This window comes from Natrix helvetica (genome assembly GCF_964273705.1).
Source record: "Natrix helvetica genome assembly, chromosome: Z".
NCBI classification, from domain to species: domain Eukaryota; kingdom Metazoa; phylum Chordata; class Lepidosauria; order Squamata; family Natricidae; genus Natrix; species Natrix helvetica.
This window is the reverse complement of record NC_138554.1, coordinates 34,261,297-34,405,475: the sequence shown is the minus strand read 5'-3', so window position 1 is coordinate 34,405,475 and position 144,179 is coordinate 34,261,297.

The window sequence follows — 144,179 nt, the reverse complement described above, 5'->3', positions numbered from 1 at the left end:
GGTCACTGTGGAGATCTTCTCCATCTTAACCTCTAGTGCCGGATTGCTGGGCTGCATCTTTGCTCCCAAATGCTACATTATTCTGTTGAGACCTGAGCTGAACAAAAGAGAGCATTTAATCAGCAAAAAAGCCTAAAGATGTCAATTTTGCAGTGGCAGCATCCTCAATAGTACCAGAAGAGGGTTTGAATGACATTTTAGTGACATAGCTTGGTATATTCATGAGTTAAGTTCTTTCTTTCTTTCTTTCTTTCTTTCTTTCTTTCTTTCTTTCTTTCTTTCTTTCTTTCTTTCTCTTTCTTTCTTTCTTTCTTTCTCTCTCTCTCTCTCTCTTTCTCTCTCTCTCAACCTACCCCTCTCTCTCTGTGTTTCTCTATCTGTCTTTCTCTCTACCTATTCCTTTCTTTCTTCCTTCCTTCCTTCCTTCCTTCCTTCCTTCCTTCCTTCCTTCCTTCCTTCCTTCCTTCCTCTTTTCCATTTTATATGTTTTGTATTTTATACACAGCGCTCATTTTCTGGAACACACATATAGTGGCCATAATATGACATCTAAGTCAACCAAATCCCTTTCAAAATGTAACATAATTTTATTACAATATATTGGATGTCAAACAAACTGGAGCATTCCTTGGAAAAAGAAGAGGCACAGTACATATACATTTGGCCTGCTACATATAAAAGACAAGAGCTCAAAAAATAAATGATAATTAAAAATAAAGATATAAAAGCTTCTAATTACAGCTTTGGCAAGAACAGCTTGAAAATGGCAGTCTCGAGTGAGCCCCACAAAATTCAGCTGGTAACTGCCACCAGGAAACCCTTCATGGTCATAGCCTCCCAGCAGGGGAGATAAAGGAAAGTGAAACACTTTGCTGACCATGAGAAATCTGCAAATTCCTCATTTCGTCTGAAGCAAGGTTACCAGAATGGCAGCAGGCACAACCGCCATTGGTGGCAGTCAGAAAGCCGAGACAACGGGGAACCAAGATTGTGCAGAAAGCAGTGTAATGACAGAGCATTGAAACTGGGTGATATAATTACCAACTTTTACCCTAATGGCTTGCAGTAACAAAAAGAATATGAAAAGAACACTCCTAAGCTTAAATTAGCTTCATACCAAACACCCAGAGAAAAAGAAAAAAGAACCAGAAGAGAAAAAGTGGAAAAATCCCAAAGGAAACTATAAAATCCAGAAAAATTGGGTGGAAAACTCATATATTTTGAAAGTGACTTCAAGGAGAAATTATTTGTTATTTGCTTTTTTGCATTTTTAAATTTTTAATTTTTTTAGACTTACAGACAATCAGCTGTCTTAAACAGACTGTTTAATGTTGGGTTTGAAAATAAGAGTGCCATCTATGGGTGAAAGAGAAGTATTGCCACAATACCCTAGAAATATTCAAAGGAAGTTAACCGAATATGTACAAAGATTAATACACAGAATAGAAGCAGCAACATCTGGAGAATGGCCTGATCTTGACTCTATTTTGAGAAGAACACTGGGAAAATCTGAGAACAATTAATGGTCTTTCTTTTTCCCTTTTAAGAGTTATAAAATAATTCATTTGAAAACAGTGAGAATAGAAATGAGAAGCAAGAAGCCCCCCTGTTAATTACAGTACAAAGATAAAAGATAACAAACCTTGCTAAACAAACAACAAAAGGAGATGGGTGTTTAAATAATGCAACAAAAGAGATAAAAGGCACTCAGGAGGGAAAGATTAGTAGATACAAAGAAAATTAAAAAGAGCTATAAGAACTCAACAGAGATATATAAGGTTGACCAAAAAATCAATAAATGATTGAATTCTAGAAAGATTAAAGGATGATGGATAATGAGAAAATATATTAATTAATGGGAAAATATCATAATCCCAATAAATGCAGATTAGTAGATGGTAATCTAATATTAGGTAAAGTAAATGTAATTAATTTTAATAGTGTGTTAAAATATATTGTAATCCCATGATGGATTGAATATTGTTAATAATTGGTGATATTAGTAATTCCACACATTTGGAACATTGAAACTGTGGTGGAATAATGAGCGATTTTCATAATATTGAAGGACCATACCTAGGAAGGGATAATAAATATCAGGCACAAAGATATCTTATTTATGGATAAATGAATTAATGGGGAAATCTAAAAGGAATATGAAATGAGATAAATATTGTTCAAGCTAAAAGATAAGAATTTATCATACTATTTGTATTATTATTGTTGCTATTGTCTAAAATGATTTGACCCATTCAATGCAATGTGCACAAACTATGTATGTTTAGTGCTAGAAAATAAAAAAAAATAAAGATGAATTGGAAATTACAGTGTGGTGTTGAAATCCTTTAGTATTTATTATTTATTGCTTTCTACTAGGTCAGCATTTCTAGTTGTGCTGTAATTGAGATATACTCAACTGAAAAAAGTAATCTGGTTTATTGGGCCACAGGTTTCTGTTTTATTTTTTTCTAGTTGCAACATCAAATCTTTTCAGTTTGTTAGGAATATTTTCTTAAAAAGACAAAACTAGAAATTAATATTCTTTTGTGTGGGAATGTAAATCACAGAGGTATGGAAGTGAATATGGTTGATATGTATATAGAGCTTTAATATTTCTGGCCAAATAACTACAATATTAAAAAGTACAAATAGTACAACTTAAAAGATCAATCAATTTCAGCTCTACCCTCAGCCAGACATGGGTTGCTCTCAGTTCGAATTGGTTTGGGCAAACGAGTAGTTGCTCGCCCTGCCTCGCCTTTGCCACATGCATCCATAGAACTGTCTCCTCCTGCCTACACACAGGTAAGCATTTATGCTAGCCTATCCCCCCTGCCAGTGTCTCTGAAACCTTCCACTATTGCAGCCACAACGGGGACAGGGGCAGCATGACGGAGATGGTGGCAGCGACAGGAGAGGGCAGTTGTGGCAGCAGGAGAGGGTGGCAGTAGGAGACGGCAGTGGCAATGGGAAATGTCCAGGTTTAGTTTGGAGCTAGGACCTGCCAAGGAGCCGATCAGCTTCATCAAATTCCTGCAATGGGTAAGCTGAGTGGTGGCAATGGGAGGTGACCAGCCAGTAGGGCCTAGGCAGGCTGTAAAGTACAGAGCTAGAAAAAGCCATATGTTTCCTAGAAGGAATTGAAGCATTCAACTTTGCAGCCCAGAAGCCATGCCTGTGTTTATAAATCAGGTGGGCCAGTGGGGTGGGAGAGAGAACAACGGGAAGGAAAGGGTGGGAGATAGGAAAAAATGCAGGTGAGGGCACTGGACTGTGCAAGCAGGGTAGGAGGGAGGGAGGAAATTTCAACCAATTCTGGCTTGGAACAGGGCGGGAGAGGAGGAACTAGCTGAAATCACAACAACACCCATTTGTGTTCCATTTTCATTCCTTCCGGTGAAGGGAAACCAGCCCTGTGCATGATCCTGGCTCTGGGCTCCACAGCCTGCCCAGGCTCTGCTTGGCTGGGCACCTCCCAATACTCAACTTACCCATTGCAAGAATTTGATGAAGCCAAATGGCTCCTCTGCTTCACCTGAAGGCACAAAAACAGAATGCAAATGGGGGAACCTGGGGAGGACTGGGGGTGCCAGAACCCTCTGCATGCAACTCAGGAGAGCTGTCGGAAGCCAGGGTATGAGCCCCACAGCTTTCCCCCTCCATCGCCATGCTCCATCTGCCCATTTGTGACCCCTCAACTTAGACACACTGTGGAGAGGTGAGGCGAGGTGAGGAGAAGCAAAGAGAGCATTTCAAGCCAAAAGTAGAGACAATGAACAGCAGCAAAATCCAGCAAGAGCTCAGCCAGGTCAAGGAGAACAATAGAAAGAGGTACCTGACTGAAATGGAGAAGTGGTGGTTGAATTGGCTGGGGCATAGTGGAGTCTACCTTGAACTAATGGAGGAAAGGCATAATACAAATCTAATAAAGAAATATTTATTACTTTGGGTTGTTTGGGTTGGTACAGGATCTGTTGATACAATCCAGAATTGTCTTTCTATGTTCCTTTGGTCCACAGTATTACAACCACAGAGCACAAGGACATGCATGTAATCCACGGTCTTTCATTTCCCATGGCCCCTTCTGCACCTGGAGGTGTTTTGGGGGGTTGCAGCCAGTTCCTTCTCTCCCCCACTTGTCCCAAGCCAGAATTCGGTGAACCTTCCTCCCTCTCTCCTGCCCTGTTTACACATTTCAGCACCTCCACCTACATTTTTTCCTATCATACACTTTTTCCTTCCTGTAGTGGTCTCCCTCCCCCACTTGTCCACCGATTTATAAGTACAGGCATTGCTTCCAGGCTGCAAAGTGGAATGCTTCAATTTCTTTGACTTCCACATTCTAAATCCTCCAGCGGTCTATTTTTGGGAGTTTTATCCCCTCTCTTCCCCATCCCAATCCCTTCGTTGGAACATTTCAAATGGAATTGGATCACATTATTTATTGCCAATGGGATGTATTTAGAGACTTTTATGAATGTCATCATTCCAGAATTTGCCAAAAATGGTATCTGTACTGCAAAGGTATATACATTCGTTTTGTGTCATGGTGAAAACCCCATGAAATGTATAGAAAAATGTTACTATGAACTCATGTAGAGCAAAGCCAAGGTGTTGATTTTCAGTGGAGACCTGAGTTCCATGATGCTGTTGAGATGGTTGCTAGCTTTTAAATTGGGGCAAATTGTAGAAAAAAACTAAAGGTCATGTTTGGCTTCTGACCATTGGGATGGAGCTGTAAAGCATCATTGCACCCACTGAGAAGTCAATACTCAAATTCCATGGTTCATTTTCCTTTACAGTCCATTCTGATGAAATCCAGGGTTTCCAGCAATTTCTCCAGAACAGAAACTTTTTGAATTCAGAAGGGGATGGTTTCATCCGAGATCTCTGGGCTTGGAATTTGACTGTCCATTCCAGAACTCTGGGTTCCATCCGAAGAATAGGGATACCTTACATGTCATCTATGCATCAATATCCAGACACAAGGCAATGGGAGAAAGGGAGAGAAGGAAACATCTAAATCAACAGGTCTGGCAGGTAATAACCCAAAAATTATAAAAAAGAATGATATGTGGTACTTTTAATTTGGCAGAGTTGCGGTATATTTTCCTCCCAGCCAGTATAGTCATTGAGAACCTATAGTTCGTTTTACAGGTAATTAAAAATGTATTCTTGTTGGTTAATGCTTCATTGCCATCATGAATTCATTTCCATTAAATTGTTAAAATTGCAGTTAAGAAAGAATGAAGAACACAAATCTGTGCAATACAATAGTCATAATAATCATAAAAGTTATATGATGACCATGAATATAAACACCATAGTACTTCGCTCTTATTTGATGTTTTCTGAAAATTCTGATGTTTTGGTTTCAAACACAAAGTTAATGAATCTCAAGATAAAGAAATTTAAAATTTGATCAGAAAAATAGTAATGAAAGAAAGTTTAACAAATAAAGGGATCCTATGTGATGCTGAAATGACAATTTTGATGTCAGGTGACCTTCCTTTACATTGCCTCTGAATCTGGAACTGGATCCAGCAAAACCTCAATCACTTTTGCCTTTTTATTTCCCATTTTAGCTTTCTAATCTGCTAAAAACATTATCATTTAATAACAGTGCTGGAGAAAAAAAATTCCTTTGATCAGGAGGGCTCTCTCCTTGCAGGAATTGACATCGTTAATCGGATTATATTCCAAAATGAATCTTTTATTGGACTGAAAGTTGGAAGGATGGATCCATGGTCACCTTAACACAAACAACTTATCATTAAGGAAGAATGGATTGTATGACATCATGGATTTAACTAGGTAAATAATATCTTATTATCATGAGTGGAAGGACTTCAGCTACTTGATTTCCCCCCCACTGATCTTCATGCCATTAATACCAATGAACTGAGTCTAAAATACATTCCCCTCCTCGGAGGGTTCCAATACGAGTTCTTCCAGAGAATGTCATGTATTCCTGATCAGAGTTCTCTGGATTTCCTTCAATGTGCAGCCTGTTGAGGGAACCCAAAAAGAGCCTTCACAAATTTAATAAAGTTTCCTTAAGTTTTTCGTTGGTCAGTATTGGCCATAAACAATGTGCTATGTTATACAACACTAAGAGTTCTCTCTTGATTATTCAGATCTCTATTCAGATCATTCAATTCTCTATTTTGTGAAAACACAATTTTGAAATGCTGATAATAATGTTGTCGGCATTCTGAAACAAGATTATCTCCCTCTCATGGGATTGACACTTTTTCTGAAACTGTAGTAATCACAACTAAGCAATTATTAAATTATTAAGGAATATTTTGTTATTTTATCTGAAATAAAGTTTCAGTAAGAGTCCTTGTATATAGAATCTTGAAAATGTCAGTACATGCCATTATGAACTCAAGCATTAATATTTCTGAGACAAAATCTTTAAGGCTGATCCTCTTCATCTTGTCTTGTCAACAGACACAACCTATCTCTATGTGTAATGCCAATTGTCAGCCTGGTTATCAGAAAGAAACAAAGGAGGGAGAGCCATTTTGTTGTTACAATTGTGTGCCTTGTCCGAAAGGGTGGATATCTAACAAAACAGGTGAGTAACTAAAACAAAAGATCGAACAACACAACTACAACAAATGGCTGTTACTTGTTTTTCTGCAACTGTTTCCTACCTTTCTTATAATATGAATAACCACCACCTATTTGTCTATACAGTGTCCAAAATGTTTGTTGAGAAAATGAGATATAAAACCTGTCAGACCTCTCCTGTCATGTCCCTTAGGAATGAAAGTCTCTTGACTCCGTTCCTTTCCTAAAAGTTGCTGGTTGCAGAAAAGTCAGTCTAGAACTATATTTTCCTTATGAAAGATTATATGCTTTCCCCTTTTACCAGTCCTCCCATGAAGACCAGTTTTCTTTAGCCAACGAAGAGCCACATAGCCAATGAAGACTTTCAGCTTGTATATGAATTTTGCATCTATTGGAACCATACTGCCCAGGATGTATCACCCCTTCCTTCATTCTGCTTGGTCAATGGATGTCTTTCACAGTATTATTCATAAATAACATGATTTGCTTTGTTGTCCATGTACTTTAGAATAGTTTCTTTCTTTAAGAAAAACATTCTTTACAGTTACATATCCATGCATATCCAAAATAATGTAAACAAACAAAAAATTACTGGACGATGCATAAAAGAGTGCTGAAATTTGTCATTTTTCTGCATACCACAATTTATAGGCTTTTATGTTACGTCAGATCAACCTAATTGTCACATAAAAAGGGATGTTCTTTGTTCATTCTAAGGTGTCATTCATCCAACAGCAGGTCATCTGTTACATTCTTTCCAATTTGCGTATATTTTTAAAAATGTCATTAAAAATTCCATTGCTGGTACTATACATCTAAAGCAAATATTTAAATACTGATACATTATTACTTTTTCCCCTTTTAATTTTGCGAACTTTTGTAGATATGGACAATTGTTTCAAATGCCTACAAGATCAGCATGCGAACAAGCAACAAAATGGATGCATTCCAAAGGTCATTAGCTATTTTTCCTATGAAGAACCTCTGGTTATCATCATAGTTACTTGTACAATCTTGTTGTCTGCTATTACTGTTCAGATTTTGAAGAAATTTTGGAACCATCATAATACTCACATAGTGAAAGTAAACTACCGTGACCTTTCTTACCTTCTTCTCATCTCACTTCTGCTCTGTTTTCTTTGCTCATAGCTCTTCCTTGACAAACCACTAACAACAACATGTCCCCTCCGCCAAACTACTTTTGGGGTCATTTTCATCATGGCTGTTTCTTGTGTGTTGTCAAAAACCCTTATTATAGTTTTGGCTTTCATGGCCACAAATCCAGGATCCAAGATGAAGAAGTGGACAGGGAAAAGATTGGCGAGTGTCTTTGTTGTTTCTTGCACATTTCCTCAAGTAGACATCTGTGTTGTGTGGCTTGCAACATTTCATAGATCGTGATATACTTTCAATGCCTGAAGAAGTTGTCCTTCAGTGTAAATAGACATCACCCATCATGTTCTATCCTGTTTTGAGCTACCTGGGATTACTGGCCATTGCCATCTTCACTGTCGCTTTCTTTGCCCGGAAGTTGCCACACACTTTTAATGAAGCCAAATTCATCTCTTTCAGCATGTTGGTGTTTTGCAGTGTGTGGCTGACTTTTGTTCCAACTTATCTGAGCACCAAAGAAAAATATATGGTCACTGTGGAAATCTTCTCCATCTTAACCTCCAGTGCTGGATAGCTGGTTGCATCTTTGGTCCCAAATGCTACATTATTCTATTGCGACCTGAACTTATCAAAAGAGAGCATTTAATGAGCCAATGAACCTGAAGATGTCAGTTTTACATCAATATTACTAGAAAAGGTTTGGAGTGACATTTAAGTGATATAGATTTGTATATTCATCAGCTAAGCTCTCTCTCTCTTTCTCTTGTTCTCTCTTTTCTCTATCTCTCTCTGCTTTTTCCTCCCTCCCTCCCCTTCTCCCTCCCTCCCTTCCTGTTATGTATCTTTTATATTTTATACTCAATGCTCATTTTCTGGAATCCACATATAGTGGCCATAGTCCAAATTCCTTTTAAAATGTAACATAGTTTCATTACAGTTTATAGAGCACACATTATACAGCATGTTCATTAAAGTGGAGCATCCCTGGGAAAAAGCAGAGCCAGAATTCACAGACATGGGCTTCAGGGTGAATGTATAAAGAGTGTTCTGCAATAATCCAATATGGGGTGTCCAAGGCATCTCAGAATAATTAAAATGTCTTCTCAATTTTTCTCTTTGATGAAAGAACACAATATGACCTGATACCACGTTTCCCCAAAAACAAAACCTGGTCTTATATTAATTTTTGCTCCGAAAGATGCATTAGGTCTTAGTTTCTGATGAGGTTTTTACTTTGTGGGAAATACGGTACGGAAATGCATCAGTATTGCAGATGATCTTAGTTGGGGCTTATTTTTGAGGGTAGGGCTTTTATTACAAACATCCGGAAAAATCATAGGAAGTTGTCTGGAAATAATTATGGTCATATCATTTCAACGTGTCACTTGCTTCACTATGCCAATTATCATTGCCCTCCCAAATTTAATTAAAGATGCTGTTTTTGTCTTTATCTATGTAATTTATATGATTGCTCTAATAACTTCAGCTTGAATGCAAGAATGGGTGGCTAAAATTGTATAAATACTTTTCAATTAAAAAATGTCATCCAACCTAGAAATGCTGCTATATTGCAACAACTGCTGCCAAACGAAAGAGCATTCTCTCCCTCCCCCCTTCAATGTACAATTCCAGCCCTATGTGTACTGTGTGTAAAGTTCTTCATGGCTTTATTGTATTTATCTGGATGTACATGTCTTTATTTTAATTTATTTTTCCATATTTCCCAATTTTAATGATTCAATCTATACACTAAGTTGAAGGGGATGGGGTTATCTTTAATGTCTTTTTGATATAATGCAAAAAATCCCCATATTATTAATGTTGTAATTCCTGATAATATAATGTTCCAGGAATTGACCTCTAAAACTTTATGCTGAAGATCCAGTATTTGCAATATTGTAATTTATACCCTTGTATGTTTCCTCACTTTTCATTTATTGTTTATTTTTTCTACCTTTGAGTAGAAAAACTGAGAAAAGATGAATGACCAAGGTGAGTCAGAGGTTTTGTGCCTAAAGGAGGACTAGAACTCACCATCTCCCAGTTTTTAAACTTATGCCTTAGAAATTACACCAAAGTGGCTCTTCCAATATAAAAATTGTGTTGGTTTAATGCATAAGAAAGGACTGCAATTCATAATTTAACCTGATACCTTAATTACTAAGCCTACTTAGAGTGCAGTACTTCAGGCTTCTTCTGCTTCCTGCTGGCTGGCTGCAATTTGGCCATTCAAATCTTACCAGGCTCAAGGTCAGTGACGTGCAGTGAGGTTTATGACTGGTGAGGCACTGACAGTGCTGGGTTTCAAATATTTTTAGACTTGTGGACTTCAACTCCCAGAATTCCACAACCAGGCATGCTCAGTTCCGATTTAAAGTGACAGCATTTGTTTTTCTCCTTTGCTCCTTCTTTCTTTTTCTTTATCTTCTCCCTTCCCCTCCTTCCTCCCTCTCTCCCTTCCTCCCCCTCTCTCAAACACACGGACACACACACCCAGAAGTTGGATTGAACTATCTCTCCTACCCCCTTCCCTCTCTCACTCACTCTCAAACAAACCCACACACACCCAAAAGTTGGATTGGATATCTTTTCCAGTGTCTTGAAAGCAGTTCCTCTGCCATCCCCCCCCCCATTCCCCTGCTGCCTTCCCCAAACAACTCCACCATTGCAAATGCAGCCTGCTGTCTGGGTGGGAAATGCCTGGAACACAATAAAACCCACCCACTCATCTCCTGCTGGCAGGCTGGGGTGAGAGGAGAGGCAGAGAAGCCGGAGGGGAGCCGATCCGAGCCTTCCAAAAGAAAGAGGCTGGGGGGAAGTGTGTGTACTACAGCATGGCTCTTTGCCTGGCTTCCTGCCTCCTCCTGTGCTCGCTTGTGCTCTCCCTCCCCAAGTGTAGTTTGATTGCAGGCGGAGCCACGTTTCCTTTTCAAACTTGTAATCAGTGAAGCTGGGCTAGATTTTTATATAGTTTTATCCAGGTGTGTGTGTGCGAGAGAGAAATGAATGGGGGCCTGGAGAGGAAGTCACTACACTTCTCTCCCCCACTTGACTTCTCTCCTTCCGAACTGAGAAAAAAGAGGATCCAAATTGTTGTGGCAATATGCTGACTCTGTAAACTGCTTAGAAAGTGCTGTAAAGCACTGTAAAATGGTGTTCAAGTCTAACTGCTGTGCGATTGCCATTACCTGGCCCTGGTGATTTAAATGGATTAAGAATATAAAACCATTCCCATATCATTGTTCTATTAATTTCAAGAAACAGGATTGACTCTTCAAGACAAAAGCATTCTCTTCAGAAGTGGTATTCAGTTAGTTTGCACTGGTTTGGGAAAATCGTTAGGTGACATTTGGCCTGGTCTGCCAAATTGGTAGTGACCTCTGGCTGGTCCTGTCCTACTCCCAGTTGCTACTTGTTCACCTTGCCCACTCCACCACTACTTATCTAGCTGCACTTCTGCATACTTCTACTCACCACTGATCACAAAGGTAAGTCCGAAGGTAATGTGACAGGCATGGAAAGGGGAGGGCAAGCTGGACAAGGGGTGATACCCACAGCAGATGGACTGATGCGCCCAGGGAGGGTGTGAAGCATACGGGAGATTGCAGCAATGGAGAACTTCCCATGTGTTTTCTCAAGTCAGCCTGGCCTGTGAGGGAAGCACACAGAAGATTGTGGCACTGAGGCCCTTCCCATGTATTTCCCCAAGCCAGCCTGGCCATCAAGGGAAGAACACAGGAGATCCTAGCTGCAGTTTACTCATGAGCACCAATGGCCAGGAGAGGCAGGGAGAAAGGCCAATGGTGCTCATGAGTTAACTGCAGATTAGAGACAGCTGGCAGATTGATGGCTTGCTTGCTCAACTGCTCACCGCCTAGAGCTTTTAGGCGGCAAACAAAACTGCCACCTCCTGCCTTGGCACATCGAGGAGGCCAAGTAGCAGCGGCAAGAGCTGTTGTGGCCCAACAGGAGCTCCGACAGTGAGGGTCCCTATGAGTCAGCTCTGGAGGATGTGGAAGACCCTGGACGGGGTTCTGATTCCAAGCAGGGATCAGAGAGGCTGGTTGGCCACCTGGAGGCGCCTGAGGCATGGAGCAGTGGTGAAAGCCAAAGGGAGGCTGCTCCTGATGTCATGCCTTGGAGCAGTGGGGAGGAGACAAGGGGCAGTGAGTCAGACATCAGCAGTGAGTTGTTAGATGCTCGTTACCGGTGCGCTAACAGGCGTCAGGAGCAATTGCACAGTTACAGGAGGTAATTGCTCTCAGCTGATGATAATTAGACTCCCTTCCAGACTATAAAAGGACTGCTTGTGCACACTTGCTTTTGCAGAAGTCAACACATGAATTAATGTGGGAGAACAGTCTTGTGAGACTGGATTGCTGCCAGTGCTATCAGTGCCGAGTTGTTATGAAGGCTTATTTGTGTTGGATTTCTGCCAAGGACCTGTCTGTCTGTAAATAAATCTGGTACATTATCTGTGGCTCAGAGTGTGTGTGTGTATATTGGTGGGGGGTCAGAACAAGAGCATAGACCTCCTGAACCATTGGAAGCAGCTGCCAGTGATGCCCTCAGGCAAAGATGTTGTGAGCGGGAAGGCTTGTTTCCCCCTTAGGAGCCACAAACCTCTTTGACATCCACCAAGTCTCCTCCCACCACACTTCCCCTCCTCATGAGAAGTGCTCGCAAGTGACAAGAGATATGTTATTTTGGGGGAAACTGCGAGATTGCCCTCATCTAGTCTTCAGTATGTGGCTCATAAGCCACTGGACATTAGGTTCCCACCACCCAGCACCTGTTCTAAGGTTCCTTCCCATCACCCAGGATGAACAGAGAGAGAGAGAGAAAGGGAGGGAGGGAAAGAGAGAGAGACAAGAGACACACAGAGAGAGTGGGAGAGTGAAAGAGAGAGAAAAGAGAGAGTGTGGAAAGGAAAGGAAAAGAGAAGAGACACAGAGACAGGGGATAAAAAGAGAGGGAAGAGAGAGAAAGAGAAAGAAAGAGAGAGATATAAGATAGAGATGAGAGAGAGAGGAGTGGGAGAAGATGAGAGATAGAAACCGAGAGAAGGAAAATGAAACAGAAAGAGACGAGAGAGGTGAGAAAGAGAGAGATAGGGAGGAAGAAAGAAAACGAGACAAGAGAGAAATGAGAGAAAAAGAGATGAGATGAGAGAGGTAGAGAGAGGGACAAAGAAATGAGAGAGAGAAGGAGAAAGAGAGAGATGAGAGAGAGAGAGAGAGAGAGAGAGAGAGAGAGAGAGAGAGACAGATACAGAGAGACAGAGAGAGACAGAGAGAGACAGAGACAGAGACAGAGAGAATAAAGAGAGAGACAGAGAGATATCCCTGTTTTAAAGAAAATAGAAAAATGGCTCTTTCAGTGTTTAAGGCTGTAAACCACTGGGTTAAGCAAACACCATAGTCATTAAGTGAACCTTGTGGTCATTAAGTGAACACTGTGGTTGTTAAAGAAGTCCATTTTCCCCAATGGGCATTTTTAACCAGAAACTAGAAAGAATAGAAAACCTCAGTCACATGACTATGTGGGATGTTCTATTGATCAAAAATGTGTGTGTGTGTGTGTGTGTGTGTGTGTGTGTGTGTGTGCATGGCTCTCAAAACTCCAAAAACAGGTCAACTAGCTCTACGGAGGTCAGTCGTAAATTTGAAGCAACCAGCCATTAAGCAAGGACCACCTGTATTTGGTTTGCCTTAAGGGTTCAGAGCTGTATGGAATCTGATTTCCTTTGACTCTTTGGGGGATTGCCAAAGGTCCAAATGGTGGAATCCTCATAGGGGGACTAGGATCGTGACCACCTAGCCATACTCACCCAATCACATGGCCACCTAGTCATATCCACCAGTCACATGGGAGGTCATAAAATATATGTTTTGTTTTACTATAGGAGGCTGTGAGGAAGCAGGCAGCAGGGAGGGAGGCAAGGAAGTAGGAAGAAAGGTCAGGGGGGATCCAGAGCTGACAACACAGCAGGCAGGGAGGTTAATGATTTAAAAAGATGCTGGGGACATTGGACCCTGGAATTCTAGGGCACACAAAGATGCTCCCTCATAGGACACTGAAATCCCTATACTACATTGACACAAATATAGTGCTTTTTCTCTCCACAAATTACATATCAAAATAAATAAAGTAGAAAAGGGAAATTGGGATGTTATGAACAAATAAAATTGATGTAAGGTTTTGGTGCTGTTATTACTGATACCTGCTATTTAGTCATTCCACATGGAATACAGGTTTTAATTCCAAAATCATCAGAATAAATCTGCATGCAAAATCCGTTCTAGGTATAATATAACAAAACTGCTGTAAGAAACTCTCACAATAATTCAAGGAATGGTAGAACACATGAATCAATTATTATTTCTGTTGCTTCTTTTTTCTCACACAGCAAGCAAAACTCAGGTTGCTGAATGTAAGGTATGGGATTCCCCACCAAGAGTTCACAGATATTCACAGTCAGGAGATTTCATCTATGGAGGTATCATTTCCTTGTCTGTCATCCGTGGCAATAAACTGGACTTCAACCAACTTCCACTTGAACCTGCCTTATCTGAGACGTTGGTATTCCTTCCTTATATTTTCTCTTCCCTATTTATATTTCATACTTGGTAAAACAAGCTTCTTACTCAATAATTCCATTCAGCCAGGCAAATGGGAACAGTCTGGAATAGTTGACTTCAGTGAGAAGTAGTTATTGAATCCAAGCAGTGACTTATTGTTTTCCTGAAGTGAATTGTGAGTCTAGCTGATTGCCTACATAACTCCCTGAATTCTTAGCAAGATTTTCACTAGTTGCTTCCCACTGTATTCTTGCTAGTGCCAAAAGAGTATGACTAGGTCAGTCAACTATATATGTAGAGAAGGAGACAGAAAATGCATGAGAGGTTTTTCATGCCCATTGATGCTATTGACAGAAGACTAAAGAAGAAGAAGATGTCACAGAGGAGGATAGGGAAATGATTGTATTCTTGCACAATCAAAGTGATCTCTAAGAGTTTAAAGTCTATTACAGTTCTAAATGTATATTGTGTATGGCCCATCAAAATCAAATTCTCAGCATTTGAGGAATGTTCCAAAAGGTAGTTCTTGATTTTTATTTAATTTCATTACCAGTTACAGGAGAACTCTGTGACATTGCATTGATGATCATCAATGTTTGGAAGAGGTGAAATAATATACAGACTGAAATATATTTTAATGATTTTAAACTGCATTCCTTATTCATAAACACTTTAAAATGGTAAATTGCAGTGCTTTCTTATCCCAGAAATAGATGTTTTACTTTGCTTTGTTTTACTTTGCTTTGTTTACCTATATCTAAAATACTTTTACCCTAGTAGAAAGATATTTTGCTCAAAATCACTGTCTGCTATTTTATTTCAAAATAGGAATGAATTTCATTTTTTCCATTTAAAAAGTCATTTGTTAAAATTTGGAAATTGGACATGAATAGTAATATTAACATTGGAAGCGTTAAATAGAAGTATTAGACAAGATTCAGAAATAAAAGGTTTCGAAATCAAAAGAGAAAAATACAAATTACAGGGATTTGCAGATTACCTTCTATTCATTCTAGAAGAACCACTGGAAACTGGCTCCAAGCTAATAGAAAAAATAGAGGAATATTGAAAAGTGGCAGGAGTGAAAATAAATAAATGAAGAAAAAATGAAAACATAGTTAAAAATCTTCAGGTAGTTAAGAAAGTAAAATATTTGGGAACTAACTTAACAGCCTGAGGTGCAACAATTAAAGAAAATAAATATACAAGGTTAATACGAAAAATGGAAGTGGACTTGGAGAATTAAAAAAACTTGAAGCTGTCAAGGGTAAGAAGAATAGAAACTATAAAAATAAATGTCCTGCCAAAGCTATTGTTTTTGCTTCAAACAATTGTTGTAAAACTAGATGATGCATTCCAAGAATCCAAAACAATGGATTGGGAGCTTTACTACCAGGCCTCGGCAGTGACTTGGGTGAATAATCAATAAATCTCAGAAATAGAAGATGGCTACTGTTGGAAGGAAATGCTCTTCAATAGGGATGGCATGCCATTTTGTGGTATGGAAAAAATAAAATGCATAGATACTTTCAAAGACATTATGTAAGGAATGCTCTACTTCTAATATGAGAAAAAATTAAAGCAAAAAGTTGTATGAAAAAACCATTCTGGCTTTTCAGAAGGGAAGCACTGATACATCCAAATGTTGTAAATTTGGAAAAAAATTGTAACTTAAATGAGAAAGGGGAACTTAAAATTGTAACTTAAATGAGAAAGGGGAACTTAAATGAAACAGGAATTACAAAACTTATGGGTGGACTTTGCATGGTGGCCACAATGCTAGCATAGACAAAAAAAATGGATATAGTATAAAACTAGATAAGTGGCAAAAACTTTGGGATAGAAATTATAAATTGACAGTGGCAAGCACCTGCAAGGGAAATCTGTATAAACATTTTATAGGTGGCATTTGCCTCCAGCAAGGCTAGCAAAGATGTTTAAAACCATATCCACCAAAGGTTGGAAATGCAAGCAGGTATCGGGTCCATATTCCCATAAGTGGTGGACATGCTCAGAGGCAAAAAAATTCTGAATTAAAATACAAATATTGTTAGGGAAAATGACAAAGCAACACAAAGATTTAAATCAGAAATATTTTTGGGGGGTATATTGCCAGAAAAATATGACAAAGTGAACATATCTTTAATAGTACATGTTTTGACCACAGCAAGAATTGTATTTGCATAACACTGCAAAATGAGGAAACTCCCACAGATGAAAATATAATTAAAATATATATTAGATTGTGCGGAAATGGGTAGGCTAACATTAAAGATAAAGGACAAAGAAGACACGAAAATTTTAACTTGGGATTTGTTTTATCAATGGTTAGATAATAAAGGTAGAAATTAGAAGTAGGAAGAATATTATTATGTACAAGTAAAGAATATTATTACTTTTAATATTATATATATATGTTTTTAAAAACCAGATAATGCACTGTTCACTAAATACTTAAACATGTTAAAGAAAAATGTAATAATATTTTTTTAAAAAAAAAAACCTGGAAATTGGAGAACAATTTAATGGAAAGTTAAAGATCCCTGAATCCTTAGCAAGATTTCCACTAGTTGCTTCCCACTGTATTCTTGCTAGTGCCAAAAGAGTATGACTAGATCAAAGTCAACTACTTGATTCATACCAATGATTGACTAAAATCATTATCTCCCTGTTTCAAACACCACACCAAACTGGCTCTATGAATATATCTGATTGAGATTCAGTGACGTGCTGTGAGGTTTATGACTGGTGAGGCACTGACACAGTGTTGGGTTTCAAATATTTTTAGACTTGTGGACTTCAACTCCCAGAATTCCACAGCCAGGCATGCTCAGTTCCAATTTAAAGCGACAGCATTTGTTTTTCTCCTTTGCTCCTTCTTTCTTTTTCTTTTTCTTCTCCTTCCCCTCCTTCCTCCCTCTCTCCCTTCCTCCCCCTCTCTCAAACACACACACACACACACACACAGAGAGAGAGAGAGAGAGAGAGAAGTTGAATTGGACTATCTCTCCTACCTCTTCCCTCTCTCACTCACTCTCAAACAAACCCCCCCACACACAAAAGTTGGATTGGATATCTTTTCCAGTGGCTTGAAAGTAGCTCCTCTGCCATCCTCCCCCCCATTCCCCTGCTGCCTTTCCCAAACACCTCCACCATTGCAAATGCAGCCTGCTGTCTGGGTGGGAAATGCCTGGAACACAATAAAGCCCACCCACCACCTCCTGCTGGCAGACTGGGGTGAGAGAAGAGGCAGAGAAGCCAGAGGGGAGCCGAGCCTTCCAAAAGAAAGAGGCTGGGGGGAAGTGTGTGTACTACTGCATGGCTCTTTGCCTGGCTTCCTGCCTCCTCCTGTGGTCTCCTCAGTGCTCGCTTGTGCTCTCCCTCCCCAAATGTAGTTTGATTGCAGGTGGAGCCACGTTGCCTTTTCAAACTTGTAATCAGTGAAGCTGGGCTAGATTTTAAATAGTTTTATCCAGCTGTGTGTGTGAGAGAGAGAAATGAATGGGGGCCTGGGGAGGAAGTCACTACACTTGGGGAGGAAGAGCACCAGTGAGGTTAAGCAGAGTCATCCACGGTGAGGCAGCAACTAGCTCAGCTTTTTCCTTTTACTTTTTTTTTCATGATGAGAGTGGTGAGGCTGTGCCTCACTTGCCTCACCTGACTGCACGTCACTGTTGAGATTACCGTCTATTTATTTACCTTCTGAAGGAAGTGAATATATACTCTGTCCCCCTCCTGTTTTCCCCATTGATGCCAATGATTTTTATAACTTCTGTTTTGAAATTAAATGATTCACTTTGTATGAAATTGTTTTAAATTGTGGACTTGTAACAAAAATATTTAGATATATATTTTTTCATGATTCTACTGCCCTTCACATAATTTCCAATGAGATGAGATTCCTCAGTGTGTGTAGATGAACATCCTGTATTTTATAAATACATTTGGACAATATTGTGAGAAATTGACTGCTTACATTATTTTCATTTAATATTTCCATTACTTTATAACTATCTCTCAAATAGTTTTTACTGTTTTAGTTTTTTCTTATTATAAAGAGTGAAAGCATCTGCCTACCATCACTAAAAAGTGATCTATTCAACTCAAAGAAAAAATCCCTCCCCAAATACCTTAGCTTAGCAAGGCAGTCTGTGAGATTCTCAGTTATGTTCCCAAGATTATACCTTTGCATCTTTTTTACCCTTATAATTTGAAGAGTGATAATAAAGAAAAATCAACATTTAAGCAAACCTGGGCTAACCCCAGTACATTTATTAGGAGAGATAGTTGGTCAAACATTAGGAAATAAAAGAGAATATTTGTAGCTCAGATTTGAAATGTGGGTTGCTTGGGGCTCTCTAAACTTGTTTGTTTTCTTGCAGACATTTTATTACCCTAGCATTGATGATGTTATCTAGTCCGAGTAATGAAATATCTACAAAAAAGCAAGCAAGCGCAGAAAGTTCAAATGCCAACAGATTTGGAAATTTTATTCTCAAATCAACTGCATATTGAAGAACAATTTTCTTTTTAATCTATGTCCAATAATTTTTTTAATGAACCAGAAAATGCTATAATGAAAAATACTAATAAGAAAACAGAAAATACAATAATAAACTCTCAAATGCTGAAAACATTTAATGATTTTTTTTCAGAATGGTGACAGAGAATTACCAGCAAATCTTAGCTTCGGCCTTTGCTGTAAAGGAAATCAATGAAAACCCAAGCATGTTACTAAATATTACACTGGGATTCAATATTTATGACAGTTATTTAAGTTCCAAATGGACCTATCATGCTGCAATACAATTTCTCTCTTTGAAAAACAACCTTGTGCCCAACTACAAATGTGGCATCCAGGATACTCTCTTGGCAGTAACTGAAGATATGACTTCTGAACGGTCCTATCAGAAACCCAATATTTTGGGCATCTACAAGATTCCACAGGTGGGATATTTATAGGTAGAGAAGGAGACAGAAAATGTAAGAGAAGTTTTATATGCCTACACACATTCCCCCTAGATGCTATTGACAGAAGACTAAAGAAGAGGAAGATGTCATAGAGGAGGATGGGGAAATGGTTGTATTCTTGCACAATCAATGTTATCTCTAAGAGTTTAAAGTCTATTACAGTTCTAACTGTATATTGTGTATGGCCCATCAAAGCCAAATTCTCATCATTTGAGGAATGTTCAAAAAGATAGTTCTTGATTTTTATTTAATTTCATTACCAGTTACAGGACAACTATGTGACATTGCATTGATGATCATCAATGTTTGGAAGAGGTGAAATAATATGCGAACTGAAATGTATTTTAATGATTTGAAATTGCATTCCTGATTCATAAACCCTTTAAAGTGGCAAATTGCAGTGATTTCTAATCCCAGAAATAATTGTTTTACTTTGCTTTGCTATTCTATATCTAGGATACTTCTATCCTAGTAGAAAGATATTTTGCTCAAAATCTCTGTCTGCTATTTTTTTTACAAAATAGGAATGAATTTCATTTTTTCCATTTAAAAAGTAATTTGTTAAAATATGGAAATTGGATATGAATAGTAATATTAACTGGGATTGTTAAATAGAAATATTAGACAAGATTCAGAAATAAAGAATTTGAAAATCAAAAGAGCAAAATATAAATTACAGGGATTTGCAGATTACCTGCTATTCATTCTAGAAGAACCATTGGAAACTGGCTCCAAGCTAATGGAATAAATAGAGGAATATGGAAATGTGGCAGGACAGAAAATAAATAAATAAAGAAAAATAAAATAAAAACATAGTTAAAAATCTTACAGGTAAACGGAAAAATGAAGGGGCAAAGAAAACAGACCTTCAGATAGTTAAGAAAGTGAAATATTTGGAAATTTACTTAACAGCTGACGTGCAACAATTAAAGAAAATAAATATACAATCTGTATAAAAATTGTGTACGTGGCATTTGACTCCAGCAAGGCTAGCAAAGATGTTTAAAACCATGTCCACCAAATGTTGGAAATGCAAGCAGATATCAGGTTCATATTCCCATAAGTGGTGGACATGCTCAAAAGCAAAAAGAAATCTGAAGCGACAAAGGAGCACATAGATTTAAAGCCAGAAATATTTTTTTAGGTATATTGCCAGAAAAAAATATGACAAAGTGAAGGTATATTTAATATTACATGTTTTGACCACAGCGAGAATTATATTTGCATAACACTGGAAAATGAGGAAACTCCTACAGATGAATATATAAATAAAATATATATTAGATTGTGCGGAAATGGGCAGGTTAACATTAAAGATAAAGGACAAGGAAGACACAAAAGTTTTAATTTGGGATTTGTTTTATCAATGGTTAGATAATAAAGGTAGAAATTAGAAGTAGGAAGAATATAATTATGTACAAGAAAAGAATATTATTACTTTTAATATTTTAGATATATGTTTTAAAAAACCTGCACTATTTACAAAATACTATAATATGTTAAAGAAAAATGTAATAATACTTTTGTTTAAAAAACTGGAAATTGGAGAAGAATTTATTGGAAAGGTAAAGATCTCTTAAGTGCATTAGGTTTGATTTAGGGGCTCATATATTGTTAAAGTTCTTTGATTGTAATAAATGCAAAAAAATCAATGAAAAAAATATATAAGTGAATAAATCCTACTTTCTTTTTTTCCTTCAAGTTTTTTATTTTATTTTATAACATAAAAATTTCATTTTCAATTAAACAGTGTGCTGTCTGGGTACAAATAGTTTTAGCAAATAGTAATAAAAATATTTACAACATCCTATATTTTAAGAAGATACTTGGTTGATACCTAGGATACTGGCAGCAATCCGTATCAACAATCAACACAAGTTCAATGGGATTTGTGCTACAAATATTGCTACCAAAAGTATCTGCATATAGTTCATTGTTCGCTCCACCATCAAACTTTTCCCCTCTTCATCTACAAACATTTATCGTTACTTTAATATATAAATCCGCTCTTCTTCTTTTTCTTGTTGTGCTAGCGAAAAGTATAATTTCCCAATTTTAGGATATGCCAATAATTTATTATGTTGTTTTCTGATGTAGACCTCTTGAAGACAAATTAAATCTAACTTTAATTTTCCTAATTTATTAAAAGTCCATTTCCTTTTCATAGGAAAATTCAGTCCATTTGTGTTAATTAACAGCAATTTTATTTCTTCTTCCATAGTTTTACATGTAGATAGGTGTTGTTCGAATTGCTCTTATTTCTCTCGGTTCATTTAGCCTTGCACCTTCTTATTCTTCTCTCTCATTTAGTTATTTTTTGTCTTTTGTTGTTGTTGTGCATTTCCCTCTCGTGATGCTTGCTCTTGTGTTTTATCATCTACAGTATTTTGTCTCTCTCTTTTTCCTCATCTCTTACTCTTTGAAGTATCTCTGCTCTTATTGCCCTTTTAGTAAATCTCATATGTACCTTTCTGGGAAGTTTGTTCCTTGACATGTATCTTGAATATACTCTAAATATTTCATCTATCGCAGCAAACATCTATTTATCCACCTCCAGGATATGTGCCAAGAATTCTGCCATTAGCTCGGTGAGATAATAAACTTGTTCATCTTTTCCTTTTTCTTCCTCAATGTTCTGGAACCTCAAGAAATATTAAGTTTTATCCATCTCCAATGTAATTACTGTTCTCTCAATATTTTTATCTTCCTGTTTAAGTCTATTGTCTATGTCTTCCATTTTTTTGTCCGTTTGTTCTGATTTCTCTTCTATTTTCAGGATCCGTTACTCATTTTTAGTTATTATTTGTTGAATATTCTCCATTTATCATCCCTCCATTCCATTATTTCTTTCATATCTTCAAAATTTTTGTTGTAGCTTCCTGAAGTAGTTGGAGCATTGATTTCAATTCTACTTGCATCACGTTTATTTTTTCCTATTGCAACATGCCCACCAAGCCCCAGAGTTCAAAAACAAAAGCTCATAAATAACCAAAAGGAGAGTTCAGGGGAAAAAAAGGAAAATAGTAATTCCCTGCTAGTTTCTGTTTACTCTGTGTATTAAGCTTCCACATAAGTTCAAAGAGCTACAGTGTTTAAAATCTTACAATGTTTCACTCTTAGTCTCTGCTGTCCAATATAAACAATTTGCCAGTGTAGATGTTATTTGTAGCAAAAAAAGCTAATCTTCAAGAGATATTCAAGGTCATTCTTTCACTCACTTTTACTTCTTTGTGTTTTTCTCCCCCTGTAGATGTCACTTTTGTTCTGTTTCTTTCCTTTTCCTCTCTCTTTAACTTGTTTTGTATTAACTGATCCAAAGCTTTTTAAAAGTCACAAGAGTCAGAATTTCATATTTCAAAAAATTTACAACTTAGGCAATATTGTACTTAAAAACTGCAGTCCAATTTTTCAAGCTTTAAATATATTTTTCTTCCCTGAAAGGTTCTCTTTTCACTATTTCAACTTCTATAGATACCTCTCAAAGTTGCTCACCACTATTCTTCAGTAGTGGAAAACAAACAATTCCACCTCCTTCTCTTTGAGGCCCAATAGCACCCATGTTTGTTCTTAGGATGCAAATTCCTCAACAGAATTTGGAAAAGTCACACTAAGATCAAACACACTGTTCCTCAGTTTTTATGCTTGCTTCATTGCAAGCTTGTCGCAGCTTCCGTCAGGCACACAATGGCCATCTTTTTTCTTCCCGCCAATTGAGAGCTTCCTCCAGATCAAAGAAGGAGTTTGTGGTCTCCTTGTGATCAACAGAGTGTTCTCTCTGAATTCATCATTCCTACAGTGTGACTTGGGTCCCTTGGAACCTCGCAACTCAAATTCCATGGAACCCCAGGAGATATGTCAAATAACCACAAGATCTGGTCCACCTCCAACAACTTTCTATACCTTATTGAAACAGTGGACATTCATGATCATTCAAAAAACATTATTTCTTATCTGAATATCTTTTCAGTTCATCTATGGCTCTGGAATGGTGCTGACAGAAAAGGACCATCTTCTTTACTACTATCAGATGACTCCAAGTCTTCTTCATCAATATAGAGGGGTTAGAAAATTATTGCAGCATTTCAACTGGAATTGGATCACATTCTTCATTGCCAATGGGATGCATTTAGAGACTGTTATGAATGTCATCATTCCAGAATTTGCAAAAAATGGTATCTGTACTGCAAAGGTATATACATTCGTTTTGTGTCATGGTGAAAACCGCATGAAATGTATAGAAAAATCTTATTATGATGTCATGAATAGTAAAGCCAAGGTTTTGGTTTTCAGTGGAGACCTGCGTTCCATGATTTTTTTGAGATGGTTGCTATCTTTTAAATTTGGGCAAATTAAAGAAAAATCTAAAGGCCATGTTTGGCTTCTAATTATTGGGATGGAGCTGAAAAACATCATTGCACCCACTCAGAGGCCAATACACGAATTCGATGGTTCATTTTCCTTTACAGCCCATTCTAATGAAATCCAGGGATTCCAGCAATTTCTCCAGAACAGAAACCCTTTAAATTCAGAAGAGGATGGTTTCATCAGAAATTTCTGGGCTCGGATATTTGACTGTCCATTCCAGGATTCTGGGTTCCATCCTAAAAATAGGGATCACTGCACAGGGATGGAAAGACTGGGAAACCTTCCCGAGCATGTCTTTCCCATGAGAATCACAGGCCAAAGCTACAGTAACTACAATGCTGTTTATGCTGTGGCTCATGCCTTACATGTCATCTATGCATCAATATCCAGACACAAGGCAATGGATGAAAGGGAAAAAAGGAAACATCTAAATCAACAGCTCTGGCAGGTAATGACCCAAAAATTATAAAAAAGAATGATACCTGATACACCTGATTTGGCAGAGTTGCAATATATTTTCTTCCTAGCCAGTATAGCTAATGAGAATCTATAGTTCATTTTTCAGGTAATCAATATTGTATTCTTGTTGTTTAATGTCTCATTGCCATCATGAATTCATTTCCAGAAAAGAGTTGAAATTGCAGTTTATTTATTTATTTATTTATTTATTTTATTAGACTTCTAGACCGCCCCCTTTCCCCACGGGGACTCAGGGCGGTGTACAGGTACAAATTAAAACCATACAGTGAATAATACAAATAACTAAAATCGAATTAAATACACCCATGTACAAATTTATAAAAAAAATTATTTATTTATTTATTATTTATTAATTTGACTTCTTAGTCGCCCCCTCTCCCCCAAGGGACTCGGGGTGACGTACACTAGCAGCGGTCACAACAGTACAATATGGAGGAGGTGGAAATAAATAAATAAATTACAATAATTTAAAACAATTAAAAACCCGAATGATAGTTAAAGTTTAAAAATTAAAATTAACAAATAAACATGCCCAGGAGGTGGAGAAGCTCTAAATTAAGCCAGGCCGGCTAGTCGGAATAGGTGGGTCTTAAGTTTCGTGCGGAAGGAGCGGAGGTCAGTTGTTTTCCTAATGTCTGGGGGGAGGTCATTCCAAAGGGTAGGGTCCATCACAGAGAAGGCCCTACTCCTGGGCGCCGCCCTCTGACACTCTCTGGAGGACGGCACCCCGAGGAGTCCCTCTCTGTGCGAGTGAATAGGTCGCAGGGATGTGTGGGGCAGAACGCGATCCCGCAGGTAACTAGGCCCTGTGCCATGGAGCGCTTTAAAGATGGTAACTAACACCTTGAAGCGCACCCGGTAGGCCACAGGAAGCCAGTGCAGCTCGCACAGGAGAGGTGTTATATGGGAGAACCTCGTTCTCCCCATAATTGCCCGTGCGGCTGCATTCTGGACCAACTGCAATCTCCGGGCGCACCTCAAGGGGAGCCCCATGTAGAGAGAATTGCAGTAGTCCAGGCGGGACGTCACCAGCGCGTGAGTGACTGTGCGCATGGCATCCCGGTCCAAAAGGGGTCGCAATTGGCGCACCAGGCGAACCTGGTGGAACGCCCCCCTCGCCACGGCTGCCACATGGTCATCCATAGCCAGCCGGGCATCTAGGAGGACGCCCAAATTGCGCGCCCGTTCCACCGGGGCTAATTGCTCGTCCCCGATGGCCAGAGATGGAATATACTGGTTGAACCGGGAAGCCGGAAGCCACAGCCACTCTGTCTTGGAGGGGTTGAGCTTGAGCCTGTTCTCCCCCATCCAGACCCGCACGGCTTCCAGACACCCAGACATCATTTCGACGGCCTCGTTGGGGTGGTTTGGGGTGGAAATGTACAGCTGCGTGTCATCAGCGTACAGATGGTATCCCACCCCAAAACCACAGATGATCTCGCCCAGCGGCTTCATATATGTGTTGAACAGGAGAGGCGAGAGGACCGACCCCTGCGGGACCCCACAAGTGAGGGGCCTCAGGGTCGACCTCTGCTCCCCTGCCAACATGCATTGCCTCTGGCCAGAGAGGTAGGAGCGGAACCACCGCAGCACAGTGCCTCCTACCCCCAACCACTCCAGATGGCGCAATAGGATACCATGGTCGATGGTATCGAAAGCCGTTGAGAGGTCTAATAGGCAAGGACAGAGGAGCAACCCCTATCCTTTGCCCTCCAGAGATCATCCACATACGCGACCAAGGCCGTCTCCGTGCTGTGTCCGGGACGGAAGCCGGACTGGCACGGGTCTAGATAATCAGATTCCTCCAGGTGACGCGGGAACTGCTGAGCCACCACACTCTCAACAACCTTCGCTAAGAAAGGAAGGTTGGAGACAGGACAATAATTTGCTAGCTCCATTGGGTCCAGAGAAGGCTTCTTGAGCAGGGGCCTCACCACCGCCTCTTTCAAGGTGGCTGGTAGAAGGCCCTCACTCAACGAAGCATTCACCAGTCCCAGTAGCCAGCCTCGTGAGCCCTCCCAGGATGCCAGTACAAGCCAGGAGGGACATGGGTCCAATAAACATGTGGTGGCTTGCAGTCGCCCGCGCAACCTGTCCAAATCTTCGGTGACCACAGGGTCAAACTCCTTCCAGCATGGTCTCTCAAGACTCGCCTCGGACGCCCCCCCTGGAGCACTGAAGGGGGTCCATTCCCTCCGGATCTGATCGATTTTATCCTGCAGGTATTCCCCAAATTCCTCTCCCCTGCCCTGCAAAGGGGGATCCCGCTGCCCCTGTGACAGAATGGAGCGGGTCACCCGAAACTGGGTGGCAGGGTGGTTCTCTGCGGACGCTATAAGGGTGGCACAATATCGACGTTTGGCCACTCTTATTGCCACAAGGTAGGTCCTTAAGTAGGCTCTTACCTGTGTTCGGTCAGATTCGGAGCAGGAGGATCTCCACTTGCTCTCTAGGCGTCTTCTGTGGCGTTTCATCGCCCTTAGTTCCCCGTTAAACCAGGGAACCCGGGTCGATCATTGCCACCGAAGAGGCCGCAAAGGCGCAACCCGGTCTAAGGCTCCGGCAGCCGCACTATTCCATGCAGCTACCAGGTTCTCTGCCCGGGAGCGGGACAGGTCTGCAGGAGGTGGCCCAAGATCCGCTTGGAACCTATCTGGTTCCATCAGACGCCTGGGGCGGAACCATCTAGGACAATCTGGTTCCGCCTCCCTGCGGCGGGGGGTACATTAACATTAACCTTAAACATTAACCTTAAAACCAAATCATAAAATTTAAAAATACAAACTGAGGTGGGAAAGCTGGAATTAGGCCAGGCCTGCTAGATGAAACAAGTGGGTTTTGAGTTTCTGGCGGAAGGAGCGGAGGTCCGTGGTCGTTCTAATGTCAGGGGGAAGGTCATTCCAGAGGGTCGGGCCCACCACAGAGAAGGCCCTTCCCCTGGGTGCAGCCCGCTGACACAGTCTAGTGGATGACACCCGGAGAAGTACCTCTCTGTGTGAGTGAGTCGGCCGAAGGGATGTGAGGGACAGGATACGATCTCACAAATAACTAGGTCCTGTGCCTTGGAGCGCTTTGAAGATGATAATCAAGACCTTGAAACGCACCCGAAAAGCCACAGGCAGCCAGTGCAGCCTTTGCAGGAGAGGTGTTACATGGGAGTATCTAGAGACTCCCAGAACCGCCCACGCGGCCGCATTCTGAACCAACTGCAGCCTTCGGGCGCATCTCGAGGGGAGCCCCATGTAGAGAGCGTTGCAGTAGTCTAGCCGGGACGTCACAAGCGCATAAGTGACTGTGCGAAGGGCGTCCCAGTCCAATAGGGGACGCAACTGGCGCACCAGGTGAACCTGGTGAAATGCCCCCCTTGCCACGGCTGTCACATGGTCATCCATTGACAGCCTGGCATATAGAAGGACGCCCAAATTGTGTACCCGATCCACTGGGGCGAGATGTTTGCCCCCAATGGCCAGTGATGGAATCAGCTGGTTGAACCGGGGCGCCGGTAGCCACAGCCACTCAGTCTTGGACGGGTTGAGCTTGAGTCTGTTACTTCCCATCCAGATCCGTACGGCTTCCAGACACCGGGACATCACTTCGACGGCATCATTGGGGTGGTTTGGGGTAGAGATGTACAACTGGGTGTCATCCGCGTACAGATGGTAATCTACCCCATACCCACGTATGATCTCGCCCAGCGGCTTCATATATGCATTGAACAGGAGAGGCGAGAGGAGCGACCCTTGTGGCACCCCACAAGTGAGCTGCCTCGAGGTAGACCTCTGCCCCCCTGCCAATACAAATTGCGCTCGACCAGAGAGGTAGGAAGAGAACCATTGCAAAATGGTGCCCCTCACCCCCAGCCCCTCCAGTCAACGCAATATGATACCATGGTCAATGGTATTCAAAGCCGCCAAGAGGTCTAATAGGACCAGGATGGAGGAACAACCCGCATCTCTGGCCCTCCAGAGATCATCCACCAACGCGACCAATGCCATATCCGTGCTGTGGCCGGGCCAGAAACCTGACGTGGAAACTGTTGTGCCACCACACTCTCTACAAGCTTTGCCAGGAAGCAAAGGTTGGAGACGGGACGGTAGTTGACTAACAAAGCTGCATCCAGGGAAGGCTTCTTGAGCAGGGGCCTCACCACCGCCTCTTTCAGGGTGGCTGGCAGGAACCCCTCACTCAAAGAAGCGTTGACTAACTCCTGTAGCCAGCCTCGTGTGACCTCCCAGGATGCCAGTACAAGCCAGGAGGGACACGGGTCCAGTAAACATGTGTTAGCTCAGAGTCGCCTACGCAACCTATCCATATTGTCGGAAGCAACAGAGTCAAACTCCTCCCAGAATGGAACCTCAAGACAAGCCTCCGACGTCCCCTCCAGAGCACTAGTGGGGACCAACTCGCTTCAAATCTGAGCGATTTTGTCCTGCAGATAGTCCCCAAATTCCTCTGCTCTACCCTGCAAAGGGGCTTCCCGCGGCCTCTGTTGAAGGAGGGAGCGGGTTACCCCAAACAGGGTGGCAGGGCGGTTATCTGCGGATGCAATAAGAGTGGCACAATACTGACGCTTGGCCACTCTCAACGCCACAAGGTAGGTCCGTAAATGGGCTCTCACCTGTGTTCGGTCAGATTCAGCGCGAGATGATCTCCACCTGCTCTCTAGGCATCTCTTGTGGCATTTCATCACCCTCAGCTCCTCGGTAAACCAAGGAGCCTGGGTGGTTTGCTGCCGCAAGAGAGGCCGCAAAGGCGCAACCCGGTCCAAAGCCCCAGCGGCTGCACTATTCCATGCAGCCACTAGGTCCTCCATCCGTGTGCGGGTTAGGGCTACAGGAAATGGCCCAAGCTCCGTCTGGAACCTATCAGGTTCCATCAGGCGCTTGGGTTGGAACCATCTTGGACGTTCCGGTTCCGCCTCCCCGCGGTGGGGAGTAGCGGCTGGAAAGTTGAGCCGGAGAAGTGAGTGATCTGACCATGACAGGGGTGTGATGACTAAATCCCCTATTCCCAGATCACTCCTCCACTGGCCAGAGACAAAAATGAAATCCTGTGTGTGTCCTCCCTCGTGGGTGGGGCCCTGAATTACTTGGGTCAGGTCCATGGCTGTCATGGAAGCCATGAACTCCCGAGCTACCTCGGATGTCTTCCCTACCGATGGCAAGTTGAAGTCCCCCATGACCAACAGTTAACAAAGAATGAAGAACACCAATATGTGCAACGCAATAGTCATATAAGATGTAAAGACTACTGGAGTTTAAAAGTTATATGATGACCATGAATTTAAAAACCACAGTATTTCTCTCTTATTTGATCTTTTCTGAAAATTCTGATGTTTTGGTTTCAAACACAAAGTTAATGAATCTCAATATAAAGCAATTTAAAATTTGATCAAAAATATAATAATGAAAGAAATTTTAACAAATAAAGGGATCCTATTTGTTGCTAAAATGACCATTTTGATGTCAGGTGACCTTCCTTTACATTGCCTCTGAATCTAGAACTGTATCCAGTAAAACCTCAATCACTTTTGCCTTTTTATTTCCCATTTCAGCTTTCTAATCTGCTAAAAACACTATCATTTAATAACAGTGCTGGAGATAAAATTTCCTTTGATCGGGAGGGCTCTCTCCTTGCAGGAATTGACATCATTAATTGGATTACATTCCCAAATGAATCTTTTATTGGACTGAAAGTTGGAAGGGTGGATCCATGGGCACCTTCACACAAACAACTTATCATTAAGGAAGAGGATATTGTATGGCATCCTGGATTTAACCATGTAAATAACGTCTTATTATCACATATGGAATGACTTCAGCTATTTCATTTTTTTTCACTGATCCTCATGCCATTAATATCAGTGAACTTAGTTTGAAATGCATTCTCTTCCTTGCAGGGTTCCAACATCAATTCTTCCAGATAATGTCTTGTGTTCTTGATCATAGTTCTCTGGATTTCCCTCAAGGTGCAGCCTGTTGAGGAAACCCAAGAAGAGGCTACAGAAAATTTAATCAAGTTTCCTTAAGTTTTTCCTTGGTCAATATTGGCCATAAATAATATTATATATTATACAATACTAACACAAGTTGGAAATGCTAATAATATTGTACTAGGTGTTCTGAAAAAAAAAACTTTCTCTCACAAGATTGACACTTTTTCCTAAGTTGTAGTAATCACAGCTAAATCAATTATTAAATATTAAGGAATATTTTGTTATTTTATCTGAAATAATGTTTTAGTAAGATTCAACACTCAAGCATTAATATTTCTGAAACCAAATCTTTGAGGATGATTCTCTTCATCTTATCTTCCCAACAGACACCACCTATCTCTGTGTGTAATGCCAAATGTCAGCCTGGCTATCAGAAAGAAACAAAGGAGGGAGAACCATTTTGTTGTTACAATTGTGTGCCTTGTCCAAAAGGGTGGATATCAAACAAAACAGGTGAGATGGTAGCTAAAATCAAAGATCAAACAATAACTTCAACAAATGGCTGTAACATGTTTTTCTATAGCTGTTTACTACCTTTCTTAACATATGAATAACCACTGTCTATATAGATTTCTACATATGTGTTGAGGAAATGAGATGTAAAACCTGTTAGACTTGTTTCTGTAAGGTCACTTAGGAAAGAATGACCCTTGACTCCATTATTTTACTAAGGTTGCTGATTGCAGAAAAGTCAGGCTAGAATTATTTTTTCCACATGAAAGATTATATGATTTCCCCCTTATTCCAGTCTTCTCAGCAAGACCAGTATGTCTTCAGCCAATGTTATTTTTTGTTATTCTAATTCATTCAGTAACAAATGAACCATTACATCTTTTCCCATTTGCCTATATTTTTAAAAATGTCATTAAAGATTCCACTGCTACTAGACAACTAACAGAAAGAATTAAAAACTCACACAATTTTTCCCTTTTAATTTTGTGAACTTTTGCAGATATGGACAATTGTTTTAAATGCCCACAAGATCAGTATGCGAACAAGCAACAGAATGGATGCATTCCAAAGGTCATTAGCTATTTGTCCTATGAAGAACCACTGGTTATGAGCATAGCTACTTGTACAGTCTTGTTGTCTGGTACTACTGTTCAGATTTTGAAGACATTTAGGAAGCATCACAATAGTTACATAGTGAAAGCAAACAATCGTGATCTTTCCTACATTCTTCTCATCTCACTTATGCTCTGTTTTCTTTGCTCATTGCTTTTCCTTGGCAGACCACTAACCATAACATGTCTCCTCCGCCAAACTACCTTTGGGGTCATTTTCACCATGGCAATTTCTTGTGTGTTGGCAAAAACCCTTATTGTAGTTTTGGCTTTCATGGCCACAAAGCCAGGATCCCAGATGAAGAAGTTGACAGGGAAAAGACTGGTGAGCTTCATTGTTGTTTCTTGCACTTTTCCTCAAGTAAGCATCTGTGTTGTGTGGCTTGCAACATTCCCCCCTTTCCCAGATAGTGATATGATTTCGATAAGTGAAGAAGTTGTCCTTCAGTGTAATGAGTCATCACCCATCATGTTCTATCTTGTTTTGAGCTACCTGGGATTACTGGCCATTGCCAGCTTCACTGTCGCTTTCTTTGCCCGGAAGTTGCCAGACACTTTTAATGAAGCCAAATTCATCACTTTTAGCATGTTGGTGTTTTGCAGTGTGTGGCTGACTTTTGTTCCAACTTACCTGAGCACCAAAGGAAAATATATGGTCACTGTGGAGATATTCTCCATCTTAACCTCTAGTGCCGGATTGCTGGGCTGCATCTTTGCTCCCAAATGCTACATTATTCTGTTGAGACCTGAGCTGAACAAAAGAGAGCATTTAATCAGCAAAAAAGCCTAAAGATGTCAATTTTGCAGTGGCAGCATCCTCAATAGTACCAGAAGAGGGATTGAATGACATTTTAGTGACATAGCTTTGTATATTCATGAGCTTTCTTTCTTTCTTTCTTTCTTTCTTTCTTTCTTTCTTTCTTTCTTTCTTTCTTTCTTTCTCTCTTTCTCTCTTTCTCTCTCTCTCTCAACCTATCCTTCTCTCTGTGTGTTTCTCTATCTGTCTTTCTCTCTGTTTATTCCTTTATTCCTTCCTTCCTTCCTTCCTTCCTTCCTTCCTTCCTTCCTTCCTTCCTTCCTTTTTTCCATTTTATATGTTTTGTATTTTATACGCAGTGCTCATTTTCTGGAACACACATATAGTGGCCATAATATGACATCTAAGTCAACCAAATCCCTTTCAAAATGTAACCTAATTTTATTACAATATACTGGATGTCAAACAAACTGGAGCATTCCTGGGAAAAAGAAGAGGCACAGTACATGTACATTTGGCCTGCTACATATGAAAGACAAGAGCTCAAAAAATAAATAATAAAAAAAGAAAGATATAAAAGCTTCTGGTTACAGGTTCGGCAAGAACAGCTTGAAAATGGCAGTCTTGAGTGACCCCAGAAAATTCAGCTGGTAACTGCTGCCAGGAAACCCTTCATGGTCATAGCCTCCCAGCAGGGGAGGTAAGGGAAAGTGAAACACTTTGCTGACCATGAGAAATCTGCAAATTCCTCATTTGGTCTGAAGCAAGGTTACCAGAATGGCAGCAGGCACAACCGCCATTGGTGGCAGTCAGAAAGCCAAGACAATGGGGAACCAAGATTGTGCAGAAGCAGTGTAATGACAGAGCATTGAAACTGGGTGAGATAATTACCAACTTTTACCCTAATGGCTTGCAGTAACAAAAAGAATATGAAAAGAACACTCCTAAGCTTAAATTAGCTTCATACCAAACACCCAGAGAAAAAGAAAAAAGAACCAGAAGAGAAAAAGTGGAAAAATCCCAAAGGAAACAATAAAATACAGAAAAATTGGGTGGAAAACTCATATATTTTGAAAGTGACTTCAAGGAGAAATTATTTGTTATTTGCTTTTTTGCATTTTTAAATTTTTAAATTTTTTAGACTTACAGACAATCAGCTGTCTTAAACAGACTGTTTAATATTGGGTTTGAAAATAAGAGTGCCATCTATGGGTGAAACAGAAGTATTGCCACGCTACCCTAGAAATATTCAAAGGAAGTTAACCTAATATATACAAAGATTAATATACAGAATAGAAGCAGCAACATCTGGAGAATGGCCTGATCTTGACTCTATTTTGAGAAGAACACTGGGAAAATCTGAGAACAATTAATGGTCTTTCTTTTTCCCTTTTAAGAGTTATAAAATAATTCATTTGAAAACAGTGAGAATAGAAATGAGAAGCAAGAGCCTCCCAGTTTATTACAGTACAAAGATAAAAGATAACAAACCTTGCTAAATAAACAACAAAAGGAGATGGGTGTTTAAATAATGCAACAAAAGGAGATAAAAGGCACTCAGGAGGGAAAGATTAGTAGATACAAAGAAAATTAAAAAGATCTATAAGAACTCAACAGAGATATATAAGGTTGACAAAAAATCAATAAATGATTGAATTCTAGAAAGATGAAAGGATGATGGATAATGAGAAAATATATTGATCAAATGGGAAAATATCATAATCCTAATAAATGCAGATTAGTAGATGGTAATCTAAGATTAGGTAAAGTAACTGTAATTAATTTTAATGGTGTGTTAAAATATATTGTAATCCCATGATGGATTGAATATTGTTAATAATTGGTGATATTAGTAGTTCCCCACATTTGGAACATTGAAAGTATGGTGGAATAATGAGTGGTTTTCATAATATTGAAGGACAATACCTAGGAAGGGATAATAAATATCGGGCACAAAGATATTTTATTTATGGATAAATGAATTAATGGGGAAATATAAAAGGAATATGAAATGAGATAAATATTGTTCAAGCTAAAAGATAATAATTTCTCATACTATTTTTATCATTATTGTTGCTATTGTCTAAAAAGATTTGACCCATTCAATGCAATGTGCACAAACTATGTATGTTTAGTGCTAGAAAATAAAAAATAATTGGAAACTACAGTGTGATGTTGAATTCCTTTAATATTTATTATTTATTGCTTTCTACTAGGTCAGCATTTCTAGTTGTGCTATAATTGAGATATACTCAACTGAAAAAAGTAATCTGGTTTATTGGGCCACAGATTTCTGTTTTATTTTTTTCTAGTTGCAACATCGAATCTTTTCAGTTTGTTAGGAATATTTTCTTAAAAAGACAAAACTAGAAATTAATATTCTTTTGTGTGGGAATGTAAATCACAGAGGTATAGAAGTGAATATAGTTGATATGTATATAGAGCTTTAATATTTCTGGCCAAATAACTACAATATTAAAAAGTACAAATAGTACAACTTAAAAGATCAATCAATTTCAGCTCCACCCTCAGCCAGACATGGGTTGCTCTCGGTTCGAATTGGTTTGGGCAAACGAGTAGTTGCTCGCCCTGCCTCGCCTTTGCCACATGCATCCATAGAACTGTCTCCTCCTGCCTACACACAGGTAAGCATTTGTGCTAGCCTATCCCCCCTGTCAGTGTCTCTGAAACCTTCCGCCATTGCAGCCGCAACGAGGGCAGGGGCAGTATGACAGAGATGGTGGCAGCGACAGGAGAGGGCAGTTGTGGCAGCAGGAGAGGGTGGCAGTAGGAGACGGGAGTGGCAGTGGGAAATGTCCAGGTTTAATTTGGAGCTAGGACCTGCCAAGGAGCCGCTCAGCTTCATCAAATTCCTGCAATGAGTAAGTTGAGTGGTGGCAATGGGAGGTGACCAACCAGTAAGGCCTAGGCAGGCTGTAGAGTGCAGAGCTAGAAAAAGCCATATGTTTCCTAGAAGGAATTGAAGCATTCAACTTTGCAGCCCATAATAATAATAATAATAATAATAATAATAATAATAATAATAATAATAATAATAATAATAATAATAATAATAATAATAATAATAATAATAATAATAATAATAATAATAATAATAATAATAATAATAATAATAATAATATTTATTTTTTAGCCGCACCCTCTCCCGAAGGACTCGGGGCGGCGTACAATAAAAACATAAAAATACACGTATAGACAGACATACATATAATATAGACATATACAAAGACGTATACAAAGAGGACGTGGACAAATGAATGGAGACAATTAAAATCACAATATTAAAATCCCCTAAGTAAATTAAATAAATTACAAAAATAAAAAACCCGTCAGGAGCGATATGTTCAGACTATGGTTGAGCCAGGCCAGCTACTTGAAATAGGTGGGTCTTGAGCTTTACACGGAAGGAGCGGAGGTCAGAGGTGATCCTAATATCCGGGGGGAGGTCATTCCACAGGGCTGGGCCCGCCACAGAGAAGGCTCTACTCCTAGGCGCCGCCCCTCAGCACTGTCTGGTGGACGGCACCTGGAGGAGTCCCTCTCTGTGTGAGCGAATTGGTCGCAGGGATGTATGGGGCAGAATACGATCCCATAAGTAATTAGGTCCTGAGCCATGGAGCGCTTTAAAGATCGTTATCAGAACCTTGAAACGCACCCGATAGACCACAGGAAGCCAGTGCAGCTCGCGCAGGAAAGGTGTCCCATGGGAGTACCTAGAACTCCCCATAATTACCCGCGCGGCCGCATTCTGGACCAACTGTAGCCTTCGGGTGCATTTCAAGGGAAGCCCCATGTAGAGAGTGTTACAGTAGTCCAGGCGAGACGTCACCAGCGCATGAGTGACTGTGCGTAAGGCGTCCCGGTCCAGTAGGGGGCGCAATTGGCACACCAGGCGAACCTGGTGGAACACCCCCCTTGCCACGGCTGTCACATTGTCATCCATGGACAGCCGGGCATCCAGGAGGATGCCCAAATTGCGCGCCCGCTCCACGGGGGCAAGTTGAACGCCCCCGATGGCCAAAGATGGCGTTAATTGGCTGAACCGGGGAGCCGGTACTCACAGCCACTCCGTCTTGGAGGGGTTGAGCTTGAGTTGGTTGTCATCCATCCAGACCCGTACGGCTTCCACACACCGGGACATCACTTCGACGGCCTCGTTGGGGTGGTTCGGGGTGGAAATGTACAGCTGAGTATCATCAGCGTACAGATGATATCCCACCCAAAAACCACGGATGATCTCACCCAACGGCTTCATATATGTGTTGAACAGGAGTGGCGAGAGGACCGACCCCTGTGGCATTCCACAAGTAAGGGGGCTTAGGGTCGACCTCTGCTCTCCTGCCAACACACATTGCGTCTGACCAGAAAGGTAGGAGCCGAACCACAGCAAAACGGTGCCCCGGACCCCCAACCCCTCCAGTCGGCGCAACAGGATACCATGGTCGATGGTATCAAAAGCCGCCGAGAGGTCTAATAGGACCAGGATAGAGGAACAACCTCTATCTCTGGCCCTCCAGTGATCATCTTGGTGCAAGAGACGCGGGGGGCACCCTTACAGGGTAGAGCAGAGGAGTTTGGAGAATATCTGCAGAACAAAGTCGCTCAGATCTGGAGCGGATGGGCCCCCTCCAGTGGTCTGGACGGGCAGTCAGCAGTGAGTCTTGTGAGTCCACTCTGGGAGGGGTTTGACTCTGTTGCCCCCGAGGATTTAGACAGGTTGCGTGGAAGGCTGCGACCCACCACATGTTCATTGGACCCGTGTCCCTCCTGGCTGGTACTGGCATCCTGGGAGGTGACACGAGGCTGGTTTCTGGGCCTGGTGAACACCTCGTTGGGTGAGGGATCCTTACCTACCGTCTTGAAAGAGGCGGTGGTGAGGCCCTTACTCAAGAGGCCTTCACTCGACCCAATGGAGCTAGCTACTTATCGTCCAGTCTCCAACCTCCCTTTCTCGGTGAAGGTTGTTGAGAATGTGGTGGCGCAGCAGTTTCTGCGTCACCTCGATGAATCCGATTATCTAGACCCACGCCAGTCCGGCTTCCGACACGGGCACAGCACTGAGACAGCCTTGGTCGCATTGGTTGATGATCTCTGGAGGGCCAGAGATAGAGGTTGTTCCTCTATCCTGGTCCTATTAGATCTCTCAGCGGCTTTTGATACCATCGACCATGGTATCCTTCTGTGCCGGCTGGAGGGGATGGGAGTCAGAGGCACCGTGTTATGGTGGTTCGACTCTTACCTCTCCGGCCGGATGCAATATGTGTTGACAGGGGGGCAGAGATCGACCCCGAGGCCACTCTCTTGTGGGGTGCCGCAGGGGTCGGTCCTCTCGCCCCTTCTGTTCAATGCATATGTGAAGCCGCTGGGCGAGATCATCCGTGGTTTTGGGGTTGAATACCATCTGTACGCTGATGATACACAGCTATACATTTCAACCCCAAACCTCCCCAACGAGGCTGTCGCAGTGATGTCCCGGTGTTTGGAAGCCGTCGGGGTCTGGATGGGGGACAACAGACTCAAACTCAACCCCTCCAAGACGGAGTGGCTGTGGCTTCCGGCACCTCGGTTCAGCCAGCTGACCCCATCGCTGGCCATAGGGGATGAGTTACTGCCCCCTGTGGAACGGGCGCGCAATTTGGGCGTCCTCCTAGATGCCCGGCTGTCAATGGATGACCATGTGGCAGCCGTGGCAAGGGGGGGCGTTCCACCAGGTTCGCCTGGTGCACCAATTGCACCCCCTATTGGACCGGGATGCCCTACGCACAGTCACTCATGCGCTGGTGACGTCTCGCCTAGACTACTGTAATGCTCTCTACATGGGGCTTCCCTTGGGACGCGCCCGGAGACTGCAGCTAGTCCAGAATGCGGCTGCGTGGGTTATCATGGGGAGGTCTAGATACTCCCACGTAACACCGCTCCTGCGCTAGCTGCACTGGCTACCTGTGGTTTTTCGGGTGCGTTTCAAGGTCCTGATCACTATCTTTAAAGCGCTCCATGGCTCAGGACCTAGTTACTTGCGGGATCGCATCCTCCCACATACATCCCTGCGGCCAATCCGCTCTCACAGGGAGGGCCTTCTCCAGGTGCCGTCCACTAGGCAATGACAGCGGACGGCGCCAAGGAGTAGAGCCTTCTCTGTGATGGGCCCAACCCTCTGGAATGACCTCACCCCCGACATTAGAACCACCTTGGACTTCCGCTCCTTCCGACAAAAATTGAAGACTCACCTGTTCCGTTTAGCTGGCCTGGCATAATTATAAATGTTACATCTATGAACTCCTGGTAGTATACTCTCATCTGGTTATTTTAAGGGTAATGTTTTAATTTTAATTGTTTTTAGGGCTTTTAGCCCCATATTTATGCTTCTGTACAGTACTCTTAATTTTAACCTCCTCCACATATATATACGTATATTTATAGTTTTAATCATATCTGTATTTTATCTGTTATTTATTGTGTGGACTGTACACCGCCCCGAGTCCCTTTTTGGGAGAGGGGGCAGTTTAGAAACGTGAAGAATAAATAAATAAATAAATAAATCTACCAACGTGACCAAGGCCGTCTCCGTGCTGTGCCCGGGTCGGAAGCCGGACTGGTGCGGATCTAGATAATCATCTTCCTCCAGATGTCGTGGAAACTGATAAGCCACCACACTCTCTACAACTTTGGCCAAGAAGGGAAGGTTGGAGACAGGACGATAATTGGCCAGCTCCATAGGGTCCAGGGAAGGCTTCTTGAGCAAGGGTCTCACCACCGCCTCTTTCAAAGAGGCCGGGAGAGACCCCTCACTCAACGAAGCATTCACTAGGCCCAGGAGCCAGTCACGTGTAACCTCCCAGGATGCCAGTACAAGCCAGGAGGGGCACGGGTCCAATAAACATGTGGTTCAGGAGACACGGGGGACACCCTTACAGGGAAGAGCAGAGGAGTTTGGAGAATATCTGCAGAACAAAGTCACTCAGATCCGAAGTGGATGGCCCCCTCCAGTGGTCTGGACGGGCCGTCAAAATCGAGTCTTGTGAATCCACTCTGGGAGGAGTTTGACTCTGTTGCCCCCGAGGATTTGGACAGGCTGCGTGGACGGCTGCGACCCACCACATGTTCATTGGACCCGTGTCCCTCCTGGTTGGTACTGGCATCCTGGGAGGTGACACGAGGCTGGCTTCTGGGCTTGGTGAATGCCTCGTTGGGGGAGGGATCCTTACCAACTGCCTTGAAAGAGGCGGTGGTGAGGCCCTTACTCAAGAGGCCTTCGCTTGACCCAATGGAGCTAGCTAATTATCGTCCAGTCTCCAACCTCCCTTTCTTGGCGAAGGTTGTTGAGAATGTGGTGGCGCAGCAATTTCCACGTCACCTTGATGAATCCGACTATCTAGACCCACGCCAGTCCGGCTTCCGACCCGGGCACAGCACTGAGACAGCCTTGGTCGCGTTGGTCGATGATCTCTGGAGGGCCAGAGATAGAGGTTATTCCTCTATCCTGGTCCTATTAGATCTCTCAGCGGCTTTTGATACCATCGACCATGGTATCCTACTGCGCCGGCTGGAGGGGATGGGAGTCGGAGGCACCGTTTTGCAGTGGTTCGGCTCCTACCTCTCCGGCCGGATGCAATATGTGTTGACAGGGGGGCAGAGATCGACCCTGAGGCCACTCTCTTGTGGAGTGCCGCAGGGGTCGGTCCTCTCGCCCCTTCTGTTCAATGCATATGTGAAGCCGCTGGGCGAGATCATCCGTGGTTTTGGGGTTGAATACCATCTGTACGCTGACGATACTCAGCTGTACATTTCAACCCCAAGCCACCCCAACGAGGCTGTTGAAGTAATGTCCCGGTGTTTGGAAGCCGTCGGGGTTTGGATGGGGGACAACAGACTCAAACTCAACCCCTCCAAGACTGAGTGGCTGTGGCTACCGGCGCTGGCCATAGGGGGTGAGCAATTGCCCCTGTGGAACGGGTGCGCAATTTGGGCGTCCTCCTAGATGCCCGGCTGTCAATGGATGACCATGTGGCAGCCGTGGCAAGGGGGGCGTTCCACCAGGTTCGCCTGGTGCGCCAATTGCGCCCCCTTCTGGATTGGGATGCCCTACGCACAGTCACTCATGCGCTGGTGACGTCTCGCCTAGACTACTGTAACGCTCTCTACATGGGGCTTCCCTTGGGATGCGCCCGGAGACTGCAGCTAGTCCAGAACGCGGCCGCGTGTGTTGTCATGGGGAGCTCCAGATACTCCCATGTAACACCACTCCTGCACGAGCTGCACTGGCTACCTGTGGTTTTTCGGGTGCGTTTCAAGGTCCTGATTACCATCTTTAATGCGCTCCATGGCACAGGACCTAGTTACTTGCGGGATCGCATCCTCCCACATACATCCCTGCTGCCAATCCGCTCTCACAGGGAGGGGCTTCTCCAGGTGCCGTCCACTAGGCAATGCCAGCAGGCGGCGCCAAGGAGTAGGGCCTTCTCTATGATGGGCCCAACCCTCTGGAATGACCTCCCCCCTGATATTAGAACCACTACAGACTTCCGCTCCATTCGACAAAAATTGAAGACTCACCTGTTTCGGTTAGCTGGCCTGGCATAATTATAATTGTTACAACTATTACCTCCTGGAAACATATTCTTACCTGGTTATTTTAAGGGTATGGTTTTAAATTTAACTGATTTTAGCGTTTTTTAGAACCATATTTATATTCTTCAGTACAGTTCTTTTAAATTTTTAACCTCCTCCTTATGTATATTTATATCTATATTTATATTTGTATTTCGTACTTGTTATTTGTTGTGTGGACTGTACACCGCCCCGTGTCCTTTTTAGGAGAGGGGGCGGTCTAGAAATGCGAAGAATAAATAAAATAAATGTGGTGGGTTGCAGTCGTCCACGCATTCTGTCCAAATCCTCGATGGCAACCAAGTCAAACTCCTCCCAGATCGATGTCTCAAGACTCGCCACGGACGTCTCCATTGGACCACTGACAGGGACCCAATCCTTCCGGATTTGAGCGATTTTATCCTGCAGATATTTCCCAAACTCCTCTGCCCTACCCTGTAAAGGGGGCCTCCCGCGGCCTCTGAAACAAGAGGGAGCGGGACACCCGAAACAGGGTGGCAGGGCGGTTCTCTGCGGATGCAATGAGAGCGGCACAATATTGACGTTTGGCCGCTCTCAATGCCACTAGGTACGTCCTTAAATGGGCTCGTACCTGTGTTCGGTCAAATTCGGAACGGGAGGATCTCCAACGACTCTCTAGGCATCTATTGCGGCATTTCATCACCCTTAGCTCCTCGGTAAACCTAGGGGCCACGGTGGATCATTGCCGCCAGAGAGGCCGCAAAGGCGCCACCCGGTTCAAGGCCCCGGTAGTCGCATTGTTCCACGCGACCACCAGGTCCTCTACCCGGGGGCGGGTCAGGGTTGCAGGAGGTGGCCCAAGCTCCATCTGGAACCTATCTGGTTCCATCAGGCGCCTGGGGCGGAACCGTCTAGTGTTTCCTGGTTCCGCCTCCCCGCAGCGGGGATAGCACCAGGGAAGTCGAGTCGGAGGAGTGAGTGATCTGACCATGACAGGGGAGTGATGGTTAAGTCCCTTCCTCCCAGATCACTCAACCACTGGCCAGAGACAAAAACAAGGTCCAGGGTGTGTCCTCCCTCGTGTGTCGGGCCCTGGATCAATTGAGTCAGGTCCATGGCTGTCATGGAAGCCATGAACTCCCGAACCCCCTCGGATGCTTCTCCCACCGATGGCAGGTTAAAATCCCCCATCACTAAGAGTTTGGGGGTCTCAACCACCACCGATGCGATCAGCTCGAGGAGTTTAGGCAGGGCCGCTGATGTATAGCGAGGAGCCAGGTATATATCAGCAGGCCCAACTGTCTCCCAGGGCCCCATTTCACAACAAGGGATTCACACCCGGACGTCTGTGGCACAGTGGACTCCCTTGGCTCTAAATCCTCCCGGATAATCGCTGCTACCCCACCACCCCTTCCCTGGGCCCGGGGCTGGTGAAATGCTCGGTAGCCTGGTGGGCACATCTCCACGAGGGGTAAACCTCCCTCGTGGCCCAACCAGGTCTCCGTTAATCCCGCGAGGTCCGGCTCCCCCTCCAAAATTAGATCATGAATGAGGGGGGCCTTATTAACAACGGACCTCGCATTGCATAGCAACAGCCTCAGGCCCTGGGTCTGCAGCTCCTGACCACCTAGAACGCGGGGGTTGGTACGAGCGACCGGGTGTAACCAGCACCCATGGTCTCCCAACCGACTATGAGTTCTTAATCTGTCCTCGTATCTGCCCCTCCCTACGACCGTTGAAATCAGCGAGCCCTGTAAAGGAACGATATCCTCCCCCTCCTCCTCCCTTCTGCTCCTTCCGCTCCTTCTGCTCGCGACCACACCTGGAGACCTGGCTCTCTCATCGCTCCTGACCTGACCCACCCGCCCCCCAACCCCTGAATCCCTACCCCTAAAAGTTTTTAAAAAACAATTAACTAAAAAACCCCTAAGTCTCCGCTTCCTCCACCTCTCGAGATTAATAAATCCGTCATCAAGGTGGGCCCTTGAAAGGGCGGAGGGCCACACCTGCGAGAGGGGGGAATCCTGCAGTAGGATCAGGTCTGACCTTAAATACATAGAATGATTAAAAAATTCGTCAAGGGCCTAGGATAGTGCTGAGGATGTTCCGGGCAAGATGCCATAGTCCAGTGTAATTAGAAAAGCAGAGCTCCAGTGTGAAAGAGAACAGTCCAGTCCTAGATGGGGTGGTGGTGGTGGTGGTAGGTTGGTCGGATAACAGTCGAAAAGTGGGGGCTAGTGGATGGTGAATGGTGGTAAATGGTGGATGGCGGGGGGTAGTTGGACTATTGTTGGTAATGGGCAAGGGGCAGTTGGTTAGTCAAGCAATAAGTCATAGGAGATAGGGAGGGATCCTTCAGGGCACACGCAGATAGTAAGCAGGGGCAGTTGTTGAAAGATAGTCAGCAGGGGGTGTAGGTGGGTACAATCAAGGAGGCAGCTGGCAAAAGGTAGAAAACTCCTCTGCCAAGCCTGATGTTAGGGGCCTCCTGGCAGTCCCCAACAAGCCCCCCCCCCTGATCTCTGAGCAGCCTCCTGAGTTGCAGCCCTCCTCCTACCAGGCCTTCGGCATTTGCTTCCTGCCTTGGCCTGCATCTTCAATCTAGGCACCCAAGCCACCATTCCAAGCCCCAATGCCGCTCCTACCGGCCTCCAACCTCCAGCCTTTCTGCTTGGCCTACTCAATCAACTCGCTCAACCTTCACCGGCTTCAGAAGTCCCGGCCGGCCTCAGCCTTCTCAAGTTCGGCCTGCATGTTTTCCATGCCTCTCACAGCTAGTGGCAGGCCGGGGGATTCGGAGCTCGGCGTTTCCAGCCGTCGCCGCCATCGCCTGGGTCCCCGTCACTCCAGAGTCGGCCTCTCCACTCACCGCCGGCTCAGGCGCCGGTCCCAGGCCACTAGCCTCCAACCTGGCTCCAAATTCGGCTCCGTCGTCACCGGCGTACCTCCACACACACTCCGACCGCCGTTTCCAGCCTCACCTCTCCTCCAAACGCCTCCAATCGCCTCCGATCTAAAACGGCTTCTCGGGACGGTGTCCCCATCGGCTGGACGCTCTTCATGCTTTCCTTGGTTGTCTAGCTACCCTGGCGACCCGCTTGGGTCGTAAAAAAGATCCAGGGTAGCTATTTACTGGATACCCGGTCCCCATGATGGAAAAAGGGGACTGGCAGCACTCCTGCTCCCTTGAAAGAGCCCCGCGGTCTATGGAGCTCTAATGGCAGACCGCCATTCCTCTAGGAAGCTCCTCCTCCTCCTCCGCCCAGAAGCCGTGCCTGTGTTTATAAATCAGGTGGGCCAGTGGGGTGGGAGAGAGAACAATGGGAAGGAAAGGGTGGGAGATAGGAAAAAATGCAGGTGAGAGCACTGGACTGTGCAAGCAGGGCAGGAGGGAGGGAGGAAAGTTCACCCAATTCTAGCTCAGGACAGGGCGGGAGGAGGAACAAGCTGAAACCACAACAAATTTTGTGTTCCATTTTCACGCCTTCTGGTGGAGGGAAGCCAGCCCTGTGCGTCATCCTGGCTCTGAGCTCCACAGCCTGCCCGGGCTCTGCTTGGCTGGGCACCTCCCAATACTCAACTTACCCATTGCAGGAATTTGATGAAGCCAAATGGCTCCTCTGCTTCACCTTAAGGCACAAAAACAGAATGCAAAAGGGGGAACCCGGGGAGGACTGGGGGTGCCAGAACCCTCTGCATGCAACTCAGGGGAGCTGTTGGAAGCCAGGGTATGAGCCCCACAGCTTTCCCCCTCCCTCACCATGCTACACCTGCCCATTTGTGACCCCTCAGCTTCGACTCACGGTGGAGTGGTTAGGCGAGGTGACGAGAAGTAAAGAGAGCACTTCAAGCCAAAAGCAGAGACAATGAACAGCAGCAAAGCCAGCAAGAGCTCAGCCAGGTCAAGGCGAACAATAGAAAGAGGTACCTGACTGAAATGGAGAAGTGGTGGTTGAATTGGCTGGGGTATAGTGGAGTCTACCTTGAACTTCTGGAGGAAAGGAATAATACAAATCTAATAAAGAAATATTTAGTACCTTGTGTTTTTTGGGTTGGTACAGGATCTGTTGATACAATCCAGAATTGTCTTTCTATGTTCCTTTGGTCCACAGTATTAGAATCACAGAGCACAAGCACACACATGTAATCCATGGTCTGTCATTTCCCATGGCCCCTTCTGCACCTGGAGGTGTTTTTGGGGGTTGCAGCCAGTTCCTCCTCTCCCCCACTTGTCCCAAGCCAGAATTCGGTGAACCTTCCTCCCTCCCTCCTGCCCTGTTTTCACATTTCAGCACCTCCACCTACATTTTTCCTATCTCACACTCTTTCCTTCCTATAGTTGTCTCCCTTCCCCACTTGCCCTCCTATTTATAAGCACAGGCATTGCCTCCAGGCTGCAAAGGGGAATGCTTCAATTTTTTTTAAACAAAGTTTTATTGGTTTTTGGGTGTTTTGCAAAAGGAAAAGGTATGGGGAAGGTTACAAATTGTGTCAGCCGCAAACAGCGGTAGGTATACGCCCCCTCCAGACTCATGGTGTACATTTGCCTAGCATTCAAATATTACATAATATAACATATAGTCAGTGTGATAAATTCAAAAATAATTTCAATCAATTTGTATCCTGTGGATTTTCTTACTTATTTGTGTGATCTGAGCTTTCTTGATGTCGCCCCATCTCCCCCCGTTGGCAGTGCTCCGGCCCCTCCCGTGTCTTGTGTATCTACTGGGATGTCTTCTGGTTTTTCTAGGAGTAATTTATTTTTTTCCATAAAGGCCTGCACCTCTATGGGTGTATTAATTCTAACCCTTGTCTCCTCCCAGAATATTAACATACCTTCAGGCAACAACCAACAAAACCACACCCCCTTCTGGTATAATTTATTCGCCAATTGCAAATAATATTTTCTTTTCTCCCTCACTTTCTTGGGGATCTGTTTCAGTATGGTTATCTCCTTATCTTTGTATATCAGGGCTTGTCCCCTTTGTGTATTCAGAATTTCATCTCTTGTGCTTTTCCTAAGAAATTTAATGTGCACCTCCCTGGGGACATTGTGTGTTCTAGCATATGTGGAGTTCACTCTATAGACCAGGTCTATTTCCCACCCCATCTGTTGTTTTTCTTTCTGGGTATACTCAGCCAAAATGGTTGTCATGATGTCCCTAATGTTTTCATTATCTGTCTCCATCACATTCTGAAATCTAAGATAAAAGGACATTCTCTCAAACTCTATTTTCATTTGTTCGGTATCAAGCTCTTTGTTTCCCCTTTGCACGCCCTCCACCCCCCCTCATCTCAGCCGCCCCCTGCTCCAAATGATCCAATCTCTGTGAGTTCTTATCAATTTTTTCCTGGTTTCCTCTAATTTCTTCTTTCATCTCTTTCAGCTGTTTCTTAATTTCCTCTTGTCCCTGTAGAATTTGTTGGAACATTTGGTGAAACTCCAAGTCCGTAGTTTTAACTTGTTTAAAAGCTGTCAATGTTGATTGCATGCTTGGACTTGAGGTTGCAGATGTCGGGGCAGAGGCAGCAAAGCCGGACTTTCCAGGAGGTGGTCTTTTAGATGTCATTGTTAGTAATAAAGAGTCCAGTCAGTATAGAGAAGAATCAGTCAGAGTGGTAGAGCAGCCAAGGGAGTTCGGGGGGGGGGGGTAGAGAGACCAGGCAAAAGGGAACTCTCTATCACCCTGGCAGGGAACAGATGTTTTTCGCTCCAGAAAGTTCAAAAGCAAACAATCCACAAGAGGAGTATCCAAATAACATGGAGACAAAGACCGGAAGCCTGAAGTTGAAAGGTGGAATTAAGTTCAGCTTTCATGAAGACAACGGAAGTGTGCCATCTTGCCCTGCCAACTTCGAGAACTGAGGCAACAAATAAAGTTTTCAGGATTCAAAGTTCCCAAAGATCACATTTTCTTGAAAGGGTTAAGTCTGAAGATCCATTTAGTTGGAGTGTGACCTCATTAGTTTGGCTCTCCCCCTCCTCCTTCCCTGGGGCTACGAGCACTTTTGTTTCTAGCCGCTTGTCCAAGGGGGGGGAAATCCCCCTCCCCTCCAGCCGCACTTCTCCAAGTTAAACAAAAGTTCCAATTAACACCACTGACAAGTTTTAGAATTGGTAATAGGTATGAAGGGAGTCTACACCTCACCGCACCGCCGCTGCATCCTTCAAGTAGCTTTTTTTCTTTCGGACAGCCTCACAGCGAAGACGCTTCAGCGTGTCTCCCCTTCGTACTCCCCGGTGCCTGGAGCGAAGCGGGAGCCCCCTGATGGCCGCCGCTGATACAGGGGCCCTCCCGCCGTGCCGCTCCTCCAGCAGAACACCTCTCCGGGGCGTCCTGTGCCCCCCAAGGGGTGGGGAGCCCACCGGGGATGCGCGGGGCAAGCAGTCTCTGCCCGTCGCCGTCAGCCACCGGAACCGGAAGTCGAATGCTTCAATTTTTTTGACTTACACATTCTAAATCCTCCAGCGGTCTATTTTTGGGAGTTTTATCCCCTCTCTTCCCCATCCCAATCCCTTCGTTGGAACATTTCAAATGGAATTGGATCACATTATTTATTGCCAATGGGATGTATTTAGAGACTTTTATGAATGTCATCATTCCAGAATTTGCCAAAAATGGTATCTGTACTGCAAAGGTATATAACTTTGTTTTGTGTCATGGTGAAAACCCCATGAAATGTATAGAAAAATGTTACTATGAACTCATGTAGAGCAAAGCCAAGGTGTTGATTTTCAGTGGAGACCCGAGTTCCATGATACTGTTGAGATGGTTGCTATCTTTTAAATTGGGGCAAATTGTAGAAAAAAAACCTAAAGGCCATGTTTGGCTTCTAACCATTGGGATGGAGCTGAAAAACTTCATTGTACCTGCTGAGAGGTCAATACTCAAATTCCATGGTTCATTTTCCTTTACAGTCCATTCTGATGAAATCCAGGGTTTCCAGCACTTTCTCCAGAACAGAAACCCTTTGAATTCAGAAGGGGATGGTTTCATCAGAGATTTCTGGGCTCGGACACCTGACTGTCCATTCCAGAACTCTGGGTTCCATCCAAAGAATAGGGATACCAGGTGTCATCTATGCATCAACATCCAGACACAAGGCAATGGGTGAAAGGAAGAGAAGGAAAGGTCTGGCAGGTAATGACACAAAAATTATTTTTGAGGGTAGGGCTTATATTACAACCATCCTGAAAAATCATAGGAAGTTGTCTGGACAGAATTATGGTCATGTCATTCCCACGTGTCACTTGCTTCACTATGCCAATTCTCATTGCCCTCCCAAATTTGATTAAAGATGCTGTTTTTGTCTTTATCTATGTAATTTATATGATTGCTCTAATAACTTCAGCTTGAATGCAAGAATGGGTGGCTAAAATTGTATAAATACTTTTCAATTAAAAAATGTCATCCAACCTAGAAATGCTGCTACATTGCAACAACTGCTGCCAAACAAAAAAGCATTCTCTCCCTCCCCCCTTCAATGTACAATTCCAGCCCTACGTGTACTGTGTGTAAAGTTCTTCATGGTTTTATTGTATTTATCTGGATGTACATGTCTTTATTTTAATTTATTTTTCCATATTTCCCAATTTTAATGATTCACATCTATACACTAAGCTGAAGGGGATGGGGTTATCTTTAATGTCTTTTTGATATAATGCAAAAAATCCCCATATTATTAATGATGCAATTATTGATAATATAATGTTCCAGGATTTGACCTCTAAAACTTTATGCTAAAGATTTAGTATTTGCAATATTGGAATTTATACCCTTGTATGTTTCCTCACTTTTTATTTATTGTTTATTTTTCTACCTTTGAGTAGAAAAACTGAGTAAAGGTGAATGACCAAGGTCAGTCAGAGGTTTTGTGCCTAAAGGAGGACTAGAACTCACCATCTCCCCGTTTTTAAACTTATGCCTTAGAAATTAGAACCAAAGTGACTCTTCAAATATAATAATTGTGTTGGTTTAATGCATAAGAAAGGATTGCAATTCATAATTTAACCTGATACCTTAACGACTAAGCCTACTTAGAGTGCGGTACTTCAGGCTTCTTCTGCTTCCTGCCGGCTGCCTGCAATTTGGCCATTCAAATCTTACCAGGCTCAAGGTTATCTCAGACTTCTATCCTTCTAAATTGTTGTGGCAATATGCTGACTCTGTAAACTGCTTAGAAAGTGCTGTAAAGCACTGTAAAGTGGTGTTCAAGTCTAACTGCTGTGCTATCGCTATCACCTGGCCCTGGAGATTTAAATGGATTAAGAATATAAAACCATTCCCATATCATTGTTCTATTAATTTCAAGAAACAGGATTGACGCTTCAAGATAGAAGCATTGTCTTCAGATGTGGTATTCAGTTAGTTCGCACTGGTTTGGGTCAATCGTTAGGGGAAATTTGGCCTGGTCCACCAAACTGATAGTGACCTCTGGCTGGCCCTGTCCCACTCCCAGTTGCTACTTGCTCACCTTGCCTGCTCCACCACTACTTATCTAGCTGCACTTCTGCATAATTCTACTCACCGCTGATCACAAAGGTAAGTCCGAAGGAAACAGGCCAGGCATTGACAGGGGAGGGCAAACTGGCAAAGGGGTGATACCCACAGCAGATGGACTGATGCGCACAGAGAGGGTGGGAAGCATACGGGAGATTGCAGCAACAGAGACCTTCCCATGTGTTTTCCCAAGCCGGCCTGGCCTGTGAGGGAAGCACACAGGAGATTGTGGCACTGAGGCCCTTCCCATGTATTTCCCCAAGCCAGCCTGGCCATCAAGGGAAGAACACAGGAGATCCTAGCTGCAGTTTACCCATGAGCACCAATGGCCAGGAGAGGCAGGGAGAAAGGCCAATTTTGCTGATGAGTAAACTGCAGATTAGAGACAGCTGGCAGATTGCTGGCTTGCTTGCTCAACTGCTCACCGGCTAGAGCTTTTAGGCAGCAAACAAAACTGCCACCTCCTGCCTTGGCACATTGAGGAGGCCACGTAGCAGTGGCAAGAGCTGTTGTGGCTCAACAGGAGCTCCGACAGTGAGGGTCCCTATGAGTCAGCTCTGGAGGATGTGGAGGACCCTGGACAGGGTTTTGATTCCGAGTAGGGATCAGAGAGGCTGGTTTTCCACCAGGAGGCACCTGAGGCATGGAGCAGTGGTGAAAGCCAAAGGGAGGGTGCTCCTGGTGTCATACCTTGGAGCAGTGGGGAGGAGACAAGGGGCAGTGAGTCAGACATCAGCAGTGAGTTGTTAGATTCTCGTTACCAGCGCGCTAACAGGCGTCAGGAGCAATTGCGGAGTTACATGAGGTAATTGCTCTCAGCTGATGATAATTAGACTTCTCTCCAGACTATAAAAGGACTGCTTGTGCACACGCCCTTTTGCAGAAGTCAACGCATGAATTAATGTGGGAGAACAGTCTTGTGAGACTGGATAGCTGCCAGTGCTATCAGTGCCGAGTTGTTATGAAGGCTTATTTGTGTTGGATTGCTGCCAAGGACCTGTCTGCCTGTACATAAATCCGGTACCTTATCTGTGGCTCAGAGTGTGTGTGTATATTGGTGGGGGGTCAGAACAAGAGCATAGACCTCCTGAACCATAGGAAGCAGCTGCCAGTGATGCCCTCAGGCAAAGATGTTGTGAGCGGGGAGGCTTGTTTCCCCCTTAGGAGCCACAAACCTCTTTGACATCCACCAAGTCTCCTCCCACCACACTTCTCCTCACGAGAAGTGCTTGCAAGTGACAAGAGATATGTTATTTTTGGGGAAACTGCGAGATTGCCCTCATCTGGTCTTCAGTATGTGGCTCATAAGCCACTGGACATTAGGTTCCCACCACCCAGCACCTGTTCTAAGGTTCCTTCCAATCACCCAGGATGGACAGAGAGAGAGAGAAAGGGAGGGAGGGAGGGAGGGAGAGAAAGGGAGGGAGGGAAAGAGAGAGAGACAAGAGACACAGAGAGAGAGTGGGGGGAGGGAAAGAGAGAGAAAAGAGAGAGTGTGGAAAGGAAAGAAAAAGAGAAGAGACAGTGAGACAGGGGATAAAAAGAGAGGGAAGAGAGAGAGAGAGAAAGAGAGATATATAAGAGAGAGATGAGAGATAGAGGGGGGAGTGGGAGAAGATGAGAGATAGAAACCGAGAGAGGGAAAATGAAACAGAAAGAGATGAGAGAGATGAGAAAGAGAGAGATAGGGAGGAAGAAAGAAAATGAGACAAGAGAGAAATGAGAGAAAAAGAGATGAGATGAGAGAGGTAGAGAGAGGGACAAAGAAATGAGAGAGAGAAGGAGAAAGAGAGAGAGGAGAGAGAGAGAGAGAGAGAGAGAGAGAGAGAGAGCATAAAGAGAGAGAGAGAGAGAGAGAGATATCCCTGTTTAAAAGAAAATAGAAAAATGGCTCTTTCAGTGTTTAAGGCTAAAAACCACTGGGTTAAGCAAACACCATGGTCATTAAGTGAACCTTGTAGTCATTAAGTGAACACTGTGGTTGTTAAAGAAGTCCATTTTCCCCAATGGGCATTTTTAACCAGAAACTAGAAAGAATAGAAAACCTCAGTCACATCACTGTGTGGGATGTTGTTACTGATCAAAAATGTGTCTTTCAGTGTGTGTGTGTGTCTGCGTGTATGTGTTTGTGCGTATGCGTGCGCATGGCTGTCAAAACTCCAAAAACAGTTCAAGTAGCTCTGGGGAGGTCAGTCGTATATAAATTTTCAAACAAATTTTTTATTGGTTTTACAAAAAATTTCAGGAAAAGGAATAGTGGATAGAGTTACAAATTTTGACAGCTACATTATGCAGGAAATGGCACTCCCCCCAATTCTCATAACTTTCACATATTAATACATTATGTTGTTACTACTTAGCAATATTTTGACAGCATATTTTAACCTTTTATCTTCAAATGATTTCAATCTATCTTATATCAAACAGAAAATGTTCTCTGTATTAGCAATTGCATTATTTTTCTAATTCACTTTTGTGATCTAAGTTTTCTCGGTGTTGCCTCTTCTCCCCCCACCAGCAAGGTTCCAGCACCTCCCGTGTCCTGTATGTCCCATGTGGTATCATCAGCTTTATCCAGGGGGACTTTGTTTTTTTCCATGAAGGCCTCAGCCTCCATAGTTATATTAATTCTAATTCTAGTGTCCTCCCAGAATATCAGCATACTTTCTTGCATGAGCCATCTGAACCAAATCCCTTTCTGGTATAGTTTCTTCGCTAAGAGCGAATATTTTTTTCTTTTATCTCTCACTTTCTTTGGGATTTGTTTCAAGATGGCTATTTCTCTATCCTTGTGTTTTAACACTTGCCCCCTTTGTGCACTCAGAATCTCATCTCTTGTAGTTTTTCTAAGAAATTTAATTTGGACCTCCCTTGGAGCATTATGTGTTCTGGCGTAGGCTGAATTTACTCTATAGACCAGGTCAATATCCCATCCCAGCTGATGTCTGTCTTTTTTGATATATTCAGCCAATAATTTTGTCATAATTTCCCTCAAATCTTCATCATCAGCCTCAATTACATTTTGAAATCTAAGGAAAAAAGACATCCTTTCAAACTCCATTTTTGTCTGATGGTTCTCAAGTTCTTGGTTTCCTCTCTGGACCCCCCTCATCTCCCCTCTCATCTCAGCCGTCCGCTCCTCCAAGACTTTCAATCTTTGCCTATTTTGGGCCGTTCGTTCTAATTTTCTCTGAGCTGTTCATTCATTCCTTTTAGTTGATTCTTCGGTTCCTCCTGCCCCTTTAAAATCTTTTGGAACATCTGTTGGGTTAGGTCCTCCTCAGGGGGCTTGGGCTGCAACAAAGATGTTAGTGTCTGTTGCCCGCTGGGGCTGGACGTTGAAGATGTTGAGGCAGAACCAGCAAAGCCTGGTTTCCCAGGTGGTGGTCTTTTTGGTGCCATTTTAGTAAGAAGACCTCAGAAATGTCTGTGTCAATACAGGAAGAGAATGATTGTAAAAGTGGATAGCCGAGAGAGATCACGAGGTAAGTAGTCCAGACAAATAAAGACCTTTTCTAAAGTTCAAATCCAGGCAATAAAATCCACTGTTCCAAGTCCATAATATAATGTATTGAAAGATATCTCTGAATGTCACGGAGACAAAGACAAAATGCCAGCAGTTTCTGTGGGTGGAGTCAAATTTCAGAATACATGAAGACAACAGAAGTGTGCCATCTTGCCTTGCCAGCACCGGGATCAGAAGGCAACAAACCAAAAGTTTTCAAAGTTTTCAAAAAATCAGATCATCACCTCATTTTCACAATTGTAGCACGGTAGATCTGCTGCTTGCTATGAGTATGATTTCATTCCAGAGCTCTCCCCCTCCTCCTCCTCTGGGGGCAGAGAGCAGTTTAGAGCCTCTTATCCAAGGGGGGGGAATCCCCCTCCCTCCAGTCACACTTCCGAGGAACGGATTGAACGTTTTTTTAAAAAAGCTGGCAGTCTTTTTTTTTTTCAGTCAAGAAAGGGAACGGGGGGAATCTCCACCTCACCGCATTGCAGCTGCAGCCTTCAAATTGTCGATCTCGCCCAGCTGTCTCGACGTGAAAGTGCAAGGAGTCCCTGCGCCTCCCCTTTTTGCCTCCCGGTATGTAGGGCAATGCAGGGAGCCCCACATGGCCATCGACGATGCAGGGGACCCCCAGTTAGCCGCTCCCTCTGCAGAGGCCCCTACGATCAGGGGGGAGCTCACCAAGAGCGCGCGGGGCAAGCAAAGCATGCCTGTCGCGTTCAACAGCTGGAACCGGAAGTCCCGGTCAGTCGTAAATTTGAAGCAACCGGCCATTAAGCAAGAACCATCTGTATTTGGTTTGCCTTAAGGGTTCAGAGCTGTATGGAATCTGATTTCCTTTGACTCTTTGGGGGATTGCCAAAGGTCCAAATGGTGGAATCCTCATAGGGGGGCTAGGATCATGGCCACCTAGCCATACTCACCCAATCACATGGCCACCTAGTCATATCCACCAGTCACATGGGAGGTCATAAAATATATATTTTGTTTTACTATAGGAGGCTGTGAGGAAGCAGGCAGCAGGGAGGGAGGCAAGGAAGTAGCAAGGAAGGTCAGGGAGGATCCAGAGCTGACAACACAGCAGGGAGGGAGGTTAATGATTTTAAAAGATGCTGGGGACATTGGACCCTGGAATTTTAGGGCACTCAAAAGTTCTCCCTCATAGGACACTGAAATCCCTATACTACATTGACAAAAATATGGTACTTTTCCTCGCCACTAATTATATATCAAAATAAATAAAGTAGAAAAGGGAAATTGGGATGTTATGAACAGATAAAATTGATGTAAGGTTTTGGTGCTGTTATTACTGATACCTGCTATTTAGTCATTCCACATGGAATACAGGTTTTAATTCCAAAACGATCAGAATAAATCTGCATGCAAAATCCTTTCTAGGTATAATATAACAAAACTGCTGTAAGAAACTCTCACAATAATTCAAGGAATGGTAGAACACATGAATCAATCTTTCAGGGATATATATGAATTCAAAATATTGTCATTAATATTTCTGTTGCTTCTTTTTCCTCACACAGTAAGCAAAACTGAGGTTGCTAAATGTAAGGTATGGCATTCCCCACCAAGACTTCACAGATATTCACAGTCAGGAGATTTCATCTATGGAGGTATCCTTTCCTTGTCTGTCATCCGTGGTAATAAACTGGACTTCAACCAACTTCCACTCGAACCTGCCTTATCTGAGACGTAGGTATTCCTTTCTTATATTTTCTCTTCCCTATTTATATTTCATACTTGGTAAAACAAACTTCTTACTCAATAATTCCATTCAGCCAGGCAAAGGGGAACAGTCTGGAATAGTTGTCTTCTGTGAGAAGTAGTTAGTGAATCTAAGCAGTGACTTACTGTTTTCCTGAAGTGAATTGTGAGTCTAGTTGACTGCCTACATAACTCCCTGAATCCTTAGCAAGATTTTCACTAGTTGCTTCCCACTGTATTCTTGCTAGTGCCAAAAGATTATGACTAACTCAAAGTCAACTATATATGTAGAGAAGGAGACAGAAAATGCATGAGCGGTTTTTCATGCCTACAGATATTCCCCATAGATGCTATTGACAGAAGACTAAAGAAGAAGATGTCACAGAGGAGGATAGGAAAATGGTTGTATTCTTGCACAATCAAAGTGATTTCTAAGAGTTTAAAGTCTATTACAGTTCTAACTTTTGAAAATCAAAAGAGAAAAATATAAATTACAGGGATTTTCAGATGACCTTCTATTCATTCTAGAAGAACCATTGGAAACTGGCTCCAAGCTAATAGAATAAATAGAGGAATATGGAAAAGTGGCAGGACTGAAAATAAATAAATAAAGAAAAAATGAAAACATAGTTTAAAATCTTCAGGTAGTTAAGAAAGTAAAATATTTGGGAACTTACTTAACAGCCTGAGGTGCAACAATTAAAGAAAATAAATATACAAGGTTAATACGAGAAATGGAAGTGGACTTGCAGAATTGAAAAAACTTGCAGCTGTCAAGGGTAAGAAGAATAGAAACTATAAAAATAAATGTCCTGCCAAAGCTATTGTTTTTGCTTCAAACAATTGTTGTAAAACTAGATGATGCATTCCAAGAATCCAAAACAATGGATTGGGAGCTTTACTACCAGGCCTCGGCAGTGACTTGGGTGAATAATCGATAAATCTCAGAAATAGAAGATGGCTACTGTTGGAGGGACATGATCTTCAATAGGGATGGTATGCCTTTTTGTGGTATGGAAAAAATAAAATGCATAGATACTTTCAAAGACATTATGTAAGGAATGCTCGACTTCTAATATGAGAAAAAATTAAAGCAAAAAGTTGTATGAAAATACCAGTCTGGCTTTTCACAAGGGAAGCATTGATACATCCAAATGTTATAAATTTGAAAAAAAATTGTAACTTAAATGAGAAAGGGGAACTTAAACGAAACAGGAATTACAAAATTAAAGGGTGGACTTTGCATGGTGGCCACAATGCTAGCATAGGCAAAAATATGGATATAGTATAGAACTAGATAAATGGCAAAAACTTTGGGATAGAAATTATAAATTGACAGTGGCAAGCACCTACAAGGGAAATCTGTATAAATATTTTATAGGTGGCATTTGCCTCCAGCAAGGCTAGCAAATGTTTAAAACCATATCCACCAAATGTTGGAAATGCAAGCAGGTATCGGGTTCATATTCCCATAAGTGGTGGACATGCTCAGAGGCAAAAAAATTCTGAATTAAAATACAAATATGGTTAGGGAAATGACAAAGCAACACATAGATTTAAAGCCAGAAATATTTTTTGGGGGTATATTGCCAGAAAAATATGACAAAGTGAACGTATCTTTAATATTACATCTTTTGACCACAGCAAGAATTGTATTTGCATAACACTGCAAAATGTGGGGAAATGGGTAGGTTAACATTAAAGATAAAGGACAAAGAAGACACAAACATTTTAACTTGGGATTTGTTTTATCAATGGTTAGATAATAAAGGTAGAAATTAGACGTAGAAAGAATATTATTATGTACAAGTAAAGAATATTATTACTTTTCATATTTTACATATATGTTTTAAAAAACCAGAACTAAATACTTATATGTTAAAGAAAAATGTAATAATATTTTTTTTAAAAAACTGGAAATTGGAGAACAATTTAATGGAAAGTTAAAGATCCCTGATTCCTTAGCAAGATTTCCACTAGTTGCTTCCCACTGTATTCTTGCTAGTGCCAAAAGGGTATGACTAACTCAAAGTCAACTACTTGATTCATACCAATGATTGACTAAAACCATGATCTCCCTGTTTCAAACACCACACCAATCTGGCTCTATGAATATATCTGTTTGAGATTACCGTCTATTTATTTACCTTCTGAAGGAAGTGAATATATACTCTGTCCCCCTCCTGTTTTCCCCATTGATGCCAATGATTTTTATAACTTCTGTTTTGAAATTAAATGATTCACTTTGTATGAAATTGTTTTAAATTGTGGACTTGTAACAAAAATATTTAGATATATTTTTTTCATGATTCTACTGCCCTTCACATAATTTCCAATGAGATGAGATGCCTCAATGTGTGTTGATGAACATCCTGTATTTCATAAATACATTTGGATAATATTGTGAGAAATTGACTGCTTACATTATTTTCATTTAATATTTCCATTTCTTTATAGCTATCTCTCAAATAGTTTTTCCTGCTTTATTTTTTCTTATTATAAAGAGTGAAAGCATCTGCCTACCATCACTAAAAAGTGATCTATTCAACTCAAAGAAAAAATCCCTCCCCAAATACATTAGCTTAGCAAGGCAGTCTGTGAGATTCTCAGTTATGTTCCCAAGATTATACCTTTGCATCTTTTTACTCTTATAATTTGAAGAATGATAATAAAGAAAAAAAACAACATTTAAACAAACCTGGGCTATCCCCACTACGCTTACTAGGAGAGATAGTTGGTCAAACATTAGGAAATAAAAGAGAATATTTGTAGCTCAGATTTGAAATGTGGGTTGCCTGGTGCTCTCTAAACTTGCTTATTTTCTTGCAGACATTTTATTACCCTAGCATTGATGATGTTATCTAGTCCGAGTAATGAAATATCTACAAAAAAGGAAGTAAGCACAAAAATTTCAAATGCCAACACATTTGGAAATGTTATTCTTAAATCTACTGCATAGTGAAGAACAATTTCCTTTTTAATCTATGTCCAATAATTTTTTAATGAACCAGAAAATGTTATAATGAAAAATACGAATTAAAAAACAGAAAATACAATAATGAACTCTCAAATGCTGAAAACATTTAATGATTTTTTTTTTTCAGAATGGTGACAGAGAATTACCAGCAAATCTTAGCTTTGGCCTTTGCTGTAAAGGAAATCAATGAAAACCCTAGCATGTTACTAAATATTACACTGGGATTCAATATTTATGACAGCTATTTAAGTTCCAAATGGACCTATTATGCTGCGATACAATTTCTCTCTTTGAAAAACAACCTTGTGCCCAACTACAAATGTGGCATCCAGGATACTCTCTTGGCAGTAACTGAAGATCTGACTTCTGAACGCTCCTATCAGAAACCCAATATTTTGGGCATCTACAAGATTCCACAGGTGGGATATTTATATGTAGAGAAGGAGACAGAAAATGCATGAGAAATTTTATATGCCTACAGACATTCCCCCTAGATGCTATTGACAGAAGACTAAAGAAGAGGAAGATGTCACAGAGGAGGATGGGGAAATGATTGTATTCTTGCACAATCAAAGTGATATCTAAGAGTTTAAAGTCTATTACAGTTCTCACTGTATATTGTGTATGGCCCATCAAAGCCAAATTCTCATCATTTGAGGAATGTTCAAAAAGGTAGTTCTTGATTTTTATTTAATGTCATTACCAGTTATAGTACATCTATGTGACATTGCATTGATGATCATCAACGTTTGGAAGAGGTGAAATAATAGACGGACTGAAATGTATTTTAATGATTTGAAATTGCATTCCTGATTCATAAACACTTTAAAGTGGCAAATTGCAATAATTTCTAATCCCAGAAATAATTGTTTTACTTTGCTTTGTTTTACGTTGCTTTCCTTTCCTATATCTAGGATACTTCTACCCTAGTAGAATGATATTTTGCTCAAAATTTTTTTCCATTTAAAAAGTAATTTGTTAAAATATGGAAATTGGATATGAATAGTAATATTAACTGGAAGTGTGTAATAGAAATATTAGAAAAGATTCAGAAATAAAAGATTTCAAAATCAAAAGAGAAAAATGCAAATTACAGGGATTTACAGATTACCTGCTATTCATTCTAGAAGAACCATTGGAAACTGGCTCCAAGCTAATGGAATAAATAGAGGAATATGGAAAAGTGGCAGGACAGAAAAAAAAGAAAAAAAATGAAAACATAGTTAAAAATCTTACAGGTAAACAGAAAAATGAAGGGGCGAAGAAAATAGACCTTCAGGTAGTTAAGAAAGTAAAATATTTGGGAATTTACTTAACAGCTGATGTGCAACAATTAAAGAAAATAAATATACAATCTGTATAAACATTGTATCAGTGGCATTTGCCTCCAGCAAGGCTAGCAAAGATGTTTAAAACCACCAAATGTTAGAAATGCAAGCAGATATCAGGTTCATTTTCCCAAAAGTGGTGGACATGCTCAGAAGCAAAAAAAAAAAAAAGTGAAGCGACAAAGCAACACATAGATTTAAAGCCAGAAATATTTTTTTTACTTATATTGCCAGAAAAAATATGACAAAGTGAAGGTATATTTAATATTACATGTTTTGACCAGAGCGAGAATTGTATTTTCATAAAACTGGAAAATGAGGAAACTCCTACAGATGAACATATAATTAAAATATATATTAGATTGTGCGGAAATGGGCAGGTTAAAGATAAAGGACCAGGAAGACACAAAATTTTTAATTTGGGATTTGTTTTATCAATGGTTAGATAATAAAGGTAGAAATTAGACGTAGAAAGAATATTATTATGTACAAGTAAAGAATATTATTACTTTTAATATTTTACATATATGTTTTAAAAAGACGGCACTGTTTACTAAATACTTTAATGTGTTAAAGAAAAATGTAATTATATTTTTGTTTAAAAAACTGGAAATTGGAGAAGACTTTAATGGAAAGGTAAAGATCTCTTAAGTGCATTAGGTTTGATTTATGGGCTCATATATTGTTAAAGTTCTATGATTGTAATAAATGCAAAAAAATCAATGAAAAATTATATAAGTGAATAAATCCCACTTTCTTTTTTTCCTTCAAGTTTTTTATTTTATTTTTTAACATAAAAATTTCATTTTCAATTAAACAGTGTGCTGTCTGGGTACAAATAGTTTTAGCAAATAGTAATAAAAATATTTACAACAGTGTTCATTGCATTAGTAACAACAACAACAGATCAGAACATCCTATATTTTAAGAAGATTCTTGGTCAATACCTAGGATGCTGCCAGCAACCCATATACACTATCAACACTAGTTCAATGATATTTGTGATACATGTATTGCTACCAAAAGCATCTGCTTATTGTGCATTGTTCCCTCCACCATCAAACCTCTCCCCTCTTCATCTACAAACATTTGTCTAGAATTTATTGTGTCTTTAATATATAAGTCCACCCCTCTTTTTTCTGTGCTAGTGAAGAGTATAATTTCCCAATTTTAGGATATGCCAATAATTTATTATGTTGTTTTCTAATGTAGACATCTTGAAGACAAATTAAATCAAACTTTAATTTTCCTAATTTATTAAAAGTCCATTTCCTTTTCAAAGGAAAATTCAGTCAATTTGTGTCAATCAACAGCAATTTTATTTCTTCTTACATGGTTTTACATGTAGATAGGTCTTGTTGTTCTAATTGCTCTTATTTCTCTCTGTTCTTTTATCCTTGCACCTTCTTATTCTTCTATCTCATTTGGTTCTGTTTCATCTTCTTTTTGTTGTGCGTTTCCCTCTCCTGATGCTTGCTCTTGTGTTTTATCATCTACAGTATTTTCTCTCTCTTTTTTTCCTCATATGACCCAAACAACTGGTCATAAAATTGCTCTGCTTTCTCTATAGAATCTAGTCTATGGCTTTGTTCCATCCAGGTTTCTCTCAGGTATCAGCCATCTGAAATTTACTTAATGTTTAATGACTTGCCTTGTCAAAAATTGGTATTGTTTTCTTGTATCTGTTCTAGGGATCTGTTTCAGAATTACTATTCTCTTCCTTTATATTTCAGTGGATCATCTCTTACTCTTTGAAGTATCTCTGCTCTTATTGCCCTTTTAGTAAATCTCATATGTACCTTTCTGAGAAGTTTGTTCCTTGAAATGTATCATGAATATACTCTACATATTTCATCTATCGCAGCACACATCTCCTATTTATCCACCTACAGGATATGCGCCAACAATTCTGCCATTAGCTTGGTGAGATAATAAACTTGTTCATCTTTTCCTTTTTCTTCCTCAATGTTCTGGAACCTCAAGAAATATTAAGTTTTATCCATCTCCAATGTAATTACTGTTCTCTCGATATTTTATCTTCCTGTTTAAGTCTATTGTCTATGTCTTCCACTTTTTAGTCTGTTTGTTCTGATTTCTCTTCTATTTTCTCGATCCGTTACTCATTTTTAGTTATTATTTGTTGAATATTATCCATTTTATCATCCCTCCTTTCCATTATTTCTTTCATGTCTTCAAAATTTTTTGTTGTAGCTTCCTGAAGTAGTTGGAGCATTGATTTCATTTCTACTTGCATCACGTTCATTTTTTCCTATTGCAACATGCCCACCAAGCCCCAGAGTAAAAAAACAAAAGCTCATAAATAACCAAAAGGAGAGTTCAAGGGGAAAAAAGGAAAATAGTAATTCCCTGCTATTTTCCAGTTTCTGTTTACTCTGTCTATTAAGCTTCCACATAAGTTCAAAGAGCTACAGTGTTTAAAATCTTACAATGTTTCACTCTTAGTCTCTGCTATCCAATATAAACAATTTGCCAGTGTAGGTGTTATTTGTAGCAAAAAAAGTTAATCTTCAAGAGATATTCAAGGTCATTCTTTCACTCACTTTTACTTCTTTGTGTTTTTCTCCACCTGTAGATGTCACTGTTGCCATATTTCTTTCCTTTCCCTCTCTCATTAAGTTGTATTGTATTAACTGATCCAAAGCTTTTTAAATGTCCCAAGAGTCAGAATTTCATATTTCAAAAAAATTACAACTTAGACAATATTGTAGTTAAAAAACACAGTCCGATTTTTCTAGCTGTAAACATATCTTTCTTCCCTGAAAGGTTTTCTTTTCACTATTTCAACTTCTATATATACCTCTGAAGATTGCTCACCACTATTCGTGGATAGTGGAAAACAAACAATTCCACGTCCTTCTCTTTGAGGTCCAATAGCACCCATGTTTGTTTTTGGGAGGCAAATTCTTCAACAGAACTTGGAAAACTCACCCTAAGATCAACCACAACGTTCCTCAGTTTTTATGCTTGATTCTTTGCAAGCTTGTCGCAGCTTCTTCAGGCACACAATGGCCTTCTCTTTTTTTCCCACCAATTGAGAGCTTCCTCCAGATCAAACAAGGAGTTTGTGGTCTCCTTGTGATCAACAGAGTGTTCTCTCTGTCTTCATCACTCCTCCAGGATGACTTGGGTCCCTTGGAACCTCGTGACAAGTCAAATTCCATACAATTCCATGGAACCCCATGAGATGTATCATATCACCACAAGATCACCACTACTTTCTATACCTTATTGAAGTAGTAAACATTCATGATCATTAAAAACAGTATTTCTTATCTGAATATCTTTTCAGTTCATCTATGGCTCTGTAATGGTGCTGACAGAGAAGGACCATCTTCTTTACTATTATCAGATGACTCCAAGTCTACTTCATCAATATAGAGGGGTTAGGAAATTACTGCAGCATTTCAACTGGAATTGGATCACATTCTATATTGCCAATGGGATGCATTTAGAGACTGTTATGAATGTCATCATTCCAGAATTTGCAAAAAATGGTATCTGTACTGCAAAGGTATATACATTTGTTTTGTGTCATGGTGAAAACCTCATGAAATGTATAGAAAAATCTTATTATGATGTCATGAATAGTAAAGCCACGGTTCTGGTTTTCAGTGGAGACCTGCGTTCCATGATGTTTTTGAGATGGTTGCTATCTTTTAAATTTGGGCAAATTATAGAGAAATCTAAAGGCCATGTTTGGCTTCTAAGTATTGGCATGGAGCTGAAAAACGTCATTTCACCCACTCTGTGGCCAATACATGAATTCGATGGTTCATTTTCCTTTATAGCCCATTCTAATGAAATCCAGGGATTCCAGCAATTTCTCCAGAACAGAAACCCTTTGAATTCAGAAGGGGATGGTTTTATCAGAAATTTTTGGGCTCGGACATTTAACTGTCCATTCCAGGACTCTGGCTTCCATCCTAAAAATAGGGATCCCTGCACAGGGATGGAAAGACTGGAGAACCTTCCTGAGCATGTCTTTCCCATGAGAATCACAGGCCAAAGCTATAGCAACTACAATGCTGTTTATGCTGTGGCTCATGCCTTACATGTCATCTATGCATCAATATCCAGACACAAGGCAATGGATGAAAGGGAAAAAAGGAAACATCTAAATCAACAGCTCTGGCAGGTAATGACCCAAAAATTATAAAAAAGAATGATACCTGATACACCTGATTTGGCAGAGTTGCAATATATTTTCTTCCTAGCCAGTATAGCTAATGAGAATCTATAGTTCATTTTTCAGGTAATCAATATTGTATTCTTGTTGTTTAATGTCTCATTGCCATCATGAATTCATTTCCAGAAAAGAGTTGAAATTGCAGTTAATAAAGTATGAAGAACACCAATCTGTGCAACGCAATAGTCATATAAGATGTAAAGACTACTGGAGTTTAAAAGTTATATGATGACCATGAATTTAAAAACCACAGTATTTCTCTCTTATTTGATGTTTTCTGAAAATTCTGATGTTTTGGTTTCAAACACAAAGTTAATGAATCTCAAGATAAAGCAATTTAAAATTTGATCAAAAAGATAATAATGAAAGAAAGTTTAACAAATAAAGGGATCCTATTTGTTGCTGAACTGACATTTTGATGTCAGGTGACCTTCCTTTACATTGCCTCTGAATCTAGAACTGGATCCAGCAAAACTTCAATCACTTTTGCCTTTTCATTTCCCATTTCAGCTTTCTAATCTGCTAAAAACATTATCATTTAATAACAGTGCTGGAGATAAAATTTCCTTTGATCGGGAGGGATCTCTCCTTGCAGGAATTGACATCATTAATTGGATTACATTCCCAAATGAATCTTTTATTGGTCTGAAGGTTGGAATGGTGGATCCATGGGCACCTCCACACAAACAACTTATCATTAAGGAAGAGGATATTGTATGGCATCCTGGATTTAACCATGTAAATGACTTCAGCTACTTAATTATTTTTTTCACTAATTCTCATGTCATTAATATCAATGAATGTAGTTTGAAATACATTCTCTTCCTTTCAGGGTTTCAATATTAGTGTTCTTTATCAGAGTTCTCTGGATTTCCCTCAAGGTGCAGCCTGTTGAGGAAAACCAAGAAAAGGCTTCAGAAAATTTAATCAAGTTTCCTTATGTTTTTCCTTGGTCAGTATTGGCCATGAATAATATTATATATTATACAATACTAACACAAGTTGGAAATGCTTATAATATTGTACTAGGTGTTCTGAAAAAAAACTTTCTCTCACAAGATTGACACTTTTTCCTAAGTTGTAGTAATCACAGCTAAATCAATTATTAAATATTAAGGAATATTTTGTTATTTTATCTGAAATAATGTTTTAGTAAGATTCAACACTCAATCATTAATATTTCTGAAACCAAAACTTTGAGGATGATTCTCTTCATCTTATCTTGCCAACAGACACAACCTATCTCTGTGTGTAATGCCAATTGTCAGCCTGGCTATCAGAAAGAAACAAAGGAGGGAGAACCATTTTGTTGTTACAATTGTGTGCCTTGTCCAAAAGGGTGGATATCTAACAAAACAGGTGAGATGGTAGCTAAAATCAAAGATCAAACAATAACTTCAACAAACGGCTGTAACATGTTTTTCTATAGTTGTTTCCTACCTTTCTTATCATATGAATAGCCACTGTCTATACAGAGTCCTACATGTGTGTTGAGGAAATGAGATATAAAACCTGTCAGCTTGTTCCTGTAAGGTCACTTTGGAAAGAAAGAACCTTGATTCCATTATTTTACTAATGGTTGCTGATTGCAGAAAAGTCAGGCTAGAATTATTTTTTCCACATGAAAGATTATATGATTTCCCCCTTATTCCTGTCCTCTCATCAAGACCAGCTTGTCTTCAGCCAATGAAGAGCCACACAGGATCTTTTTGAGAATCAGTGAGATGTTTGGGGAAATCCACCTTCCATTCTCAGATTGCATGGCCTTTGAGTATTGGCACAAAGTGTGGTTCCATCCTTCCGTGGCCTTTGTCAACTTGTCATCACCCCTCCACACATCACTGCATATGTTTATTGTCCATTCGCCCCCCCCCCCCCCCCAGTGCTCCCTCCACCCAGGATGCCCACAAGGTGTGAATCCAAATATGGCAGAAATACCAATGCTAAAGAGTTGTTTAACATTTTTGTGCTGTTTCAAAATTACTGGAGGATGATTTATATTAACTGGACAACTATACTAGACAACTAACAGAAAGAATTTAAAACTCACAGAAATTTTCCCTTTTAATATTGTGAATTTTTGCAGATATGGACAATTGTTTCAAATGCCCACAAGACCAGTATGCGAACAAGCAACAGAATGGATGCATTCCAAAGGTCATTAGCTATTTGTCTTATGAAGAACCACTGGTTATGAGCATAGCTACTTGTACAGTCTTGTTGTCTGCCATTACTATTCAGATCTTGAAGACGTTTAGGAAGCATCACAATACTTACATAGTGAAAGCAAACAATCGTGATCTTTCCTACATTCTTCTCATCTCACTTCTGCTCTGTTTTCTTTGCTCATTGCTCTTCCTTGGCAGACCACTAATAATAACATGTCTCCTCCGCCAAACTACCTTTGGGGTCATTTTCACCATGGCAATTTCTTGTGTGTTGGCAAAAACCCTAATTGTAGTTCTGGCTTTCATGGCCACAAAGCCAGGATCCAAGATGAAGAAGTGGACAGGGAAAAAACTGGCGAGCTTCATTGTTGTTTCTTGCACTTTTCCTCAAGTAGGCATCTGTGTTGTGTGGCTTGCAACATTCCCCCCTTTCCCAGATAGTGATATGCTTTCAATGAGTGAAGAAGTTGTCCTTCAGTGTAATGAGTCATCACCCATCATGTTCTATCTTGTTTTGAGCTACCTGGGATTACTGGCCATTGCCAGCTTCACTGTCGCTTTCTTTGCCCGGAAGTTGCCAGACACTTTTAATGAAGCCAAATTTATCACTTTTAGCATGTTGGTGTTTTGCAGTGTGTGGCTGACTTTTGTGCCAACTTACCTGAGCACAAAAGGAAAATATATGGTCACTGTGGAGATTTTCTCCATCTTAACCTCTAGTGCGGGATTGCTGGGGTGCATCTTTGCTCCCAAATGCTACATTATTCTGTTGAGACCTGAGCTGAACAAAAGAGAGCATTTAATCAGCAAAAAAACCTGAAGTTGTCGATTTTGCAGTGGCAGCATACTCAAGAGAAACAGAAAAGGGGTGGAATAACATTTTAGTGACACAGCTTTGTATGTTCATGAGTTAAGTTCTTTCTTTCTTTCTTTCTCTATTTCTCTCTCTCTTTCTCTCTCTCTTTCTCTCTCTCTTTCTCTCTCTCTCTCTCCCCTCCTACCTCTCTCTTTCTGTTTGTATGTGTTCATTTGTCTTTCTCTCTGCCTATTCCTTCCTTCCTTCCTTCTTTCCATTTTATATGTTTTGTATTTTATACACAGTGCTCATTTTCTGGAACACACATATAGTGGCCATAATATGACATCTAAGTCTACCAAATCCCTTTCAAAATGTAACATAATTTTATTACAATATACTGGATGTCCAACAAAGTGGAGCATCCCTGGGAAAAAGCAGATGCACAGTCCATATACATTTGACCTGCTACATATGAAAGACATGAGCTCCAAAAATAAATAATAATTAAAAAATAAAGATATAAAAGCTTCCAGTTACAGCCAGTGCGAGAACAGCTTGAAAATGGCAGTCTTGAGTGAGCCCAACAAAATTCAGCTGGTAACTGCCACCAGGAAACCCTTCAGGGTCATAGCCTCCCAGCAGGGGAGGTGAAGGAAGGTGAGGCACTTTGCGGACCATGAGAAATCTGCAAATTCCTCATTTGGTCTTAAGCAAGTTTAACAGAATAATAGGCACAACCACCATTGCTGGCAGTCAGAAAGCCAAGACAATGGGGAACCAAGATTGTGCAGAAGAAGTGTAATGACAGAGCATTGAAACTGGGTGAGATAATTACCAACTTTTACTCTAATGACTTGCAGTAGCAAAAAGCATATGAAAAGAACACTCCTAAACTTAAATTAGCTGCATACCAAACACCCAGAGAAAAAGAAAAAAGAACCAGAAGAGAAAAAGTGGAAAAATCCCAAAGGAAACTATAAAATACAGAAAAATTGGATGGAAAACTCATATATTTTGAAAGTGACTTCAAGGAGAAATTATTTGTTATTTGCTAGTTTGCATTTTTAAATTTCTAATTTTTTTAGACTTACATACAACCAGCTATCTTAAACAGACTGTTTAATATTGGGTTTGAAAATAAGAGGGCCATTTTTGGGTGAAAGAGAAGAATTGCCACACTACCCTTGAAATATTCAAAGGAAGTTAACCTAATATATACAAAGATTAATACACAGAATAGAAGCAGCAACATCTGGAGAATGGCCTGATCTTGACTCTATTGTGAGAAGAAGACGGGGAAAATCTGAGAACAGTTAATGGTCTTTCTTTTTCCCTTTTAAGAGTTATAAAATAATTAATTTGAAAACAGCTAAAATAGAAATGAGAAGCAAGAAGCCCCCCAGTTTAATACAGTACTGAGAGAAAAGATAAAAAACCTTGCTAAACAAACAACAAAAGGAGATGGGTGTTTAAATAATTCAACAAAAAGAGATAAAAGGCACTCAGGAGGGAAAGATTAGTAGACACAAAGAAAATTAAAAAGAGATATAAGAATTCAAAGAGAGATATATAATGTTGACCAAAAAATCAATAAATGATTGAACTTTAGAAAGATTAAGGGATGGATAATTGAGGGATGAATAATGACAAAATATACTAATAAAATGGGAAAATACCATAATCCCACTAAATGCAGAGTAGTAGATGGTAATCTAAGATTAGGTAAAGTAACTGTAATTAATTTTAATAGTGTATTAAAATATATTATAATCCCATGATGGATTGAATATTGTTAAAAATTGATGATATTAGTAATTTCACACATTTGGAACATTGAAACTATGGTGGAATAATGAGCAATATATTTTGAAAGTGACTTTAAGGAGAAATTATTTGTTATTTGCTTATTTGAATTTTAATTTTTTAATTTTTTTACTCTTACAGACAATCAGCTGTCTTAAACAGACTGTTTAATATTGGGTTTGAGAATAAGAACCATCTATGTGTGAAAGAGAATTATTGCCACACTATCGTAGAAATAATCAAAGGAAATTAAGCTAATATATACAAAGAATCAGTGACGTGCGGTGAGGTTTATGACTGGTGAGGCACTGACACAGTGCTGGGTTTCAAATATTTTTAGACTTGTGGACTTCACCTCCCAGAATTCCACAGCCAGGCATGCTCAGTTCCAATTTAAAGCGACAGCATTTGTTTTTCTCCTTTGCTCCTTTTTTCTTTTTCTTCTCCTTCCCCTCCTTCCTCCCTCTCTCCCTTCCTCCCCCTCTCTCAAACACACACACACACACACACACACACACACACACACAGAAGTTGGACTGGACTATCTCTCCTACCCCTTCCCTCTCTCACTCACTCTCAAACAAACCCCCCCACACACAAAAGTTGGATTGGATATCTTTTCCAGTGGCTTGAAAGCAGCTCCTCTGCCATCCCCCCCCCCATTCCCCTGCTGCCTTTCCCAAACACCTCCACCATTGCAAATGCAGCCTGCTGTCTGGGTGGGAAATGCCTGGAACACAATAAAGCCCACCCACCACCTCCTGCTGGCAGGCTGGGGTGAGAGGAGAGGCAGAGAAGCCGGAGGGGAGCCAAGCCGAGCCTTCCAAAAGAAAGAAGCTGGGGGGAAGTGTGTGTACTACAGCATGGCTCTTTGCCTGGCTTCCTGCCTCCTCCTGTGGTCTCCTCAATGCTCACTTGTGCTCTCCATCCCCAAGTGTAGTTTGATTGCAGGTGGAGCCACGTTGCCTTTTCAAACTTGTAATCAGTGAAGCTGGGCTAGATTTTTATATAGTTTTATCCAGCTTTTACTTTACTTTACTTTTATTTAGATTTTTATACCGCCCCCTCTCCCCAAAGGGACTCGGGGCGGTGTACAGTCAAATAAAAACACATCAATAAATAGAAAATACAAACACAAAGAGGAGGCAATAAGAAACTGTACATATCTGCAGTAAAGTAGTTAAAAGCAATATTTAAATACCCTAAAAATACCCAATTAAAATATCTGCCAGGAGGTAGAATAAAACTATAAATGGGCCAGGCCAGCTAAACGGAACAGCTGAGTCTTCAGTTTTTGTCGAAAGGAGCGGAAGTCGGTGGTGGTTCTGATATCGGGGGGGAGGTCATTCCAGAGGGTTGGGCCCATCACAGAGAAGGCTCTACTCCTAGGTGCCGCCCATTGGCATTGCTTAGTGGACAGCACCCGGAGGAGTCCTTTCCTGTGAGAGCGAATCGGTCGCAGGGAAGTGTGTGGTAGGATGCGATCCCGCAAGTACCTAGGTCCTGAGCCATGGAGCGCTTTAAAGATGGTAATTAACACCTTGAAACGCACTTGAAAGACCACAGGCAGCCAGTGCAGCTCGCGCAGGAGAGGTGTTACATGGGAGTACCTAGTACTCCCCATAATAGCCGGCGCGGCTGCGTTCTGGACTAGCTGCAGTTTTTGAGCGCGTCCCAAGGGAAGCCCCATGTAGAGGGCATTGCAGTAGTCCAGCCGAGACGTCACCAGTGCATGAGTGACCGTGCGTAGGGCATCCCGGTCCAGTAGGGGGCGCAATTGGCGCACCAGGCGAACCTGGTGGAACGCCCCCCTTGCCACGGCTTCCACATGGTCATCCATTGACAGCCGGGCATCTAGGAGGACGCCCAAATTGCGCGCCCGCTCCACAGGGGGCAATTGCTCGCCCCCTATGGTCAGTGATGGAATCAACTGACTGAACCGGGGTGCCGGTAGCCACAGCCACTCGGTCTTGGAGGGGTTGAGCTTGAGTCTGTTGTCCCCCATCCAGACCCCGATGGCTTCCAAACACCGGGTCATCACCCCGACAGCCTCGTTGGAGTGGTCTGGGGTGGAAATGTACAGCTGCGTATCATCAGCGTACAGATGATACTCCACCCCAAAACCACGGATGATCTCCTCCAGCGGCTTCACATATGCATTGAACAGGAGGGGCGAGAGGACCGACCCCTGAGGCACCCCACAAGTGAGTGACCTCAGGGTCGACCTCTGCCCCCCTGCCAACACACATTGAGTCCGGTCAGAGAGGTAGGAGCCGAACCACCGCAGAACGGTGCCTCCAACTCCCATCCCCCCCAGCCGGCCCAATAGGATACCATGGTCGATGGTATCAAAAGCCGCCGAGAGATCTAATAGGACCAGGATAGAGGAACAACCCCTATCTCTGGCCCTCCAGAGATCATCGACCAACGCGACCAAGGCCGTCTCCGTGCTGTGTCCGGGCCGGAAGCCGGACTGGCGTGGGTCTAGATATTCGGATTCCTCAAGGTGTCCTGGAAACTGCTGTGCCACCACATTCTCTACAACCTTCGCCAAAACGGGAAGGTTGGAGACTGGACGATAATTAGCTAGCTCCATCGGGTCAAGGGAAGGCCTCTTAAGTAAGGGCCTCACCACCGCCTCTTTCAAGGCAGCAGGCAAGGACCCCTCGCTCAACGAGGCGTTCACCAAGCCCAGTAGCCAGCCTCGTGTCACTTCCCAGGATGCCAGTACCAACCAGGAGGGACACGGGTCCATTAAACATGTGGTCGGTCGCAGCCGTCCACGCAACCTATCCAAATCCTCAGGGGCAACAGAATCAAACTCCTCCCAGAATGGTCTCACAAGACTCACTGTTGGCGGCTCCTCTGGTCCACTGAAGGGGGCCCATCCGCTCCGGATCTGAGCGATTTTGTCCTGCAGATATTCCCCAAACTCCTCTGCTCTGCCCTGTAAAGGGGCTTCCCGCGTCCTCTGTGATAAGAAAGAGCGTGTCACCCGAAACAGGGCGGCAGGGCGGTTATCGGCGGACACAATAAGAGTGGCGCAATGTCTGCGTTTGGCCACTCTTAATGCCACAAGGTAAGTCCGTGAATAGGCTCTTACCTGTGTTCGGTCAGATTCGGAGCATGAGGACCTCCACCTGCCCTCTAGGCATCTCCTATGGCGCTTCATCACCCTCAGGTCCTCAGTAAACCAAGGAGCCCGGGTGGATCATCGCCGCAGGAGAGGCCGCAAAGGCGCAACTCGGTCCAGGGCCCCAGTGGCCGCCCTATTCCAGGCGGCCACTAGGTTCTCGGAGCGAGAGCGGGTCAGGGCTACAGGGAATGGCCCAAGCTCCATCTGGAACCTATCCGGTTCCATCAGGCGCCTGGGGCGGTACCAACTTGGACAGTTTGGTTCCACCTCCTCGCGGTGGGGGGTAGCGCCAGGGAAGTCCAGCCGGAGACATGAGTGATCTGACCATGACAGGGGGTAATGGTTACATCCCCTCTTCCTAGATCACTCGTCCACTGTTTAGATACAAAAACAAGGTCCAGAATGTGGCCACCTTCGTGTGTGGGGTCCTGAATTAATTGGGTCAGGTCCATGGCTGTCATGGAAGCCATGAACTCCCGAGCTACCTCGGATGCTTCCCCCATCGACGGCAAGTTGAAATCCCCCATAACCACAAGCTTGGGGGTCTCAACTGCCGTCTCTGAGATCAGCTCGAGGAGCTCAGGCAGGGCTGCTGACGCATAGCGAGGAGCCAAGTATACAATCAGCAAGCCCCACTGCCTCCCTGGGCCCCATTTCACACCAAGGGACTCACATCCGGGTATCTGAGGTACAGTGAACTCCCTCGGCTCTAGACATTCCCGAATAAGTACCGCCACCCCACCACCCTTACCCAGGGCCCGAGGCTGATGGAATGCACGGAAACCCGGTGGGCACATTTCCACGAGGGGTAAACCACCCTCGTGGCCCAACCAGGTCTCCGTTATCCCTGCAAGGTCCAGCTCCCCCTCTGAGATCAGCTCATCAGCTGTGTGTGTGAGAGAGAGAAATGAATGGGGGCCTGGGGAGGAAGTCACTACACTTGGGGAGGGAGAGCACCAGTGAGGTTAAGCAGAGTCATCCACGCTGAGGCAGCAACTAGCTCAGCTTTTTCCTTTTACTTTTTTTTCATGATGAGAGTGGTGAGGCAGTGCCTCACTTGCCTCACCTGACTGCATGTCACTGCAAAGAATAAAAGCAGCAACATCTGGAGAATGACCTGACCTTGACTCTATTGTGAGAAGATGACTAGGAAAATCTGAGAACATTTAATGGTCTTTCTTTTCCCCTTTTAAGAGTTATAAAATAATTAATTTGAAAATAGTGAAAATAGAAATGAGAAGCAAGAAGCCCCCCAGTTTATTACTGTACCGAGAGAAAAGATAAAAACCTTGCTAAAAAACAACAACAAAAGGAGTTGGATGTTTAAATAATGCAACAAAAAGAGATAAATGACACTCTGGAGGGAAAGATTAGTAGATACAAAGAAAATTAAAAAGAGCTATAAGAGCTATAAGAGCTCTCAACAGAAAGAGATATAAGGTTGACAAGAATCAATAAATGATTGAATTCTAGAAAGATTAAGGGATGATGGATAATGAGAAAATATATTAATCAAATGGGAAAATATCATAATCCCAATAAATGCAGATTAGTAGATGGCAATCTAAGATTAGATAAAGTAACTGCAATTAATTTTAATATTGTGTTAAAATATATATTTAATCCCATGATGGATTGAGTATTATTTATAATTGGTGATATTAGTAATTCCACACATTTAGAACATTGAAATTATGGTGGAATAATGAGCAATTTTCATAATATTGAAGGACAATACCTAGGAAGGGATAATAAATATCGGGCACAAAGATATGTTATTTATGTTTAAATGAATTAATGGGGAAATATAAAAGGAATATGAAATGAGATAAATATTGTTCAAGTTAGAAGGTAAGAATTTCACATACTATTTGTATTATTATTGTTGATATTGTCTAAAAAAGATTTGATCCAGTCAATGCATTGTGTACAAACTAAGTATGTTTAGTGCTAGAAAAAATGAAAAAATGAAATAAAATAAAGATGAATTGGAAACTACAGTGTGATGTTGAAATACTTTAGTATTTAGTATTTATTGCTTTCTAGTAGGCCAGCATTCTCATTGTGCTGTAATTGAGATATACTCAATTGAAAAAAGTAATCTGGTTATTGGGCCACAAGTTTGTGTTTTATTTTTTTCTTGTTGCGACATCGAATCTTTTCAGTTTGTTAGGAATATTTTTTTTAAAAAAAAAACAGGACCAGATGGAATACCGGTGGAGCAACACAAATATAATAAAATAATATTGGAAGAGTTAGGGGTGGAAATGTTTAATGAGGTTTTAGGAAAAGCCAAGATACCGGAATCATGGACAGAAGCAATAATATCGCTAATCCCAAAAGAAGAAACCAGCCTACAAGAAATTCAAAACTACAGGCCAATTTCATTACTAAACTCTGATTATAAAATATATGCAGCAATTATGGCAGGAAGAATCAAACAGGTTTTAAATGAACGAATACACCCAGACAAAAACAAATTTTTACCCCACAGACACATTAGAAATAATATGAGAATCATCCTAGATATAATAGAGTACTACGAGGTGCATCCAGAAAAACAAATAGTACTGGTTTTCCTTGATGCACAAAAAGCAGTTGACAACGTAATCTGGAAATTTATAATAACATTATTGGATGAGATGAAATTTGGAGAAAAATTAATAAAAATGATAGAAGGATTTTATAACAATCAGACAGCCAAAGTTCTGATGAATGGAGAATTAACAGAGAAGATTAAAATAAAAAAAGGAGTCAGACAGGGATGCCCCCTCTCTCCTTTGCTGTTTATATTGACTTTGGAAATTTTATTAAATGAAATTTGGAAGGACCAGGGAATCAAATGTTTAAGACTCAAAAATGAAGAATATAAGGCCCAAGCCTATGCCGATGACTTAGTATTTATACTAGAGGACCCATTAGAATCCAGTCGGAAATTAATTCAAAAATTAGAAGAATATGGTGAAGTGGCAGGATTAAAGATGAATAAAAACAAAACAAAAATGATAACCAAGAACATGACAAAAAAGTAAGAAGAGGAACTCGAAGTGACAACCAGAATGCAAATAACTAAGAAAGTGAAATACTTGGGGATCTGGGTGTCAGCAAAATGTTCAACAATTAAAGATGATAACTATAATAAATTAGTGATACAAATAAAGAAAGAGTTAGAAAATTGGAAAAATATTCAATTATGACTCATGGGACGTATAGCGACAATTAAAATGAATATTTTACCAAGAATCTTATTCCTGTTGCAAGCCGCACCTATTAATCCAGGTAAAAAAATATTTCAAGAATTAAACAAAATAACTGCTAGGTTTATTTGGCAGAGACGAAAAGAAAGGATTAAACTAAAGTCAATGCAAGACAGCAAGGAGAGGGGAGGTTTAGCATTACCAAATTGGGATCTATACGGATTGGCAGTATCAATAACATGGATGAAGGATTGGATAGAGCTAAAGAATATAAGAATTTTGACCTTGGAAGGCCATGATTTGCAAGCAGGCTGGCATGCATTCCTATGGGATGATAAAAATAAAATGCACAAATACTTTCAAAATCATTTAATTAGAAGAGCGTTATTGCAAAAATGGCTCAAAAAAAAAAAAAAAACCCACTATGTGAAAATTCCAAATTGGCTATCACCGACAGAAAGGACGACTCATCCAAATTTTATAGATTTGAACAAAATGCTTAGATATAAAGACTTTATTGATAGACACCAAAACTTAAAAACAATTGACAAATTGGCAGAACAGAACATGAAAGTTGACTGCTAACTTACCTTCAAATCAAAACTAAATACAATAAAGATACTAAATTATATGATATTGAAACAGAACCACACGAATTGGATAAAATTATTCAAAGCTCAGATAGAAAAATGATAGGGAGAATATATAAATTTCTCCTGAAGTATAAAATGGAAGAGGAAATTGTGAAAGAACAAATGATAAAATGGGCGCAGAATTTTGGATATAATATTGAATTAGACAAATGGGAAAAATTTTGAGGAACAAACTTAAAAATGACACTCTCAGTTGCATACAAGGAAAACCAGTACAAAATGTTTTATAGATGGCACCTGGCACCAACAAGGTTAGCTAAAATATCAACAAATACCTCCCCAAAATGTTGTAAATGTGAATCGATACACGGAACGTATTACCATTTATGCTGGACCTGTGAGGAGGCTAAATTTTTTGGAAAAAGATCAAAAATTGGCTGGAGGCAATAACGGGAGTTAAAATAGAATGGAAACCGGAAATCTTTTTATTAGGAATAATGTCTGCGAAATACAAAAAAGAAATCCAGTATTTAATACTACATATAACTACGGTGGCAAGGATTGCCTTTGCCCAGAAATGGAAAAACAAACTAACTCCAAGTGAAGATGAAATAATAAGAAAGGTTATGGACTGTGCTGAAATGGACAAACTAACTAAAGAAATTCAGGGAAAAGAAGAATCAGAATTCTACCAGATATGGGATAAATGGTATAGGTGGATTGAGGAAAGAAACAAGAATCAATGAAGGGATGTAACAAAACTAAAAAATAATAGTTATGAGTAAAATAAGAAAGTTAAGAATGGTGAAACTCAAATAAAATACAATGGAATTTGAAATAATATAATGTGAGTGCTATCGATTGATAATTGCTACTAGAAAAAACAGGAAGCTCCTGTTTGTATTGTACTGTGTAAATGTGTTGTACGTCTAAGTTTTGTGTGTATGTATTTTATATGTTTTTTAATTAAAAAAGGAATATTTTCTTTAAAAGACAAAATCAGCAATTAATATTTTTTTGTGTGGGGATGTAAATCACAGAGGTATGGAAGTGAATGTAGTTCATATGTATATAGAGCTTTAATATTTCTGGCCAAATAACTACAATATTAAAAAGTACAAATAGTACAACTTAAAAGATCAATCAATTTCAGCTCCACCCTCAGCCAGACATGGGTTGCTCTCGGTTCGAATTGGTTTGGGCAAATGAGTAGTTGCTCGCCCTGCCTCGCCTTTGCCACATGCATCCATAGAACTGTCTCCTCCTGCCTACACACAGGTAAGCATTTGTGTTAGCCTATAGCCCCTGGCCAGTGTCTCTGAAACCTTCCGCTATTGCAGTCACAGCGGCGACAGGGGAAGTACGACGGAGAGGGTGGCAGTGGCAGGAGAGGGCAGTGATGGCAGCAGGACAGGGTGGCAGTAGGAGACGGCAGTGGCAATGGGAAATGTCCAGGTTTAGTTTGGAGCTAGGACCTGCCAAGGAGCCCCTCGGCTTCATCAAATTCCTGCAATGAGTAAGTTGAGTGGTGGCAATGGGAGGTGACCAGCCAGTAAGGCCTACGCAGGCTGTAGAGTGCAGAGCTAGAAAAAGCCATATGTTTCCTAGAAGGAATTGAAGCATTCAACTTTGCAGCCCAGAAGCCATGCCTGTGTTTATAAATCAGGTGGGCCAGTGGGGTGGGAGAGAGAACAACGGGTAGGAAAGGGTGGGAGGTAGGAAAAAATGCAGGCACTGGACAGTGCAAGCAGGGCAGGAGGGAGGGAGGAAAGTTCAAATAATTCTGGCTCAGGACAGGGCGGGAGGAGGAACTAGCTGAAACCACAACAACTTTTGTGTTTCAATTTCAGGCATTCCGGTGGAGGGAAGGCAGCCCTGTGCATCATCCTGGTTCTTGGCTCCACAGCCTGCCTGGGCTTGCTTGGCTGGGCACCTCCCAATACTCAACTTACTCATTGCAGGAATTTGATGAAACCGAATGGCTCCTCTGCTTCACCTGAAGGCACAAAAACAGAATACAAAAGGGGGAACCTGGGGAGGACTGGGGGTGCTAGAACCCTCTGCATGCAAATCAGGGGAGCTGTTGGAAGCCAGGGTATGAGCCCCACAGCTTTTCTCCTCCCTCGCCATGCTGCATCTGCCCATTTGTGACCCCTCAGCTTAGACGCGCCGTGGAGTGGTGAGGTGCGGTGAGGAGAAGCAAAGAGAGCATTTCAAGCCAAAAGCAGAGACAATGAGCAGCACCAAAGCCAGCAAGAGCTCAGCCAGGTCAAGGCAAACAATAGAAAGAGGTACCTGACTGAAATGGAGAAGTGGTGGTTGAATTGGCTGGGTCATTGTGGAGTCTACCTTGAACTTCTGGAGGAAAGGCATAACACAAATCTAATAAAAAAATATTTAGTACTTTGGGTTGTTTGGGTTGGTCCAGGATCTGTTGATACAATCCAGAATTGTCTTTCTATGTTCCTTTGGTCCACAGTATTACAACCATAGAGCACAAGCACACACATCTACTCCACGGTCTGTCATTTCCCATGGCTCCTTCTGCACCTGGAGGTGTTTTGGGGGGTTGCAGCCAGTTCCTCCTCTCCCCCACTTGTCCCAAGCCAGAATTCGGTGAACCTTCCTCTCTCCCTCCTGCCCTGTTTTCACATTTCAGCACCTCCACCTACATTTTTCCTATCTCACACTCTTTCCTTCCTGTAGTTGTCTCCCTTCCCCAGTTGCCCTCTGATTAATAAGCACAGGCATTGGACTTCCGGTGGCGCCGCTGTCCTTGGAAGACACTCCCTCAGGAACGCCAGCCCATGTTTGAGTAACCAGCGGCTAGGATAGCATAAATCAGCTATCCAGTAGTTTGAAAACCTCCCCCTCGGGAAAAGGGGGGATGTGAGCTGTCTGGCAGAGGGTTGAGCTGCCCAGCGGCCCCAGAAGCAATTCTGTGGCATGAAAGATGCGAACTCCCCAGGAAGCCCGACAATCTCCTCATCACGGGACGCTTCTGCCTTTGCAGAACAAAAGGCAGCATCCACACCTGCAATTTCAAGTTTATTCTACATCTGAATAAGAAGCAGGCAGAGCAAACCAGGAGGTCAACAAATTGCAAGTACAAGCCTTAACTCCATAGATTATATCTCTTTCTGTAAACTTAAAAGGAACTTCTTTTTTTAAAAAAATGGCACTGGGGTAATAAAGGGTGTGTTGAAAATGAAAGTGAAGGGGAAAACTGATTAGCACTTGTTAAGTGCCTGTTAGTGTTGCTGGAAGACTTTAAAGAATAGCTGGACATTTTAGACTGAATAAATTGGCTGTTTAAAAGCTTGATTTGAATATTTTGAAATGGCCTCTAAGCAGGCAAAATTCAATGCTTCGAAAAGTGCGGGCAGTTCGCCAGTGCAATCTTCAAAGTTGCAATCTTTATAATCTCCGGTGGAAACACAATCACAAACCCTGACACTGGAGGCTCTACAAAATAACTTACAAAATGCATTAAAAGAACAGGCAGTTGACTTAGAGGGGAAAATTACAAGTGCCTTTAAAGATGTCTGGAATATCTGGAATTAAGGATTTAATCCAAACACGTTACCAAGAGATAAGGGAGGATATAGTTGTGGCATTTAAAGGATTATTTGGATATGTGGCATCTCTCGATGAGAAAATGGAAGAAAATGGAAGAAATTAATGAGGCTAATACAAAGTTGGACAACAAACTTGTAGAGGCACTAATTAAAATTGATAAGTCGGAGGCAGAGCTTACGATGATGCAATATAGAACAATGGAATTTGCCCTGAGGATAAGAGGGTTGAAGGAAGATACTCAAGAAGATTTAAGAGAGATCTTTGCAGACGCTTTTGTCCAAATAACTGGGGAGCCAAAGGCCGAATGCCTCTGGCAAATTGACAAAATTTACCACATTAATTCACAGATTGCCAGACAAAGACAACTGCCAAGAGATATCATAATCTATTTTGTCACCAGGAAAATTGGGAATGAAATATTGCAAGCAACCTATAAAAACAAACTGTAAATGGCAGGTCAAGATGTGATAGTACTGAAGGAAATCCCCCCCAAAATGTTGAGATCTAGAAGGGATTATGCATTTCTAGCAGACAAACTTAGAAAGCACCAGATTCAATACAAATGGGAGACCCCAGCCGGATTGGTGGTGAACTACATGGGAGAAAGACATCGCCTCAACTCTGTTTGGAAAGCAAAATTTCTATAGCATAGTACTAAAGGCAGGATGCCCTCCATCTCCAGGTCCCAAAGAAAGAGAAGAGACAGAGGACCCCAGGCAGCATGATAACCAGGCACAAATTGGGGTTGTGATTTTGCTAGAAGAAACAGAAGAAGTTATGGAACAGAGACAAACCCGTGCAGCTACTAAACGAAAAGAACAAGAATTAATGTCTCAACAAGCCCATATGACAATTCGAGATAATATAAAATGAGCACAGAAGCAGTGGAAGGAGCTAGACCGAAGGTGAAATCCCAGCAAGATTTCCATGCAGCTCTTAAAAAGCTTCTGTGTGCTAAAGATGACAACTAAATTTCTAACATGGAATGTCAATGGCTTAAATTCACCACAAAAAAGGGAAAAAATAGACTTCCGGTTCCGGCGGCTACGGCGACAGGCAAGCCTTTGCCTGCTCCCGCTCTCCCGGTGGGCTTCCCCCGCTTCTGGGGGGGCACAGGACGCCCCGGAGAGGTGTCCTGCCGAGGGAACGGCTCGCGGAGGGTCCTGGCGTCGGCGTCGGCTGGCGGGGGCTTCTCCGCTTCGTTCTAGGCACCGGGGAGCAGTCTCGGAGGGCGCCCGTGTGCGCGCGCCTCGCCCCATGCCGATCGGAGAACGTGCTATTGACCGAAGCAGCGGCAATGTGGTGAGAGGCTTCCCTTCTCCATTCCTTCTATCTTGAATTTATGGACTTTTCAGCATCCTTTTAAAAAAAAAGTTAAACTTTCGGACTTTTGCTAGAGGTGCGGCTAGAGGGAGGGGGATTTCCCCCCCTCCCTTGGACAAGCGGCTTGAGAAGATTTTGCTTTCGCCCTCAGGGGAAGGAGGAGGGGGGAGAGCCAACTAATGATGCCTCACCCTCATAAAAGTGACTTTCATTGGACTTAGCTCCAGAATCTATGGGTGAACTGAGAACTTTCTGAACTTTTAAAACTTTATTATGCCTCTGAGCCCAAAGCTGGCAGGGCAAGATGGCACACTTCCGTTGTCTTCATGAACTGTGAAACCTGACTCCACCTTTAAAATTCAGGCTTCCGGTCTTTGTCTCCGAGTCACCCAGAGGAATCTCTTGTGGATTGTTTTTTTCTGAACTCTTTGGGGAAAAAATTTTCATCTATTGCTAGACTGACTAAAGAAATCCCCATCTGTTTGGATCCTCTGCCTTCTGGATTCGCCTGCCTGCTCTACTTCTCCAGCTGCCCAGTCTCTATTTTGACTGATTTCCTTGCTTTAAAAACCATGTCTCCAAAAAGACCACCTCCTGGAAAGCCTGGATTTGCTACTTCTGCCCCAACATCTGCAACGTCTAGCCCAGCTACACAGTCAAAGATAACAGAACTGATGCAACCCAAGACTACAGAGATAGACTTTCAACAAATGCTTCAACAAATTCTACAGGGCCAGGAGGAAATTAAGAAACAGTTAAGGGAAATGAAAGATGAAATTAAACAGAACCAAGCCCAAATCTTTAAGAACTCACAGAGACTGGACCTTGTGGAGGGTGGGGTGGCGGAGGCGAGGGGTGGTGGTGGAGGCTTTACAGAAGGGGAACAAAGAACTTGACATCCAACAAATGAAAATAGAGTTTGAGAGAATGTCCTTTTATCTTAGATTTCAAAATGTAATAGAAGCAGATGGGGAAAACATAAGGGACATTATGACTAATATTCTAGCTGAATACATACATAAAGATAAACAGCAGATGGAATGGGAGATAGACCTAACTTATAGAGTGAATTCAGCATATGCCAGAACACATAATGTACCCAGGGAGGTTCACATTAAATTCCTTAGGAAAACCACAAGAGATGAAATTCTGGGTGTGCAAAGGGGGCAAACATTGACATACTGTGACAGGGAGATAACCATTCTAAAGCAGATTCCCAAAAAAATTAGGGAAAAAAGGAAAAATTATTCGCAATTGGCGAATAAATTATACCAGAAGGGGGTGTGGTTTAGATGGTTGATGCCTGAAGGTATGCTGATATTTTGGGAGGAGACAAGAATCAGAATTAATACACCCATAGAGGCACAGGCCTTTATGGAAAAAAATAAAGCCAACCTAGAAAAAACAGAAGATACCACAACGGTCACGCAGGACACGGGAGGGGCCGGAGCTCTGCCAACGTGGGGTGAAGGGGCAACACCAAGAAAGCTCAGATCACAAAAATAAATAAGAAAATCACAATGTTACAAACAGACCGAAAGTAAAAATGAATTTATAAGTAGACTATATATTATAATTATATAAATTGATTGAAAATTACTCTTTCTAGAATTAAGATGCTGACTTTTTATGATTATGTATTAAGATTTGATATTTTAATGTAATCTAGGAGTTTGGAGGGAGGGGGCGTCTGCCGCATTTGCAACTGCCAAAATTTGTAATTCCACTTACCCTTTTCCACATAAATGTTTTTAAAAAAACCAATAAAACTTTTTGAAAAAAAAAAAAAAAAGGGAAAAAATATTTCACTACTTGAAACAATTTAAAAATGATGTAATTTGCTTACAAGAAACACACATTAGAACACCGGATCAGAAATATTTGATGAACACAAGACTGGGATCGCATTTTGTAGCATCTGCTCCGGAGAAGAAATACGGTATAGTTGTATATTTAGGAAAAGACTTAAAGGCTGAATTAATTGAAGCAGATCCTCAAGGTAGATATATTGCAATTGAACTATTAATAGAAGGAAAGAAAATACTCTTAACAGGAATATATGCTCCCAATCAACAACAAGAAAAATTTTATAAGTTGCTTCACACCAAACTAATACAATGGGGCTACAGATCCTGCATTTTACTGGGTGATTGGAATGGAGTAGTGGATCCTGTTCAAGACAAGAAGAGGCTTTTGCAAAATACCCAAACACGAACAAGATTACCTAAATCTTTTTTTGATATGATGGATGACTTTGAATTGAGGGATATCTGGAGAGAACGGAATGTTAAAGAATGGGATTTTACTTTTTTTTCTGATAGGCACCAATCCCTTTCCAGAATTGATTTTATACTAATTACAAATGATTTTTTTTCCAGGGTAAAGAAGACTAAGATATGCCCAAGAACTTTAACAGATCACAACCCGGTCTGGATGGAACTTAAATATGGAGACCGACCAGGGAGGTCTTGGAGATTAAATGAAAATCTATTTAGATATGAGAAAAATGTTATGGGATGTAAAAAACTATTGAAAGAATATTTTGCTTTTAATATGCATAAGGGGATATCAATGGAAATGGTTTGGGACGCAAGTAAAGCATACATGAGAGGCGTTTTAATAAATCTGAACAATGTTTATAGGCGCAGACAAAGGGAGAAACAAAGGGAATTAGAGGAAGAGATTAAAAAAAAGAGCAGGAGTTAATGTCTAAACCAGATGATAAGAAGACAAAAGAGATAATTACTTTATTGCAAGGGCAGTTCAATATGTTAATGTTGGACCAGATAGCCACTAATTTTCTATATGCTAAACATAACACTTTTTTTAATGCCAATAAACCAGGTCGATGGCTAGCATATATGTTAAGGAAAAAACAAAGATCCGGTAATATAGAGAAAGTAGAATATAAAGGGAAATAAGTTTTTCAACAGGATATGATTAAAAAGACTTTTTTAGAATTTTACACCAGATTGTATGCTGGTGACAAAATACAAGGGTCAGATACAGACCGATATTTGGAGAAAGAGAAAATTCCCAAACTTACAGATGAGCAAAGGGGAAGATTGAATCAACTTGTAACTGCAGAGAAAATCCTCCTGGCAATTAAGCAGTTAAAAATCGGCAAAGCACCTGACACAGATGGCCTGACAGCAGTTTATTATAAAAAGTTACAACTAGAAATGATGGAAGTTCTTAGGGAACTATTTAATAAAATTCAAATGGAAGGCAGAGTCCCACCATCTTGGAAAACAGCTTTTATTTCATTGATTCCAAAAGAGGAACAGGATCCTACCTAGCCAAAAAACTACAGGCCTATTTCATTACTTAATACAGACTACAAAATCTTTGCTAAAATATTGGTAAATAGGTTAATGCCAATTGCGCAACAAACAATTCACAATGATCAGTCTGATTTTATACAGGAAAGGCAAATGAAAAGTAATGTAAGACAAATCATTAATATAATGGAATACTTGGGAAAGTATAACCAAGTCCCGGCAGTGCTTCTATTCTTAGATACGGAGAAAGCATTCGATCAAGTCAATTGGCAATTTTTAATAAAAATGCTACAAAAGATGCAGTTCGGAGAGCATTTCATGCAATCTATCAAAGCAATATACCAGAAACAGACAGCACAAATTATAGTTAATGGAGGCTTAACAGAATCTTTTAAAATTGAAAAAGGAACAAGACAGGGGTGTCCCTTGTCTCCATTATTGTTTATCTTAACCCTGGAATTGAACAGAATAAGCGGGTCTGACGAACTACAAGGAATTAAGATTAGGCACTACGAATATAGAGTGAGAGCATTTGCGGATGACTTCGTTGTAACTTTAACTCAGCCGGGGGAATCAGTTATAGGTTTAATGAATATAATTAACCAATATGGTCAAGTATCTGGGTTCAAAGTAAATCTAGGGAAGACAAAGATGATAGCTAAAAATATGACTACGAACAAAAAAAAAGAATTAGAAAGAGTAACAGGATGTGAGATAGTAAAAAAGGTTAAATATTTAGGAATTTACATTACAACTTCAAATGGGAAATTATATAAGTACAATTATGAACCATTATGGCATAAAATACAGAGAGAAATGAATAATTGGAAAAAACTACAATTGTCTTTGCTGGGAAGGATAGCAGCAGTTAAAATGAATGTTTTGCCCAAGTTTTTATTCTTCTTTCAAATGATACCAATACTTTAAAAAGGTGCAAATTTGGAAGTATGGCAGAAAGGTATTAACAACTTTGTTTGGGCAGGAAAGAAACTGAGAATAAAACTTAAAATAATGCAAGATATACATAAAAGAGGAGGCTTAAAAATGCCTAACTTAAAATTATAGTATGAAGCAGCAGTTTTAGCAACAATTAGCGATTGGATTAACCTAACAGAGGATAGAATATTGAATATTGAGGGTTATGATTTGGTATATGGCTGGCATGCTTATTTAATATACAACAAGAAGGCCAACAAGATCTTTAAAAGTCATATTTTAAGGAATGCCTTACTGCGTGTTTGGAAAAAATATCAATATAGGTTAAACGAAAAAATACCTATGTGGGAGGTGCCTAGACATGCTATAGAGAATATAAGTATAGAACAAAAACAAGATCTAACTACATATGCAGAACTCCTTAGTATGGATAGAGGTGCTCTGCAGTTGAAATCTTTGAATGCATTAAGAGATGAAAGGGTAATTCAAACCTGCTTCCAGTATGGTCAGTTACAGGCTAGATGGAAAAAAGACAAGAAATCCGGTATTATCTAAAATGAGGATAACTTGATAAAACAAATCAGGGATCAGGGTCAAATGCACATACAAAAAATGTATTGATAGAAATAGACTCAGAAACAGAATTAGTTAAAGATTGTATGATAAAATGGGCACAAAATTTTGAAGAACCAATAATGATGGAAACATGGGAAGAGATTTGTGTAAGTAATCTAAAATTTACACAAGCTCAGAACTTGAGAGAGAATTTCTACAAGATGTTGTACAGATGGCATTTAGATTCAAAAAGGCTAGCCTATATGTATCTACAATCTAAATGTTGGAGATGTGACTGTGCTGGTGCCACATACTACCATATTTGGTGGACTTGTAAAAAAGTTAAAGCATTTTCGATAAAAATATGGTGGGTTACTCAAAATATTTTGAAAAAGAGGATAAAGTTCACAAACCAGTTGTTTTTCTTAGGCATAGTTTCAGACTGTACTGTCATAGAGACTACTCTGATCTTGAACCTAACGACGGCAGCAAGATTGTAAGAAGGAAGAGTTGCCTATTATCCAAGAATGGACATTAAAAGTAGTAAACTTAGCAGAGATGGCCAAAATTTCAGCGTATTTGAAGGATCATTCGGATGAGAAGTACAAGCTGGACTGGAGAAGATGGATTGACTATATTCAAAACAAATACTGGACTAAAACATTTCAGGTAGCTTATGAATGAAGGCATAAAGAACGTTACAATTTATTCAAAGTTAGTTGAATAAAGGGGGAATTAAAGTACAAGAATAGTAACATGTTAAAATTAGTTAGCTTATGATAGCATATGGTTGTTAAATGTTTATACCCCGTATTTTGCTCTGGGAGGTCGGGGGGAGGGAGGGTGGGAAGAGGGAAGGGTAAGGGGGGTAATAATTGTAAAATTTATTTTAAAAAATTTAATTAAAAAAATAAGCAAAGGCATTGCCTCCAGCCTGCAATGTTGAATGCTTCAATTTTTTTGACTTCCACATTCTAAATCCTCCAGCGGTCTATTTTTGGGAGTTTTATCCCCTCTCTTCCCCACCCCAATCCCAAGGTGTTGATTTTCAGTGGGGACCTGAGTTCCATGATGCTGTTGAAATGGTTGCTATCTTTTGAATTGGGGCAAATTGTAGAAAAAAAACCTAAAGGTCATGTTTGGCTTCTAACCATTGGGATGGAGCTGAAAAACAACATTGCACCCGCTGAGAAGTCAATACTCAAATTCTATAGTTCATTTTCCTTTACAGTCCACTCTGATGAAATCCAGGGATTGCAGCAATTTCTCCAGAACAGAAACTCTTTGAATTCAGACATCTGACTGTCCATTCCAGAACTCTGGGTTCCATCCAAAGAATAGGGATAACTTACATGTCATCTATGCATCAATACCCAGACACAAGGCAATGGGAGAAAGGGAGAGAAGGAAACATCTAAATCAACAGGTCTGGCAGGTAATAACCCAAAAATTATAAAAAAGAATCATATGTGGTACTTTTAATTTGGCAGAGTTGCGGTATATTTTCCTCCCAGCCAGTATAGTCATTGAGAACCTATAGTTCATTTTACAGGTAATTAAAAATGTATTCTTGTTGGTTAATGCTTCATTGCCATCATGAATTCATTTCCATTAAATTGTTAAAATTGCAGTTAAGAAAGAATGAAGAACACAAATCTGTGCAATACAATAGTCATAATAATCATAAAAGTTATATGATGACCATGAATATAAACACCATAGTACTTCGCTCTTATTTGATGTTTTCTGAAAATTCTGATGTTTTGGTTTCAAACACAAAGTTAATGAATCTCAAGATAAAGAAATTTAAAATTTGATCAGAAAAATAGCAATGAAAGAAAGTTTAACAAATAAAGGGATCCTATGTGATGCTGAAATGACCATTTTGATGTCAGGTGACCTTCCTTTACATTGCCTCTGAATCTGGAACTGGATCCAGCAAAACCTCAATCACTTTTGCCTTTTTATTTCCCATTTTAGCTTTCTAATCTGCTAAAAACATTATCATTTAATAACAGTGCTGGAGAAAAAAAATTCCTTTGATCAGGAGGGCTCTCTCCTTGCAGGAATTGACATTGTTAATCGGATTATATTCCAAAATGAATCTTTTATTGGACTGAAAGTTGGAAGGATGGATCCAAGGGGAACCTGCACACAAACAACTTATCATTAAGGAAGAATGGATTGTATGACATCATGGATTTAACCAGGTAAATAATATCTTATTATCATGAGTGGAAGGACTTCAGCTACTTGATTTCCCCCCCCACTGATCTTCATGCCATTAATACCAATGAACTTAGTCTGAAATACATTCCCCTCCTCGGAGGGTTCCAATACGAGTTCTTCCAGAGAATGTCATGTATTCCTGATCAGAGTTCTCTGGATTTCCTTCAATGTGCAGCTTGTTGAGGGAACCCAAGAAGAGCCTTCACAAATGTAATCAAGTTTCCTTACGTTTTTCCTTGGTCAGTATTGGCCATAAACAACGTGCTATGTTATACAGCACCAAGAGTTCTCTCTTGGTTATTCAGATCTCTATTCAGATCATTCAATTCTCTATTTTGTGAAAACACAATTTTGAAATGCTGATAATAATGTTGTCGGCATTCTGAAACAAGATTATCTCCCTCTCATGAGATTGACACTTTTTCTGAAACTGTAGTAATCACAACTAAGCAATTATTAAATTATTAAGGAATATTTTGTTATTTTATCTGAAATAAAGTTTCAGTAAGAGTCCTTGTACATAGAATCTTGAAAATGTCAGTGCATGCCATTCTGAACTCAAGCGTTAATATTTCTGAGACAAAATCTTTAAGGCTGATCCTCTTCATCTTGTCTTGTCAACAGACACAACCTATCTCTATGTGTAATGCCAATTGTCAGCCTGGTTATCAGAAAGAAACAAAGGAGGGAGAGCCATTTTGTTGTTACGATTGTGTGCCTTGTCCGAAAGGGTGGATATCTAACAAAACAGGTGAGTAACTAAAACAAAAGATTGAACAACAGAACTACAACAAATGGCTGTTACTTGTTTTTCTGCAACTGTTTCCTACCTTTCTTATAATATGAATAACCATCACCTTTTTGTCTACACAGTGTCCAAAATGTATGTTGAGAAAATGAGATATAAAACCTGTCAGACCTCTCCTGTCACGTCCCTTAGGAATGAAAGTCTCTTGACTCTGTTCCTTTACTAAAGGTTGCTGGTTGTAGAAAAGTCAGTCTAGAACTATATTTTCCTTATGAAAGATTATATGCTTTCCCCTTTTACCAGTCCTCCCATGAAGACCAGCTTTCTTTAGCCAATGAAGAGCCACATAGCCAATGAAGACTTTCAGCTTGTATACCAGTTTTGCATCGACTGGAACTTTACTTCCCAGGATGTATCACCCCTTCCTTCATTCTGCTTGGTCAATGGATATCTTTCACAGTATTATTTATAAATATCATGATTTGCTTTGTTGTCCATGTACTTTAGAATAGTTTCTTTTTTTAAGAAAAACATTCTTTACAGTTACATATCCATGCATATCCAAAATAATGTAAACACACAAAAAATTACTGTACGATGCATAAAAGAGTGCCTAAATTTGTCATTTTGCTGCATACCACAATTTATAGGCTTTTATGTTACGTCAGATCAACCCAATTGTCACATAAAAAGGGATGTTCTTTGTTCATTCTAAGGTGCCATTTATCCAATTACAGGTCATCTGTTACATTCTTTCCAATTTGCCTATATTTTTAAAAATGTCATTAAAATTCCACTGCTGGTACTATACATCTAATGCAAAAAATTAAAAATTGATACGTTATTACTTTTTTCCCTTTCAATTTTGAGAACTTTTGTAGATATGGACAATTGTTTCAGATGCCCACAAAATCAACATGCAAAGAAGCAACAGAATGGATACATTCCAAAGGTCATTAGCTATTTTTCCTATGAAGAACCTCTGGTTATCATCATAGTTACTTGTACAATCTTGTTGTCTGCTATTACTGTTCAGATTTTGAAGAAATTTTGGAAGCATCACAATATTCACATAGTGAAAGCAAACTACCGTGACCTTTCTTACCTTCTTCTCATCTCACTTCTGCTCTGTTTTCTTTGCTCATTGCTCTTCCTTGGCAAACCACTAACAACAACATGTGCCCTCCACCAAACTACTTTTGGGGTCATTTTCATCATGACTGTTTCTTGTGTGTTGTTAAAAACCCTTATTGTAGTTTTGGCTTTCATGGCCACAAACCCAGGATCCAAGATGAAGAAGTGGACAGGGAAAAGATTGGCGAGTGTCATTGTTGTTTCTTGCACATTTCCTCAAGTAGACATCTGTGATGTGTGGCTTGCAACATTCCCCCCTTTCCCAGATTGTGATATGCTTTCAATGAGTGAAGAAGTTGTCCTTCAGTGTAATAAGACATCACCCATCATGTTCTATCTTGTTTTGAGCTACCTGGGATTACTGGCCATTGCCATCATCACTGTAGCTTTCTTTGCCCGAAAGTTGCCAGACACTTTTAATGAAGCCCAGTTCATCTCTTTCGTCAGGTTGGTGTTTTGTAGTGTGTGGCTGACTTTTGTTCCAACTTATCTGAGCACCAAAGGAAAATATATGGTCACTGTGGAGATCTTCTCCATCTTAACCTCCAGTGCTGGATTGCTGGTTGCATCTTTGGTCCCAAGTGCTACATTATTCTATTGCGACCTGAACTTAACAAAAGAGAGCTTTTAATGAGCCAACGAACCTGAAGATGTCAGTTTTACATCAATATTACTAGAAGAGGTTTGGAGTGACATTTAAGTGATATAGATTTGTATATTCATCAACTAAGCTCTCTCTCTCTCTTTCTCTTGTTCTCTCTTTTCTTTTCTCTCTCTCTGCTTTTTCCTCCCTCCCTTCCCTTCTCCCTCCCTCCCTTCCTGTTATGTATCTTTATATTTTATACTCAGTGCTCATTTTCTGGAATACACATATAATGGCCATAGCCCAAATTCCTTTGAAAATGTAACATACTTTCATTACAGTTTATAGAGCACACATTATACAGCATGTTCATTAAAGTGGAGCATCCCTGGGAAACAGCAGAGCCAAAATTCACAGACATGGGCTTCAGGGTGAATGTATAAAGAGTGTTTTGCAATAATCCAATATGGGGTGTCCAAGGCATCTCAGAATAATTAAAAATGTCTTCTCAACTTTTCTCTTTCATGAAAGAACACAATATGACCTGATACCACGTTTTCCCAAAAACAAAACCTGGTCTTATATTAATTTTTGCTCCGAAAGATGCATTAGGTCTTATTTTCTGGTTGGGTTTTACTTTGTGGGAAATACGGTACGGAAATGCATCAGTTTTGGCAGACAATATTAACTGGGGCTTATTTTTGAGGGTAGGGCTTATATTACAACCATCCTGAAAAATCATAGGAAGTTGTCTGGACAGAATTATGGTCATGTCATTCCCATGTGTCACTTACTTCACTATGCCAATTCTCATTGCCCTCCCAAATTTGATTAAAGATACTGTTTTTGTCTTTATCTATGTAATTTATATGATTGCTCTAATAACTTCAGCTTGAATGCAAGAATGGGTGGCTAAAATTGTATAAATACTTTTCAATTAAAAAATGTCATCCAACCTAGAAATGCTGCTATGTTGCAACAACTGCTGCTTTCCCTCCCCCCTTCAATGTACAATTTCAGCCCTACGTGTACTGTGTGTAAAGTTCTTCATGGCTTTATTGTATTTATCTGGATGTACATGTCTTTATTTTAATTTATTTTTCCATATTTCCCAATTTTAATGATTCAATCTATACACTAAGTTGAAGGGGATGGGGTTATCTTTAATGTCTTTTTGATATAATGCAAAAAATCACCATATTATTAATGTTGTAACTCCTGATAATATAATGTTCCAGGAATTGACCTCTAAAACTTTATGCTAAAGTTTTTTTGGTTCCGGTTGTGGAGCGCGACAGGCGTGTTTCGCTCATCCTGCCTGCTCTTGGTGGGCTCCCCCCTGATTGGGGTGGCACGGGGAGCCTTGTAGGGGCTGGGGGTCCTCTGCGTCGGCTGCAGCCGCATGGGGCTCCCTGCATTGCCCTAGGCACCAAGAGGCATAAGGGGAGGTGCGAGGAGCTTCTATGCTCCTGCGCGCTTTCGCGCCGAGACAGCTGGGTGAATCTGACAATTGGAAGGCTGCAGCTGCAATGTGGTGAAGTGGAAATTCCCCCCATTCCTTTTTCTGACTGTTAAAAAAAAGGATTGCCAGCTTTTTAAAGCGTTCAATCTGTTCCTGGGAAATGTGATTGGAAGGAGGGGGATTCCCCCCCCTTGGAGAAGCGGCGTTAAACTGCTCTCTACCGCCGGAGGAGGAGGAGGGGGGAGAGCTCTGGAATGAAATCACACTCATAGCAAGCAGCAGATGAATACCCTGCTGCAATTGTGAAAAAGAGGTGATGATCTGACTTTTTTGAAAACTTTGAAAACTTTTGGTTTGTTGCCTTCTGATCCCAGTGCTGGCAAGGCAAGATGGCACACTTCTGCTGTCTTCATGTACTCTGAAATTTGACTCCACCTACAGAAACTCCTGGCATTTTGTCTTTGTCTCCGTGACACTCAGAGATATTTCTTGATATACTATACTTTGGATTTGGAACAATGGATTTTATTGTCTGGATTTGAACTATAGAAAAGGTCTTTACTTGTCTGGACTGCCTGCCTCATGATATCTCTTGGCTATCCACTTTTATAGTTGCCTTCTCACTGTATTGACACAGACATCTCTGAGCTCTCTTTATTAAAATGGCACCGAAAAGACCACCACCTGGGAAACCAGGCTTTGCTGGTTCGGCTCCAACATCCTCAACATCCAGTCCCAGCGGGCAACAGACACTAACATCTCTGTTACAGCCCAAGGCCCCGGAGGAGGACTTAACCCAACAGATGCTTCAAAAGATCTTAAAGGGGCAGGAGGAATTGAAGAATCAACTGAAAGAAATGAACGAACAGCTCAGAGAAAATCAAAACCGAACGGCCCAAAATACGCAAAGACTGGAAGTTTTGGAGGAGGGGACGGCCGAGATGAGGGGGGAGGTGAGGGGGGTCCAGAGAGGAAACCAAGAACTTGAGAACCATAAGATAAAAATGCAGTTTGATAGGATGTCTTTTTTCTTTAGATTTCAAAATGTAATTGAGGCTGATGATGAAGATTTGAGGGAAATTATGACAAAGCTATTGGCTGAATATATTAAAAAAGACAGACAACAGTTGGGATGGGATATTGACCTGGTCTATAGAGTCAATTCAGCTTATGCTAGAATACACAATGTTCCAAGGGAGGTTCACATTAAATTTCTTAGAAAGACTACAAGAGATGAGATTCTGAGTGCACAAAGGGGGCAAGTGTTAAAATAGAAGGACAGAGAGATAGTCATCCTGAAACAAATCCCAAAGAAAGTTAGAGATAAAAGAAAAAAATATTCGCTTTTAGCGAAGAAACTATACCAGAAAGGGGTTTGGTTTCAGTGGCTTCTGCCAGAAGGTATGCTGATATTCTGGGAGGACACCAGAGTTAGAATTAATACAAAGATTGGAGGCTGAGGCCTTCATGGAAAAAAACAAAGTGCTCCTAGATAAAACTGATGATACCACACGGGATACACAGGACACGAAAGGTGCCGGAGCCCTGCTGGTGGTGGGAGAAGAGGCAACACCGAGAAAACTGAGATCACAAAAGTGAATCAGAAAAATAATGCAATTGCTAATATAGGGAATTTTTTTCTGTTTGATATAAAATAGATTGAAATTATTTGAAGATATATGGTAAAAATATGCTGTCAAAATATTGCTAAGTAGTATTTACCTAATGTATTAATAAGTGAAAGTTATGAGAACTGGGGGGAGTGCCATTTCCTGCATAATGTAGCTGTCAAAATTTGTAGCTCTATCCATTATCCCCTTTCCTGAATTTTTTTGTAAAACTAATAAAAACTTCTGTTTAAAAAAAATAAAAAAAATAAAACTTTGTGCTAAAGATCTAGTATTTGCAATATTGGAATTTATACCCTTGTATGTTTACTCACTTTTTATTTATTGTTTATTTTTTTCCACCTTTGAATAGAAAAACTGAGAAAAGGTGAATGATCAAGGTCAGTGAGTGGTTTTGTGCCTAAAGGAGGACTAGAACTCACCATCTCCCAGTTTTTAAACTTATGCCTTAGAAATTACACCAAAGTGGCTCTTCAAATATAATAATTGTGTTCTTTTAATGCATAAGACAGGACTGCAATTCATAATTTATCCTGATACCTTAACTACTAAGCCTACTTAGAGTGCGGTACTTCAGGCTTCTTCTGCTTCCTGCCAGCTGCCTGCAATTTGGCCATTCAAATCTTACCAGGCTCAAGGTTATCTCAGACTTCTATCCTTCTAAATTGTTGTGGCAATATGCTGACTCTGTAAACTGCTTAGAAAGTGCTGTAAAGCACTGTAAAGTGGTGTTCAAGTCTAACTGCTGTGCTATTGCCATTACCTGGCCCTGGAGATTTAAATGGATTAAGAATATAAAACCATTCCCATATCATTGTTCTATTAATTTCAAGAAACAGGATTGACTCTTCAAGACACAAGCATTGTCTTCAGAGGTGGTATTCAGTTAGTTCGCACTGGTTTGTGTCAACCGTTAGGGGAAATTTGGCCTGGTCCACCAAACTGGTAGTGACCTCTGGCTGGCCCTGTCCCACTCCCAGTTGCTACTTGCTCACCTTGCCTGCTCCACCACTACTTATCTAGCTGCACTTCTGCATAATTCTACTCACCGCTGATCACAAAGGTAAGTCCGAAGGAAACAGGCCAGGCATTGACAGGGGAAGGCAAACTGGCAAGGGGTGATACCCACAGCAGATGGACTAATGTGCACAGGGAAGGTGGGAAGTATCCAGGAGATTGCAGCAATGGAAAACTTCCCATGTCTTTTCCCAAGCCGGCCTGGCCTGTGAGGGAAGCACACAGGAGATTGTGGCACTGAGGCCCTTCCCATGTATTTCCCCAAGCCAGCCTGGCCATCAAGGGAAGAACAAAGGAGATCCTAGCTGCAGTTCACTTATGAGCACCAATGGCCAGGAGAGGAAGGGAGAAAGGCCAATGGTGCTCATGATTAAACTGCAGATTAGAGACAGCTGGCAGATTGTTTTTTTATATATATATATAAACAAGTTTTATTGGTTTTTTTAAAATTTACAAGGGAAAAGGTAGTGGAAACGGTATACAAATTTTGGCAGTTGCAAAGTGTGGTAGGCGCCCCCTCCCTCCATACTCATAGTATACATCTAAGTAAAAATCATTAATACATAGTGGTATATAGTCAGCATATTAATTCCATTGGTATTTTCGATCAGTTTATGTCAAAAAGATTTTCTTATTCATTTTTGTGATCTGAGCTTTCTTGGTATTGCCCCATCTCTCCCCGCCGACAGAGCTCCGGCCCCTCCCGTGTCCTGTATGTCTGTTATAGGATCTTCTGTTTTTTCTAGGTGTATTTTGTTTTTTTTTTTTCCATAAAGGCCTGCACCTCTATGGGTGTATTGATTCTAATTCTTGTCTCCTCCCAGAATATTAACATACCTTCAGGCATCAGCCATCTGAACCACACCCCCTTCTGGTATAATTTATTCGCTAGTTGCGAATATTTTTTTCTTTTTCCCCTCACTTTCTTGGGGATCTGCTTCAGGATGGCTATTTCCCCATTTTGATATGTCAAGGCTTGCCCCCTTTGTGCACTCAGAATTTCATCTCTTGTGCTTTTTCTAAGAAATTTAATGTGTACCTCCCTGGGTATGTTGTGTGTTCTAGCGTAGGCTGAGTTCACTCTATAAACCAGGTCTATCTCCCACCCCATCTGTTGTTTTTCTTTATGAATGTATTAAGCCAAAATACTTGTCATGATGTCCCTTATGTTTTCATCATTTGCTTCCATCACATTTTGGAATCTAAGGTAAAAGGACATTCTCTCAAACTCTATTTTCATCTGTTGGGTATTAAGTTCTTTGTTTCCCTTCTGCACCCCCTCCACCCCCTCCCTCATCTCAGCCGCCACACCCTCCAAAAGGTCCAGTCTCTGTGAGTTCGTATTAATTTGGGCCTGATTCTCTTTAATTTCTTCTTTCATCTCCTTTAGTTGCTCCTTGATTTCCTCTTGTCCCTGTAAAATTTGCTGAAACATTTGTTGAAAGTCCAACTCTGTACTTTTAGGTTGCATCAGGGCTGTTATCGTTGATTGTGTAGCAGGGCTGGAAGTTGCTGATGTCGGGGCAGAGGTAGCAAAGCCAGGCTTTCCAGGAGGTGGTCTTTTAGGAGGCATTGTATATAGAATAAAGAGTTCAGTCAGTGTAGAGAATGGACAGTCAGAGCGGCAGAGCAGCCAGAAGAGTCCAGGAGACAGAGGGTCCAGGCAGAAGAGAGTTTCTCTGATCACCCTGGCAATAGAGCAAAGTTTTTCACTCCAGGGAGTTCAAAGAGTAACAATCCACAAGAGATTTATCTGAGTAGCACGGAGACAAAGACCGGAAGCCTGAATTTTTAAAGGTGGAGTCAGGTTTCACAGTTCATGAAGACAACGGAAGTGTGCCATCTTGCCCTGTCAGCTTCGGGTTTAGAGGCATAACAAAGTTTTCAAAGTTCAAAGAACCCAAAGTTCTCAGGTCATCAATATGTTATGGGGTTAAGTTCAAAGAAAATCACTTTAAGAAAGGGTGTGGCATCATTGGTTGGCTCTCCCGCCTCCTCCTTCCCCTGGGGCTGAGAGCAAAATTGTTCCAAGCCGCCTGTCCAAGGGGGGGGGGAAATCGCCCTCCCTCCAGCCGCGCCTCTCAAGTCAGCTGAGATAAAATGTTTTAAACTGCTGGCAAATTCTTCAAGTCAGTAAAGGGGATGGAGGGGGGTCTGCGCCTCACTGCACCGTTGCTGCGTCTTTCTGCTTGCTCATTCTCCGCACAGCCTCTCAGCGAAAACGCCCACGTGTCCTCTGATCTGCTCCCCGGTGCCTTGGGCGAGGCGGGGGACATCCCGCCGGCTGCCGCCGATCCAGGGATCCCCTGCGGTGCCGCCCCTCCGGCAGGATGCCACTACGGGGCATCCTGTGCCCCCCAAGGAGTGGTGAAGCCCACCGGGGAGTCGGAGCGAGCAACAAGTTGCCCGTTGCCATCTCAGCTGGCAGATTGTTGGCTTGCTTGCTCAACTGCTCACCGCCTAGAGCTTTTAGGCAGCAAACCTCCTGCCTTGGCACATCGAGGAGGTCAAGCAGCAGCGGCAAGACCATAGACTCCTGAACCTAAGGAAGCAGCTGCCAGCGATGCCCTCAGGCAAAGATGTTGTGAGCGGGGAGGCTTGTTTCCCCCTTAGGAGCCACAAATCTCTTTGACATCCACCAAGTCTCCTCCCACCACACTTCTCCTCCTTGCGAGAGGTGCTCGCAAGTGACAAGAGATATGTTATTTTTGGGGAAACTACGAGATTGCCCTCATCTGGTCTTCAGTATGTGGCTTATAAGCCACTGGACATTAGGTTCCCACCACCCAGCACCTGTTCTAAGGTTCGTTTCCATCACCCAGGATGGACAGAGAGAGATAAAAGGAGGGAGGGAGGGAGAGATAGGGAAGGAGGGAAAGAGAGAGAGACAAGAGACACACAGAGAGAGTGAGGGGAGGGAAAGAGAGAGAAAAGAGAGAGTGTGGAAGGGAAAGAAAAAGAGAAGAGACACAGAGACAGGGGATAAAAAGAGAAGAAAGAGAGAGAGAAAAAAAGAGAGATATATAAGAGAGAGATGAGAGAGAGGGAGAGGAGTGGGAGAAGATGAGAGATAGAAACCGAGAGAGAGAAAATGAAACAGAAGGAGACGAGAGAGATGAGAAAGAGAGAGATAAATAGGGAGGAAGAAAGAAAATGAGACAAGAGAGAAATGAGAGAAAAAGAGATGAGACGAGAGAGGTAGAGAGAGGGACAACAAAATGAGAGAGAAAAGGAGAAAAAGTGAGATGAGAGAGAGAGAGAATAAAGAGAGAGAGAGAGAGAGAGAGATATCCCTGTTTAAAAGAAAATAGAAAAATGGTTCTTTCAGTGTTTAAGCAAACACCAATGTCAACAAGTGAACCTTGTAGTCATTAAGTGAACACTGTGGTTGTTAAAGAAGTCCATTTTTCCCAATGGGCAGTTTTAACCAGAAACTAGAAAGAATAGAAAACCTCAGTCACATGACTGTGTGGGATGTTGTTACTGATCAAAAATGTGTCTTTGAGTGTGTGTGTGTGTGTGTGTGTGTGTGTGCGCGCGCGCATAGCTCTCAAAACTCCAAAAACAGGTCAAGTAGCTCTGGGGAGGTCAGTTGTAAATTTCAAGCAACCAGCCATTAAGCAAGGACCATCTGTATTTGGTTTGCCTTAAGGGTTCAGAGCTGTATGGAATCTGATTTCCTTTGACTCTTTGGGGGGTTGCCAAAGGTCCAAACGGTGGAATCCTCATAGGGGGGCTAGGATCGTGACCACCTAGCCATACTCACCCAATCACATGGCCACCTAGTCATATCCACCAGTCACATGGGAGGTCATAAAATATATGTTTTGTTTTACTATAGGAGGCTGTGAGGAAGCAGGCAGCAGGGAGGGAGGCAAGGAAGTAGGAAGAAAGGTCAGGGGGGATCCAGAGCTGAAAGCCCAGCAGGCAGGGAGGTTAATGATTTGAAAAGATGCTGGGGACATTGGACCCTGGAATTCTAGGGCACTCAAAAGTTCTCTCTCATAGGACACTGAAATCTCTATACTACATTGACACAAATATGGTGCTTTTTCTCTCCACTAATTATATATGAAAATAAATAAAGTAGAAAAGGAAAATTGGGATGTTATGAACAAATAAAATTGATGTAAGGTTTTGGTGCTGTTATTATTGATACCTGCTATTTAGTCATTCCACATGGAATACAGTTTTTAATTCCAAAACGATCAGAATAAATCTGCATGCAAAATCCTTTCCAGGAATAGTATAACAGAACTGCTGTAAGAAACTCTTACAATAATTCAAGAAATGGTAGAACACATGAATCAATCTTTGCAGGATATATTTGAATTCACAATATTGACATTTATATTTCTGTTGCTTCTGTTTCCTCACCCAGTAAGCCAAACTGAAGTTGCTAAATGTAAGGTATGGCATTCCCCACCAAGAGTTCACAGATATTCACAGTCCGGAGATTTCATCTATGGAGGTATCATTTCCTTGTCTGTCATCTGTGGCAATAAACTGGACTTCAACCAATTTCCACTTCAACCTGCCTTATCTGAGACGTTGGTATTCCTTCCTTATATTTTCTCTTCCCTATTTATATTTCATACTTGGTAAAACAAACTTCTTACTCAATAATTCCATTCAGCGAGGCAAAGGGGAACAGTCTGGAATAGTTGTCTTCTGTGAGAAGTAGTTAGTGAATCCAAGCAGTGACTTATTGTTTTCCTGAAGTGAATTGTGAGTCTAGTTGATTGCCTACATAACTCCCTGAATCCTTAGCAAGATTTTCACTAGTTGCTTCCCACTGTATTTTGCTAGTGGCAAAAGAGTATGACTAGATCAAAGTCAACTATATATGTAGAGAAGGAGACAGAAAATGCATGAGCGGTTTTTCATGCCTACAGATATTCCCCATAGATGCTATTGGCAGAAGACTAAAGAAGAAGAAGATGTCACAGAGGAGGATAGGAAAATGGTTGTATTCTTGCACAATCAAAGTGATCTCTAAGAGTTTAAAGTCTATTACAGTTCTAACTGTATATTGTTTATAGCCCATCAAAACTGATTTGAAACTGCATTCCTTATTCATAAATACTTTAAAATGGTAAATTGCAGTGATTTCTTATCCCAGAAATAGATGTTTTACTTTGCTTTGTTTTACTTTGCTTTGTTTGACTATATCTAGAATACGTCTACCCTAGTAGAAAGATATTTTGCACAAAATCACTGTCTGCTGTTTAATTTCAAAATAGGAATGAATTTCATTTTTTCCATTTAAAAAGTGATTTGTTAAAATTTGGAAATTGGATACGAATAGTAATATTAACATTGGAAGCGTTAAATAGAAGTATTAGACAAGATTCAGAAAAAAAAAGTTTTGGAAATCAAAAGAGAAAAATACAAATTACAGGCATTTTCAGATGACTTTCCATTCATTCTAGAAGAACCATTGGAAACTGGCACCAAGCTAATAGAATAAATAGAGGAATATGAAAAAGTGGCAGGACTGAAAATAAATAAATAAAGAAAAAATGAAAACATAGTTTAAAATCTTCAGGTAGTTAAGAAAGTAAAATATTTGGGAACTTACTTAACAGCCTGAGGTGCAACAATTAAAGAAAATAAATATACAAGGTTAATACGAGAAATGGAAGTGGACTTGGAGAATTAAAAAAACTTGCAGCTGTCAAGGGTAAGAAGAATAGAAACTATAAAAATAAATGTCCTGCCAAAGCTATTGTTTTTGCTTCAAAACATTCTTGTAAAACTAGATGATGCATTCCAAGAATCCAAAACAATGGATTGGGAGCTTTATTACCAGATCTATGTACTGACTCGGATGAATAATCGATAAATCTCAGAAATAGAAAATGGCTACTGTTGGAAGGACATGATCTTCAATACGGATGACATGCCTTTTCGTGGTATGGAAAAAATAAAATGCATAGATACTTTCAAAGACATTATGTAAGGAATGCTCTACTTCTAATATGAGGAAAAAATTAAAGCAAACAGTTATATGAAAATACCAGTCTGTCTTTTCACAAGGGAAGTACTGATACATCCAAATGTTGTAAATTTGGGAAAAAAATGTAACTTTAATTTGAAAGGGGAACTTAAAATTGTAACTTAAATGAGAAAGGGGGACTAAAACGAAACAGGAATTACAAAATCAATGGGTGGACTTTGCATGGTGGCCACAATACAATCGAGATATGGAAAGATGTAAAGATGTATTGTTACTATAAAGTGCCAAAAAACTTGATCAGATACTACTAGCAACAGATGAAAAGTTAATAAAGGAAATCTATAGCTATTTATTAAGCCTTAAAATGGAAGATGAACAAGTGAAAGAAACAATGCTAGCATAGGCAAAAAAATGGATATAGTATAGAACTAGATAAATGGCAAAAACTTTGGGATAGAAATTATAAATTGACAATGGCAACCACCTACAAGGGAAATCTGTATAAAAATTGTATAAGTGGCATTTGCCTCCAGCAAGGCTAGCAAAGATGTTTAAAACCATGTCCACCAAATGTTGGAAATGCAAGCAGATATCAGGTTCATATTCCCATAAATGGTGGACATGCTTAGAAGCAAAAAACATCTGAAGCAAAAAAATACTGGTTAGGGAAAATGACAAAGCAACACATAGATTTAAAGCCAGAAATATTTTTTAGGTATATTGCCAGAAAAAATATGACAAAGTGAATGTATATTGACATGTTTTGACCACAGCGATAATTACATTTGCATAACACTTGAAAATAAGGAAACACCTACAGATGAACAGATAATTTAAATATATATTAGATTGTCCGGAAATGGGTAGGATAACTTTAAAGATAAAGGACAAAGAAGACCCAAAATTTTTAACTTGGGATTTGTTTTATCAATGGTTAGATATTAAAGGCATAAATTAGAAGTAGGAAGAATATTATTATGTGCAAGTAAAGAATATTATTACTTTTAATATTTTACATATATGTTTTAAAAAACCAGACAATGCACTGTTCACTAAATATTTAAATATGTTAAAGAAAAATATAATAATATATTTTTTTAAAAAAACCTGGAAATTGGAGAACAATTTAATGGAAAGGTAAAGATCCCTGAATCCTTAGCAAGATTTTGACTAGTTGCTTCCCACTGTATTCTTGCTAGTGCCAAAAGGGTATGACTAACTCAAAGTCAACTACTTGATTCATACCAATGAATGACTAAAATCATGATCTCCCTGTTTCCAACACCACACCAAACTGGCTCTATGAATATATCTGATTGAGATTACCGTCTATTTATTTACCTTCTGAAGGAAGTGAATATATACTCTGTCCCCCTCCTGTTTTCCCCATTGATGCCAATGATTTTTATAACTTCTGTTTTGAAATTAAATGATTCATTTTGTATGAAATTGTTTATAATTGTGGATTTGTAACAAAAATATTTAGATGTATATTTTTTCATGATTCTACTGCACATGATTTCCAATGAGATGAGATGCTTCAATGTGTGTAGATGAACATCCTGTATTTCATAAATACATTTGGACAATATTGTGAGAAATTGACTGCTTACATTATTTTCAGTTAACATTTCCATTACTTTATAGCTATCTCTCAAATAGTTTTTCCTGTTTTAGTTTTTTATTATTATAAAGAGTGAAAGCATCTGCCTTCCATCACTAAAAAGTGATCTATTCAACTCAAAGAAAAAATCCCTCCCCAAATATCTTAGCTTAGCAAGGCAGTCTGTGAGAATCTCACTTATGTTCCCAAGATTATACCTTTGCATCTTTTTTACCCTTATAATTTGAAGAGTAATAATAAAGAAAAAAATGACATTTAAGCAAACCTGGGCTAACCCCACTATGCTTACTAGGAGAGATAGTTGGTCAAACATTAGGAAATAAAAGAGAATATTTGTAGTTCAGATTTGAAATGTGGGTTGCTTGGTGCCCTCTGAATGTGCCTGTTTTCTTGCAGACATTTTATTATCCTAGCATTGATGATGTTATCTAGTCCGAGTAATGAAATATCTACAAAAAAGCAAGGAAGCTCAAAAAGTTCAAATGCCAACACATTTGGAAATGTTATTCTCAAATCTACTGCTTATTGAAGAACAATTTCCTTTTTAATCTATGTCCAATAATTTTTTAATGAACCAGAAAATGTTATAATGAAAAATACGAATTAAAAAACAGACAATACAATAATGACCTCTCAAATGCTGAAAACATTTGATGATTTTTTTTTTCAGAATGGTGACAGAGAATTACCAGCAAATCTTAGCTTTGGCCTTTGCTGTAAAGGAAATCAATGAAAACCCTAGCATGTTACTAAATATTACACTGGGATTCAATATTTATGACAGCTATTTAAGTTCCAAATGGACCTATTATGCTGCGATACAATTTCTCTCTTTGAAAAACAACCTTGTGCCCAACTACAAATGTGGCATCCAGGATACTCTCTTGGCAGTAACTGAAGATCTGACTTCTGAACGCTCCTATCAGAAACCCAATATTTTGGGCATCTACAAGATTCCACAGGTGGGATATTTATATGTAGAGAAGGAGGCAGAAAATGCATGAGAAGTTTTATATGCCTACAGACATTCCCCCTAGATGCTATTGACAGAAGACTAAAGAAGAGGAAGATGTCATAGAGGAAGATGGGGAAATGGTTGTATTCTTGCACAATCAAAGTGATATCTAAGAGTTTAAAGTCTATTACAGTTCTCACTGTATATTGTGTATGGCCCATCAAAGCCAAATTCTCATCATTTGAGGAATGTTCAAAAAGGTAGTTCTTGATTTTTATTTAATTTCATTACCAGTTACAGGACAACTATGTGACATTGCATTGATGATCATCAATGTTTGGAAGAGGTGAAATAATAGACGGACTGAAATGTATTTTAATGATTTGATATTGCATTCCTGATTCATAAACACTTTAAAGTGGCAAAATACAGTGATTTCTAATCCCAGAAATAATTGTTTTACTTTGCTTTGCTTTTCTATATCTAGGATACTTCTACCCTAGTAGAAAGATATTTTGCTCAAAATCTCTGTCTGCTATTTTATTTCAAAATAGGAATGAATTTCATTTTTTTCCATTTAAAAAGTAATTTGTTAAAATATGGAAATTGGATATGAATAGTAATATTAACTGGAAGTGTTTAATAGAAATATTAGACAAGATTCAGAAATAAAAGATTTCAAAATCAAAAGAGAAAAATACAAATTACAGGGATTTGCAGATGACCTTCTATTCATTCTAGAAGAACCATTGGAAACTGGCTCCAAGCTAATGGAATAAATAGAGGAATATGGAAAAGTAGCAGGACAGAAAATAAATAAACAAAGAAAGAAAATGAAAACATAGTTTAAAATCTGACAGATAGACAAAAAAATGAAGGGGCAAAGAAAATAGACCTTCAGGTAGTTAAGAAAGTAAAATATTTGGGAATTTACTTAACAGCTGATGTGCAACTATTAAAGAAAATAAATATACAAAATTAATACGAGAAATAGAAGTGGACTTGGGGAATTGAAAAAAAAACTTGCAAATGTCAAGGGTAAGAAGAATAGCAACTATAAAAATAAATGTCCTGCCAAAGCTATTGTTTTTTCTTCAAACCATTCCTGTAAAACTAGAGAAAAAATACTTTGATGAACTAAATGCAATAATTTTGAAATACGTCTGGCAAGGAAAAAGTGCAACAGTGAGACTGAAAATTTTTGCAAGAATCCAAAACAATGGATTGAGAGTTTTATTAAAAGGCCTCGGCACTGACTTGGGTTTATAATTGATAAATCTTAGAAATAGAAGATGGCTACTGATGGGGGGACATGATATTCAATATGAATGGCATGCCTTTTTGTGGTATGGAAAAAATAAAATATATAGATACTTTCAATGATATTATGTTTGGAATGCTCTATTTCTAATATGAGAAAAAGTTAAAGCAAAAAATTATATGAAAATACCAGTTTGGCTTTCCACAATGGAAGCACTGATACATCCAAATGTTGTAAATATGGGGAAAAAATTGTAACGCATAAAAATATTTTAAATGAGAAAGGGGAACTTAAAACCAAACATGAATTACAAAACTAAGGGTTGGACCTTGCATGATAGCCACAATACAATCGAGATATAGAAAGATGTAAAGATATATTGTTACTATAAATTGTCAACAAAACTTGATCAGATACTACTAGGAACAGATGAAAAGTTAATAAAGAAAATCTATAGCTATTTATTAAGCCTTAAATGAAGATAAACAAGTGAAAGAAACAATGCTAGCATGGGCATTTTTTTTGGATATACTATAGAACTAGATAAATGGCAAAAACTTTGGGATAGAAATTATAAATTGACAATGGCAACCACCTACAAGGGAAATCTGTATAAAAATTGTATAAGTGGCATTTGCCTCCAGCAAGGCTAGCAAAGATGTTTAAAACCATGTCCACCAAATGTTGGAAATGCAAGTAGATATCAGGTTCATATTCCCATAAATGGTGGACATGCTTAGAAGCAAAAAACATCTGAAGCAAAAAAATACTGGTTAGGGAAAATGACAAAGCAACACATAGATTTAAAGCCAGAAATATTTTTTAGGTATATTGCCAGAAAAAATATGACAAAGTGAATGTATATTGACATGTTTTGACCACAGCGATAATTATATTTGCATAACACTTGAAAATAAGGAAACACCTACAGATGAACAGATAATTTAAATATATATTAGATTGTGCGGAAATGGGTAGGATAACTTTAAAGATAAAGGACAAAGAAGACCCAAAATTTTTAACTTGGGATTTGTTTTATCAATGGTTAGATATTAAAGGTATAAATTAGAAGTAGGAAGAATATTATTATGTGCAAGTAAAGAATATTATTACATTTAATATTTTACATATATGTTTTAAAAAAACCTGCACTGTTTACGAAATTCTTTAATATGTTAAAGAAAAAAGTAAAAATCAATGAAAAATTATATAACTGAATAAATCCCACTTTCTTTTTTTCCTTCAAGTTTTTTATTATATTTTATAACATAAAAAATTCATTTTCAATTAAACAGTGTGCTGTCTGGGTACAAATAGTTTTAGGAAATAGTAATAAAATTATTTACAACAGTGTTCATTGCATTAGTAACAACAACAACAGCTCAGAACATCCAAAATTTAAGAAGATACTTGGTCAATACCTAGGATGCTGCAGCAACCCGTATAAACCATCAACACCAGTTCAATGGTATTTGTGATACATGTATTGCTACCAAATTATCTGCTTATTGTTCATTGTTCCCTCCACCATCAAACTTCTCCCCCCTTCATCTACAAACATTTGTCTAGCATTTATTGTTTCTTTAATATATAAGTCCACCCCTCTTTTTTTCCTGTGCTAGCGAAGAGTATAATTTCCCAATTTTAGGATATGCCAATAATTTATTAATGTTGTTTTCTGATATAGACCTCTTAAAGACAAATTAAATCTAACTTTAATTTTCCTAATTTATTAATAGTCCATTTCCTTTTCATAGGAAAATTCAGTCCATTTGTGTTAATTAACAGCAATTTTATTTCTTCTTCCATAGTTTTACATATAGATCGGTCTTGTTGTTCTAATTGCTCTTATTTCTCTCTGTTCTTTTATCCTTGCACCTTCTTATTCTTCTCTCTCATTTAGTTCTGTTTCATTTTTTCTTTGTTGTGCGTTTCCCTCTCCTGATGCTTGCTCTTGTGTTTTATGATCTACAATATTTTCTCTCTTTTTTTCCCTCATATGACCCAAACAGCTGGTCATAAAATTTCCCTGCTTTCTCTATAGAATCTAGTCTATGGATTTGTCCCATCCAGGTTTCTCTCAGGTATCAGCCATCTGAAATTTACTTAATGTTTAATTACTTGCCTTGTCAAAAATTGGTATTGTTTTCTTGTATCTGTTCTAGGGATCTGTTTCAGAACTACTATTCGCTTCCTTTATATTTCAGTGGATCATCTCTTACTCTTTGAAGTATCTCTTCTCTAATTGCCTTTTTCGTAAATCTCATATGTACCTTTCTGGGAAGTTTGTTCCTTGACACGTATCTTGAATATGCTCTGAATATTTCATCTATCGCAGCACACATTTCCTGGTTATCCACCTCCAGGATATTTGCCAACAATTCTGCCATTAGCTCGGTGAGATAATAAACTTGTTCATCTTTTCCTTTTTCTTCCTCAATGTTCTGGAACCTCAAGAAATATTCAATTTTATCCATCTCCAATGTAATTACTGTTCTCTCAATATTTTAATCTTCCTGTTTAAGTCTATTGTCTATGTCTTCCAATTTTTGTCCGTTTGTTCTGATTTCTCTTCTATTTTCTGGATCCGTTACTTATTCTTAGTTATTATTTGTTGAATATTATCCATTTTATCGTCCATCCATTCCATTATTTCTTTCATGTCTTCAAACATTTTTGTTGTAGCTTCCTGAAGTAGTTGGAGCATTGATTTCAATTCTACTTGCATCGTGTTCATTTTTTCCTATTGCAACATGCCCACCAAGCCCCAGAGTTCAAAAACAAAAGCTCATAAATAACCAAAAGGAGAGTTCAGGGGGAAACAAAGGAAAATAGTAATTCCCTGCTATTTTCCGGTTTCTGTTTACTCTGTCTATTAAGCTTCCACATAAGTTCAAAGAGCTACAGTGTTTAAAATCTTACAATGTTTCACTCTTAGTCTCTGCTGTCCAATATAAACAATTTGCCAGTGTAGATGTTATTTGTAGCAAAAAAGCTAATCTTCAAGAGATATTCAAGGTCATCCTTTCACTCACTTTTACTTCTTTGTGTTTTTCTCCACCTGTAGATGTCACTGTTGCCATGTTTCTTTCCTTTCCCTCTCTCTTTAAGTTGTATTGTATTAACTGATCCAAAGCTTTTTAAATGTCCCAAGAGTCAGAATTTCATATTTCAAAGAAATTACAACTTAGACAATATTGTAGTTAAAAAACACAGTCCGATTTTTCTAGCTGTAAACATATCTTTCTTCCCTGAAAGGTTTTCTTTTCACTATTTCAACTTCTATATATACCTCTGAAGATTGCTCACCACTATTCATGGATAGTGGAAAACAAACAATTCCACGTCCTTCTCTTTGAGGTCCAATAGCACCCATGTTTGTTTTTGGGAGGCAAATTCCTCAACAGAACTTGGAAAACTCACCCTAAGATCAACCACAACGTTCCTCAGTTTTTATGCTTGATTCTTTGCAAGCTTGTTGCAGCTTCTTCAGGCACACAATGGCCTTCTCTTTTTTTCCCACCAATTGAGAGCTTCCTCCAGATCAAACAAGGAGTTTGTGGTCTCCTTGTGATCAACAGAGTGTTCTCTCTGTCTTCATAATTCCTCCCTTGGAACCTCATGACAAGTCAAATTCCATACAATTCCAAGGAACCCCAGGAGATATATCATATCACCACAAGATCAGGTCCAATTCCAACTACTTTCTATACCTTATTGAAGTAGTGGACATTCATGATCATTAAAAACAGTATTTCTTATCTGAATATCTTTTCAGTTCATCTATGGCTCTGCAATGGTGCTGACAGAAAAGGACCATCTTCTTTACTATTATCAGATGATTCCAAATATACTTCATCAATATAGAGGGATGAGGATATTACTGCAGCATTTCAACTGGAATTGAATCACATTCTTTATTGCCAATGGTTTGCATTTAGAAACTGTTATGAATGTCATCATTCCAGAATTTGCAAAAAATGGTATCTGTACTGCAAAGTTATATACATTCGTTTTGTGTCATGGTGAAAACAGCATGAAATGTATAGAAAAATCTTATTATGATGTCATGAATAGTAAAGCCAAGGTTCTGGTTTTCAGTGGAGACCTGCGTTCCATGATTTTTTTGAGATGGTTGCTATCTTTTAAATTTGGGCAAATTACAGAAAAATCTAAAGGCCATGTTTGGCTTCTAATTATTGGGATGGAGCTGAAAAACATCATTTCACCCATTCAGAAGCCATTACACGAATTCCATGGTTCATTTTCCTTTATAGCCCATTCTAATAAAATCCACGGATTCCAGCAATTTATCCAGAACAGAAATCCTATGAATTCAGAAGGGGATGGTTTTATCAGAAATTTTTGGGCTCGGATATTTGACTGTCCATTCCAGGACTCTGGCTTCCATCCTAAAAATAGGGATCCCTGCACAGGGATGGAAAAAACTGGAGAACTTTCATGGACATGTCTTTCCCATGAGAATCACAGGCCAAAGCTATAGCAACTACAATGCTGTTTATGCTGCGGCTCATGCCTTACATGTAATCTATGCATCAATATCCAGGCACAAGGCAATGGATGAAAGGGAAAAAAGGAAACATCTAAATCAGCAGCTCTGGCAGGTAATGACTCAAAAATTATAAAAAAGAATGATACCTGGTACTTGTGATTTGGCAGAGTTGCAATATATTTTCTTCCTAGCCAGTATAGTTAATGAGAACCTATAGTTCATTTTTCAGGTAATCAATATTGTATTCTTGTTGTTTAATGTCTCATTGCCATCATGAATTCATTTCCAGAAAAGAGTTGAAATTGCAGTTAAGAAAGAATGAAGAACACCAATCTGTGCAACGCAATAGTCATATAAGATGTAAAGACTACTGGAGTTTAAAAGTTATATGATAACCATGAATTTAAAAACCACAGTATTTCTCTCTTATTTGATGTTTTCTGAATGTTTTGGTTTCAAACCCAAAGTTAATGAATCTCAAGATAAAGCAATTTAAAATTTGATCAAAAATATAATAATGAAAGAAATTTTAACAAATATAGGGATCCTATTTGTTGCTAAAATGACAATTTTGATGTCAGGTGACCTTCCCTTACATTGCCTCTGAATCTAGAACTGGATCCAGCAAAACCTCAATCACTTTTGCCTTTTTATTTCCCATTTCAGCTTTCTAATCTGCTAAAAAAATTATCATTTAATAACAGTGCTGGAGATAAAATTTCCTTTGATCGGGAGGGCTCTCTCCTTGCAGGAATTGACATCATTAATTGGATTACATTCCCAAATGAATCTTTTATTGGACTGAAAGTTGGAAGGGTGGATCCATGGGCACCTTCACACAAACAACTTATCATTAAAGAAGAGGATATTGTATGGCATCCTGGATTTAACCATGTAAATAACATCTTATTATCACGCACGGAATGACTTCAGCTACTTAATTATTTTTTTCACTAATTCTCATGTCATTAATATCAATGAACGTAGTTTGAAATACATTCTCTTCCTTTCAGGGTTTCAATATTAGTGTTCTTTATCAGAGTTCTCTGGATTTCCCTCAAGGTGCAGCCTGTTGAGAAAATCCTAGAAAAGGCTTCAGAAAATTTAATCAAGTTTCCTTATGTTTTTCCTTGGTCAATATTGGCCATAAATAATATTATATATTATACAATACTAACACAAGTTGGAAATGATAATAATATTGACCTAGGTGTTCTGAAAAAAAAATTTTTTTTCACAAGATTGACACTTTTTCCTAAGTTGTAATAATCACAGCTAAATCAATTATTAAACGTTAAGGAATATTTTGTTATTTTATCTGAAATAATGTTTTAGTAAGATTCAACACTCAAGCATTAATATTTCTGAAACCAAATCTTTGAGGATGATTCTCTTCATCTTATCTTGCCAACAGACACAACCTATCTCTGTGTGTAATGCCAAATGTCAGCCTGGCTATCAGAAAGAAACAAAGGAGGGAGAACCATTTTGTTGTTACAATTGTGTGCCTTGTCCAAAAGGGTGGATATCGAACAAAACAGGTGAGATGGTAGCTAAAATCAAAGATCAAACAATAACTTCAACAAATGGCTGTAACATGTTTTTCTATAGCTGTTTCCTACCTTTCTTATCATATGAATAGCCACTGTCTATACAGAGTCCTACATGTGTGTTGAGGAAATGAGATATAAAACCTGTCAGCTTGTTCCTGTAAGGTCACTTTGGAAAGAAAGAACCTTGATTCCATTATTTTACTAATGGTTACTGATTGCAGAAAAGTCAGGCTAGAATTATTTTTTCCACATGAAAGATTATATGATTTCCCCTAATTCCTGTCCTCTCATCAAGACCAGTTTGTCTTCAGCCAATGAAGAGCCACAGAGTCTCTTTTTGAGAATCAGTGAGATGTTTGGAGAAATCCACCCTCCATTCTCAGATTGCATGGATTTTGAGTATTGGCACAAAGTGTGGTTCCATCCTTCCCTGGCCTTCGTCAAGTTGTCATCATCCCTCCACATTTCCCGTGTCATCACTGCATATGTTTATTGTTCATTCCCCCCCCCCCAGTGACTCCTCTACCCAGGATGCCCACAAGGTGTGAAGCCAAATATGGCAGAAATGACAATGCCAAAGAGTTGTTTAACATGTTTGGGCTATTTCTAAATTACAATTACTGGAGGATGATTTATATTAACTGAACAACTATACTAGACAACTAACAGAAATAATTTAAAACTCACGCAATTTTTCCCTTTTAATTTTGTGAATTTTTGCAGATATGGACAATTGTTTCAAATGCCCACAAGATCAGTATGCGAACAAGCAAAAGAATGGATGCATTCCAAAGGTCATTAGCTATTTGTCTTATGAAGAACCACTGGTTATGAGCATAGCTACTTGTACAGTGTTGTTGTCTGCCATTACTATTCAGATCTTGAAGACATTTTGGAAGCATCACAATACTTACATAGTGAAAGCAAACAATCGTGATCTTTCCTACATTCTTCTCATCTCACTTCTGCTCTGTTTTCTTTGCTCATTGCTCTTCCTTGGCAGACCACAAATAATAACATGTCTCCTCCGCCAAACTACCTTTGGGGTCATTTTCACCATGGCAATTTCTTGTGTGTTGGCAAAAACCCTAATTGTAGTTCTGGCTTTCATGGCCACAAAGCCAGGATCCAAGATGAAGAAGTGGACAGGGAAAAGACTGGCGAGCTTCATTGTTGTTTCTTGCACTTTTCCTCAAGTAGGCATCTGTGTTGTATGGCTTGCAACATTCCCCCCTTTCCCAGATAGTGATATGCTTTCGATAAGTGAAGAAGTTGTCCTTCAGTGTAATGAGTCATCACCCATCATGTTCTATCTTGTTTTGAGCTTCCTGGGATTACTGGCCATTGCCAGCTTCACTGTCGCTTTCTTTGCTCGGAAGTTGCCTGACACTTTTAATGAAGCCAAATTTATCACTTTTAGCATGTTGGTGTTTTGCAGTGTGTGGCTGACTTTTGTGCCAACTTACCTGAGCACCAAAGGAAAATATATGGTCACTGTGGAGATCTTCTCCATCTTAACCTCTAGTGCGGGATTGCTGGGGTGCATCTTTGCTCCCAAATGCTACATTATTCTGTTGAGACCTGAGCTGAACAAAAGAGAGCATTTAATTAGCAAAAAAAATGAAGTTGTCAATTTTGCAGTGGCAGCATACTCAATAGAATCAGAAATCGGTTGGAATCACATTTTAGTTTCAAAGCTTTGTATATTCATGAGTTAAGTTCTTTCTTTCTTTTTTCTTTCTTTCTTTCTTTCTTTCTTTCTTTCTTTCTTTCCTTCTTCCTTCCTTCCTTCCTTTCTCTCTCTCTCTCTCTCTCCCCCCATCTCTCTCCCTCTGTGTGTGTGTGTGTGTTCATTTGTCTTTCTCTCTGTCTGCCTATTCCTTCCTTCATTCCTTCCTTCTTTCCATTTTATATGTTTTGTATTTTATACACAGTGCTCATTTTCTGGAACACACATATAGTGGCCATAATATGACATCTAAGTCAACCAAATCCCTTTCAAAATGTAACATAATTTTATTACAATATACTGGATGTCCAACAAAGTGGAGCATCCCTGGGAAAAAGCAGAGGCACAGTCCATATACATTTGGCCTGCTACATTTGAAAGACATGACTTCAAAAAATAAATAATAATTAAAAATAGAGATATAAAGGTTTCCAGTTACAGCCTCTGCGAGAACAGCTTGAAAATGGCAGTCTTGAGTGAGCCCAACAAAATTCACCTGGTAACTGCCACCAGGAAACCCTTCAGGGTCATAGCCTCCCAGCAGGGGAGGTGAAGGAAGGTGAGGCACTTTGCGGACCATGAGAAATCTGCAAATTCCTCATTTGGCCTTAAGTAAGTTTACCAGAATGGTAGCAGGAACAACCGCCATTGCTGGCAGTCAGAAAGCCGAGACAACGGGGAACCAAGATTGTGCAGAAGCAGTGTAATGACAGAGCATTGAAACTGGGTGAGATAATTACCAACTTTTACCCTAATGGCTTGCAGTAACAAAAAGAATATGAAAAGAACACTCCTAAACTTAAATTAGCTTCATACCAAACACCCAGAGAAAAAGAAAAAAGAACCAGAAGAGAAAAAGTGGAAAAATCCCAAAGGAAACTATAAAATACAGAAAACTTTGGTGGAAAACTCATATATTTTGAAAGTGACTTCAAGGAGAAATTATTTGTTATTTGCTAGTTTGCATGTTTAAATTTTTAAATTTTTTGTCTTACAGACAACCAGCTGCCTTAAACAGAATGTTTAATATTGGGTTTGAAAATAAGAGGGTCATTTTTGGGTGAAAGAGAAGTATTGCCATACTTTCCCAGAAATATTCAAAGGAAGATAACCTAATATATGCAAAGATTAATACACAGAATAGAAGCAGCAACATCTGGAGAATGGCTTGATCTTGACTCTATTGTGAGAAGAAGATGGGGAAAATCTGAGAACAGTTAATGGTCTTTCTTTTTCTCTTTTAAGAGTTATAAAATAATTAATTTGAAAACAGCTAAAATAGAAATGAGAAGCAAGAAGCCCCCCAGTTTAATACAGTACTGATTGAAAAGATAAAAAACCTTGCTAAACAAACAACAAAAGGAGATGGGTGTTTAAATAATGCAACAAAAAGAGATAAAAGGCACTCAGGAGGGAAAGATTAGTAGACACAAAGAAAATTAAAAAGAGATAAAAGAATTCACAGAGAGATATATAAGGTTGACCAAAAAATCAATAAATGATTGAATTTTAGAAAGATTAAGGGATGGATAATTGAGAGATGGATAATGACAAAATGTACTAATAAAGTGGAAAAATACCATAATCCCAATAAATGCAGAGTAGTAGATGGTAATCTAAGATTAGGTAAAGTAACTGTAATTAAGTTTAATAGTGTGTTAAAATATATTGTAATTCTATTATGGATTGAATATTGTTAATAATTGATGATATTAGTAATTCCACACAATTGGAACATTGAAACTATGGTGGAATAATGAGCAATATATTTTGATAGTGACTTTAAGGAGAAATTATTTGTTATTTGCTTATTTGCATTTTTAAATTTTAAATTTTTTTTTAGACTTACAGACAATCAGCTGTCTTAAACAGACAGTTTAATATTGGGTTTGAGAATAAGAACCATCTATGTGTTAAAGAGAAGCACACTATCGTAGAAATATTCAAAGGAAATTAAGCTAATATTTACAAGGAATAAAAGCAGCAACATATGGAAAATGACCTGACCTTGACTCTATTGTGAGAAGATGACTAGGAAAATCTGAGAACATTTAATGGTCTTTCTTTTTCCCTTTTAAGAGTTATAAAATAATTAATTTGAAAATAGTGGAAATAGAAATGAGAAGCAAGAAGCCCCCCAGTTTATTACTGTACCAAGAGAAAAGATAAAAACCTTGCTAAAAAAGAACAACAAAAGAAGATGGGTGTTTAAATAATGCAACAAAAATAGATAAAAGGCACTCTGGAGGGAAAGATTAGTAGATACAAAGAAAATTAAAAAGAGATGTGTGTGTGTGTGTGTGTGTGTGTGTGTGTGTGTGTGTATGTATGTATGTTTTTGTGTTACAACCCCTGGTATGACTAAATATGGGAGGAAGGTCACTACTCCCTCTTTCTGTCCTTCGGCTTATCACAGAAGACCATGCAGGCAGAAAACCATATTTTTATTTTTAATGTTGCCTTTTTTATATTTGTGTTATATTTGTACTGATAAATAAATAAAGGGAGACTAGTATAGATCTATTTCGAGCTAATTAGCTCTCATCAGCTAGCCATACACTTACTGGGATTTGAACCCGGGCTGTATATATCTTAGGCAGGAGTTTTAGCCACTAACCCACGGGCTCTGTTCCTTATCAGTTGAGCCAGGGATAATAAATATCAGGCACAAAGATATGTTATTTATTCTTAAATGAATTAATGGGGAAATATTAAAGGAATATGAAAGGAGATAAATATTGTTCAAGTTAGAAGATAAGAATTTCACATACTATTTGTATTATTATTGTTGTTGATGTTGTCTAAAAATGATTTGACCCAGTCAATGTAATGTCCACAAACTATGTACTTTTATTGCTAGAAAATAAATAGAAATAATAATAAAAAAATAAAGATGAATTGGAAACTACAGTGTGATGTTCAAATCATTTAGTATTTATTGCTTTCTAGTAGGTCAGCATTCTAGTTGTGCTGTAATTGAGATATACTCAACTGAAAAAAGTAATCTGGTTTATTGGGCCACAGATTTCTGTTTTATTTTTTCTTGGTGCAACATCGAATCCTTTCAGAAAGGCTGTGGAGTGCAGAACTAGAAAAAGCCATATGTTTCCTAGAAGGAATTGAAGCATTCAACTTTGCAGCCCAGAGGCCATGCCTGTGTTTATAAATCAGTTGGGCCAGTGGGGTGGGAGAGAGAACAACGGGAAGGAAAGGGTGGGAGATAGGAAAAAATGCAGGTGAGGGCACTGGACTGTGCAAGCAGGGTGGGAGGGAGGGAGGAAAGTTCCCCCAATTCTGGCTCGGGGGGGGGGAGGAGGAACTAGCTGCCACCACAACAACACCCCTTTTTGTATTCCATTTTCATGCCTTCTGGTGGAGGGAAGCCAGCCCTGTGCATCATCCTGGCTCTGGGCTCCACAGCCTGCCCAGGCTCTGCTTGGCTGGGCACCTCCCAATACTCAACTTACCCATTGCAGGAATTTGATAAAGTCAAGTGGCTCCTCTGCTTCACCTGAAGGCACAAAAACAGAATGCAAAAGGGGGAACCCGGGGTGGACTGGGGGTGCCAGAACCCTCTGCATGCAACTCAGGGGAGCTGTTGGAAGTCAGGGTATGAGCCCCACAGCTTTCCTCCTCCCTTGCTATGCTGCACCTGCCCATTTGTGACTCCCCAAACTCGACGCGCCATGGAGAGATGAGGCGAGATGAGGAGAAGCAAAGAGGGCATTTCAAGCCAAAAGCAGAGACAATGAACAGCAGCAAAAGCCAGCAAGAGCTCAGCCTGGTCAAGGTGAACAATGGAAAGAAGTACCTGACTGAAATGGAGACGTGGTGGTGGAATTCACTGTGGCATAGTTGTGTCTGTCACTGCGTTTTTTGTTTGCCAGCTGTGCTTAAACTCTAAGACATACGGTAGACTGATCTGACTCTTATCACTAAGCTCACTATGCATGTCCACATTCTTTTCCACATTCTTCTTCTTCTTTTGTTTGCCTGCCAAGAAGGTAGGCAGGAACACTGCCAAAATGTAATCATTAGCTATTTAGTTTTGTTTTCCTTTTCTTTACAATAAAACATGTTTCTTAGAATATATCTTGGGTTTATTTTTCTTAATTTTGAAGTATAGTTCAAGGAAAAACCACGGTTCATCCCTTATTAAATACAATTACCCCAGGAGGGAAACAGGGCTGAAATTCCACCCTGAAACAAGGTAGCAGAGGATGGTTGGAATTATGGCTATTTTGGATTGATTTATGGTTTTTCCTTGCTTGTTATTGTGATGATAAGCATCTAGGCTAATTAGGCAGATGATTATTTTCGCGACTGCGGAACACTGATTTTAATCACTTCTAAAATGCCGAAAAAGAAGAAAAAACTAAGAAAACATTCTGCAAAAGATATAAATGTCTCTGATCTCTCTGATGAAGAAGCAAAAAGTATTTTGCACAGGTTGTCAATCCTTCAAATGCCTCTTGCTTCAGCAACCAGACTTGATGGAGAAACTGCTGTGGGAGAAGAACAGGAGGAAATGTTCTTACACAGGTTTCAAGAAGAAGAAGAATATAGAAAAGCTGCCCTTGAAGGCGATGTGCTACGACTGAGGTAAGTGACGCCCACTTCTAATTATGCATGCTCCCAAACAGTTCTTCAAGAACCTTTAGAATTTAAAACACTTGGTGCAAGGCCAAAGTTTTCAAAACCGGAAGAGCATTTTTACTCCCACATAGAGAGAGAAACTTATCATTCTCCTCAAAGCTCTAAGCAAGATATAAAAGGCTATCATGATCAAATACAAATTTTTGAATGTGAGCTATATCAGGCAAAAATGGCCTTATCTAGGCTTGAGACAGATAAGAGGGACTCTCCTGTTTTTCAAATTTCATCCCTCATTAAATACAATTACCCAAGAGGGGAACAGGGCTGAAATTCCACCCTGATAGAGTCTAGCTTGAACGTCTGGAAGGAAGGCATAATACAAATCTAATAAAGAAATATTTAGTACTTTGGGTTGTTTGGGTTGGTACAGGATCTTTTGATACAATCCAGAATTGTATTTCTATGTTCTTTTGGTCCACAGTATTACAACCACAGAGCACAAGCACACATATGTAATCCATGGTCTGTCATTTCCCATGGCCTCTTCTGCAACTGGAGGTGTTTTGGGGGGTTGCAGCCAGTTCTTCCTCTCCCCCACTTGTCCCAAGCCAGAATTGGCTGAACTTTACTCCATCCCTCTTGCCCTGTTTGCACATTTCAGCACCTCCACCTACATTTTTCCTATCTCACACTCTTTCCTTCCTATAGTTGTCTCCCTTCCCCACTTGCCCTCCGATTTATAAGCACAGGCATGGCCTCCAGGCTGCAAAGTTGAATGCTTCAATTCTTTTGACTTCCACATCCTAAATTTTCCGGCGGTCTATTTTTGGGAGTTTTCCCCCTCTCTTCCCCACCCCAATCCCTTCGTTGGAGCATTTCAAATGGAATTGGATCACATTCTTTATTGCCAATGGGATGCATTTAGAGACTGTTATGAATGTCATCATTGCAGAATTTGCAAAAATGGTATCTGTACTGCAAAGATATATACATTCGTTTTGTGTCATGGTGTAAACCCCATGAAATGTATAGAAAAATGTTACTATGAATTCATGAAGAGCAAAGCCAAGGTGTTGATTTTCAGTGGAGACCTGAGTTCCATGATGGTGTTGAGATGGTTGCTATCTCTTAAATTGGGGAAAATTGTAGAAACTAAAGGCCATGTTTGATTTCTAACCATTGGGATGGAGCAGAAAAATATCATTGCACCCGCTGAGAGGTCAATACTCAAATTCCATGGTTCATTTTCCTTTACAGCCCATTCGGATGAAACCCAGAGATTACAGCAATTTCTCCAGAACAGAAACCCTTTGAATTCAGAAGGGGATGGTTTCATCATTCTGGGCTTGGACATGTGACTCTCCATTCCAGAACTCTGAGTTCCATCCTAAGAATAGGGATGCCTTACATATCATCTATTCATCAATATCCAGACACAAGGCAATGGGTGAAAGGGAGAGAAGGAAACATCTAAATCAACAGGTCTGGCAGGTAATAACCCAAAAATTATAAAAAAGAATGATACCTGGTATTTCTGATTTGGCAGAGTTGTAGTATCTTTTCCTCCCAGCCAGTATAGTCAATGAGAACCTATAGTTCGTTTTACAGGTAATTAATATTGCATTCTTGTTGGTTAATGGCTCATTGCCATCATGAATTCATTTCCACAAAAGAGTTGAAATTGCAGTTAAGAAATAATGAAGAACACAAATCTGCCCAACGCAATAATCATATAAGATATAAAGACTACTGGAGTTTAAAAGTTATATTGTGACCATGAATTTAAACACCATAGTATTTCACTCTAATTTGATGTTTTCTGAAAATTCTGATGTTTTGGTTTCAAATACAAAGTTAATGAATCTCAAGATAAAGATATTTAAAATTTGGTCAGAAAAATAATAATGAAAGAAAGTTTAACAGATAAAAGGATCATATGTGATGCTGAAATGACAATTTTGATGTCACGTGACCTTCCTTTACATTGCCTTTGAATTCAGAACTGGATCCAGCAAAACCTCAATCACTTTTGCCTTTTTATTTCCCATTTCAGCTTTCTAATCTGCTAAAAACATTATCATTTAATAACAGTGCTGGAGATAAAATTTCCTTTGATGGGGAGGGCTCTCTCCTTGCAGGAATTGACATCATTAATTGGATTACATTCCCAAATGAATCTTTCATTGGACTGAAAGTTGGAAGGATGGATCCATGGGAAACTTCACACAAACAACTTATCATTAAGGAAGAGGGGATTGTATGACATCATGGATTTAAGTACTTCAGGTACTTGATTTTCCCCCACTGATCTTCATGCCATTAATACCAAATGAACTTAGTCTGAAATACATTCCCCTCCTCGGAGGGTTCCAATACGAGTTCTTCCAGAGAATGTCATGTATTCCTGATCAGAGTTCTCTGGATTTCCTTCAATGTGCAGCCTGTTGAGGGAACCCAAAAAGAGCCTTCACAAATTTAATCAAGTTTCTTTAAATTTTTCCTTGGTCAGTATTGGCCATAAACAATGTGCTATGTTATACAACACTAAGAGTTCTCTCTTGATTATTCAGATCTCTATTCAGATTATTCAATTCTCTATTTTGTGAAAACACAATTTTGAAATGCTGATAATAATTTATTCAGCATTCTGAAACAAGATTATCTCCCTCTCATGGGATTAACACTTTTTCTGAAACTGTAGTAATCACAACTAAGCAATTATTAAATTATTAAGGAATATTTTGTTATTTTATCTGAAATAAAGTTTCAGTAAGAGTCCTTGTACATAGAATCTTGAAAATGTCAGTGCATGCCATTCTGAACTCAAGCGTTAATATTTCTGAGACAAAATCTTTAAGGCTGATCCTCTTCATCTTGTCTTGTCAACAGACACAACCTATCTCTATGTGTAATGCCAATTGTCAGCCTGGTTATCAGACAGAAACAAAGGAGGGAGTGCCATTTTGTTATTATAATCGTGTGCCTTGTCCGAAAGGGTGGATATCTAACAAAACAGGTGAGTAACTAAAACAAAAGATTAAACAACAGAACTAAAACAAATGGCTGTTACTTGTTTTTCTGCAACTGTTTCCTACCTTTCTTATAATATGAATAACCATCACCTTTTTGTCTATACATTGTCCAAAATGTTTGTTGAGAAAATGAGATATAAAACCTGTCAGACCTCTCCTGTCACGTCCCTTAGGAAAGAAAGTCTCTTGACTCTGTTCCTTTACTAAAGGTTGCTGGTTGCAGAAAGTCAGTCTAGAACTATATTTTTCTTTTTCTTTTTTTGTAAAAATTTTTATTGGTTTTAAAACATTTATGGGGAAAGGGTAATAGGGTACATAGAAAATTTTGGCAGCTCCCATGTTAGTAGTAGAAATCCCTCCAAATCTCACACTTCTATAATTTTAAAAATAACATAAAGAAGATAAGCATAAACAGAATTCTTATTTTATATCAACCATGTGTTCAATTACCTCTTTCTTTGTCACTTTCTAGTATATCAACAATTACAATAATATTTGAGATATATTTATTTTTGTGACCTGAGCCTTTTCGATATTGCTCCCTTCTACCTGTCTCCAGGTGGAGCTATAGCCCACCCCTTCCCCAGGTCTTGTACATTGCTGCCTTTTTCCCCACTTCCGCTATCTTCATCCTCTAGGACAGTGGTCGGCAAGCTGCGGCTCGCGAGCCACATGTGGCTCTTTACACATTTTAATGCGGCTCTTCTGTGTGCCGGGCGCCCACTCCCCTCCCTCCTCTTGGGCACTTCAAAACAAGCGCCCCTTTCCCTTTTTTCTTTTCGACCCACAATGATTAGGGAGGATCCTGAAGTCGGGCGGGGGTGAGAAGCGAGGAGGCAGAAAAAGAAACGGAGGCTAAGGAGCTTCCCCCCCGCCCCTCCCAGCAAAATTCTAACCGGGGAGCCGGGCAGTAGCAAATTAGCCAGTCATGTGAGGAAAGCGAGGTCTGACCGGGTGGGCAGCGAAACTCCAGGGCTCTCTGTTCTAATTCCCCGTGAAAACTGTTGCCTCTGAAGCGTTTGCTCTACTGTTTGAACCTTTAAGCGCCCCTTTCCCTTTTCAACCCACAATGATTAGGGAGGATCCTGAAGTTGGGCGGGGACGAGAAGCGAGGAGGCAGAAAAAGAAATGGAGGCTAAGGAGCTCCCCCCTGTCCCCTCCCAGCAAAAATCTAACTGGGGAGCCGGGCGGGCAGTAGCAAATTAGCCGATCACGCCGCGTGGGTCGAAAAGAAAAAAGGGAAAGGGGCGCTTAAAGGTTCAAACAGTAGAGCAAACGCTTCAGAGGCAACAGTTTTCATGGGGAATTAGAACAGAGAGCCCTGGAGTTTCGCTGCCCACCCGGTCAGACCTCGCTTTCCTCGCATGATTGGCTAATTTGCTACTGCCCGGCTCCCCGGTTAGATTTTTGCTGGGGGGGGGAAAGCTCCTTGGCCTCCGTCTCTTTTTCTCCCTCCTCGCTTCTTGGGGCTCCACCAATGGGGGAGCAAGGCCCAGCACCAGGCTTTGGGCTAACACAGGGGTCTGCAAAGTTGGCTGTTTTAAGACTGGTGGACTTCAATTCTCAGAATTCTGGGAGTTGAAGTCCACCAGTCTTAAGAGCCAATTTTGCAGATCCCTGGGCTAATATGATTGATGCCCTTGGTGGACTTCAATTCTCAGAATTCTGGGAGTTGAAGTCCACAAGTCTCCAAGCTGTCAGGTTTGAAGACCCCTGGGGTTTTTTTCTAAAGGGTTAGGGGTGCAAGGGTCTTGCAACTTGACAGCTTTAAGACTTGCACACTTCAATGCCAGAGTTCCTGAGCCAATATGACTGGAGGAGGAATTCTGGGAGTTGAAGTCCACAAGTCTTAAAGCTGTCAGGTTTGAAGACCCCTGGGGTTATTTTTCCCCTAAAGGGTTAGGGGTGCAAGGATCTTGTAACTTGACAGCTTTAAGACTTGCGTGCTTCAAATGCCAGAGTTTATTGAAACTAAAAACAGTGTACCATCCTATGTATTTTCGGTTTTAAAAATGTGGCTCTCAAAATAAATTTCAATCGTGGTTTTGGCGAGATTTGGCTCAGTTGAAAAAAAAGGTTGCCCACCACTGCTCTAGGAGATAAAATGTTTTTAATAAAGGCTTCGGACTCATCCACTGTCTTAATTCTAATTCGGCTTCCCTCCCAGAAGATCAGCATTCCTTCTGGCAATAACCATCTAAACCAAATTCCTCTATTGTATAGTTTCTTTGATAAGGAAGAATACTTCCTCCTTTTTTCTCTTATCTTTTTCAGAATTTGCTTTAGAATGGTAATTTCTTTATCTTGGTATTTTAAAGGTCCCTCCCTTTGGGCCCCTAGCACCTCATCTCTCGTGGTCCTCCTGAGGAATTTAACATGTACCTCTCTTGGAACATTATGTGTTCTGGCATATGCTGAATTAATACTATAGACCAGGTCCATATCCCACCACATCTGCTCTTTGTTTCTCTTAAGGAATTCTGCTAAAATTGTGCTCATAATAACTTTAAGATCTTCATTTTCTGTCTCTGGTAGGTTCTGGAACCTGAGAAAAAAAGACATTCTTTCAAATTCTGTTTTGGCTATAAAATTTTCCAGTTCTAAATTTCCCTTTTGGACCTCCTTAACCTTTTTCCCCATCCCAGCTGCCCCCTCCTCCAGCACCGCAATTCTTTGTCTATTTTCTGTTGTGTTATGTTGTACCCCTCTGAGTTTGTCTTTGAGATCTGCCACTTCCTTCCTCAGTTCTTTTTGACCTCTCATAATTTCCTGAAACATTTGGTTGGCAGATAATTCTTTTGAGCTCTCTCCAGCCACTTCTTTTTGTAGCAATGAAGTATTTTTCGGCTGCTGGGTACTTGGACTGGAAGTCGCTGAGGCGGGAGCTGATAGTGACTTCCCGTTGGTGGTTTCTTAGGTCCCATTGTCTAAGTTCAGAGATGGTAAGTCTTTTACAAAGAAAATGGCATCACTGGAGCACGCAGCCAGGTGTGGTCCAAGGTAGCAGGCGAATTTGAAAGTAAAAAGTTAATTCTCCTTCACTGTTCCAAGACACAGAGATACAGCAGAAAGAGAGAAACCAAATAATCAAAATCCAAAAAGTCCACGTAGCAGAAGAGATTCAGAGCACTCTCAAGGGAGGTATTAAAAGATGTCAGAAATTATCATTTCCCCCCCAGGGTGGTTTCAAAAGGCAGACTTCATTTATAAGTACAAAAACAAGAATGGAGGGGAGCCATCTTGACTCCTCCTTTTCGCAGGGAGAAGAGCAAAAGTTTTGATTTTTAAAAACAGCTCAGCAAGCACTCTTCCAACTGTGATTTCAGTCTCTCTCACATAGTTAATTCAAGTGGCAGGTCAGCCTTTGTTCTCTCTCCAATCCAGAGTGGAGAGAGAGAGTTTGAATGCCGCTTTGTCTGAGGGAGGGTTAGAAATGAAAAACTCCCCACTCCAATCTTCGGTTAAAAATACATTGAACAAAAACTTACAATAGCCTGCTGCTTATCCGTTACCAATAATTGAAGAGATTAGGAAGGATCCTCCACAGCAACATTTCAGCCACCTGTTTCCTCCGGAATCCATTAGGTGAACAGGCAAGCATGCCCCCCCTTCTGATCCCCGACTCCTGGGGCAAAGCTGAAAAATACCCCACCGGCTGCCGCCGAGTCTGGGGTGCTCCAGCAAGCCACCCTGTGGCAGGGGACCCCTCCAAGGCCCCCTGTGCTTCTGAACGGAGCCCACCAAGAAGACAAGTAGCACACGAAAAGTCCATCGCCTGCAGGAACCGGAAGTCGACTCCCCTACTATATTTTTCTTATGAAAGATTATATGCTTTCCCTTCTTACCAGCCCTCCCACCAAGACCAGTTTTCTTTAGCCAATGAAGAGCCACATAGCCAATGAAGAATTTCAGCTTATATACCAGTTTTGCGTCTACTGGAACCATACTGCCCAGGATGTATCACCCCTTCCTTCATTCTGCTTGGTCAATAGATATCTTTCACAGTATTATTCATAAATATCATGATTTGCTTTGTTGTCCATGTACTTTAGAATAGTTTCTTTTTTTAAAAGAAAAACATTCTTTACAGTTACATATCCATGCATTTCCAAAATAATGTAAACACACAAAAAATTACTAGACGATGCATAAAACAGTGCCTAAATTTACTAAGCCTATTTAGAGTGCAGTAGTTCAGGCTTCTTCTGCTGCCTGCCGGCTGCCTGCAATTTGGCCATTCAAATCTTACCAGGCTCAAGGTTATCTCAGACTTCTATCCTTCTGAACTGAGTAAAAACACGATCCAAATTGTTGTGGCAATATGCTGACTCTGTAAACTGCTTAGAAAGTGCTGTAAAGCACTGTAAAGTGGTGTTCAAGTCTAACTGCTGTGCTATTGCTATCACCTGGCCCTGGAGATTTAAATGGATTAAGAATATTAAACCATACCCATTTCATTGTTCTATTAAGAAATAGGATTGACTCTTCAAGACACAAGCATTGTCTTCAGAGGTGGTATTCAATTAGTTCGCACTGGTTTGCGTCAACCGTTAGGGGAAATTTGGCCTGGTCCACCAAACTGGTAGTGACCTCTGGCTGGCCCTGTCCCACTCCCAGTTGCTACTTGCTCACCTTGCCTGCTCCACCACTACTTATCTAGCTGAACTTCTGCATACTTCTGCTCACCGCTGATCACAGGTAAGTCCGAAGGAAACAGCCAGGCATTGACAAGGGAAGGCAAACTGGCAAAGGGGTGATACCCACAGCATATGGACTGATGTGCACAGGGAAGGTGGGAAGTATCCAGGAGATTGCAGCAATGGAAAAGATCCCATGTGTTTTCCCAAGCCGGCCTGGCCTGTGAGGGAAGCACACAGGAGATTGTGGCACTGAGGCCCTTCCCATGTATTTCCCCAAGCCAGCCTGGCCATCAAGGGAAGAAGAAAGGAGATCCTAGCTGCAGTTCACTCATGAGCACCAATGGCCAGGAGAGGAAGGGAGAAAGGCCAATGGTGCTCATGATTAAACTGCAGATTAGAGACAGCTGGCAGATTGTTGGCTTGCTTGCTCAACTGCTCACCGCCTAGAGCTTTTAGGCAGCAAACCTCCTGCCTTGGCTCATCGAGGAGGTCAAGCAGCAGCGGCAATAGCATAGACCTCCTGAACCTCAGGAAGCAGTTGCCAGCTAGTCATATCCACCAGTCACATGGGAGGTCATAAAATATATGTTTTGTTTTACTATAGGAGGCAGTGAGGAAACAGGCAGCAGGGAGGGAGGCAAGGAAGTAGGAAGAAAGGTCAGGGAGGATCCAGAGCTGACAGCCCAGCAGGGAGGGAGGTTAATGATTTGAAAAGATGCTGGGGACATTGGACCCTGGAATTCTAGGGCACACAAAAGTTCTCCCTCATAGGACACTGAAATCCCTATACCACATTGACACAAATAAGGTAATTTTCCTCACCATTAATTATCTATCAAAATATATAAAGTAGAAAAGGGAAGTTGGGATGTTATGAACAAATGAAATTGATGTAAGGTTTTAGTGCTATTATTACTGATACATGCTATTTAGTCATTCCACATGGAATACAGGTTTTAATTCCAAAATGATCAGAATAAATCTGCATGCAAAATCCTTTCTAGCTATAGTATAACAAAACTGCTGTAAGAAACTCTCACAATAATTCAAGGAATGGTAGAACACATGAGTCAATCTTTGCAGGATATATTTGAATTTAAAATATTGACATTAATATTTCTGTTGATTCTTTTTCCTCACACAGTAAGCAAAACTCAGGTTGCTAAATGTAAGGTATGGGATTCCCCACCAAGAGTTCACAGATATTCACAGTCCGGAGATTTCATCTATGGAGGTATCATTTCCTTTTTTTTTTTTTTTTTTTTTTTTTTCAAGAAGTTTTATTGGTTTTTTTAAAAACATTTATGCGGAAAAGGGTAAGTGGAATAGTTACAAATTTTGGCAGTTGCAAGTATGGCAGACGCCCCCTCCCTCCAGACTCCTAGGTTACATCAAAATATCAAACCTTATTACATAGTCATAAAAAAAATCAGCATATTAATTCTAGAAAAAATACTTTTCAATCAGTTTATATAATTATAATATATAGTCTAGTTGTAAATTCATTAATACTTTCGGTCTGTTTATAACATTGTGGTTTTCTTATTTATTTTTGTGATCTGAGCTTTCTTGGTGTTGCCCCTTCACCCCCCGCTGGCAGAGCTCCGGCCCCTCCCGTGTCCTGTATAACCGTTGTAGTGTCATCTGTTTTTTCTAGGTTCGCTTTGTTTTTTTCCATAAAGGCCTGTGCCTCTATGGGTGTGTTGATTCTGATTCTTGTCTCCTCCCAGAATATCAGCATACCTTCAGGCATCAACCATCTAAACCACACCCCCTTCTGGTATAATTTATTCGCCAATTGCGAATAGCTTTTCCTTTTTTCCCTAATTTTTTTGGGAATCTGCTTTAGAATGGTTATCTCCCTATCGTGGTATGTCAGTGTTTGCCCCCTTTGTACACCCAGAATTTCATCTCTTGTGGTTTTCCTAAGAAATTTAATATGAACCTCCCTGGGTACATTATGTGTTCTGGCATATGCTGAATTCACTCTATAAGCTAGATCTATCTCCCATTCCATCTGCTGTTTATCTTTGTGTATGTATTCAGCTAGAATGTTAGTCATAATGTCCCTTATATTTTCCCCATCTGCTTCTATTACATTTTGAAATCTAAGATAAAAGGACATTCTTTCAAACTCTGCTTTCATTTGTTGGATGTCAAGTTCTTTGTTCCCCTTCTGTAAGGCCTCTACCCCCCCCCCTCGCCTCCGCCACCCCACCCTCCACAAGGTCCAGTCTCTGTGAGTTCTTAAAGATTTGGGCTTGATTCTGTTTAATTTCATCTTTCATTTCCCTTAACTGTTTCTTAATTTCCTCCTGGCCTTGTAAAATTTGTTGAAGCATTTGTTGGAAGTCTATCTCTGTAGTCTTGGGTTGCATCAGTTCTGATATCTTTGACTGTGTAGCTGGACTAGACGTTGCAGACGTTGGAGCAGAAGTAGCAAAGCCAGGCTTTCCAGGAGGTGGTCTTTTTGGAGACATGGTTTATGAAGCAAGGAGATCAGTCAAAGTAGAGACTGGGCAGCTGGAGAGGTAGAGCAGGCAGGCGAATTCAGAAGGCAGAGGATCCAAACAGATGGGGATTTCTTTAGTCACTCTAGCAGTAGATGAAAGTTTTTTTTCTCCAAAGAGTTCAGAAAGTAGCAATCCACAAGAAATTCCTCTGGGTGACTCGGAGACAAAGACCGGAAGCCTGAATTTTAAAGGTGGAGTCAGGTTTCACAGTTCATGAAGACAACGGAAGTGTGCCATCTTGCCCTGCCAGCTTTGGGCTCAGAGGCATAGTAAAATTTTTAAAAGTTCAAAAAGTTCTCAGTTCATCCATTAGTTCTGGAGCTAGGTCGAATGAAAATCACTTTTATAGGGGTGAGGCATCATTAGTTGGCTCTCCCCCCTCCTCCTCTCTGGGGATGGAAGGAAAGTCTTTTCAAGCCGCTTGTCCGAGGGAGGGGGGGAAATCCCCCTCCCTCTAGCCGCACCTCTAGCAGGGATCCGAAAGTTTAACTTTTTAAAAGTGCTGAAAAGTTCATCAATTCAAAAGCGAAGGAATGCAGAAAGGAAGCCTCTCACCATACTGCCGCTGCTTCGTTCGGAAGTGTGTTCTCCGATCGGCATGGGGCGAGACGCGTGCGCACGCACGTCCTCCAAAACTGCTCCCCGATGCCTAGAACGAAGCGGAGGAGCCCCCGCCAGCCGCCGCCGACGCCAGGACCCTCCGCGAGCCGTTCCTTCGGCAAGACGCCCCTCCAAGGCGTCTTGTGCCCCCCCAGAAGCGGGGGAAGCCCACCGGGAGAGCTGGAGCAGGCAGCGATCTGCCTGTCGCCGTAGCCGCCGGAACCGGAACCTCGAGGTATCATTTCCTTGTCTGTCATCCGTGGCAATAAACTGGACTTCAACCAATTTCCACTTGAACCTGCCTTATCTGAGACGTTGGTATTTCTTCCTTATATTTTCTCTTCCCTATTTATATTTCATACTTGGTAAAACAAACTTCTTACTCAATAATTCCATTCAGCCAGGCAAAGGGGAACAGTCTGGAATAGTTGTCTTCTGTGAGAAGTAGTTAGTGAATCCAAGCAGTGATTTATTGCTTTCCTGAAGTGAATTGTGAGTCTAGTTGACTGCCTACATAACTCCCTGAATCCTTAGCAAGATTTTCACTAGTTGCTTCCCACTATATTCTTGCTAGTGGCAAAAGAGTATGACTAGATCAAAGTCAACTATATATGTAGAGAAGGAGACAGAAAATGCATGAGCGGTTTTTCATGCCTACAGATATTCCCCATAGATGCTATTGACAGAAGACTAAAGAAGAAGAAGATGTCACAGAGGAGGATAGGAAAATGGTTGTATTCTTGCACAATCAAAGTGATCTCTAAGAGTTTAAAGTCTATTACAGTTCTAACTGTATATTGTGTATGGCCCATCAAAACCAAATACTCAACATTTGAGGAATGTTCCAAAAGGTAGTTCTTGATTTTTATTTAATTTCATTACCAGTTACAGGACAACTCTGTGACATTGCATTGATGATCATCAATGTTTGGAAGAGGTGAAATAATATACAGACTGAAATATATTTTAATGATTTGAAACTGCATTCCTTATTCATAAACACTTTAAAATGGTAAATTGCAGTGATTTCTTATCCCAGAAATAGATGTTTTACTTTGCTTTGTTTTACTTTGCTTTCTTTCCCTATATCTAGAATACGTCTACCCTAGTAGAAAGATATTTTGCACAAAATCACTGTCTGCTTTTTTATTTCAAAATCGGATTGAATTTCATTTTTTCCATTTAAAAAGTGATTTGTTAAAATTTGGAAATTGGATATGAATAGTAAAATTAACAGTGGATGTGTTAAATAGAAGTATTGGACAAGATTCAGAAATAAAAGGTTTGGAAATCAAAAGAGAAAAATACAAATTACAGGGATTTTCAGATGACCTTCTATTCATTCTAGAAGAACCATTGGAAACTGGCTCCAAGCTAATAGAATAAATAGAGGAATATGGAAAAGTGGCAGGACTGAAAATAAATAAAGAAAGAAAAAAATGAAAACATAGTTAAAAATATTCAGGTAGTTAAGAAAGTAAAATATTTGGGAATTTACTTAACAGCCTGAGGTGCAACAATTAAAGAAAATAAATATACAAGGTTAGTACGAGAAATAGAAGTCGACTTGGAGAATTAAAAAAACTTGCAGCTGTCAAGGGTAAGAAGAATAGAAACTATAAAAATAAATGTCCTGCCAAAGCTATTGTGTTTGCTTCAAATCATTCTTGTAAAACTAGATGATGCATTCCAAGAATCCAAAACAATGGATTGGGAGCTTTATTACCAGGCCTCGGGACTGACTTGGATGAATAATCGATAAATCTCAGAAATAGAAAATGGCTACTGTTGGAAGGACATGATCTTCAATAGGGATGGCATGCCTTTTTGTGGTATGGAAAAAATAAAATGCATAGATACTTTCAAAGACATTATGTAAGGAATGCTCTACTTCTAATATGAGAAAAAATTAAAGCAAAAAGTTATATGAAAATACCAGTCTGGCTTTTCACAAGGGAAGTACTGATACATCCAAATGTTGTAAATTTGGGGGAAAAAATGTAACTTAAATTTGAAAGGGGAACTTAAAATTGTAACTTAAATGAGAAAGGGGAACTTAAACGAAACAGGAATTACAAAATTAATGGGTGGACTTTGCATGGTGGCCACAATACAATCGAGATATGGAAAGATGTAAAGATGTATTGTTAATATAAAGTGCCAAAAAAACTTGATTAGATACTACTAGCAACAGATGAAAAGTTAATAAAGAAAATCTATAGCTATTTATTAAGCCTTAAAATGGAAGATGAACAAGTGAAAGAAACAATGCTAGCATAGGCAAAAAAATGGATATAGTATAGCACTAGATAAATGGCAAAAACTTTGGGATAGAAATTATAAATTGACAATGGCAACCACCTATAAGGGAAATCTGTATAAAAATTTTATAGGTGGCATTTGCCTCCAGCAAGGCTAGCAAAGATGTTTAAAACCATATCCACCAAAGGTTGGAAATGCAGGCAGATATCATATTCCCATAAGTGGTGAATATGCTGAGAAGCAAAACAAATTGTGAATTAAAATACAAATATGGTTAGGGGAAATGAGAAAGCAACACATAGATTTAAAGCCAGAAATATTTTTTTAGGTATATTTCCAGAAAAATATGACAAAGTGAATGTATATTTAATATTACATGTTTTGACCACAGCGAGAATTGTATTTGCATAACACTGGAAAATAAGGAAACTCCTATAGATGAACATATAATTAAAATATATATTAGATTGTGCGGAAATGGCTAAGTTAACATTAAAGATAAAGGACCAGGAAGACACAAAATTTTTAATTTGGGATTTGTTTTATCAATGGTTAGATAATAAAGGTAGAAATTAGAAGTAGGAAGAATATTATTATGTACAAGTAAAGAATATTATTACTTTTAATATTTTAGATATATGTTTTAAAAAACCAGACAATGCACTGTTCACTAAATATTTAAATATGTTAAAGAAGAATATAATAATATTTTTTTTAAAAAAAAACTGGTAATTGGAGAACAATTTAATGGAAAGGTAAAGATCCCTGAATCCTTAGCAAGATTTTGACTAGTTGCTTCCCACTGTATTCTTGCTAGTGCCAAAAGAGTATGACTAACTCAAAGTCAACTACTTGATTCATACCAATGAATGACTACAATCATGATCTCCCTGTTTCCAACACCACACCAAACTGGCTCTATGAATATATCTGATTGAGATTACCGTCTATTTATTTACCTTCTGAAGGAAGTGAATATATACTCTCTCCCCCTCCTGTTTTCCCCATTGATGCCAATGATTTTTATAATTTCTGTTGTGAAATTAAATGATTTATTTTGTATGAAATTGTTTTAAATTGTGGACTTCTAACAAAAATATTTAGATGTATATTTTTTCATGATTCTACTGCCCTTCACATGATTTCCAATGAGATGAGATGCCCCAATGTGTGTAGATGAACATCCTGTATTTTATAAATACATTTGGACAATATTGTGAGAAATTGACTGCTTACATTATTTTCAGTTAACATTTCCATTACTTTATAGCTATCTCTCAAATAGTTTTTCCTGTTTTAGTTTTTTCTTATTATAAAGAGTGAAAGCTTCTGCCTACCATCACTAAAAAGTGATCTATTCAACACAAAGAAAAAATCCCTCCCCAAATACCTTAGTTTAGTAAGACAATCTGTGAGAATCTCACTTATGTTCCCAAGATTATACCTTTGCATCTTTTTTACCCTTATAATTTGAAGAGTGATAATAAAGAAAAAAATGACATTTAAGCAAACCTGTCTAACCCCACTATGCTTACTAGGAGAGATAGTTGGTCAAACATTAGGAAATAAAAGAGAATATTTGTAGCTCAGATTTGAAATGTGGGTTGCTTGGTGCCCTCTGAACTTGCTTGTTTTCTTGCAGACATTTTATTACCCTAGCATTGATGATGTTATCTAGTCCGAATAATGAAATATCTACAAAAAAGCAAGCAAGCTCAGAAAGTTCAAATGCCAACACATTTGTAAATGTTATTCTCAAATCTACTGCATATTAAAGAACAATTTCCTTTTTAATCTATGTCCAATAATTTTTAATGAACCAGAAAATTTTATAATGAAAAATACTAATAAAAATACAGACAATACCACAATGAACTCTCAAATGTAGAAAACATTTAATGATTTTTTTTTCAGAATAGTGACAGAGAATTACCAGCAAATCTTAGCTTTGGCCTTTGCTGTAAAGGAAATCAATGAAAACCCTAGCATGTTACTAAATATTACACTGGGATTCAATATTTATGACAGCTATTTAAGTTCCAAATGGACCTATCATGCTGCGATACAATTTCTCTCTTTGAAAAACAACCTTGTGCCCAACTACAAATGTGGCATCCAGGATACTCTCTTGGCAGTAACTGAAGATCTGACTTCTGAACGCTCCTATCAGAAACCCAATATTTTGGGCATCTACAAGATTCCACAGGTATGATATTTATATGTAGAGAAGGAGACAGAAAATGCATGAGAAGTTTTATATGCCTACAGACATTCCCCCTAGATGCTATTGACAGAAGACTAAAGAAGAGGAAGAGTTTAAAGTCTATTACAGTTCTAACTGTATATTGTGTATGGCCCATCAAAGCCAAATTCTCATCATTTGAGGAATGTTCAAAAAGATAGTTCTTGATTTTTATTTAATTTCATTACCAGTTACAGGACAACTATGTGACATTGCATTGATGATCATCAATGTTTGGAAGAGGTGAAATAATATACGGACTAAAATGTATTGTAATGATTTGAAATTGCATTCCTTATTCATAAACACTTTAAAGTGGCAAATTGCAGTGATTTCTAATTCCAGAAATAATTGTTTTACTTTGCTTTGCTTTTCTATATCTAGGATACTTCTACCCAAGTAGAAAGATATTTTGCTCAAAATCTCTGTCTGCTATTTTATTTCAAAATAGGAATGAATTTCATTTTTTCCATTTAAAAAGTAATTTGTTAAAATATGGAAATTGGATATGAATAGTAATATTAACTGGAAGTGTTAAATAGAAATATTAGAAAAGATTCAGAAATAAAAGATTTGAAAATCAAAAGAGAAAAATGCAAATTACAGGGATTTGCAGATTACCTGCTATTCATTCTAGAAGAACCATTGGAAACTGGCTCCAAGCTAATGGAATAAATAGAGGAATATGGAAAAGTGGCAGGACCGAAAATAAAGATGAAAGAAAGAAAGAAAGAAAGAAAGAAAGAAAGAAAGAAAGAAAGAAAGAAAGAAAGAAAGAAAGAAAGAAAGAAAGAAAATGAAAACATAGTTAAAAATGTGACAGGTAAACAGAAAAATGAAGGGGCAAAGAAAATAGACCTTCAGGTAGTTAAGAAAGTAAAATATTTGGGAATTTACTTAACAGCTGATGTGCAACTATTAAAGAAAATAAATATACAAAATTAATACGAGAAATAGAAGTGGACTTGGGGAATTGGAAAAAAAACTTGCAGCTGTCAAGGGTAAGAAGAATAGCAACTATAAAAATAAATGTCCTGCCAAAGCTATTGTTTTTTCTTCAAACCATTCTTGTAAAACTAGAGAAAAAATACTTTGATGAACTAAATGCAATAATTTTGAAATACGTCTGGCAAGGAAAAAGAGCAACAATGAGACTGAAAATGTTCCAAGAATCCAAAACAATGGATTGAGAGTTTTATTAAAAGGCCTCGGCATTGACTTGGGTGAATAATTGATAAATCTTAGAAATAGAAGATGGCTACTGATGGGGGGACATGATATTCAATACGGATGGAATGCCTTTTTGTGGTATGGAAAAAATAAAATATATAGATACTTTCAATGGCATTATGTATGGAATGCTCTACTTCTAATATGAGAAAAAGTTAAAGCAAAAAATTATATGAAAATACCAGTCTGGCTTTCCACAATGGAAGCACTGATACATCCAAATATTGTAAATATGGGGAAAAAATTGTAACACATAAAAATATTTTAAATGAGAAAGGGGAACTTAAAACCAAACAGGAATTACAAAACTAAGGGTTGGACCTTGCATGATAGCCACAATACAATCGAGATATAGAAAGATGTAAAGGGATATTGTTACTATAAAGTGCCAACAAAACTTGATCAGATACTACTAGGAACAGATGAAAAGTTAATAAAGAAAATCTATAGCTATTTATTAAGCCTTAAAATGGAAGATAAACAAGTGAAAGAAACAATGCTAGCATGGGCATTGTTTTTTTGGATATACTATAGAATTAGATAAATGGCAAAAACTTTGGGATAAAAATTATAAATTGACAATGGCAACCACCTACAAGGGAAATCTATATAAAAATTGTATAAGTGGCATTTGCCTCCAGCAAGGCTAGCAAAGATGTTTAAAACCATGTACACCAAATGTTGGAAATGGAAGCAGATATCAGGTTCATATTCCCATAAGTGGTGGACATGCTCAGAGGCAAAAAAAATCTGAAGCAAAAAAAAAAAAAAAATCTGGTTAGGGAAAATGACAAAGCAACACATAGATTTAAAGCCAGAAATATTTTTTAGGTATATTGCCAGAAAAATATGACAAAGTGAATGTATATTGACATGTTTTGACCACAGCGATAATTATATTTGCATAACACTTGAAAATGAGGAAACACCTACAGATGAACTGATAATTAAAATATATATTAGATTGTGCGGAAATGGGCAGGTTAAAGATAAAGGACAAAGAAGACACAAAATTTTTAACTTGGGATTTGTTTTATCAATGGTTAGATAATAAAGATAGAAATTAGAAGTAAGAAGAATATTATTATGTGCAAGTAAAGAATATTATTACTTTTAATATTTTACATATATGTTTTTTTAAAAAAAAACAAAATTTTATTGATTTTTAGGGAATAAAAAGGAAAGGGGTAATGGAAAAGGTTACAAATTTTGGCAGTTGCAGTGTGCGGCAGGTGTTCCCTCCCCCCATACTCATAGTATACATTTAAACAAAATTCAATACAAAATAGCAATATTTAGTCAGCATATAAATTAAGGTAATAATTTCAATCGCTTTATATCAAGCAGATTTATATCAAGCGGTTTCTGTTTAGTCTGTCTATTAAGCTTCCACATAAGTTCAAAGAGCTACAGTGTTTAAAATCTTACAATGTTTCACTCTTAGCCTCTGCTGTCCAATGTAAACAATTTGCCAGTGTAGGTGTTATTTGTAGCAAAAAAAGTTAATCTTCAAGAGATATTCAAGGTCATTCTTTCACTCACTTTTACTTCTTTGTGTTTTTCTCCACCTGTTGCTATGTTTCTTTCCTTTCCCTCTCTCATTAACTTGTATTGTATTAGCTGATCCAAAGCTTTTTAAAAGTCCCAGGAGTCAGAATTTCATATTTCAAAAAATTTACAACTTAGACAATATTATAGTTAAAAAACACAGTCTGATTTTTCTAGCTTTAAACATATTTTTCTTCCCTGAAAGGTTCTCTTTTCACTATTTCAACTTCTATAGATACCTCTCAAAATTGCTCACCACTATTCTTGGGTAGTGGAAAATAAACAATTCCACCTCCTTCTCTTTGAGGCCCAATAGCACCCATGTTTGTTTTTAGGAGGCAAATTCCTCAACAGAATTTGGAAAAGTCACACTAAGATCAACCACACTGTTCCTCAGTTTTTATGCTTGCTTCATTGCAAGCTTGTCGCAGCTTCCTCAGGCACACAATAGCCTTCTTTTTTCTTCCCACCAATTGAGAGCTTCCTCCAGACCAAACAATGAGTTTGTGGTCTCCTTGTGATCAACAGAGTGTTCTCTCTGTCTTCATCACTCCTCCAGGGTGAATTGGGTCCCTTGGAACCTCGTGACAAGTCAATTTCCATACAATTCTATGGAACCCCAGGAGATATGTCATATCACCACAAGATCAGGTCCACCTCCAACTACTTTCTATACCTTATTGAAGTAGTGGACATTCATGATCATTAAAAACAGTATTTCTTATCTGAATATCTTTTCAGTTCATCTATGGCTCTGTAATGGTGCTGACAGAGAAGGACCATCTTCTTTACTACTATCAGATGACTCCAAGTCTTGTTCATCAATATAGAGGGGTTAGGAAATTACTGCAGCATTTCAACTGGAATTGGATCACATTCTTTATTGCCAATGGGATGCATTTAGAGACTGTTATGAATGTCATCATTCCAGAATTTGCAAAATGTGGCATCTGTACTGCAAAGGTATATACATTCATTTTGTGTCATAGTGAAAACCGCATGAAATGTATAGAAAAATCTTATTATGATGTCATGAATAGTAAAGCCAAGGTTCTGGTTTTCAGTGGAGACCTGCGTTCCATGATTCTTTTGAGATGGTTGCTATCTTTTAAATTTGGGCAAATTACAGAAAAATCGAAAGGCCATGTTTGGCTTCTAATTATTGGGATGGAGCTGAAAAACATCATTGCACCCATTCAGAAGCCATTACACGAATTCCATGGTTCAATTTCCTTTACAGTACATTCTGATGAAATCCAGGGATTCCAGCAATTTCTCCAGAACAGAAATCCTTTGAATTCAGAAGGGGATGGTTTTATCAGAAATTTTTGGGCTCGGACATTTGACTGTCCATTCCAGGACTCTGGCTTCCATCCTAAGAATAGGGATCCCTGCACAGGGATGGAAAGACTGGAGAACCTTCCTGAGCATGTCTTTCCCATGAGAATCACAGGCCAAAGCTATAGCAACTACAATGCTGTTTATGCTGCGGCTCATGCCTTACATGTAATCTATGCATCAATATCCAGGCACAAGGCAATGGATGAAAGGGAAAAAAGGAAACATCTAAATCAGCAGCTCTGGCAGGTAATGACCCAAAAATTATAAAAAAGAATGATACCTGGTACTTCTGATTTTGAAGAGTTGCAGTATATTTTCTTCCTAGCCAGTATAGCTAATGAGAACCTATAGTTCATTTTACAGGTAATCAATATTGTATTCTTGTTGTTTAATGTCTCATTGCCATCATGAATTCATTTCCAGAAAAGAGTTGAAATTGCAGTTAAAAAAGAATGAAGAACACCAATCTGTGCAACACAATAGTCATATAAGATGTAAGGACTACTGGAGTTTAAAAGTTATATGATAACCATGAATTTAAAAACCATAGTATTTCACTCTTATTTGTTCTTTTCTGAAAATTCTGTTGTTTTGGTTTCAAACCCAAAGTTAATGAATCTCAAGATAAAGCAATTTAAAATTTGATCAAAAATATAATATTGAAAGAAATTTTAACAAATAAAAGGATCCTTTTTGTTGCTAAAATGACAATTTTGATGTCAGGTGACCTTCCTTTACATTGCCTCTGAATCTAGAACTGGATCCAGCAAAACCTCAATCACTTTTGCCTTTTTATTTCCCATTTCAGCTTTCTAATCTGCTAAAAACATTATCATTTAATAACAGTGCTGGAGATAAAATTTCCTTTGATCGGGAGGGCTCTCTCCTTGCAGGAATTGACATCATTAATTGGATTACATTCCCAAATGAATCTTTTATTGGACTGAAAGTTGGAAGGGTGGATCCATGGGCACCTTCACACAAACAACTTATCATTAAAGAAGATGATATTGTATGGCATCCTGGATTTAACCATGTAAATAACATCTTATTATCACGCATGGAATGACTTCAGCTACTTAATTATTTTTTTCACTGATCCTCATGTCATTAATATCTATGAACGTAGTTTGAAATACATTCTCTTCCTTTCATTATTTCAATATCAGTGTTCTTTATCAGAGTTCTCTGGATTTCCCTCAATGTGCTGCCTGTTGAGAAAACCCTAGAAAAGGCTTCAGAAAATTTAACCAAGTTTCCTTAAGTTTTTCCTTGGTCAGTATTGGCCATAAATAATATTATATATTATACAATACTAACACAAGTTGGAAATGCTAATAATATTGTACTAGGTGTTCTGAAAAAAAAAACACTTTCTCTCACAAGATTGACACTTTTTCCTAAATTGTAGTAATCACAGCTAAATCAATTATTAAATATTAAGGAATATTTTGTTATTTTATCTGAAATAATGTTTTAGTAAGATTCTACACTCAAGCATTAATATTTCTGAAACCAAATTTTTGAGGATGATTCTCTTCGTCTTATCTTGCCAACAGATACAACCTATCTCTGTGTGTAATGCCAAATGTCAGCCTGGCTATCAGAAAGAAACAAAGGAGGGAGAACCATTTTGTTGTTACAATTGTGTACCTTGTCCGAAAGGGTGGATATCGAACAAAACAGGTGAGATGGTAGCTAAAATCAAAGATCAAACAATAACTTCAACAAATGGCTGTAACATGTTTTTCTATAGCTTGGTCCTACCTTTCTTATCATATGAATAACCACTGTATGTACAGAGTCCTACATGTGTGTTGAGGAAATGAGATGTAAAACCTGTTAGACTTGTTCCTGTAAGGTCACTTAAGAAAGAATGACCCTTGACTCCATTATTTTACTAAGGGTTGCTGATTGCAGAAAAGTCAGGCTAGGATTATTTTTTCCATATGAAAGATTATATGATTTCCCTCTTATTCCAGTCTTCTCAGCAAGACCAGTTTCTCTTCAGCCAATAAAGAGCCACACATGATCTTTTTGAGAATTAGTGAGAGGTTTGGGGCAATCCACCTTCCATTCTCAGATTGCATGGCCTTTGTGTATTGGCACAAAGTGTGGTTACATCCTTCCCTGGCCTTCATCAAGTTCTCATCACCCCTCCACATTTCCCATGTCATCACTGCATATGTTTATTTGCCCCCCCCTACAGTCCTCCCTCCACCCAGAACGCCCACAAGGTGTGAAGCCAAATATGGCAGAAATGACAATGCCAAAGAGTTGTTTAACATGTTTGACCCATTTCTAAATTTTGAATAATGGAGGTTGATTTATATTAACTGGTACTATTAGTTCCAGAGATGTTTTCTCCACCTACATTGAAGCAAAATGGGGGAGCTTTGGTCAGCAAACTTTCATCCACCTTCACTTTGTATCCCAGGTTTGCATCTACTGGAACCATACTGCCCATGATGCAACACTCATTCTTTTCATTCTGCTTGGCCACTTGATATCGTTCACAATATTATTCATGAATATTATGATTTGCTTTGTTGTCCGTGTACTTTAGAATAGTTTCTTTTAAAAAAAGAAAAAGTGACTCAGTAGTGCCACAACTTATAGGCTTTAATGTTAAGTCAGAGCAACCAGAGACAACTTGTCACATAAAAAAGTTCTTTGTTATTCTTTTTTATTCCAAGGTAATTCATTCAGTAACAAATGAACCATTACATCTTTTCCAATTTGCTATATTTTTAAAAATGTCATTAAAGATTCCACTGCAACTAGACAACTAACAGAAAGAATTAAAACTCACACAATTTTTCCCTTTTAATTTTGTAAACTTTTGCAGATATGGACAATTGTTTCAAATGCCCACAAGATCAGTATGCGAACAAGCAACAGAATGGATGCATTCCAAAGGTCATTAGCTATTTGTCCTATGAAGAACCACTGGCTATGAGCATAGCTACTTGTACAGTCTTGTTGTCTGCCATTACTATTCAGATCTTGAAGACGTTTAGGAAGCATCACAATACTTACATAGTGAAAGCAAACAATTGTGATCTTTCCTACATTCTTCTCATCTCACTTCTGCTCTGTTTTCTTTGCTCATTGCTCTTCCTTGGCAGACCACTAACAATAACATGTCTCCTCCGCCAAACTACCTTTGGGGTCATTTTCACCATGGCAATTTCTTGTGTCTTGGCAAAAACCCTTATTGTAGTTCTGGCTTTCATGGCTACAAAGCCAGGATCCAAGATGAAGAAGTGGACAGGGAAAAGACTGGCGAGCTTCATTGTTGTTTCTTGCACTTTTCCTCAAGTAGGCATCTGTGTTGTGTGGCTTGCAACATTCCCCCCTTTCACAGATAGTGATATGCTTTCGATAAGTGAAGAAGTTGTCCTTCAGTGTAATGAGTCATCACCCATCATGTTCTATCTTGTTTTGAGCTACTTGGGATTATTGGCCATTGCCAGCTTCACTGTCGCTTTCTTTGCCCGGAAGTTGCCAGACACTTTTAATGAAGCCAAATTCATCACTTTTAGCATGTTGGTGTTTTGCAGTGTGTGGCTGACTTTTGTGCCAACTTACCTGAGCACCAAAGGAAAATATATGGTCACTGTGGAGATTTTCTCCATCTTAACCTCTAGTGCCGGATTATTGGGCTGCATCTTTGCTCCCAAATGCTACATTATTCTGTTGAGACCTGAGCTGAACAAAAGAGAGCATTTAATCAGCAAAAATACCTAATGATATCAATTTTGCAGTGGCAGCATCCTCAATAGTACCAGAAGAGGGTTTGAATGATATTTTAGTGAAATGGCTTTGTATATTCATGAGCTTTCTTTCTTTTTTTCTCTTTCATTCTTTCTTTCTTTCTTTCTTTCTTTCTTTCTTTCTTTCTTTCTTTCTCTCTCTCTCTCTCTCTCTCTCTCTCTCTCTCTCAACCTATCCCTCTCTCTGTGAGTGTGTTTCTCTATCTGTCTTTCTCTCTGCCTATTCCTTTCTTTCTTTCTTTCTTTCTTTCTTTCTTTCTTTCTTTCTTTCTTTCTCTCTTCCTTCCTTCCTTCCTTCCTTCCTTTTTTCCATTTTATATATTTTGTATTTTATATGCACTGCTCATTTTCTGGAACACACATATAGTGGCCATAATATGACATCTAAATCAACCAAATCCCTTTCAAAATATAACATAATTGTATTAAAATATACTGGATATCTAACAAAGTGGAGCATCCCTGGGAAAAAGCAGAGGCACAGTCCATATACATTTGGCCTGCTACATTTCAAAGACATGAGCTCAAAAAATAAATAATAATTAAAAAAAATAAAGATATAAAAGCTTCCAGTTACAGCCTCTGCGAGAACAGCTTGAAAATGGCAGTCTTGAGTGAGTCCCAGAAAATTCAGCTGGTAACTGCTGCCAGGAAACCCTTCATGGTCATAGCCTCCCAGCAGGGGAGGTGAAGGAAAGTGAGGCACTTTGCTGACCATGAGAAATCTGCAAATTCCTCATTTGGTCTTAAGCAAGTTTACCAGAATGGCAGCAGGCACAACCACCATTGCTTGCAGTCAGAAAGCAAAGACAACGGGGAACCAAGATTGTGCAGAAGCAGTGTAATGACAGAGCATTGAAACTGGGTGAGAAAATTACCAACTTTTACCCTAATGGCTTGCAGTAACAAAAAGAATATGAAAAGAACACTCCTAAGCTTAAATTAGCTGTATACCAAACACCCAGAGAAAAAGAAAAAAGAACCAGAAGAGAAAAAGTGGAAAAATCCCAAAGGAAACTATAAAATACTGGAAAAATGCGGGAAAACTCACATATTTTGAAAGTTACTTCAAACAGAAATTATTTTTTTATTTGCTTATTTGCATTTTTAAATTTTTTAGACTTACAGACAACTAGCTGCCTTAAACAGACTGTTAAATATTGGGTTTGAAAATAAGCGTGCCATCTATGGGTGAAAGAGACGTATTGCCACACTACTGTAGAAATATTCAAAGGAAGTTAACCTTATATATACAAAGATTAATATACAAAATAGAAGCAGCAACATCTGGAGAATGGCCTGATCTTGACTCTATTGTGAGAAGAAGACTGAGAAAATCTGAGAACATGTAATGGTCTTTCTTTTTCCCTTTTAAGAGTTATAAAATAATTAATTTGAAAACAGTGAAAATAGAAATGTGAAGCAAGAAGCCCACCAGTTTATTACAGTACAGAGAAAAAAGTTAAAAACTTTGCTAAACAAACAACAAAAGGAGATGGGTGTTTAAATAATGCAACAAAAAGAGATAAAAGGCACTCAGGAGGGAAAGATTAGTAGACACAAAGAAAATTAAAAAGAGACATAAGAATTCCCAGAGAGATATATAAGGTTGACCAAAAAATCAATAAATGATTGAATTCTAGAAAGATTAGGGGATGATGGATAATGAGAAAATATATTAATCAAATGGGAAAATATCATAATCCCAATAAATGCAGATTAGTAGATGGTAATCTAAGATTAGGTAAAGTAACTGTAATTGATTTTAATAGTGTGTTAAAATATATTGTAATCACATGATGGATTGAATATTGTTAATAATTGGTGATATTAGTAATTCCACACATTTGGAACATTGAAACTATGGTGGAATAATGAGTGGTTTTCATAATATTGAAGGACAATACCTAGGAAGGGATAATAAATGTCAGGCACAAAGAAAACCCTGATTTTAGGGTTTTTAGAACCAGATTTATATTCTTCCGTACAGTTCTTTTTAAATTTTTAACCTCCTCCTTATGTGTATTTATATCTGTATTTATATTTGTATTTGATACTTATTCTTTGTTGTGTGGACTGTACACCGCCCCGAGTCCTTTTCGGGAGAGGGGGCGGTCTAGAAATTCGAAGAAAATAAAATAAATAAATAAAATAAATGTATAATTTATGGATAAATGAATTAATGGGGAAATATAAAAGGAATATGAAATGAGATAAATATTGTTCAAGTTAGAAGATAAGAATTTCACATACCATTTGTATTATTATTGTTGATGTTGTCTAAAAAAGATTTGACCCAGTCAATGTAATGTCCACAAACTATGTACTTTTATTGCAAGAAAATAAAAAAATAAAAATAAAATAAAGATGAATTGGAAACTACAATGTGATGTTCAAATCATTTAGTATTGAGTATCTATTGCTTTCTAGTAGGTCAGTATTGTAGTTGTGCTGTAATTGAGATATACTCAACTGAGAAAAGTAATCTGGTTTATTGGGCCACAGATTTCTGTTTTATTTTTTCTTGGTGCAACATCGAATCTTTTCAGAAAGGCTGTGGAGTGCAGAACTAGAAAAAGTCATATGTTTCCTAGAAGGAATTGAAGCATTCAACTTTGCTGCCCAGAAGCCATTCCTGTGTTTATAAATCAGTTGGGCCAGTGGGGTGGGAGAGAGAACAACAGGAAGGAAAGGGTGGGAGATAGGAAAAAATGCAGGTAAGGGCACTGGACTGTGCAAGCAGGGCGGGAGGGAGGGAGGAAAGTTCACCCAATTCTGGCTCAGGGGGGGGGAGGAGGAACTTGCTGCCACCACAACAACACCTCTTTTGTATTCCATTTTCATGCCTTTGGGTGGAGGGAAGCCAGCCCTTTGCGTCATCCTGGCTCTGGGCTCCACAGTCTGCCCGGGCTCTGCTTGGCTGAGCACCTCCCAATACTCAACTTACCGATTGCAGGAATTTGATGAAGCCGAGTGGCTCCTCTGCTTCATCTGAATGCACAAAAACAGAATGCAAAAGGGGGAACCCGGGGTGGATTGGGGGTGCCAGAACCCTCTGCATGCATCTCAGGGGAGCGGTTGGAAGTCAGGGTATGAGCCCCACAGCTTTCCCCCTCCCTCGCTATGCTGTACCTGCCCATTTGTGACCCCTCAGCCTCGACGCGCCATGGAGAGATGAGGCAAGGTGAGGAGATGCAAAGAGGGCTTTTCAAGCCAAAAGCAGAGACAATGAACAGCAGCAAAAGCCAGCAAGAGCTCAGCCTGGTCAAGGTGAACAATGGAAAGAAGTACCTGACTGAAATGGAGAAGTGGTGGTGGAATTCGCTGTGGCATAGTTGTGTCTGTCACTGTGTTTTTTGTTTGCCAGCTGTGCTTAAACTCTAAGACATACGGTAGACTGATCTGACTCTTATCACTAAGCTCACTATGCATGTCCACATTCTTTTCCACATTCTTCTTCTTCTTTTGTTCGCCTGCCAAGAAGGTAGGCAGGAACACTGCCAAAATGTAATCATTAGCTAGTTAGTTTTGTTTTCATTTTCTTTACAATAAAACATGTTTCTTAGAATATATCTTGGGTTTATTTTTCTTAATTTTGAAGTATAGTTCAAGGAAAAACCACGGTTCATCCCTTATTAAGTACAATTACCCCAGGAGGAAAACAGGGCTGAAATTCCACCCTGATACATAGTAGCAGAGGATAGTTGGAATTATGGGTATTTTGGATAGAGTTATGGTTTTTCCTTGCTTGTTACTGTGATGATAAACATCTAGGCTAATTAGGCAGATGATTATTTTCGCAACTGCAGAACGCTGATTTTAATCACTTCTAAAATGCTGAAAAAGAAGAAAAAACTAAGAAAACATTCTACAAAAGATATAAATATCTTGATCTCTCTGATGAAGAAGCTAAAAGTATTTTACACAGGTTGTCAATCCTTTAAATGCCGCTTGCTTCAGCAACCAGACTGCATGGAGAAACTGCTGTGGGAGAAGAACAGGAGGAAATGTTCTTACACAAGTTTCACGAAGAAGAATACAGAAAAGCTGCCCTTGAAGGTGACATGCTACGACTGAGGTCAGTGATGCACCCTTCTAATTATGCATGCTCCCAAACAGTTCTTCAAGAACCTTTAGAATTTAAAACACTTGGTGCAAGTCCAAAGTTTTCACAACCGGAAGAGCATTTTTACTCCCACATAGAGAGAGAAACTTATCATTCTCCTCAAAGCTCTAAGCAAGATATAAAAGGCTATCGTGATCAAATAGAAATTTTTGAACGTGAGCTATCCCAGGCAAAAATGGCCTTATCTATGCTTGAGCCAGATAAGAGGGACTCTCCTGTTTTTCAAATTTCTGAAACGCTATCTTGGCTCCTTCTCCAAAGCCTAAGACACCCCCTCTGAAGGATATTGTGTCAGGCAAATCAGAACAGAGAGCTGTGTACACATTACAATTGTCAAATGACATTCTTTCTTCTCAATTTACACATGCCACACAGGCAGAAAGATTAACAAAGCAGCCTAAAACTGAAATTACAGCACCATCTGCTAGCAGAAGTAATTTACTAGAGAAAGCCAACATGTCCTTAACTCACTCAGATATTCAGGCTGCAATGCAACAAGTGTCTCCACAGGCCCAATCTTCAGCATCCCCTGGTGGTGCTGGTGTCTTCTTAGATGGAGCACAACAATACTTAATGCAGCAAAGGCAAATGGTTGTGTCTCCATCAGGCCATGTCAATATTGCAGCTCAAGCACCAGCCGCAGATGTAGTACAGCAACCACAGGTTTAACAACAAGTATATTTATCTGCACAGCCAGCATTTCAAATGCACATTCCTCAACAGGCCTCTTCTGTTGCTCCATTGACTGGTGAGTCAAAATTAAAAATGTCAGGACAGAATTATAAGGCCTGGGTCAGTGAAGTTGCATTTTTGCTTGTCAGAGTAGGTACCCATTGTATGGTGTTTAATCCTCCTGTCCAGCCGTGGACTCCTGCAATAAGAGACCTAGAGACTAAGGCTTGCACAATATTATTGATGTCCATGGATACTGAATTGCAAGTTACTTTTCCGCCTGATGCAACAGGCCAAAAAATTTGGGTCCAATTGGAAAATTGCTATAGGCCCTATGGTGAACATTCCCTTCGCTCAAAGAAGAAAAGGAGGTCCAGCAGCAGAGACTGAGATTTATGGGTATTCGTGATAATTCAAAATGGAGCAAGTTTATTGATTCTAAACAGGTAATTCTGATTTCCCAATCTGCTAATTTTGAGGAAGATGTTGACTGGTCCAGGATTCATTCATGAGTTTATTTTCCTAGAGATGATGTTGTAGATGCCACGCAGCCTGATGACCAAGATTCACAGGCAGATATTCCATCCACTAGTTTTTCTCAACCTGATGTTCTGTCTTTGTGAGCCGCAGATGCTGATGCTAGTGACAAATGTGAGGATGAGGACGAAGCAGAAGAAGAATGGACTGTTGTTCTGAGATGTTCCAAGAGGGTCACTAACAGAATCTCTCCACCGCAATATTCATGGCAACTGACATAAACACTCTTGCCTTTGATTTGCAATGTTACACTTCCTCCTGATATGTTCACACAAATCAAGCATCTTCCTGATTCAGAGCAAGAGAAGTGGTATGAGGCAATTCAGAATGAAATGGACAAAGAAACTTAAGGTTTTTACACCTGCAAAACCTCCAGCAAACAAAAAAGTTATTGGCACTCAATGGGTCTACAGAATCAAGAAGAAGCCAAATGGTGAGTCATTGTACAAGGCCAGACTTGTAGCTCAGAGTTTTGTTCAATGTTATCCTGAGGACTACACAAACACCTACTCACCGACAGTCAGAACTGAGAGTGTAAAAATTGCTTTAGCCACTGCAACTA